Below are 144179 nucleotides of genomic sequence, written 5' to 3'. Positions count from 1 at the left end.
TTCTAAACTATCAGAGCTGCAAGAGCTCTCCTCATTATTAGACCCAACATGGTCTCTCTGTTCAATCTTCTTAGGGGTAGGAGGCAACTGAACAACATCTTTTTCATTTTCTTTTTCATCTGGTTATAGCACAATAGGAGAAGATGTTAGCTCTCTAAAAATAACATTTCTACTATACAAAACCTTGCTAGTTATAGGATCCCAAAGCTTGTATCCTTTCACACCAACACTGTACTCGATGAAAATACATTTAATAGCTTTGTTTTCCAACTTAGATCTTTTCTCCTTTGGAACATGTGCATAAGCTTCACAACCAAAAACATGAAGATGTCTAATTGAAGGCTTCTTACTAGACCACACCTCCATGGGTGTCTTACCAACAAGAGCTGATGTAGCAGATCTGTTAACCAGATAGCAAGCAGTGGCCATAGCCTCAGCCCAAAACCTTTGTTCTAAACCAGCTCCACTAAACATACTCCTAGCCTTCTCCATCAGTGTCCTGTTCATTCTCTCTGCAACTCCATTTTGCTGTGGGGTATACGGAGTTGTCTTATGCCTCTTGATAACTTGTTCTTTACAGAATTGTTCAAACTCTGCTGAGCAAAACTCACCACCATTGTTAGTTCTCACAAACTTAATCTTCTTACTAGTCTGATTCTCTACAAGGGCTTACTAGTCTGATTCTCTACAAGGGCTTTAAATTCCTTGAATCGACTAAAGAATTATGTCTTACTTTTAAGGAAATAAATCCATGTCCTTCTACTATAATCATCTATGAAAGATACAAAAAATATAGACTTGGAGATTGAAGGAACTTTTATAGGACCAAATACATCAGAATGAATAAGATCCAAAACATCAGAAGATTTGTGAGAACTAGAGTAAAACTGAACATGATTTTGTTTACCATATACACAGTGTTCATAGAAGTCAAACTCAAGATTGCAATCATTTAACCCCTCAACGAGATTTTTGTTTATTAGGGTTCTGAGACCCTTATCACCAATGTGGCCAAATCTCATATGCCACAACATTGTCTTTTCTGCAGGAAGCTTTCCTTCCAAAGTGTTTGCACCCTTAGGTACACTTGTTGCACTACCATCAGAACCACTAACCACAGTCTTCTTTACTACTTGTTTAGATGGTGGGGATGAAGTGATAGCTACTCTCTTCTTTGAAACAGAAGAACTATTACACTAAGAAATGTATGCATCAAGCTGAAAAAAAGTACCTCTCCTAGTACCCTTAGCAAGCACCATAGCTCCTCTCATCATCTTACATCCATCTTTAGAAAAAACAACTTGCACACCTACATCATTTAGCATACTTACAAATAATAGGTTTTGTTCCAAACCTAGAATGTGCATAACTCCATTGATTCCCTTTACTCGTCCATCAGGAAATTTGATAGTGACCCTTCCACATCCAACTATCTTTAGGTGAGAATCATCACCCAAGTACACCTTTCCACCATCGAACTCTTCATATCTTGAGAACTAGTTTCAATGAGAGGTCATGTGAGAAGATGCACCTGAGTCAACCAACCACACATCATCGGATGCATGGGCTTCCAAAGCTATGATGAATACATCGCCATCTTCTTGAGATTTTTCAGAACCAGAATCTAAGGCTTTCTTCTTCTTCTTAGGCTCTTTACAGTCTTTAAAGAAGTGCCCAATCTTATCATAGTTCCAACATTTTTCCTTGGACTTATTGGAAGTCTTTGACTTCCCACGGGATTTGGATCTACCCTTATTGTCAGACTTATTGTCATTTTTCTTCACTCTTTTCGTGGATCTCCCATGAACAGCAAGGGCTTCTTTTTCTGAAATAGAAGCCTTTCTCCGCATCTCCTCTAATAGCAGTGAAGACACCACATCATCCATTTTGAAGGTGACTAATGTGCTTTTGAGAGCCATCACAAGATGGTCCCATGAATCTGGTAAATAACACAAAAGTGTGTAGAAATGATCCTCCTCCTCTAACTTGACACCAACTAATGTCAACTGTGTAGCCAACAGATTAAATGCATTTAAATGATACGTTAAGGATCCACCTTCCTCCATTCGCTAAGAATACAACTTCTTCCTCAGGAACAACTTGTTCACCAAAGATTTGGCCTGATACACGGCCCCAAGTCTCTCCCACAAACTATATGTAGTTTTCTGATCTAGAGCATTCAGAAGGACTGCATCGATTAAACAGAGTCTTATGAGACCCTTAGCTTTACGGTCTTTGATATCCCAATCTACTTGAGCTATATTTGCTAGTCTTGTAGCACTTGTAGTCAGTTCCCATAGGTCACAATCTTCGAACATGTCTTCCATCTTGAGTTTCCACAACTCGAAATTAGTGCCATTAAATTTCTCCACCTCCATTCTTCCATATGATGAACTCACCATCTCAATCTGCAAATAAGATGCAGGATACTCTGCACAAGTCTCCCACTCAACTTGAGATTAGCTCAAAAAACCCTATCCAACAACTAGGATCAAAATTTGATCAAGCTCTGATACCACTTGTAAGGAAACTCAGGTGCAGAAACAGCTTCCTACACTAATCTCATAAGGAAAGTATGATGCAAATCCTATTGAAATATTCTACACTTACAGATTCAATATCATGTAAACAACAATATTGCAGCAAACCATGCATACAAAAAATAGACAGAGAAAGAAAAAAACAACACAAAGATTTGCTGGTGGGGAAAAACCTTTCGGTAAAACAACCCCACCGCTTCAGAAGCTGCACAATGTATTATCTTCAACACAAGGTTATAATACACTTGCAATGCAAGTTCAAAATCGACAATAGAAGACTCCAGTAGCTACTTGCAGTACCAACAATAGACCTTTTTTGCATCGCATCTCTTCGCAACCCTAAAAATACTTATAACATGCGCTTCACTTTAGGGCTACTCTCAAAGGTAAACCGTATTATGGTTTTACCATTCTCCGAGAAAATAGGAATCCCAAAAAAAATTCGTAGAGTGTACAGTACTCAAATATCTTAGTTGCCACATGTCTTCACCTGTCATTGAATCTTTCTAACATAGCTCTTACGTGTCATAGGAATTAGTCATAAACATTTTAGTCATGATCTCCTTACACACAATTCAAGATGTCGACACATCAACATTATTTGTAAGAAATACATTTTACAAAACAAATAATAAGAATAGGAATTATACAAGGTTGAGACACCTTATTCCTAACATTCTCCCACTTGTTAAACACCTTGTAAGAGCAACAAGAACATAATAGGAACTAACCACTATGGGCCAAAAGGTCCATAGACTCCGAACACCATCTGAACTTCTTAGTGCCCACTGGTTTCATTAATGCAATTGCAAAATTCTTCATATTATCTACCTTTTACAAATTTACATTTCCATCTTCCACCATATCTCTCACAAAGTGATACTACACATCAATGTGCTTCATTCTGGCATGGAAAGTTGGATTCTTTGCAAGGAAAATAGCACTCTGACTGTCACACCAAATAGTAATCTATTCTGCATCAACACCAACATTAGAACACAATCTCTTAAGCCAAATGGCTTCCTTAAAAGCATGATTAGCAGCCATGTACTCAGCTTCTATAGTGGACAAAGCAACCACAAGTTGTCGCTTGCTCATCCAACTAATGGCACCACCAAACATAGTGAACACATAAGCACTGGTGGATCTCCTGCAGTCAATATCACCTACCCAATCTGAATCCACAAACCCATGAATACAAATTGAATGCTGAGATCCAGAAGAGTTTCCATGATAGCATATGGAGTAATCTGATGTACCCCTCAAATATCTAAATACTTGCTTAACTGCATCCCAATGTATCCATCTAGGATTAGCCATAAATTGACTCAGGACTCCCATTGCTTGGGCAATGTTTGGTCTAGTACATACCATAGCATACATTAGACTGTCAACTGCAATAGCATAAGGTACTCTACTCATGTCCTCCACCTCACTAGGAGATTTTGTACAATCATCTACAAATAACTTTGTTCCCACAGGAATAGGAACACATAGTGATCTACAATCTGCCATGTTGAACCTGTCCAACACAGACTTCAAATATTTACTTTGACTCAACCAAAGTTTTCTGTTAGACCTGTCTCTACTAATTTCCATACCCAAGATGTACCTAGTTGCCCCAAGATCTTTCATCTCAAACTTTGCTGACAACTAGGATTTAAAATAAAAAACCATACCCTTACCCTTCCCAAACAGCAACATATCATCAACATATAATGCAGCAATAAGAAGGCAATAATTTTCAACTCTGAAATAAACACAATGATCTGGTTTTGATCTTACAAATCCAATTGACAACACAAAGGCGTCAAACTTAAGGAACCACATCCTAGGAGATTTCTTCAAACCATATAGAGATTTCTTTAATCTGCAAACTAGTGATTCTTTACCTTTAACAATGTAGTGCTCAAGCTGTGACATGTAAATCTCTTCGTCCAAATCACCATGAAGGAAAGTTGTCTTCACATCCATCTGTTCTATCTCTAAATCATATGATGTAGCAAGAGATAACAGAAATCTGATGGATGTCAACTTTGTAACAGGAGAGAATATTTCACCATAATCTATTCCCTCTACCTGTGAATACCCCTTTGCAACCAATCTAGCTTTGTACCTTTCAACACTATCATCTGCACAGAATTTCTTCTTGAACACCCATTTACAACCAACAGATTTTCTCCCTTTAGGAAAAGGTACAAGGTACCATGTTTTTTTTTTTCCTCTAATGAAGCCATCTCATCATCCATAGCCTCAATCCAGGAACCTGCATCTTCCATGTCCAAAGCCTCTTTCACAGATCTAGGCTCATTAGTTTTAGTAATCAAAGCAAAAGAACAACTGGAATCTAACATAGAATAACCAAACCTTTCTGGTTGCTCTCTTTCTCTCATGGATCTCCTCAAGGGATGAGGTTGAGGTTGTTCTTCCTCTTCTTCTGAACTATCAGAGCTGCAAGAGCTCTCCTCATTATTAGACCCAACATGGTCTCTCTGTTCATTCTTCTCAGGGGTAGGAGGCAACTGAACAACATCTTTTTCCTTTTCTTTTTCATCTAGTTGTAGCACAATAGGAGAAGATGTTAGCTCTCTAAAAATAACATTTCTACTATACAACACCTTGCTAGTTATAGGATACCAAAGCTTGTATCCTTTCACACCAGCACTATACCTGATGAAAATACATTTAACAACTTTGTTTTCCAACTTAGATCTTTTCTCCTTTGGAACATGTGCATAAGCTTCACAACCAAAAACACAAAGATGTCTAATCCAAGGCTTCTTACGAGACCACGCCTCCATGGGTGTCTTACCAACAAGAGCTGATGTAGGAGATCTGTTAACCAGATAGCAAGCAGTGGCCACAGCTTCAGCCCAAAACCTTTGTTCTAAACCAGCTCCACTAAGAATACTCCTAGCCTTCTTCATCAGTGTCTTGTTCATTCTCTCTGCAGCTCCATTTTGCTGTGGGGTATACAGATTTATCTTATGCCTCTCGATACCTTGTTCTTTATAGAACTATTCAAACTCTACTGAGCAAAACTCACCACCATTGTTAGTTCTCACACACTTAATCTTCTTACTAGTCTAATTCTCTACAAGGGCTTTAAATTCCTTGAATCGACTAAAGACTTGTGTCTTACTTTTAAGGAAATAAATCCATGTCCTTCTACTGTAATCATCTATGAAAGATACAAAAAATATAGACTTGGAGATTGAAGGAACTTCTATAGGACCAAATACATCAGAATGAATAAGATCCAAAACATCAGAAGATTTGTGAGAACTAGAGCAACATTGAACACGATTTTGTTTACCATATACACAGTGTTCACAGAAGTCAAACTTGAGATTGCAATCATTTAACCCCTCAAGGAGATTTTTGTTTTTTAGGGTTCTGAGACCCTTCTCACCAATGTGGCCAAATCTCATATGCCACAACATTGTCTTTTCTGCAAGAAGCTTTCCTTCCAAAGTGTTTGCACCCTTAGGTACACTTGTTGCACTACCATCAGAACCACTAACCACAGTCTTCTTTACTACTCATTTAGATGGTGGGGATGAAGTGATAGTTGCTCTCTTCTTTGAAATAGAAGAACTATTACATTGAGAAATGTATTCATCAAGCTGAAACAAAGTACCTCTCCTAGTACCCTTAGCAAGCACCATAGCTCCTCTCATCATCTTACATCCATCTTTAGAAAAAACAACTTGCACACCTACATCATTCAACATACTTACAAATAATAGGTTTCGTGCCAAACCTGGAATGTGCATAACTCCATTGATTCCCTTTACTCATCCATCAGAAAATTTGATAGTGACCCTTCTGCGTCCAACTATCTTTAGGTGAGAATCATCACCCAAGTACACATTTCCACCATCGAACTCTTCATATCTTGAGAACTAGTTTTGATGAGAGGTCATGTGAAAAGATGCACCTGAGTCAACCAATGACACATCATCTGATGCATGGGCTGCCAAAGCTACGATGAATACATCGCCATCTTCTTGAGATTTTTCAGAACTAGAATCTGAGGCTTTCTTCTTCTTCTTAGGCTCTTTACAGTGTTTACGAAAGTGCCCAGTCTTATCACAGTTCCAACATTTTGCCTTGGACTTATTGGAAGTCTTTGACTTCCCATGAGATTTGGATCTACCCTTATTGTCAGACTTATTGTCATTTTTCTTCCCTCTTTCCGTGGATCTCCCACGAACATCAAGGGCTTCTTTTTTCGAAATAGAAGCCTTTCTCCGCATCTCCTTTGATAGCAGTGAAGAAAACACATAATCCATTTTGAAGGTGACTAATGTGCTTCCAAGAGCCATCACAAGATGGTCCCATGAATCCGATAAAGAACACAAAAGTGTGTAGCAACGATCCTCCTCCTCTAACTTGACACCAACTGATGTCAACTGTGCAACTAGTAGATTAAATGCATTTAAATGATCCATTAGGGATCCACCTTCCTCCATTCATAGAGAATACAACTTCTTCCTTAGGAGCAACTTGTTCACCAAAGATTTGGCCTGATACACGGCCCCAAGTCTCTCCCACAAACTATATGTGATTTTCTCATCTAGAACATTTAGAAGGACTGCATCAATTAAACAGAGTCGTATGAGACCCTTAGCTTTACAGTCTTTGATATCCCAATCTACTTGAGCTATAGTTGCTGGTCTCATAGCGCTTGTAGTTGCTTCCCATAGGTCACAATCTTCCAACATGTCTTCCATATTGAGTTTCCACAACTCGAAATTAGTGCCATTAAATTTCTCCACCTCCATTCTTCCTTATGATGAACTCACCATCTTAATCTGTAAATAAGATTTAGGATGCTCTGCACAAGACTCCCACTCAACTTGAGATTAGCTCAAAAATCCCTACCCAACAACTAGGATCAAAATTTGATCAAGCTCTTATACCACTTGTAAGGAAACTCAGGTGTGGAAACAACTTCCTACACTAATCTCATAAGGAAAGTATGATGCAAATCCTATTGAAATCTTCTAGACTTACAAATTCAATATCATGTAAACAACAATATTACAGCCAACCATGCATACAGAAAATAGACAGAGAAAGAAACACACAACCCAAAGATTTGCTCGTAGGGAAAAACCTTTCGGTAAAACAACCCCACCCCTTTAGAACTTGCACAATGTATTATCTTCAACACAAGGTTACATTACACTTGCAATGCAAGTTCAACATCGACAACAGAAGACTCCAATAGCTACTTGTAGTACCAACAATACACCTTTTTCGCATTGCATCTCTTCACAACCCTAAAAATGCTTAAAACATGCACTTCAATTTAAGGATACTCCCAAAGGTAAACCGTATTAGGGTTTTACCATTCTCCGAGAAAATTGGAACCCCAAAAAAAAAATCGTAGAGTGTATAGTACTCAAATATCTTAGTTGCCACATGTCTTCACCTATCATTGAATCTTCCTAACATAGCTCTTACGTGTCATAGGAATCCGTCATAACCGTTTTAGTCATGATCTCCTTACACAAAATTCAAGATGTCGACACATCAACATTATTTGCAAGAAATACATTTTACAAAAAAAATAATAAGAATAGGAATTATACAAGGTTGAGACACCTTATTTCTAACAACTAGCAAAACAAGGAAACTTCCACTTGTTGCATATTGAAGGATATTCTTCTATCATTATAGAAGCCTATATACATAGGATTATCTTTTCATGGAAATTAAAGTATATTCTTAATCAAATTCGAAAGCTCCTAGACGAATATAAAGATGTTTGTATTTCACATACTTATAGGGAAGGGAATCAAGTTGCAGATTTTTGGGTTGTTAGTCTCATCAATTCATCCTTTACCTATATTAGAGAAACATGATGCCCTCAAAAAATTAATTGAGGATGACAAGACTGTTGGATTGTGTTCGCATAAATCTATTTGATCACATTGCATATTGTGGAATAATTAGTAATTAAGGTTGAAAAGATTGATGGCTTGCAAATTGATCATTTTGTGGCATACTTAGTACTTGCAGCATTCATTCTACATGTTGGGAATCGCTCTTGCTTCATGTGGCAATTTGTAAGTCATTATGGAGCTATTTGGATGGTACAAAAACTAGTTTATTGAAGGGAATATTGTATGCGACTTCACATGGTTTATGCCACTTCACATTCTAGACCTTACAGATAAAGGATTAAGGTTTTGTATTTATTTCGTCTGCAACCCTCATACAATTACAGTTTTCTATATCCTATTCTATAGTCTTTCTAGTGCTTCAAAATGTAGCGAGGATGGGATATTTCTATTGCTTGTGACCTTTTTCATAAACAACACCATGTTATCATGCCAAATAATTTTTGTATTTGGATCGCACCAAGCCCTAAAGAAGGTGTTTTGCCTAGCGATGTTACTAATGCAATGCTTGATCTCATGTTTATTGTCCACTTTGCAACTGTAAGGGAAGCCATTTGACATGTTATTGGTGAAGAACTATTGTCTTCTATAGTGCCCCTATTCTTTTACCCATCGCATCTTGTCTCCATCTTCCTCTCAAATGCAATGGACCTCATTCAATTCTCCCATGCTGCTTCAATCCCTAGCCCAAAAGGTAATTCAGGGCATTTTACTTGCTAATAATAAACTGTCATTGGCTATGCAACAATATGATCTCTGGAATGGTATGGCTTTAGTGGGAGGTTTTTTTTCACATTCTCAACTACTATTCAAGCATGAGTATTTTGTTTTTTTTGAAGCCATCAAGAAATCGACAGATAATCGTAGCTCCATCCACATGAAGAATGCATTGCAAGCTGCCTCTCGTTCACTTGGCTTTCAATTTGAAGAAAGAATTGAGAAGGTGGTTTATGCCCTCATTGATCTACAAAGGGTTTCTAATCTATCTAATCTTTAGGAGCCGAGTGGGGGAAATGTTAATCTATAGCTTCATGATATGTATGCTTGGAGATCATTGTTTGAACCAAATGTTGGTTCGGGTTGGTCTCCTAATCTTTCTAAGGCATGCTCTAGTTGGGGGCCTCACAGTGATTATAGTGGAGGTTAGCATGGTGGGCAAGGTACATTAGAAGGTGGCAGTCAAGCTATTTGGGAGGGTTTGCCTGACTTTGACAGTAAGTTCCTTCGTGGCTACGATGACATGGAAGAATGATTTTAGGGGTACGTTTTTGATTTTTGGTCTTCTTGCTAGACTAATTGTTTTTGAGATTTTGGATCATGTTGAAAATCTAGATTGACAAAGAATTTTGGATGGGTTGATATTTAGCTTTTGATAACTAATGGTATATTTGTAATTATGTTTTCCTCAATATTTTTAAAATACATTAAAATATGTATATACTAGGGATGATGTTGGGTTTTCTTCACTGATTCTTTCCCAATTGACCTTGTTGAATCAGATTAATAAAATATTACAGTGGCTTGCCACTTTTGTCTAAAAAATAAAACTTTATTTTAAAAACAAATGGTATATAAGGAAAACTTTTCAATAATAAAAGAATATCTCACCTATTAACATTTAACACTCAAACACTTGTAAACAAGTACTTTATAATTCTTAAATTGGTAGTTTTTTAAATTTATTACTGCATATAATACGAGCCACTATTGGGCTTATTAGTATCTATTATTGGTCAACACTTTTTTTTGGGTCATTTTTTGACCTATACGCACATAACACCCTCTACATAATGAATAGTTATTGGAGGGAAGCTATTAACTTAAGTTTAAGTAGCTTAGAAAACAATGGAATATATATTTACATATATTTACATATCTTGAACCTTAAGGTTGAGAGCCAAATAATTAAAATCATCACTCATGTTTGGAAGATTGGTTTTGATCACATTTATACCCTCAAGGAGGAGATGGATCAATAGGACTTTAGTGATAGTGTATAGAAAATTATTGTAGTGATCTATCATCTACTATAGATGGGCATTGCAAGCTTGAACTTGAACATGCACAAGAACAGTATAAAATATCATATCTTAAGTACACAAAAGAATGTTGGTATGTAAATGACCTATAAAAGTAGATGCATTTATATATTTCCAAATACTATATTTCTACCTTGAAAGAATCTCTTTTATAGGTATATTTGAAAGGAATATGAGGCTAGTCATGCTAGTATTCTTAAGCGTTGAAACAAAATCATAAGAGGTGCATTAGATTCTTGAATCTCCCATAAAATGGAAAATGGGGATTAATAAGCTCAAATGGGGCCTAGAAAGAACTAATAGGAATATCATGATAAAGAATACACTAAGAAAAATGATCCAACTTAGGTATAGGAATAGGTAACCAAACATATCAAAATGGTTTTGTCATACATCAATTGATAAAAGAATAAAGTTTCCAATAATGCTTTATATGATTAACCATAGGAAGATGAGATAAAAACCTCAAATATCCTTTACAAGGATTGTAATTGTAAAAGGTTGTACATCAAGATATTATAATATGATGAAAATAGGAATTCACATGTTTGGATATATCTAAACAAGGATTAACTTACTTATGCTTCCAACTACATTAAAAGGAGATGAATCAATATATTTAACCTTAATACAATTAAATTATAATTAGATTTCTCCTATTTGATTTAGTTGAAAATGAGCTATAGAAATATGTGAATTGAATGCAAAGTATAGGTTTAATGGTTTAGGATTCATAGTATTTAACCTGCATAAGGAGTTTTGGTTCTAGTATGCAAACTTAATGTATAGACTTGGAAATGAGAAATTGGGAGTTATATTTGTTTAAAATTTGGAGCCAAAAATGGAAGACGCTTACTATTGTGGATACCTTTTTCCAATATTATTGGATGCATGAATGATATATACTAATTGGATTAAGATGTTCTTAATACATAATGAAAGTTTCATTGGAAGAATGTCAAAAGATAACACAAAATCTATCATTGTTGTCATCTTAGTTGGTGTTTTGACCGCCAATTTTAAGCTTGAAAATCCAACATATTTAATGACCCCCCTTGGAATCTCAATTTTTTCCTATGATTTATATTGAAGATCTTGTGTAAAGATATGTTGTGTAAGGTAGGTTTCAAGTGAAGTTTCATAACAATGAACCAAAATGGTCAAGCACACAAGTTCAAAGCTTTCCTTTGTAAATTTGGAACCAATCGAACAAGGTTCAAAGGTACAAATGGTTCAAATGGTTCATTGGTTCGATATGGCACATCAGGTGTGTTCAAATGATTGTCTAAAATGTGCAAGACCATTGTCAAATCCTCATGTGCAGCAATTCAAAAGTTCATAACTACAGAAATGCAGTTCAGTGCTTCAAGGATTCAGGTTTATATTGACTCCATTAGTGATAAGATCTCGAAGTTCATACATTTAGTAGTATGCACTAGTTCATGGTTCAGAGTCTGAAGACTCAACCTCTACCAGTTCAGGATGTCATTTCGAACATTTAGGATTGTAGATTGACAAAGGCAATAGGGATGGACATTTGAAGTTCATAACAAGAACTTGATAGGTGTGGCAAAATGGTTTTCATTAAATGACTTATTTCAATTGATGATGGTTATGCCATGATTGATATATAACTGACATCAAAACTGCACTATGGTCTCACCTTTATGTCATCAGTCACATTGAAAACCTGATGATGAATGGAAATGATGCTTGATATGGACCGACCTTAGTGTCAAGCATTAAAAATTGTAAGTATTTTGAGCCTCTCTTATGGATAGTGGTATATCAAGAGTTGAAACTCTCAAAGAGCATGAGACAAATAACATGATTAAGTCACCCATATGTGATAGTTGCCTGGGTGGAATGAAATGCCAAGTAGGTTAAAGAAGGCACTAGGTGCCGACATTTAATGAATTGTTTGACAAATGCCAATATGTCATGGAATATATCATGCATATAGTCGAATCAAGCCCATAGTACTAGACATAAGTATTAAAGGCACCCAAATGCCATGAAGAAGGTATCTTCCTTATCATGATCATTGTACTAAATAAATGAACCTGTGTGCAAAATATGAATCAAAATACATCTTGGTGTGGCTTTTGTTTCAACACCTAGCATGTGTTTGTCATTGGGTTTGCACAAGGTTCGTGAAATTAAGAAGTCTAAGTCGAAGTCTGAGATGATGGGCATTTGTATAAAGTTCTCACAGTCCGTGAAAGAGATGAAATGATGAGATTTTTCAACCTAAGTGTGTGCACATATAAAAGCCTGAGGTGATTTGGGGTTCGAATGTGAATATCACTCATCATTCCTATAAGGACACAATTGTGTTTGTAATACCTCGGGTGAAAATTGGTAATCCCAATTCTAGTTGGTATCCATCCATAAGGGCCCGTTTGGTTGCTGGAATATAAATTAAGCATTGACATTTAGAATGCTAGCTTTGGGATTCTAGAAATTGGAATCCAGATTATGATTAGGAAATTCAATTTGGGACTGTTTGGTTGACCAAGAATTCATTGTGAGAATACTGATTTCTTTCGCTTGGTTGCACATTGTGAAATTGGAATATTAACCAAAATAACATGCAAAATATTATCATCCAACTGTAGCTTATAGATGCTATTCAAATTTACAACGATCACTTACCAATATCTATCTGTAATGTGAATCAATCATTGAGACACGGGAGAACAAAAACAATAAATAAAAAATTGAATAGCTATACTTTGTCATTGCTTGTAACAAAAGATTTATTTGAACTACTGATGGCTTCCGGTACCATTTAATTTTACGTGAATCCCACGAATAAATTAATGCGTTTCGCGGTAATAACTCTTAAACAGATCGAACGAATGCTAAGACGGGCTTAGATGCGAGCAAACTGGTCAACAAATATAGATCTCAGTTTTGTAGTTGCCTAGCTCTTTACAAACTCCTGTAGCAGCTGGTAAAATGTGAAAGGTGACTGCGTAGAGATGGGATTTTTAAATTGTTTAAGTACCTTGTGGTCTAAGTTTGTAATGCAGTCGGCAGAGAATGTGGGGATCACAGATAGTGCTCACAAATCGTTTGATAGAATAGCTTTGTGGATTGCGCACTGCTACGTGAACTGGTCATTCGATCCAGCCACGCTCAGTTTGTGCTTCGTGCTAATTCTTTGTTAAATGAAGTTGTTCGACGGAGGAATCTCAGCGAGAAAGATTAGAAGCACCTCATCCTTTAAATCCATACACAGCGAAAGCTGAGAAAAACAAAATGTGCGGGATCACACGTTGTGTTGACAATAATAATGATGGGGAGAGCGGTGTTGGGTCGGTCTGTTGTTGAAAAGAATGGCATACCGATCATATCTCTAGATTTTACCAAAGAACCGATCATATTCTCCACTTATGATGTGGCGTCACATCTTCTTTATATCGTCAAGGAGGCAGCGTAGCAAAAGGGGTTCTTCTTTTTTGACGGTAGAGAGAGGGAGTTTTTCTCGCTGTAGACTGGGTGTTACAGCGGTGAATGAAGTTCCACTGTTTAGGTAGATTGTGTGCTGCATGAGAGGGGAAATGCAGATCGTAGGAAGGGTGTAAGGACTGCCCTGCAACACCAATGTCACATCAGCAATCTTTATAGAAAGAAGAAAATTCAACCTGAGTCAAAGTCTTTTGAATATTGACTAGTCAAAATTAGTTGATTAACTATCATTAATTTTAACAAAATGATACATATACATATATGTTCAAATATAAAGAAACCATAATTTTGTTACCAGAATACTGAAATGTACCAATTATGTCGACCATGTTGACAGAAGCTCAAGAACTTGTCTAAGAACACATAGGCGGGAATATTGTAGGAGTGCTTTACCACCCTACCACGAAGCTATTAAGCTTTTCCAGAATCTTTCCTGACATGAAAGATATCTAGCCTGGCATCGAAAAAGACTAAATAGGTAAAACCAAGAAAGTAATGGAATTGTGCAACACATTGTCTACAATTCAACTAAACAAGTAACACATCTATGCAAGACAAGTAACACAAATTTTGTAGCCAATTGCAAGATGATATGTTTCAATCAATTATATAGGAAAAGTAATTAAGCTCAATAATTTTTCTTCTCATATATCCATCAAGAAGCCATATCAGACATTAAGGAAAACTCTTTTCAAAAATTTGGACCCCCCCTCGTAATAGTAAGGTAATACAATAACTCTCTTAATGACTCATAGTTCGTTTCAACTAAATCATGTCACAGTCAATTTAAATATTGACCACTATCAATACTTAGTTATCTCTTTGTGCAATATTTCTAGATATCTAATCTAATGAAGATGAACTCTGCTATGAGAGTGAATATTAGCATCTATCATTCAGAACTATGTAAATCACATTCTTATAAATTGGACCTTTATTTAAAAAAAGAAAAAGTAAAAACAAAGAATACTTCTTCTTTAGATTCCATATTCTACACAAAATTTCTCACATAAGAAAATTTAATGAGTAATGAAGACACATCTATTAATCCTTCATTTGAGGAATACGTACTTCTAAGGACTATCCATATTTCCTCAAGCAGTTCACCATGTACATAAGAAATTCGTATATCTATGAAAGAAAATCAACATCTCCTTTTAAGACTTCTTATCTAGTTGTTTCCAATAACTGCCATTATGAATCATTGCATCATATCTAAGAGTTCAATATCATTCATCTATATAGCAAAGAAAAGCCTTCAACATAGTTTAGCTTATACTACTCTTTCACTCATGATCATAAGTAATAAATACATTTAATTTTCATTGTACAACCACTTCCAATAGAGTATATTTACAAGAATTAGGCATTGTTGTTCAATTCAAAGAAGAAGAAATGATTAATATTTTAGTACATTCTAGTCATATTTAAGTTTTTAAGCAAAAATCTAAAGGGATTCCAAGTGGTACATTCAATCATACCCACTCATAATCTAATGCCTTTATTAGAAATATGTTAATCCTATGTTCCACAATGAGAGGTTCATTTCTATGTTGACGACCAATCCTTTATTGCTATCTAATTTTGCATCATTCATTCAATGGTCATGGTTCACCTAAGTTATTTCATTTCAGAGCCTAATGTCTCTATTAGAATACATTCCAAAAATACTAATTTGTCACTAATGAATCATTTTGATGTAAGCATTCTATTTTATGTAATTTTATAAAATAAAAACAAGAAAACCAATTTGACATATGAAACCTATAGTTAACTACAAACGAGGGTATACAGATCCCAGGGGCATTAATCTAGTTTGAGTAGATGAATGAATGAATATGGCTAAAGCTAGATTACATATAATTATATGTATCCAAAATGTGATATAGGGTTAAGAGTGTCAAATTCTTCCTCAGTGCAACACAAATTGAACCATGCAGAAACATATCTAGGCAAAAATTATGAGTACTAGAAGGAAACTGATGAGAAGAATGTGGACTGAGCCATTTCCTTCTAATGGAGTTTCCTCCTGAGTATGATTAGATCTGTTTTATTTAATGCAATAATAAATTTGCATATAAAATGTAAAGATAGATTCCTAGGTCACATTGAACTGAGACACCAATTACATGTAAGAAATCCCTTATACGAGAATCCTACATACAGATCATTCCCCAAGTTTCATGATAGTCGGGGATATGTAGAAAAGGTCAAAAAGATATAGGTAGAGGTACATACATCTTGAACTGTTAGCTTAGCTTCAATTCTGTGAGCACGTTGAACGACTTCCAGGCTCTCCTACCATCACTTTGCTTCCTTACATGCTTTCCTCTCCTGCTCAACTCTGATCCTCGCCTTTTCTTTTCACTCCTACTCACGCTCCAATTTCTCCTTTGCTGCCCTAAGTTCAAAATCCGTGATTCTAATTCTCTGATTTCAGAATACTGTGTACCCAATGAGATTGAATTATAGAAGATGGGTCGAAAAATGAATGAAACAATTTTGCCAGACCAATTCCAGAGAACAGAGGTGCAGCACAAGATAAGCTGGATGGTTGGGTAGAAGATGATCATGTGAGCCAACTAATCTTCAATTCCAAAGAGATACAAACCAGAGTTAGAGCCTCCATGGAAGTAATATCCTAACATAATCATCACAAGTTTCTTATGGGCTACTAACCGCTGGTTAAGAGAGTATCAATAGTAAAACATCTAGATTTACTCAACCAATTAAAAAATCTCCAAATATGTGAAGCATCTAGATCTAATCAAGCCTAACTTTCATGGAGGTAGAATATTAGGCAGTGAAACAACCATCAAAATAGGCTCACTTAATTTCTTCTCCACTTTTTAATCATCCATCACCCACATCATAATGCAAAAAGCTATCGAGATAACTGATAATGGATTCTTTGCTTCTCACAATCACATAATAATTTCTATTCAATACTTATCCATAAAAATAAATTAAAAGATGTCAACAATTATACAGGTGGAAAAAGGAGACCAATTAAATCGGAAATATAGAATTAATGGGTTTGTGACATCCTTCCTCCCTTATAAAATGCATCATCCACGATGCAGATATATAAGAAATCAGTATCACATCAAGGACATACAAGTAAAATATTAAATGAGATCAAGTCTAACTTCTATTTTCACGATAATGCATATATTCACATTCAATTCTATCAAAATGTTGACTTTCATCTACTTTAATAAGGTCAAATTTTCATTCCTTTAAATGAAACCTACATTTCATTTCAATGCATTGTGATAAATTGCACACATACTCTCATGGGAACAATCTTCTCAAGACAATAATAACAGATATTTCAAGTAAACAAATTTAGAGTAAATAACATAGATTTCATATAAGCACTATAAGTTATCATTTCAAGAACATTCTATGTGAGTGTGAATTCCATTACCATTCTATAGTTTTACAAGGTTAGACTACCTCTCTCCGACAATATTCCCCCTTTCTTACATGGTGTGTCATTCCCTCTATTGCATTATAGGAACAACACCAAATATTAGTCCATCATATATCATAAATCAAATCAATTTTCCAATGAATTATAAAATCAAATACTTCCTTATCTCAAGAAGTCTCAAAATTAAGTAACATATTAACTTAAAATCACATGATATCACACACATACCTGTGCTTACTTGCCATGCTTTGGCATCACCTGTGGATTTGACCCCGCTAATAGGTACTTCATATCCACATCCTACCATACTTATACACATGCACTTACAATACCTTTAGCTCATCCATAATGTCAATAGCTAAAGAAGATAATTTTTGAGTTATAAATATCAAAAGTCAATATTTTCCTTTAACTCGTCTTTAATCAAACCTTGATCATCAGTAACAAAAATAATTAACCATACGTACCATCTACATGCGGTGCTCACTAAGGGAGTAAGTGTCCACATCAATAAGTCAATGTCCATGAAATAAATCAAGTAATGTAATCATGATACATCTAATTCATCATCATTTAAATCATCATGAAATACAAAGATATCCACACATAAAATCATCAATGTACTCATCAACATTTGATCATCATAATGCTTACATATGCTTGTAGAAGTTGACATACAATGTAATTACATTATAATGCATCATATAGCTCCAAATTAACAACATATATCCAACCAATATGATAAGTAAAATGGATGATAAAAAAATCACATAGTCAATTGTATCAAGAGACTTTGAGAAAATCAAATCAAATCCCAATAGAATATATCGACCAAGGTCTATGTCAAATACATAATTACCAAGTCATATTGAACAACACATCAACTAGAGTCAAAACAGGCAATGCAAGATGACCAAATCATTGATTTAATGTTCATTTACTAGGCTGACTAAATAAAATGGGTCAACAACTTCATAAAGTAGAACTCACATACATGGTGGATCATCACATATACATAACACCCATGTAATATATATTCTCAAAGATAGATAAAAGAGGGATCCATACATACCCTTTTCCATTCTCATAGGAAGACATTGTTTCCCTACACTTGCCACATAAGCCAAATATTCAAGTTAGGTCAAGGTTAGAAGCAAAATACCCATATTTGAATGAACAAGTAGATAAAATATACCACAATTAATATGCAACTTCATTCTAGTTTCCAAGTACATGTTGAAATGATAGATACTTTAATAGTAACATTTCATAAACCAATTATTGACCAAATTGTCAGACACAACATATCATCACATGAATATGACATAAATGAATATACTTAAGAAGTTGACCAACATGTCAAACTTTATTGCATCGTATGTAAGAACCATGTCCTACTAAGCAATTTCTACATCATCAATTGCAAGAAACATAGAATAATCAAGCAAAGCACTAGTTTAAATAGTCAACAACTATATCCTATGTCATGTTCAAAGTTTAGAAAATAATTATCCATTTAAGAAGGTAACACATGAAATTATCTAGGGATCTTGACCTACACATCATCCATCCATCAAAATACATTTTTTTTATAAATACATGAAGTATAATTTAAAGCATCATACCTCCATGGGCATCATAGAAAATGTTGACCTACATGTCAGACATGGAACAATAAGCACATCATACAAGTGCAATGCCATCTACCATATGATTTGCACCACTAAGTAAATCATCTAGGTATGCTCACCAATCACCTACAAGGATCAATAAATCCAATTTTATCAATTCGGTGACCTCGAGACCTCAAGCCCATCTCATCACCATAGTGTGCTTAACCAAAATATAAGCACAAGTCATGATGTATGTCCTTTATGCCATTCAATCATAACATCAAATATGGTTGAGGTGCTTTCCTAGCCAACCATGAAGCCTTACACTTCCTTAACTTATAGAATACCCAACCCTGTAATGCCCAAATATTACCAATAAGCATTTCCTTGGGATCCTACCTAACTCATAGAATTTTCCAACCTGAAAATGCCCTAGTAATACAAAAGGTACTCTCTTGGAATCCTACCTAACATGTAGAATTCCCAACTATGGAATGCCCATACAATACCAAAGATAGGAGGTATCTATTGCAGCCATGAAACATACTACCTCACACATATGTCTAACTCCACATATGTCCATATAGCCATATTCATAGATGTGGCAGGGAGATGAAACAAGGGCAACATAGCTTTGGCCAAAGAATTTTGTAGTGCCAGTATTACACTGGCAAGTAGAGTGGAAAATGAAAGCATCACCTCTACCCCTCCCTATTTGTCCACATTCAACACCCACACTAGAAGGTAAGCTTTCCAAAATAAAACTAAAATAAAATAAAATAAATGCAAAAGAAAGAATGACATGTTATTCACAATCTACTCCTTTCAAAATCCTATCAAAATATTCCACACTGAACATGATAAATGATATCACTTCAAAACACAAGAATAGCATCATAGAAGTACACACCCTAGCCACCTAAAGATCAAGAAATATTGAAATCAGGGTTCACAATTCTCAAATCAAAGTCCAAGAAGGAGGAACAAAACTTATAAAATAAAAGTGAACAAGAGTCATAGAAGATAGGTCACATAAGAAATCAGTGGCTAGGTGGTCACAAGAAAATTTTTCAAGCTAGCCCCTCATCACATTAAAGTTCATGAACACTAAACATAATAAAATGAAAACCCAATTCACATAAAGCACAATCACTCTCACTAGTCACCAAGAAGGAGTAGATGTTTAACGACACCTTGCATCCAAGGGCCACTAAGAACATAACCAAACTTCACATACAACACATGCAATTTATCTTGATAATCACACATTTCTAAATGCAAAATGGAACATACAATACTTTTGCAAATGAAATCCATGTTCTTCCTACTATCATACTAGGTTACTCAATGAACCTCATGAATCTAGCATAAAAGAAAAATAAATTCTTGCACCACATGTGCATCACATGTCATTTACATAATAAAAGGACATTTTCATTGCTATCAAAAGCCAAACCTTGAATTCATGGGCAATCATAAATCTAGTGCAAAAGTCAACCATCATTTGACTATCTCAATAGTTAATAGAAATCCATGCCCTTCTTACATCGCATATGCAAAGAAATAAATACTTAAGTATACTACAACAATAGGCATATCATACCATCACATAATTTAATCAAAATAAAATTATAACCATATGAGGTATGCAAATTACCAATCCTTCCATAAATTGTCCATTTTGACAATATTTAAATGAATGCAATTTCAACTCAAAATCATGACATGCATAAGGAGCATCGTATCCTTCTATGTTAAAGTTAACCATAACTGAGAGACACAATCATACAACCCATGTCATCAACTCATAAATATAGAGTAACTAGTTGACTTATAGTTGTATGTCTAGCATAGCGAACTCAAGGCCCGAGTGTGGAACCAAGAGCTCTGATACCATATGTAAGGACTACCCCTATAACACCAATGCCACATCAGCAATCTCCATAGAAAGAAAAAAATTCAATGTGAGTCAAAGTCTTTTGAATATTGACTAGTCAACATTAGTTGATTAACTATCATTAATTTTAACAAAATGGTACATATACATATATGCTCAAATCTAAAGAAACCATAATTTTGTTACTAGAGTACCGAGATGTACCAATTATGTCGACCATGTTGACAAAAGCTCAAGAACCTATCTAAGAACACATATGCGAGAATATTTTAGGAGTGCTTTACCACCCTACCATGAAGCTGTTAAGCTTCCTAGAATGTTTCTTGACATGAAAGATACCCACTCAGCATCGAGAAAGACTAAATAGGTAAAACCAAGAAAGTAATGGAATTGTGCAACACATTTCTACAATTCAACTAGACAAGTAATACAAATTTTGTAGCCAATTGCAAGATGATATGTTTCAATAAATTACATAGGAAAATTAATTAAGCTCAATAATTTTACTTCTCATATATCCATCAACAAGCCATATCACATGTTAAGGAAAACTCTTTTTGAAAATTCAGACCCCAACTCATAATAGCAAGGTAATACAATCACTCTCTTAATGACTCATAGTTCATTTCAACTAAATCATGTCACAGTAAATTTAAATATTGACCACTATCAATACTTAGTTATCTCTTTGTGCAATATTTCTAGATATCTAATCTAATGAAGACGAACTCTACTATGAGAGTGAATATTAGCACCTATCATTCAGAACTATGTAAATCACATTTTTATAAATTGGACCTTTATTTAACAAAAGAAAAAGTAAAACAAAGAATACTTTTTCTCTTTAGATTCCATTTTCTACACAAAATTTCTCACACAAGAAAATTTAATGAGTAATGAAGACAGATCTATTAATCCTCCATTTGAGGAATACATACTTCTAAGAACTGTCCATATTTCCTCAAGCAATTCACCATGTACATAAGAAATTCTTATATCTATGAAAGAAAATCAACATCTCCTTTTAAGACTTCTTATCTAGTTGTTTCCAATAACTGCCATTATGAATCATTGCATCATATCCAAGATTTCAATATCATTCATCTATATAGCAAAGAAAAGCCTTCAATATAACTTAGCTTATTCTACTCTTTCACTCATGATCATAAGTAATAAATACATTCAATTTTCATTGTACAACCACTTTCAACAGAGTTTATTTACAAGAATTAGGCATTGTCATTCAATTCAAAGAAGATGAAAGGATTAATATTTTAGTGCATTCTAGTCATATTCAAGTTTTTAAGCAAAAATTTGAAGGGATTCCAAGTAGTATATTCAATCATACCCACTCATAATCTAATGCCTTTATTAGAAATACATCAATCCTATGTTCCACAATAAGAGATTCATTTCTATGTTGACGACCAGTCCTTTATTGCTATGTAATTTTGCATCATTCATTCAATGGTCATGGTTCAACTAAGTTATTTCATTTTAGAGCCTAATGTCTCTATGAGAATACATTCCAAAAATACCAATTCGTCACTAGTGAATCATTTTGATGTAAGCATTCTATTTTATGTAATCTTATAAAATAAAAACAAGAAAACCAATTTGACATATGAAACCTATAGTTAACTAGAGACAAGGGTTTACAGATCCTAGCGGCATTAATCTGGTTTAAATAGATGAATGAATGAATATGGCTAAAGCTAGATTACGTATAATTATACATATCTAAAATGTGATACAGGGTCAAGAGTGTCAAATTCTTCCTCAGTGCGACACAAATCAAATTGTACAGAAAGCTATCCAGGCAAAAATTGTGAGTACTAGAAGGAAACTGATGACCGGAACGTGGGTTGAGCCATTTCCTTCTAATGGAGTATCCTCATGAGTATGATTAGATCTATTTTATTTAATGCAATAATAAATTTGCATAGAAAATGTAAAGATAGATTCCAAGGTCACACTGAACTAAGACACCAATTACATGTAAGAAACCCCTTATATGAGAATCCTACATACAGATCATTCCCCAATTTTCATGATAGTTGGGGATATGTAGAAAAGGTCAAAAAGATATAGGTAGAGGTACATACATCTCAAACTGTTAGCTTAGCTTCAATTCTGTGAGCACATTGAATGACTTCCAGGCTCTCCTGCCATCGCTTTGCTTCCTCATGTGCTTTCCTCTCCCGTTTAGCTCTGATCCTCACCTTTTCTTTTCACTCCTTCTGCTTGCACTCCAATTTCTCCTTCATTGCCGTAAGTTCAAAATCCATGATTCTAATTCTCTAATTTCATAATACTATTTACCCAATGTGATTAAATTATAGAAGATGGGTTGAAAAATGAATGAATGAAACAAAGGTACGACATAAGATAAGCTGGATGGCTGGGTAGAAGATGATCATGTGAGCCAACTAATCTTTAATTCCAAAGAGATACAAACTAGAGTTAGAGCCTCCATGGAAGTAATAATTATAACGAGTTTCTTATGGGCTGCTAACTGCTGGTTAAGAGAGTATCAACAGTAAAACACCCAGATTTGCTCAACCAATTTAAAAATCTCCAGATATGCAAAGCATCTAGATCTAATCAAGCCTAACTTTCATGGAGGTAGACTATTAGGTGGTGAAACAATCATCAAAAGAGGCTCACTTAATTTCTTCTCCACTTTTAAATCATTCATCACCCACATCATAATGCAAAAAGCTATCGAGATAACTGATAACAGATTCTTTTCTTCTCATAGTTACATAATAATTTATATTCAATACTTATCCATAAAAATAAATTAAAAGATTTCAAAAATTATATAGATGGCAAAAGGAGACCAATTAAATTGAAAATATAGAATTAATGGGTTTGTGACAAAGGGACAATTTTTTATTGTAATCAGGGTTGTTAGCTTTAAGTTAGATTTCTTTTCTAATTTTCTGCAAGTATTTTTAATGTTAGTAGTATTCATAAATTAGATAATTTTTGGGTTGAATGAAGATTCCATTATTTCGAAGATTATGTGCTTCGAATTGATCTTATTCTTGGTTTATGTGTGAATTGGAGCTGAGTAATGGAGTTTAATTCTACTATTGAACTCATCTATTGCAGAAGTTGTTCTTTTTTGATTAATTGTTTCTTGATCTATCTAATCACATATATGAGGTGAAAGAACTTTGTGTTTTCATTGTTGTATATGAAAGTCATTTCTTTTCATTCTTAGAGGGTAGCCTTTGCTTTCAGGTTAAAAGCATTTGTCAATTGAATTCCTTGTATATCTAATTGGGGAGTTGTACCCTGTAAAATTCAGAGGGCACTTGCACAATCCAATGTCAAAGTAATCCAACTTTTGGTGATTTTTGTTTCTTCATTCTTGGGTAGATAGAGGTTGTTTTGGAAGTTTTACATGAAGAAAAATCTATTTACCAACATGTGCCTATCCTTTGGTTTTTGAAAAATCTACTTATGTATGTCTAAGTCCCCTAATCTTAAATAATTTTTTGTTATCTCTAGATCTTGTCACCTACACATCAAGACAAAATAAAATATTTTTGGGTCAATAAGGGATTGTAGAAGTCAAAATCTTGGTTATAAGTAACCATTGAATTGAAAATATAAAATTGGAAAGGATGTTGCTAAATAGAGTGTTGAATGTTATACCAACCATGTTTCAATTGATGATGGTTCAAGATACAATTCTCTTTGAATGTGATAAAAAAATTTGACACAAAATCATGACATGAAAGGACAAAAAGGATATCCATCATGAAAGTATTTATGTATAACAACATAGATTATAATCCAATAAAGGAGTGATATTTTATTCTTCAAGTTATCTTATAAATACAAAGAACTATCTAGATTTGAAATACTCTCCAAATCATATCTTCAAACTTCTGATGTCACATCTAATAATTTCTTTGGTTTGATAACTTATCTCAATCACACTCTTGGAAAATTGTATGTCAAGGAAATGGAATCCATAATTATTATAGCCTTAGAAGGTCCTCTTTTTGTGAAATGTATTTATTAAAATATTAGATATTGGTTGTACATTTTTTGCTAATTAGAATCTCCATTAAAATTAATAGTTATTAATTTTGGACAAAGAGAACAATGGTCAAGCTATATACATTTTTGTATTATAGTTAATTGTTACATTTCAACTAATAATTAATAAAGAAAAGTTTCTTATATAGTTATGGTGCAAAAAAACATAAAAATAATGTGATTCATGTAGTTACACTTGCTCTACAATTAGCTCTACTTATTCTTTCTAATTTTTAGAGAAAAGCTATTATTTAAGAAAATCATTTAAATAACTTAATGCATCATACTCAAGGAAAACTCATTCAATTTACATTCAAATAAATTTTCCATGTAATACTTGTATGATAAATTTCTTTAACCTAATATATCTGTAGACTTGAAGAGTTACATCAATTGGAGGGAAAAGATAATATATTTTGATAACATAATATGAAGATGTTGGGCTTCACATACACCCAACAAACTCCCACTTGAAGTCCAATCTTTGCAATGTGAGAGACTCCCCTAATTAGAGAATCTCGACAAAACTTGAACTTCTCTTGGAACAACCTTCATAAGTGTGTTAGTTGGATTATCTTTGGTGTTAATCTTCACAACTTTAAGTTTACCCTCCTGAAGTGTACTTTGAATGAAGTGAAATCAAACTTCAATGTGTACCTTTGAGATACCTCAAGATCCATCTAACTATGTCCCAATTTCAGTAACTCAAATCACTCATAAATCTACTCGCTACTCCCATTGCTTGGGCAATATCTTGACGAGTTCATACCATCATATACATAGCATTGCCCATTGCTGAAGAATATGCAATGTTCTTCATCTAGTTTTGTTCTTCTTATATCTTGGGGTACATGGTTGAAGATAAAAAAAAGTGATCAGCAAGAGGAGTTCTAATTGGTTTGGCATCTACCATGTTGAATCTTTCCAAAACCTTAGACAACATATTTTTCTTGAGATAGCTCGATCTCCCTCTTGTGCCTATTATGGATAATGGTCATACCAAGTATTTGTTTCACTGCCTCTAAGTCCTTCATTGCCTTTGTGAAAAATTCCCTTTAAATTCATAAATCAACTTCATAGAAGAACTGGTTACAAGCATATCATCAACATAAAGCAAAAGAAGAACAAAAGAGCCATTAGGTAACTTCTTTTAGTAGACAAATAGATCATATTCACAATGAACAAACTTATTTTCAGTCATCAAGCTATCAAATTGAGGTACCATTCCCTCGGTGGTTGCCTAAGCTCATATAAGTTCTTCCTCAATCTACAAAATGGATTTTCTTGTCCATGTTTTACAAATCTCTCAAGCTGCACCATATAAATCTCTTCATTTAAATCACCATGAAAGAAGGAGGTTTTAACATCTAGCTATTCAAGTTCAAGTTTATGAATGGTGACTACACAAAAAATTGCATACATAGTACTCATCTTGACCACAGGTGAGAAGATTTCATTGAAATCAATTCCCTTTTGTTGATTAAAGCCTTTTACAACCAATTTGACTTTGTATTGTCTGTGTCCTACATGTTCTTCCTCTAACTAAAAAATCCAACAATTTTTTGATATTTTTTGATTTGGTACTAATGGAACCAAATCCAAAGTATTGTTTTCCATGAGTGGGTCCATATGTTCTTGCATAGTTGTCTTCCACTTATGTGAATTAGACGCTTTGCAAGCATCTATGAAGCTTGCTAGTTCAACTTGATCTGAAATCAAAAGTTATGCTTTTACTTCTTTAGAATACAAGAGTTCATAATCAAAGAATCTAGTACAAAGCATTCTTAGGAAACAACCCAATAGTCGTCTAGACTAACTTTGCATGCCTACAATTCCTAATATGTATATCAAAATTTGCCTTTTTTCATGGTGAACCTCTATAGGTGAGTACAAAGCTTAAAGCTAACCTTTCAACTTTCCCACATTTACAAAGCTCTTTGTAGAAATCATAGTGTGAGGAGGTCTAAAAGTGTCATTTTAAAATGTTCTTGTGATGCCCACCACTAAGACCCCCCAATAGCTGCTCACCCAAAAAATAGTACTTTTTGCACAAATTGACCAATCAACGACTAGGAAAACTAACAAATGATCAACTATTATTACATGTGTGATCAACTATTGTTACATGTGTGATATTTTTTGGGTCTTTTTATGGTGGTAATTAAGGAGAAAGGTAATAGTAATTAGGAATTTAGATGTAGTGGCAATGTGTAAATGGACAACAATTGACTCGTTCCCCTATGCCTAGTATTTCCTTAATCCTAAACATTTCCTCTCTTTTTTATGTTCATATTTCCATAGTTATCAGCATGCATCTTGTTTGTATTATCATCTTCTTCATTATATACTTCCTTTAGAAGATGTGCTCATATGAAAATAAGACCCTGAAGGATCAACATCATGCTTACCATAATCCACAAGTGTAGTTAATACCTTGCGTATGCAAACCTTGTGTTTGAAAAATGTTGGTGGCTCCCTTATGAGTGGAGCCATACTCTATCATTTTCCCTTTCCAGCATGTATAAGCTTTGTGCCATGTTGGAAAGAGCAGGCATGGGATGACAAGTCATCCTATAGGTGAGGCTCTAGCATGGAGTCCACCTCCCCCACGTGTGTGTATTGGAAGAAATAGAGACAACGTATATACTATCATCTATGGCTTGTTTGCAGAGAGGGATGGCTCAATAGAATTCTCTGACCTTTGAACTTTGATGCCACCATTTAGTTGTTATGTGTGAATGATATGATCCATATGAGTAAGAGGATCTTTCCCCATGGTATTGGTGAAGAACCATGACTGAGGCTCATGTGTGGATTTGAATTCATAAGATGTGTACTATGAAGGGGAGCATGACCATGGCATGGTGGGTGGGAGATACTTCCCGCGGGTGAGAGACTTCACTAGTGTGGAGTTGGAGTTGTTAAGGGATCATAGTTGGGTCATCTTTAAACATCACATATTAAGGAGAAAATCAATCTTAGAAAAAATAAGTCAATTTTGATGATTTAACATTTTAAACTTAGAATAAAGCTTACTCTGTGATGTTTAAGAGGTGCACAATGATTACAAAGTGCTTCCACTATGTGTGTTGTGATGATCTGTGGTTTTGTCTATATTATGAATGACCTTTGTCCACTCTCTTTTTATTGGTATAGGTGGGTATCTCATTAGAGTTATATGGTGTCAACACAAATGGAGGGGTCCAAAGAGAGTTATCTATGTCTTTATTTATACCATGAGATTATGAAGAACTATCAAATAGTGTATCAGTGTTGTTGAAATCAAATAATTATTTTTCTCTGTGTCCATCATCACCAGTGCATTCTATATAAACATTCCACATGTTTTTGGTAGAAGAAGAGGAGGCAGGGGCTAAAAAAATGTAGGCAAATTCATAGAATGAACATATTTGTAATCTCTTCTGTTACTATTATTATTAACTAATGAGATTAAGGGAGCATACTCTATTATTGATTTCTCTTTGATATTAAATGTTGGAAAAGTATATCAATTCAAGACAACATATTTTCTTTTCCATTGGATCTTATATTCAAACTCAAGTTGATCTTCTCCATAACTCATAAATATGCTTCTTTGAGATATAGAATCAAACTGTCCTTTTTTCTTTTGGAACATGAACATATGCTTCACATCTAAATACCTAGATGTGAAAATAAGAAATTCTCTTATTTGACCATTCTTTCTCCCGTATGTCAAAATTCAATCTGGATAAAGGGCTTCAATTGATCAAGTAAATTTTTGTGTTACATGTTTCTATCCAAAACTCTTTTTGCAAACTAGCATCAGAGAGCATGTGGCAGGCTCTCTCAAGGATTGTTTGATTCATCGTCTTAGCTGACTCATCTTCTTGAAGAGTGAATAAAAGAATTTTAATTCTATAGATGTCATTATCTACATAAAATGAATCAAACTCTAAAGAGAAAAACTAACCATCATTACCAGTTTGCAAAGATTTGATCTTATGACCAATTTAATTTTCAACTAATGCTTTCCAAATTTCTTAAATTTTCTGAATACATCAAAATTTTTATGAAGCATATAAATCCATTATCTTCTTGTGCAATCATCAATAAATGTAATAAATTGATTTGCCTCTCAATGGGCATTACCTTATTGGGACCAAATATATTAGAGTAGACCAGCGCTAAGGGTGTGCTCTTCTTGTCATGCTCAAACTTCAAGAAGTTGACCCACTTCTATTTTCCATAAAGGTAATGTTGGCAAAATTGCAATTCAACAAATTTTAGACCCAATAGTTGTTCCCCCTTTTGTATAACATTAAGTCCTTTTCTTGCTCATGTGAGCAAACCTTTGATGCCAAACTTCAGATTTTTTGTCCACAACTGTCATAGTTGCTCCCACTTCACCAATATTTTCTACAATGTACAAACTACCAATTCTGTCTCCTTTTCCAACTACCATGCAACATTTTATAACTTTCCATCTGTTTGTTAGAGTAGTAAGAAAGGCTTGTGTATAGAGATGACATATCAAAACAAATTTCTTTTTAACTTTGGAACATGATGCACATCTTTCAATAATAATTTATCAACTCCTTTTAAATACAAAAAAGTATCACCTTTACTAATACTTTTACATGCTTTATTGTCTCCTAAATGTACCTCTCAAAAATTACCTTCTTGACAGTTTGTGAAGTATTTCATACATGGGGAGACATGGAAAGAAGTTTTGAAATCAAATATCAAAGAGGCTAAAGTAATCTCACTTATCAATAGTATCAAGACACCATCATATTTGTTGTAAGTTGTGTTTGTATCACTTTCTTGCAATCTTTCTTGTGCCCATTTTTAGTTTCTACAATCTTTTTTGACACTAGTTCATTCAGAGCCATATTTCAACAATAAGTCATCAAACTAGTGACAGCATGAGGCATCAGAGTTATTTCATCATAAATTGTGATGGTTAGGGTCTTTTTCAAAATCATGATGGCCATACCTTTCACAAATCATGGGCCAACTGCAAAAATGTATGACACATTTTTAATCAAAAACCTTAGAAGGTCATCAAAATTGTGATGGAAGTCTCTATAAAAGAAGAGAGCATCTCTCTTGGCAACTATTGTTGTCAGACTATAGTTTGTAATAATAGTTTCAACAGGAATGCTATATGATTGACAGTTGGATCTGACAAACATGATCATCAATTTGCCTATCATAAATGTCATCAATTATATAGTATTCCCATTGGAAATGTTAGCACAAATTATTATGAGCATCAAAATAATGATGACTATTGATATTTAAAAATTCTATATGGGATGAGTGAGAATACCTCCTCTTGATGCTACTCATCATTCGAGATCAAATGGGTGTGTTGAAAAATGTATCCTTTTTCTACTCCTGTTGGCCACTAATGTGGTTGTATGTAACCCACTTGTACTACACTATGTAGGGTGATTGCACCAAGATGGTATACAAAGAGGGCAGTATAAGTGGACACCTTTTTTCTTAAATCAGGTAAACCTAAACTTGGTTGAGACATTTGAGGGTCAACCGTGAAAAATGATAAGATCTGTAAAAAAATATAAATTATAGTACTCTAAATCTACTTACAAAACTACTAGATTTTTTTAAAAATGGATAAGATTAGGTGGGTCAAACCCTGTGCACACAAAAAATAGTTCCTGATCTTTTTAGAAAGCATAACATAGTTGTTCTCATGTGCAACACAAAAGACATAGTTATATTTAGTATTTTGCATATCCCTTCAATAGGATGATAGTTAAGAGTCATATCTAGAAGTTGTGTATATTTTTGTAATTTTATGATGATTTTTTTCTTTGTTATGAATTATTGAATAGGCTACATCCTAAAAATTTTGTACCTGTTCGTGTGTTGAGCATAACTTGCATCAAAATAATTGAAAATTGAAACTTTTTTTAAATGTGTATATAATCAAGTGTAGAATAGTAATATGTAATTTATTTTGAATTTGGTTAAGTATATCAAAAGTTATTAAAAAAATGGTGGAGATATGTCTATGAGGAATGTCAAGGCATTGGTAAAAGTAATTATAATTTACAATGTTAATGTTGTCCAAAAAAAGAAAAACTTATATGGCTAGAAAGCTAAGAAGATGTGTAAGATTATGGTGGTGATTGTAGAGATACCCACTTAACCCTTAGCATACTTGATGAAGACAAAGATGATAATTCATCTTAGAAGATGAAAAAATATCTAAAGGAAAAAAATGGAGGGAACTAGTCTTCCAAGCCTTTGGGTCATTTTCCTAGGCTATCACCAAGCCATAAACTGATTGGGTTATGAGAATAAAAAAAGTATTTAGAACCCAATCAGGTTCTACAAAACCCAATCGAGTTTTGTATTACTACCTCACAAGGTTAGAGAGAGAGAGAGAGAGAGAGAGAGAGAGAGAGAGAGAGAGAGAGATCAGGTTATGTATTATACTAAACAAGTGTCTATCATGTCCCCCAATCCTTGTCTCCATCCCATCCTCTCTCTTATTTTTTCTCTTGATCCTATCCCTGTCACTCTTTATCCTATCACTATATCTCTTTCTCCTATCCCCTTCTCTCTCACACTCTTTATATCATATCCACTAATATCTCTCTTCACCCCCCCCCCCTCTCTCTCTCTCTCTCTCTCTCTCTCTCTCTCTCTCTCTCTCTACTATCCCTCCTCCCTCTATCTCCTATCCCCTTCTCTTTCTCACTCTTTCTATCCTTTCCCCAAATCTCTCTCTCTCCCTCCCTCTTTGTATCTCCCTCTCTCTCTCTCTCTCTCTCTCTCTCTCTCTCTCTCTCTCTCTCACTCACACACACACACACACACACACACACACACACACACACACACACACACACACACACATCCCCTCTTTCTTTCTCCTATCCCCTTCTATATCTCTCCTATGCCCCTCTCTCTTTCTCCCATCCTCTTCTCTCTCTCACTTTTTCTATCATATCCTCTAATTCTTCTCTCCATCCCATCCTCTCTCTCATTCTCTCTTTGTCCTATCCCCTCCCTCTCTTTCTCTTATCCTCTCTCTCTCTCTCTCACACACACACACACACACACACACACACACACAAAATTTCTATCATATCCCCTAATCTCTCTCTCTCTCTCTCTCATATCCCCTCTCTTTCTCCTATCTTGTTCTCTCTCACTCATTCTCTCTACCTCTCTCTCACTCTTTCTATCCTATCCCCCCCCCTCTCTCTCATTCTCTCTTTCTCCTATCCCCTTCTCTCCACCTCTCTCTCACTCTTCCTATCATATCCCCTAATCTCTCTCTCTCTCTCTCTCTCTCACACACACACACACACACACACACACACACACACACACACACACACACACGCACGCACACACGCACGCACGCACGCACACACACACACACACACATCACCTCTCTCTCTTTCTCATATCCCCTTCGCTCTCACTCATTCTCTCCACCTCTCTTTGACTCTTTCTATCATATCCCCTAATCTATATTTCTCTCTCATTATATCTTTGTCCTATCCCTTCTCTCTCTCATTATCTCTTTGTCCTATCCTCTCTCTCTTTGTCCTATCCCCTATTCCTTTCTCCATCCCATGTCTCTCTATTTATCATATCCCCTAATCCTTTCTCTTTATCTTATCCCCTAATATCTCTCTCATATCCCCTCTCTCTCTCATCATTTTCTCTCTCTATCTCTCTCATATCCTCTCTCTCCTTCTTTCTCCTATCCTTTTCTCTCTATCTCTCACCCCCATTCACTCTCCCTCTCTCTTATTCCCTCTCCCTCTTCCTATCTCCTTCTATCTCTTTATCCTAGCCTCAACCTCTCTTTGTCATTCTCTCCATCACTCCCTTCCTCCTTCAATATACCTTTGTGTAGTAGTAATATAGAACCTAATCAGGTTATACAAAACCCAACCGAGTTGTACAAAACTTGATCGAGTTATGCAAAACCCATTCGAGTTATTTGTCCATATGGACAATGTAGTTAGAACTCAATAACCTAATCGAGTTATTGAAAATTGTTCATAAAACATGTCAATGATTATTATGTTTTTTCAATGTGGTCCACTAGATTCTACTATTGTTTCACATGTATTTTTATACCAGGTATGCAAGTGTAAGATTTTTTGTGCTTCGAAATGCTAAATTTTATAGTTTTCATGTGCCAACATCTTATTTTATGTTAGTATCTTATGATTGAGCATAAAATAATCATGCAAATTTATTTAGTTTTATATTTTATTGTTTATTTTATTCATTTTATTGTTTTTAGGGTAATTTACGTCTATAATCATGGGAAAGAACAAGAGTGGAATGACTGAAAAATGAGAGGCAACAAAGGCAAAGGAAGGGAGCATATGAGGAGATTATTTTAAGGTACATCATCAAATGCCTGCAATGTAAATGATAAAAATCTACCTATTGATATTAATGTCATAAAAACACCTAATTTGATAAACGAAAATGTTCAACATACCCCAATTGAAATGTTAATGACAAATACACTTACATCACCTAATGCTCCTAAAGCAACATCTCAAGTTGAAATGATGCATGCACATGATGTAAGTAATGAAAATATAGAGCATGTGTATACATCAACATCTCCTAGAATAATTCATACAAAACCAAAGTTTTTCATTAACATTGATGAAAATATTTTGAAGCCAATGCATGATATAATGTGAGAAAGAAATTGTAGGAGAATTGTTCAAAAGATTTGGAATAACTATTTTGAAAATTTAAATCAAAGTGGAAGATGCCAACTTGTTGTTGAAATGGTTAAAAATCTAAAATTTAGAGAGACAATGAGAGTTTTGGGGTTAAGAACATCTAAAAATAGTAGTGAAAGAAGCATTGTTAGAAATCTCTTTGATGCATACCAATCCATTGGTTCAAAATCATGTACTAAAGATGTTAATACAAGTTGACGGGCCCTCACATCAACCATAATGGGAAAGAAAATGGCAAAAACTCATATGGTAAACAAAACAAGTAAATCATTAAGGATAAGTAGAACAATGTTAGTCAAAGCTTTAGTGAGGCAAGAGAAAATTGAGAATTCTAATGAGACTACTTTTTGGTCATTCCAAGGTAGACTCCAAAGTAATGATAAAGTTATGGTTGATGCACCAAGAACATTAATAGAAAACTTTTAGCATGGCAACACAAGGGCTTCACCAAACAAAAAAGATACTGTATAAAGATGAATTGGAAAAATAAACCATGGGCCACATACAAAACATTTTTTGGTTTTTTGAGATGACAAAACTATTCTATGTTAAGAGAAATCATATATGCACTACATGTTGTTGTAGGGTTCATGTTGAGTTTTCTATGCATTATGATGTTTATCATTATATATGTCATACTTTGCATACTAACAAAACATTGCAAGAATGTGGTCTACAATTACCTCCTAAGTCATAGAGAGAATTTATTGCAAGTGTACTCTGTAAATGAGATTATGTGTGCATTTATTATAAGACCATGTGTTTGAAAAGTTTTTGCCCTCAATGTGGTGGTTTACAAAAGTTGCATAGATGCCCACTTCTAGATAGCACACATGAAATTGGTAAGACATTAGTTTCTCTTGGAAAGTAAAAGTTAGTTATATATGGTGTTAAAGATGGAAAATAATTAAAGAGGTGTGAATTAGTGAAAAGTGATGTATGTGTAGCTGATTTTATAAAATTGTTTCAAGAGAAAATAGTTTATGACTACATAGGTCATACACATAGAGCTAGACGGTTAGATGAGAAATTCAAGTTGTGTAAGGAAACTTTTTCCTTGGGTACAATTGTGTTGGTTGTTGACTTCACTAAAAACTATACACTAAAACCTCAAAATGAAGTGCAACCAATGTGTTATAACTCTATACAAGTGTTAATTTTTGTACACAACATTTATTCATGCACATGATAGCATATAGGATGATAGAAAAGTATTAAGAAAGTATCACTTCTATATTAGCAATGATCGAACTCATTCATCAAAATTTATGCAAGGATATTTTAGAGTTTTCTATGAAAATTTGAGGGAAAGAGATGAAAGATACAATTAACACAATATATGGTCAAACAATTGGACTACACAATTCAAGAATGCAAAGATGTTCTATTGGTTCAGTAGGATGCACGTGACAAGTGGAGTGCAATATTTTTGGAATTTTATTAGGTGGGACATGGAAAGGGAGACCATGATGGTGCTGAAGCATGTGTGAAAAGAGCCCTTAGTAGAGTGGTAAAAGAACAAACCCGTGTCACCCTTTTGTAAAGGAAAAGACTAAAAAAAGTATAATTGTTCACCTTCAATGACATAAAATTGATATTATTATTTTGAATTTAGAAATGAAGTAAACTAATGCAATGTGTAGAAATGGATGAAGTTTAGGATTATAATTTTTAATAATTATTTGGAATAAGAATTGATATATTTTCCTACTTTTTATAGATGAAGTTTTAGGTCCTGAAAAACACTGAAATTTAGGGGTCTAGTTTCCACCACAAAACTATATGGAAATAAAATTATTTCCCTTTGATCACACACACACACACACACACACACACACACACACAACAATAAAAAATAAAACTCAACTTTAGACCTATATTTTCTCTTTTATAAGTTTTGAAATCTCAACTCACCTGAAATTGATAGTTTTCATCTCCCACAACATTTTTCAAAACAAATCTATTCTAACTAGGAGAAAATTTATACATTCTCAAAGAGGAATCTCTCCTTTAGAATGTCAAATAATTGTTAGATTTATTTTGATATTATCTAATATTTTTTTCTTTCTCAAATTTGGCATCTTTTTGAGTGTTAAAATACATGGTTGTAGAATTTTTTAATTACAATACACTATATCAAATTAAAACACTATAAAATCTATATGAGAATATTCTTGACTCTGAGCTCTATAAAATGGTGTTCACATATTATTTTAAAAATATCATATAAAATAGTAAGAGTTATTGAAATGCTACTTTTCTGAAATAATTTTATTTCTTTAGTAATTGGAAACAAACTAGTATAAAACATGCATTTAATAGACATTTCCAATTGGAAAAGTGTGAGACCATATATAACTTAGCTAGAATAAATTTATCTAGATCATATATCTAAAAAAATACATTTTTAGATAGAAATACTCAAATTTAGTCATTCTGATAAGTCAACTTGAAAGGTGACACAACTTTGTACTTTTACCTAGAGAGGAATTAAAGTACGAAGGTGGCACAATATTACAAAATGCTTAAATAATTATCCAATGGTGTAATTATAGTTTCTAGATATTTTTGGATGATACATGAAGCTAACATTGAAAATTTGTAAGATTTTTGTACACTCACATGATTAAGTGAGATGCATTCATTTCAAGGTTCAAATGTAGCATCACTAGTTATTCATACTAGAAAGCTTGCATGTTTTTTCTCTTCGTGTATGCATCATTTATGGGATGAATGTGAACCAAAATATTGGATTGACTAATGGTCTTGTAGACCTTTGCATCTAATTGATTTATATCAACTTCCTACAACACTACAACTCAACTAGGTTGCAGCATCAAAAGATTTTGAGCATTTACTTGACCTAGTTGAACCAAGTACTAAATTATCAATTTAATACTTGGTTAAAATAGATTACTTTTAATTTTTCCATTCACTTATCCTTCTATATAATGCAGGTCATGTATATGAAGTTATTGCATATGAGAATAATGATGAAGGAACATATTACTTTCTATGTCGGTGTATTGAGCCCAAAAAGAAATTGATAGCTACAGTCATTGATGGTGAGGATATTAAGTACTCAATAGGATCCTTCCTTGTGCTAGACACATGGCTTAGAAGGTAGTATATTTTTATCCCCTACCATTATGATCTCTTTAAGTCAATTTTTCATGTATAATGTATCAATTTTTACTTTAAATTGGCTTTACAATTAAATGCAGGTACCTTATCAAGAATTCTACCATGTGGTTATTTGAGGATTTTGAGACATAGACATATTCTTCACTACTCTAACCTTATTTTTGCAAAAAATATTCAATTGATACTGTATAATGGCAAGCCTCTTAACAAAAATTTGTGGAAAGTACATGAATTTGATCATGAGGTAATACTTGATACATTAAGGATTAGAGCTGATCTAGAAGGTTTCCTTGATTGATTGTGTGCTATATAACTGAATCATTCTACATATCTTACAATAATTTTGGAAATTTTGTATGTATGTTATGCAAAATGTTGCAACTTCACAATGATGTGCATATGTAGATGCCAAATTTTGTATATAAGTTTGATAAGAGATGTAACATATGCATATTTAGATGCCATATTTTCTATAAAAATTTGAGAAGAGATGTCACATGTGCATATTTAGCACCAAAATTTTTATATGAAAAAGAGAAGACATGTAACATGTGCATATTTAGATGCCATATTTTGTATATAAGTCCAATATGAGATGTCGAACATGGGCATATTTAGATGCCAAATTTGGTATATAAAACCGATAAGAGATGTAAATATTTTGCATTATTGTTGTAAAATTTTTATAAATTTCTCTCGAACTCTTTTTTGTGGGTTTGATGATATCCTTAAAAAAATAGTCAATTATCTTCAACTTATATGGATTTAGATGGTTGTCCTCTTGCATTTTTCTCTCAAATTTTCCAAACAATCGGGAAAATAAATTATATAATTGGATACCCATTTAGCTTCTCTACAACATATTGAAAGCTTGCACTAGTACATTAGGCCCCCATTTTTGACCAAAGGCCTATTTGGGTTGTTAAATTCATTTTTTAAAAAAAATGGGCCCGATATGGTCGAAATTTTGACCAAATTTTGACTATGGTAAAATTGTTTAAATTTTGACCTTCAGAACATAAGAAAAAAGGTCACAGCAGTGTTAATTTTATTTTGGGGCGCACCATGACTGCAATGGGCAGGAGTTTGGTGCAGGGTCAATAGGAGAGGAGAGAGGAGGTAAGAATCTGGTCATTAGATATCATTCCAAGTTTGTTATCTATCAGAAAGTTGCAGAGGCGGATTCCAAAGCTATTCAATGCTTTTACATTTTATCTTTCTCTTCTACTCATCACAATTTAAAAAATAGAGCCACCGTTAATTCTTTCAGGTCACAAAGTTGTTTTATAGATGATGTTTAGGTTTAGGGTTAGCATATATTTAAGTGCAAGGATAAAGCTATGGAAAATTTATATTTCTAATATAATGCACTATTCATTTTTTGTATTTCTTTTGCATTCAGTGAATCTCGAGATGTCTTGGTGTTGGAAAACTCTGGATCAAAAGAAAAGAATGTAATATGCCATAGCTGCTCCCATTTTCTTTTTCACTCAAATTAGTAGCATTACCTCTTACAAAATTTGATCTAGATCCATTCACACAGGTTTGTGGCCATTTTACTATAGATTTCTTTGCAAGACATTAAAGAAGAACTCAATCTTTGGGAGGATTGATATATTGTAGAACATCTGTATCTGCATTCCTTTCCTCTCCATTCCAGTAGTTTATTTTCACCTTTATGTATGGCTTGCATCCACAACATGACCTTGTTGAGTCAGGATTCTTTTTCACTACTTTATTTAAAGAAGAAAGGAAGCTTAGCTTGCAAGTTTTCAAAAAAACTTCATTGTAGAGTTTGGAGCCCCAACAATGTAAATACTATGAGGAAACTATATGAGATGCATTGTTATAAGTTATACAAGCTTTCATGGTGCAATCTAGAAGTACCATTTTAAGGAACTATTTCTCCAAAATAGAAAATGTAATGTAGTGATTCTAGCAGATGACGTGTAGATGGGTATGCTTGTGTAAGAGAAAAAAGAAGAAGAAAAGAATCAATTTTCTTTATCATCTCTGGCTAAAGATGCAGCTCATAATCTTGAAGCTATGTTATATTCTCTCATAGATAGCCCTGCTATAAATAATTATTCATTTTTACCCTCATGCTTGTACTTTGAATGATTAGGAGTAGCGTGTATCTTGTTGGTGTTTCAAACTGTTGAAACTATCAAGCAACAAAATTCTTAATATCACAGTGAAATGACTCACACAATCTAGGGATTAGCCAATTCCCAATATCAACTATATGAATGAATCATTATAACCCAACTTCAACAAAACCAAATGATGGTTTCCTACTCTTCTAGCTCTGCTAAACCAAGGCAGGTATACCTAGGGATAATTCTAATTCAACTGTGTATGAAATTATCTTAGTTTCATTTTGATTCTCATCTGTTACCTTCACATACATACATAGCTCACTTCAATTCTTCAATGCTCTCAAACTTATACACATCCCTTATCAGCAGATTTGGTCATAATTCTCCTAAAATTTACAAATATTCCTGGAAATAATAGCTACCTAAGACTCAGGAATTAGATATAAATGAGTTGAGACCAGCATTTATAATTCTTGAATAGGATTGAAATAATTTTGATTTTATAAGATAACTTGATATGCAACAGCAGAATTCATCCTTGTTTACTTCTGATTTATAGGACCAGTGCCTTATCCATTGGGCAAGAAAATGACTATTGGTGGGAGATCTAATTCAAATAACTTGTATAAGAATTAATCAACTACAATCACCCATCTCCATTCTTATGCAATATCCCTTTTATGAACTCATAAACCCTACTGATTTACTGAATCATTTATATAATTGCTTGAATTAAAAGCAACAATAAAACCAGCATACAACCCATCTAGACTGCATTCAGCCAAATAAACCTTATTTAAATGACTTCAAAGTAAACAAACACATAAACTAGAGACAGAAATTGATGAATTAGGCAAGCTTCAAGATTTAAGTTTCTAGGTATTTATTTGACACCATTTCCCCATAGCCTACTTCCACTCTCCCAACTGCACCTAAAAACTACCAACTGCACCCTTTAGGACCCCAACTACACCATGGATGTAATATTCATTGTCTAAGCACAATTGGGGGCATCTTGAGTCATTTTGGTCTTTTGGGGTGTAATCTGCTCTATCAGAGCTCATTTGGTTCACAGAAAGCACCTATTTTGATCAAAATTCACATCTAGGGTTTCAATTTCATGTTAGGACCTAGAGTAGATGAATTTTTGTTACTGATGGTCTATTTAGAATATGTGGCAATCATTGGGAGAACACATTCATTAAGAAACTACTAATGCTTTTTTGCAGGATGTTGTTGAAGACTTGTGTGCTTGTTCAAACTCTACGCATGTTTTTTGTAGATTAGATAACACTTTATTTGGTTCACCAAAATTAACTTTCTATACTACTTGGTGTTTATGCATTGTTTAGAACCCTAGGAGTTGGATGGACATATCATCTCCCATCATTATTCATAGATCTTGGGTGCAAGAGAAATTTGTGCAATTTCTATAGAAAGGCCTATCTTGGACACAAGACTCATCACTTGGTGAGCCCCTGGGAGCGACCTTGAAGTGGTGATGGGCCAAAACTAGGTTTCAACATTCCAACCACTATAATAGACTTGATACAATTAATGTCATGTCAATGGTATTGTTGTGTGATAGCTCTCCTCCAGTATCTGTGTGGTGTATCAAACCCTAGTTCTTAGGGCTCGGAGTCTGATGCAGGAGCATCTTACATGGGAAAATTAAATTATTAGAAAAAAAAAAAAAAAAAAGAGACGAAAAAAAAAGGAAAAAAAAAAAAATTCTGGAGGAGAGAGAAAGTGACGAAAATTAGAGGAGAAATAATAAAAAAATAAAAAGGAGAAAAGAAAGGAAAAGGAGATTTCTATTTTCGAGGCACATAGGTGGCGTAAAAAGAAAAATAATAAAAATAGTAGTCATTCCATTAATCAAGGTGTATAGGTGGCAATTTAGAAGTTTGTAGAAAGATCCTTAAATCATGTATTTAATATTTGTTGGGTGCTTAGTTGTATTTGGGTGGGAATTTACTATTTATTTAAAGGTAGTTGTATTTACCTTTTATCCCACATTGGTTGTGTTTGTAATGTCTTGGGTTAGAAGTGCCTATTTAAGAAAGGCCTATTATCATTTGTAATCAAGTTCAAGGAATGGAAGCTCTTCTAAAGGAAGTTGGAGAAATAGAAGCTCTTCAAGTGTAAGCTCTTGTAGTAAAGCTCTTTGTATGTAATCTCTTGTAATAGATTTCAAGTATTAATGGATGTTTTATGAAGCATTTTGTCATTTCTCTTGTCTCCATATTATTTCATTTTTGGTTGTGAGTTGGTACGGGTGGTGTGGCCCATCATTAGTGGTATCAGAGCAAGAGTTCCTGAGTGTGCGGACAGATCGCCGAACGTGAGGCAGTTTACACCAGAACCTTGAGTTGGGTGAAGTTTGTGAAGAAGTTCTTGATTGTGTAGACAGAGCGCCGACTGTGAGGCAGTTTGCAAGAGGTTCTTGTGTTGCACTAGATTTGTCTTCTAAAGACTTGATTGTGGAGAAGAGACAGACGAAGATGACTTTTGTGATTGGATGGATTCTGAGGATTCCTCGACTTGAGAAATTTAGAGCAAGAAATCAACAATTATTGCTAGTTGATTTGCAGAAGCAAGTGAATGAATTAGAAGCTGAGTTGCAGAAGAGAAGAGTATGTCACCAGAAAAGAGATGTTGATAATTCCTTGGATGTGGAAAAGAAAGATGATCTAGTGGAAGAGCAAGTGGATGAAGAGGAAATCATTTGCGAACCTAAAGTTGAAGAAGATGAACGAGAAGAGGAAGAGCATAAAGATGACAAGATTTATGAACCTGAAGCAGATCAAGATGATTTGAAGATTGCAGCAATAGAGGAAGAATATAGTGCCTTAGTTGGAGATCAAGCAAGTGGAGTAGTTACGTGCATTGTTGATGATATAAAAGAGGCAAGCAAAGATGAAGATGTCAAACAGGTAAATTCTTATGAATCATGGGATGTTGTCTTTGATATGAGTTTAAAAGATATTGATGATTTTTTGCATGAGGATCTTGTTAGTCATGTGTGGTATGCAAAGGAAGATTGGTATGGTGTTGCTGGATTTATTACGGGTGTGATTAATTCAACAAGATTGAATGAGGATGAGATTTATGCTTGGATAGAGTTCATTGCAAAGGAGAAATTTCAGCATCGGATACTTGTTCCAGCTATGTGTTGGAGGAAGAGGAAAAAAAAAATGTCAACAGTGCCTACTTCATTTTGTGAATCCATATTCACAATTTTTTTCCTACCATGGGAGTCGGATGCAGGAGCATCATGCATCAGCAAAAAAAAAAAAATGTGGAAGATTTGCATGTTGGTTTTTCTTGTCCCTATTGAGGTCGTAGCTTGTGGTGAAGATGAAGATGGTGGTATATCATTCTTTTGGCATCAAAGTGTGGGACACACTTTTCTATCTACCAAGGGAGTCTGATGCAGGAGCATCTTACATGGGAAAATTAAATTATTAGAAAAAAAAAAAAAAAAAAAAAAGAGACGAAAAAAAAAAGGAAAAAAAAAAAATTTCTGGAGGAGAGAGAAAGTGACGAAAATTAGAGGAGAAATAATAAAAAAATAAAAAGGATAAAAGAAAGGAAAAGGAGATTTCTATTTTCGAGGCACATAGGTGGCGTAAAAAGAAAAATAATAAAAATAGTAGTCATTCCATTAATCAAGGTGTATAGGTGGCAATTTAGAAGTTTGTGGAAAGATCCTTAAATCATGTATTTAATATTTGTTGGGTGCTTAGTTGTATTTGGGTGGGAATTTACTATTTATTTAAAGGTAGTTGTATTTACCTTTTATCCCACATTGGTTGTGTTTGTAATGTCTTGGGTTAGAAGTGCCTATTTAAGAAAGGCCTATTATCATTTGTAATCAAGTTCAAGGAATGGAAGCTCTTCTAAAGGAAGTTGGAGAAATAGAAGCTCTTCAAGTGTAAGCTCTTGTAGTAAAGCTCTTTGTATGTAATCTCTTGTAATAGATTTCAAGTATTAATGGATGTTTTATGAAGCATTTTGTCATTTCTCTTGTCTCCATATTATTTCATTTTTGGTTGTGAGTTGGTACGGGTGGTGTGGCCCGTCATCAGATCTATTTCAGGTTCATATACTTGGATAGATGCAAAAAAAAAAAAAATGTGGAAGATTTGCATGTTGGTTTTTCTTGTCCCTATTGAGGTCATAGCTTGTGGTGAAGATGAAGATGGTGGTATATCATTCTTTTGGCATCAAAGTGTGGGACACACTTTTCTATCTACCAAGGGAGTCTGATGCAGGAGCATCTTACATGGGAAAATTAAATTATTAGAAAAAAAAAAAAAAAAGAGACGAAAAAAAAAAGGAAAAAAAAAAAATTCTGGAGGAGAGAGAAAGTGACGAAAATTAGAGGAGAAATAATAAAAAAATAAAAAGGAGAAAAGAAAGGAAAAGGAGATTTCTATTTTCGAGGCACATAGGTGGCGTAAAAAGAAAAATAATAAAAATAGTAGTCATTCCATTAATCAAGGTGTATAGGTGGCAATTTAGAAGTTTGTGGAAAGATCCTTAAATCATGTATTTAATATTTGTTGGGTGCTTAGTTGTATTTGGGTGGGAATTTACTATTTATTTAAAGGTAGTTGTATTTACCTTTTATCCCACATTGGTTGTGTTTGTAATGTCTTGGGTTAGAAGTGCCTATTTAAGAAAGGCCTATTATCATTTGTAATCAAGTTCAAGGAATGGAAGCTCTTCTAAAGGAAGTTGGAGAAATAGAATCTCTTCAAGTGTAAGCTCTTGTAGTAAAGCTCTTTGTATGTAATCTCTTGTAATAGATTTCAAGTATTAATGGATGTTTTATGAAGCATTTTGTCATTTCTCTTGTCTCCATATTATTTCATTTTTGGTTGTGAGTTGGTACGGGTGGTGTGGCCCGTCATCAGAGACCTTCTAAGGAAGTTTATCATTCACTTTGCAAATGAAATGACCACACTAAATACCTTGTTTAAGAGACCAAAATCCTTTCTACCCACTAGCTCAAGGGGTCACTAATGCCCATGTAGACATCTCATATTCTCACATCCTTAGTAGAGACAATAGTCCCTAGGGAAGTAATGCTCCTTGGGAACCAAAGCTTGGTAGCCCCAAGAAGTGAGTTCACTATAAGGGAGAGCCTATGGTGCCAAGATTCTAAGTTGTCCACTCTAGATAAGCATGGATGAACTTCGGTTCAAGTGGGAATTCAATGGAATATACAATCTTAAATCCTAGGTTGTGATGTAAAACTTTCTTGTCTTATTGTGCCTTGTGTGTGTGTAAAAAATTAATCAAGATAAAGAAAAACTTGCAAATTTACACCTTGGATACTATTCAAACACTTGTCAAAAAATTTCAACATTGTCAAGACATTGTAAACTTTGGTCCAAAACACTTGAAACCTTGAAAATATGGAGACTTGTAACCTTAGGAGTGCTTCACATGACTTAGATTACACCTTTTCATAGCATCCACTTACATTTATCATTCTTTGAGCTTCATTCTTGCATCGTGTTAGTAAATAGATTTTTCCTTTGGATAGAAAAATAAAAGAGAACTCAACATACCCAACTATGAAAGACAAAATACACTAATAGTTGGATCAGTTATCATTGATTGATAACTATCCTCTAAATTAAGAGGTATAGCTCCATCATTTATATATTTTCAATGAATTTAATGAGAGGATATACCTTTAATCCAAAGGTACTAAGGTTTTCTAACATTTATCCATAGACATAGGATGAATACGATTGCTAGATTTATAAACTGAATAGGAAGAGAAAGCCAAATAAGTAGCCACAGGACTATCTAACCAATTTTTTTTATTATAGGAGAGAGAGAGAGAGAGAGAGAGAGAGAGAGAGAGAGAGAGAGAGAGAGAGAGAGAGAGAGAGAGAGCTAAAATTGTTATGTTCTAAAGGCAACTTTTGTATAGTTACTTTTATTTGTTTTTGTTATGTATGATATCATTTTGGGACTTGGAATTTTTTTTCCTAATGTTTCCATCGATGCCAAAGGAGGATATTATTGGAAATATGGTCAGCTACATGTCTTGATGGTTTTCATTTATGGAAACATACATTCAACATTTCATTTATGCATTTAAAGATAGAAATTGTTTAAGTATTAAATAGTTTGCAGCAATTCAGAGAATAGATCTTAAGAGTATGGATGATTTGTTGAGATTTATCTTATGTGTAGTTGAGGAAAGCTTCATGAAACTATCATGATGATGTGTTCCATTTCATAGATGTGTATGAACAGTACGACACAAGTTATAGTAAGATTAAAAGTGTGGGTATTTAATAGTGCAAAACATAGCATAGTAGTAAACAAAGTTGTATGACTTAAGGAATTATTTTGGTTACAAAATAATTACTAAGTTATGTTGAGCTGACTATGTGGATATTATTCCATAAGTTATTTTATATTATGTCAAGCATGTGAAGACATGAAGGTTGCCAGTGCAGAGTTTTGTTAATGTGAAAGGTATAAGTAAAGATCTTATATTGCACAAAGAAGGAGGAACTTGTGTGATTAGATGTGACATGAAAACTATTATGAGAAATATCTGCAAGTTTTATGTGATGTGAAATCTGATGTAAGATTAGAGCAATTTTGAGTTATAGTAGCCAAGAAAGTATTGTATGTATACCTATTTTGTGAAGGAATTGAATTGTATAATTGCATGTTAGAGTAGTGAGATATTCTTGCGTGTAATAGTTATACCAACTCCTAACAAGGTTGTAGCAACTCCTAATAGGGTTGAGGCTTCTAACAAGCCATATTCCTCTATCAAGGACTTGAAATAATATATGTACTTCATAGACTCCTAATAGGGTCAATACCCTTAATAGGATCCTATTGTTTAGTGAATCATCTAGTGGGTACTGTCCCCACCAGGGTTTTCCCTTGGCCATGGTTTCCCTAGTTAAAAATAATGGTGTTATGAGTTCTCTATGTGCATGTTTATATTTACTATTCAACAATTATGGTTTACTTCCATATGCAAGTTAGAAAGTAATTAACAATATCCCGTTGTGCACAAAAGTTTGTAGAATATTGATTCACCACCCCCCTCTCAGTATAATCTATCTCTAGCATAATAAAGATCTTTCCAAAACACAAATAAGAATATATACTTTGAATATATATGCATATATTCCATTTTCATTAATATATAGAATATATTAAACACAAGATATATATGTTAATATATATACTCCCACACATGACATTAGCAAAAATTTAAATAGAAATAAGGAATGGGAATGATCATTAGCAATACATTATGCATTTATACCTACCTACCTTTAATGTGTCTAACTTATTTCCTTCTCATGTATGGCCACACTACCTGGTTAAACACCTAGTGTACTTTTCTACTAACATATATACACTTAGGTCACTTTTAGAATGGTCTACCTTTTTTTAATTTATATGCCCGAATGCTTATATTCTAGGTGATAAGGATCAATCAAACATGAAAAATTGAATGATGTACATGATGTGAATATAACACCAAACCCTTAAATGGGTCCAATCCAAGTGCCTTACTGTGCTTTGATTTTCACCATCAATATCAATTATTATAGTTAGAAGGCCTCCCCTTGTCTTTACTAAAAAGATTAATGATGACACATCACTTATTTTATAACTAGCCAGAGAGTAAAGTGATTCATCCTTATGTATCTCTCATAATATAGGAGGAACTAATACATCATCTAAATGAGTGATAGGAGTGCATGAAATAAAGATTTTCTACACCGTATTCAATCAGAGAGCATGATAATCTTTATGTAGAGGCATCATCTTGGTTTATATAGAATAGAGAAAATTTGTAGATTTTTTTAAGTGATTCTTATTTCTTTCCACTCTACATATTGTTAATCTACATCTGCTACCAGTGTGTGTGATTAGCAGAGAACCATTATATATATATATATATATATATATATATATATATATATATATATATATATATGTTAATCCCTTATTCATTTCACACCCCATCATGATCATTAGGTGAGAGTCTTTCACTACAATCCATTTGGTGTCAATCTTCCACTAGGATTCATTTGGTATGAGTATTCATTTGTTTCTAACCCACATTATGATGCATAATGTCAAGTTGCAACACACCAACGCTACCACAATACTCTTTGTAAATCTTGGAGATAGACCTTTGTGGACCTCAATTGTAGAGATCCAATATCATTTTTTAAAAAATGGGTTTGTTCTTCATATAGAATATTGCACTAAGCATCCTTTAAGGTAGTTTGTAGTGAAGCACTCCTAAGAATCCTTGAGTTCACACACTTGTGAGTTAGATGGGAAGTCTAGAAAGGATGCTTAGAATATTCAAGGTATTATTTTATTTTCTTGCATTTATAGTTAGGCTTTGGTACCATGTTGAGTAACATGGATCATTTTCTATAAATGTAATAACATTGCCAATGTTATTAATGAGTTCAAAATGCAGATTTGGATCTCATATAAATATGAGAGGAGGAGAGATGTCTCTATAGTTAATCATAATTATAAATAACTATATGTATAACTCATCTTTAAGCATATATGTAATATGTTATTATATTATTATATAATAATATATAATGTATATTATATAAAAAATATATTACATTACATATAAAATATATAGGATATTTGTCTTAAAGATGTTTTACCATCAAATCAATCTGACAGAAGCTAAAAGCTTAACAAAATGAATCATCACCTCATCACCAACTTCAAAAACATGATGTCTCTTAGACTTATCAACATTCACTATATACTTTTGATTACTTTTTTCCAAGTTCAACTTCACTTCTTCATGAAAAGACTTCATAAAATCAAAAAATTCTTCCCCTTTTCTCTTCTCTTCACTAGTAACATCCCTCAAATCTGATATACCTCTAGGTTACATTCTAATAACAATCTCAAAACATGTTTTTTTTGTACTCCTATTCACAAAATTATTATATGCAAACTCATCTTGTGCCAATACAATGTCCAAATCGCTTGGCTTATCTCCAAATAAAAATCTCAAAAAATTGCCCAAGCTTCTATTTACAACCTTTGTCTTTCCATCTATCTGTAGATGGAATGTAGAACTAAATCTCAACTCAGTAACCATTTTCTTCCACAAAGTCCTCCAAAAGTAACCAACAAACTTATAGTCTCTGTTAGAAATAACACTTTTTGGGAATCCATGCAATCTAACAATATCTTTAAAAGAAAATCTTAGCAATATGCACAACATCTCATGTCTTCTTACATGGTATGAAATTTTCCATCTTAGAAAATCTATCCAAAACAACAAATATGGAATCATACCCTCTTTCCATCTTTGGTAATTTAAGAAAAAAATTCACACTAATGTCACTCCAAGCTTTCTCAAGAAGAAAAATAGGTATATAAAAACTAGTATTCTAACTTACTTCTTTTGCAATTTGAAAAATTCCACAAATCCTTACAAAATTCTAAACATCATTATACATATTTTGTTGATATAACTTATCCTTAAGCAAAAGAAAACTCAATGTCTTATCAGTTCCAAAATGTCCATCCAAACCATCACAATGTTTTTTGTTAATCAAATTAACTCTCATAGGACTTCTTGGTATACACAACTAATTATCTTTGAATAATATACTTTCTTGAATGAAATACTCATCATACTTACTTATTTGATCTAATAGATTTGGTGCTCCGGACTCTCTCCACACCTTAGAAAAATAGGGGTAGTATCGAAAAATTCCTTCATTTGATCAAAACCAATAACTTCAACCTTCATCTCGATCATCAAAGAACATCTTATGCTCAATGCATTAGCAAATTTATTAGTAACTCCACTTATGCTTAATCACAAATGTAAAAAACTGCAAGTATTCAACCCACTTCATATGTCTTTGATTCAACTTATATTGACTTCCCAAATACTATAAAGCTTTATGATCAATATATCGCATAAACTCCTTAGGAATCAAATAATGTCTCCACTTCTTCAATGCTTTAACAATAGCATACAACTCTTGATCATACACATAATACTTTCTTTTAGCACATAGATATAGTGTAAATACCCTATTGTATTATCCTTTTCATATGACTAATACAAAAACCAATAGAAAACCAATTGAATGCTGAGAATAGATTGCCATTTCTATCATTTCAATTTGCTTATCAAAAAGTATGATGGAAGTGTTGGTGTTTGAAAACGCTGGAAGGTTTTCAACTATCCCAATGAGAAATTGATGCATCTAGGGGCAACTAACTCCCATCATCAACATATCACTTCAAACACTGGGCCAACTATAAGGCTAGACCCTTCTTCTTCTTCAAGCTCTGCAAAACCTAGGCGGGTAGACCTGAGATTCAATTGATACTATACCAGTGCAAAACATATCCCTGAATCTAATAAGTAGATTGAAACCCCTTACATCTCCTAAAGACTTAATGCAATAACAGAGATCTACAATAGCTAAATGAAAATCTATGAAATGCACAAGTTGAGTGAGGGTTTGACTATTTTAGCTCTTCAACATAAAATTTAAAGACGTTGATTATTGATGTTGATGTTCAACAAATCCTCAACCATGCAGAAAAACCTAATGATCCTGTAACTTATCAGTGCCTAATCCATTGGGCAATTTCATGAATCCAAAACATACATCTGTGACATCAGGACATATTCTGTATACCCAAACATCAGATCTATCTAATCACCTTGTGATTCAGACATCAATGTTCATTCAGATCTCATTCTTACAAAATATCCTTCTCAAGTAACCAACAACTTTATTAAACATATCAAGCATTTACTTGGCCCTTAGGTCTAATAGCAAAATATATCCAACATACAACCTGACAGGGATACAAATGGGTCTCAGATCTTTGTTCCAAAACCACCTAAGACTTGCAAATTGTTGAGATAGGAGACAAGACACAAAATGAAGCTAGTAAAACTATTGCTCATATGTATTCATTTTCTTTGAAAATATACATTCAGATGCATGAAATTTAAACATGAAACAACCTAACATCTCAAAACTATCTGTATTATCTTTACACTTGCTGTTCACATGAGAGTTTTGCTAAAGAAAATGGTGTCACAGTCATGGAAACATGTCAAAATACTGGAACCAATGGTCTCACAGTGCAAAAACTGGAATCCCTAATGGTATCACAGCAATGAACTTTTTCTTCCCAGAAACTGGAACCCTTCAAATGGAAGTAAGAAAGAAAGATATAGAAGAGGAAGAATTCCTAGATCTATTCTGAAGATGAAAAGCGTCCACTTGAAATTCAATCCTATCCAACTGAGTAACCTCTTTCTTCTTTCATCCCATTTGATCTAATTTTGTTTCATCATTATCTATAACTGATTTGCAAAATATCTTTGGTTAATGATGAAAGCTTTTTGAATCACCAAAATATTTGATTGCCCCATCAAAATGCTAGTGAAGATGAGATTTTACTGAGTAAACCTAAAAAAATTCAACCCTAACTACATTTCCACTACTTTCTACTGATATTCAGGTCATTATCTTGACAAAAAATCAAAACTGAACTTCTTGGTCTGAAATAGTTGCAATTCAGGTACCTGATGGAAAACCTCCCATAGCTCAAATTGACTGATACCTGTGCAAAAATTGACTCCAGAATCAGATAGTTCATCTTCTTCTGATTTCGACAATATATAACATTGCCTATCTAGCCTCTTGGAAACCTCCTGGAATTCTGTTTGAAAAATAGTCCTCTGCTATGTGGTTTGAACCATATTTTGCAAAAAATTTAAACTTTTATAAAGTTTAAACTATATGAAGTTTTCAGACTAAAAAAAAGTGCGTTCAGACCTATATGAGGGAAAAATTTTAAAATTTAAAATTTTTCCAAATTTCCACCAATTCTATCCGGGTCAAACCTGCTGACCAGCTTGTGACACGTGTCAACATGAGATTCATCCCTCTGGTCATTGTGTCAGTGACACATGTCACCTTCTCGCTAACTTGCCATGTTAACTCGTGAGAAAATTCTCCTTGGTGAGATAGCGAGAACCCTCAGATCTACCACATGGCATGATTCGATGCATCATCAAGATCTGCTTGCCACATCATCCCTAGTCGGGCCCACCACGTCAGCATCGCTATCTCGCCATGGGAACCTCCTTGCATCTTCTCCATGGTGACATAGCGACGATCGTCGGATTGTCCTCAGCACATGTATAATCTGGTTGAAAATTGTGCGTTAGGCGACCTCGCTGATGTCACACCTCCAAGTAGCATCCACTGACGCATGGGCCCATGGACATGAGCACTGCCCTTCCAAAGAGTGTTTTCTTTAAGACAACTACTCATCTGTGCAAATTTGGATTTTAAAAAATCAAAAGAGCCTCCCATGGTGAATGTGTGATAATGGCACTTTATGGCTTTTTCCTATGCCTTCCTTCTCTTCTTTGTGTCTGCAGATCTGTTCTTAAGTCTGCAGCTCCCCTACTACCTTAATATTGGCTCAATGTGGTTTTTTGTTTCCTTGTTCTCACTGGTCTACTACCCAACATGAGCTGCTTCCAGCATCTGGTGTGCTTTTCATCTCTGTAGCATCACTTCTTTTAACGTGGATACCCTGTATTTGGGCGTGGGTTTTCTTTAAAACTGTGGGTTCCTCTATATTGGCATTAAATGCTCCTTTTCCTTATCATGCCGACTACTCTTGGGTCTTCTCATTGGCTTAGCATAGCTGTTGCTGGCATGAGGAACTTAGCTACTTGGCATCCTTTTAATTATGCCTACAGTTTCCTTATGTTTTAATGTGTAGTGTCTCTTTTATGCGCAAGCTCCCTTTTTAAAATGTTGATGGTTGCCTGCATGGAGTCCGACCCCTCCAAAGCCATGACTTTCTCTTAATTTTTTTAGCCATGATGTGAAGACACCATCTTTAAAAACCTGAACCTTCCTTGCTGAATGTGGGTGTGAGAATTTCTGCAAGCCAGGGCACTTACAAAAACATGAATTATTTAAGTATCATATGTGGCACTCCCTCATAGCGGCGGCTTTCCTTTCAACGTGGACTTCTATTTTAAAACTATGGATCCTTATGCTCATGCCATGGACCTATGCTTGGATAACGCTATGAACAACTTCTTTGCATTTTCTTTGCTCACTTTTGATCAACGTGAGGTGTTTTCTAGTTTGCTTGGCTTCTTTTGGATGCGTGGGTCTTTCTTGCCATTGAAAACTACTTGGCATTTCGACCAAGTTTGAAAAAACCAGTCCTTAGCTTTGGTCCTACTAGATCCATAAGAACCCTGCATGGTTTTATTAACACGTCCCTCTGAAGATAAGTCTAGGACTGTATCATTTGCTGCTTTCTCTTCCAAAGTAACATGTGTGTCAGAGAATTCCAAATCTAACACATTTGTTTCATTATCAACATTGGATGGCATGGAGATGGATTCATATGATTTTAGAAAAGGATAGTGTTTTCCCTTCTTTTTCTTCAATTTTGCATTATTTGCCTCTAAAAGTCATCATTTGCATCTCCGAAGATAAGACTATCAGAATCTGGTTTCTTGTTTGAATCTTGCAGAGCTTTAATTATGCACCTTTTTGGAATCTAACTTGAAGGAACAACCCTATGATTTTGGCTCACAAAAATGTCACTTTTTACCCTGAAAGCCAACTCTGGAAATATTCCTCTCTTGATTCCATTTGATGAATTTTCACTATTACTAATGAATGAGCATAGTGGTAAAGGCTTGGGTGTGGGAAAAATTCACATTGTCATCATCAAACCAAGAATAGAGATTCCACCTTATCAAAAAAAATAGACTTTTCATTAATTTGCAGCTTGTCAATTTTGCGCTAGGAGGTCTGCTGACCGGGCTTAAAAACTGACCAAAACATCTAACCGGGCTCTGATATCTGATGTACTGATTCTCTATTCCACCCACTTTTATCTTGTCAGATCTCATCTCATGATGAATTCCCAGTCAAAAGATATTGACTGTCAAAGTTGCCTTCTCAGAAATACCTGCAAGCAAACATGTCAGAAAACAACAAATTGGCTCTGGAATTGGCTTGGAAAAACTAGACAAATGAAAACTTGGGAAGATGAAAACTGGGGCGTTGGTTCTCTGGCATGAGGACATTATAAATTTGTGATTTGGGCTCATGATGAATCACAGGGCGCGAATGGTGGATGTTCAAAGTATGCTACTTGGATTTTGCAGATTAAAAGCACTGACAGAAAACATTTTTTGCGAATGGAAATGACCCGAAAAAGTGTGCAAATGGATTTTTTAAAGCTCAAAAACTGGCACACTTATAGTATTTTTAGTGGACAATATAGGGGAACAAACCATTCGATCTCACCTATCATGGATCATGAGTTATAACGTCCCAAATAGGGGCTCCAATCAATCTGCACTTTAAGATACCAGTAAAAGGTTACAAATTGCATTTGGAATCGTGATTCAAAACCTAGTCAAACAGATTCAAAACAACTTGAAATCTGAAACATAGGTTCTTTGATATGGATATTAGGTATTTTCAAAGTGGCAAGCTATGAAACAATTCTGGGCAAAAGATATTCGAGTTCAAACACAGCCTCCTATCGTTGTTTGACAGTTTAGATGAAAATGCAGATTTGACTTCTCAAAACAGGACTTCAGCAAACGAATTGAAATGATTATTGAACTTCATGAAACACTTAGACACACTCAATGAAAGGTGCTAGAAGCATTGAATACCTTTTGGGACTCAGAATACCAGCCGAGTACATAAGCTTCATAAGGCATTTATAGGCCTAAAATTTCTCAATGGTGCTCAAAATTAGGAAGGCAATTTTGAGCGCCAATAGGAAGCAAACTCAAAACCCCTGCATACTATTGGATCGATTGTATATGTACTCTTCTTGAAAGAAAAAAAAAAATTACACAAGTCTTAAACCATCACAATGCCTTGAAAACTCATTTATATAGATATGAGTTGCAAAAAGCAAAAGGCAAATGTGATTGGGAGGTGTCCAAGGAACAAAACATTACACAAAAGACAAAAAGGTCACAACAGAATGGCAGGTGTATCAAATATTCTTTTAGGTAGGCCCGTTCTTGTTACTGCTATACTTATCAACTTCTAATTTGTCTCTCATTGTTCTCAATCCTCAAAATATGTGGCTGCTAGGCTAGCTAATTAGGGGTGATCTTGTGATGCCTTCAGATCAGTTTGTTCCTGTGGGTTTTCACTGCTTTCACCTTGAGCAGGCACTATTTCCTTTTCACTTTCTTCTTCCTTCAATTCTAGTGTTGATGTGTCAATGACTTGCACATCATCTTCCTGTTCCCTATCATTATCTGAACTGCCTTCCTCCAACTACTGATCTGAAGAAATATTTGCCATCCATGTGTTAAATTGTATGTCATCTAGCCAGCTGAACCACAGGATATCATCCTGTTTCTTTAATATATAATCAGCCTCCTTTTCAAAACCAACAAATTCTTGCCTCAAAGAATCAAAAAATAACTGGACTTTAACCAATTCCTCTGTCGTGGTGGCCCACCAGGCATGCCCCTTTTCATTAACAACTTTATTTATCCTTATGCAGAAAAGGTCATCTAGTTCTTTACTCCATTCATCCTTATTTTTCAATTGGTTCTTTCTATCCAAAGCACAAGGAAATAGAAATTTTTTTTGATTCTTGTATTTATTCAAATAAGAAACAATTTTCGGTTGAAAAGCAACTCTCCTGTGATCAAAATATATCAAGTCATTAGCAATATCATATAATTTTTCAATATGGTCATTTGAAGACCTTATAACTGAATAACATAAAAGGGTTATTTCTTTTTCCCTTTTTCCCCACTTGTTAACAATAGGCTTGAGGATTTCATCATGGGTTTTCACTTGCTCCCATATACTTATTACTCTTGCCAATTGATCAAAAAACAAGGGCCATTCAATCTTATCTACCAAATACATTAGGGCTTTTCTAAGCTTATCCTCATATTGCGTATTTAACTCTACATCTAAAGCCCATAGCTTATTTTTTTCTTCTTCAAAATCCTCAGTTGTATAATATTCTAGCCTTTGAGGTGTGTCTAGTAGTTCTACAAGGGGGGTGGATTTAAAAGGTTCCACTGGAGGACGGGGGTATGTTATTCTTGGCCTTGTGGACTTCCCCATTACCTTGTTTTCAAGTTCAAATCTCATTTTTACCTCCCTATTATAGGCCTCAAGAAGTGTTTCATATTTACCCTATAACTCAGACATGGCCTATTCCTCCTTCTTTGAAGTATCCAAAAGAAACTTGGAAGATTCCACATTCTAAGATGCTTCCTGCACGTGTGAGGTATCAACAACTCTTCTCACAATTAAGCTTCCCATCAAGCCAGAGCCATCTGACTGCGATGATGTGGCTTTGGATCCTCTTCTCAATGACCAACTGACCAATGCAGCTTGATCTTCAACGAATGCAGTGCCTTGAAAGTTCTCTTTATTCTGGTCTTGCAAAGTTAATTTATTTGAAACAGAACTAAAAACTAAAGCATCAGTAATATCCCAATTTGGCAACAATAAAATGTTAGATGCCTTGACTAGTTTCCTCCCTTCCTCAAGGCTTATATTCTGCAATTGTTTTATCATTTCTTCTTTAGTTTTGTTTTGAACGGAAGTTTCTTCCATTTCTAAATGCTCTATTTTCATCTTTTTACATTTCTCCTCAAAAATGTTCATGTTTGCCCTCCATGCAAATTGCTGAAAAGCCCTAGACTTAACAAAATTGTCATCAGTCAAAAATTTATGACTTGCCTGCTCTAATACAGGGTCAAATTCCCTACCACTATAATCTGCTATAGTTAGATCCAAACTTGGGAGGGTTACCCTCATCTGTTCGATCTATTCACTAGTGAGATGTTCTTGTCCAATCCTTAGAGGAGACTGAGTGGGTGAATATTCCTCAACTTGAGGCCTTTCTTCTATTATTACCTTTTGCCTCTTAGGACTAGGCTCATCAGCTCTCTCCTCTTGGGCTATACTAGCGGATCCTTTTATTTGTTTGCCCTTATCTATAGAAACCCTTTTATTCTGAATTATAGTATACCCAGGCCTCTTTTGTACAATTATTTTACCAGCTCCCACATTTGGGGTGAAAGCCAATCTCCTTATGACCTCTTTGGCCTTATCAGGATAGGAATCAATAAAAGTTTGTTTCTTTTCATTCATAACTTCCATTATTTCAAGGAAAGTATTCATGAGTTTACTTATTTTGTCATCCTCTATAACAACATTATCTAAAGGATCATATTTATTATCAAAACAATGAATGAATTCTAAGACCTAGGAATAAACTCTCCACTTTTCCTTTTTAGTTTCTTACTCCTGCAATGAGAATTCATTCCTTATAATGTCCTCTGGATAATAAGAATCGTGCTTGACTGGTCCCAACTTGATTCTATGCCTCAACATCTGATTGAAAAATCCCTCAAAATCACAAAAATATGGATGAGAGATAGCCATCATATACTGCTCCAAAATTTTATGCAAAAAGAGCCATCCCCCCTTTGTAATCACAAACTAATGGGCCATTGTGCAGGTAGTCAAAACTGACCCTAATTGCCTTTTCAACAAAAACATTTCTTCAACTCCCCCTAACTACCACAAAACCTCAGCCACTCCAACCTTCAAAGGTACTTGGTAAGGCAAAACATGAGGACTCCCTTTAAAACCATATATTCTAAAAATAGTAGAAACAGAGTAAGGGATGATATCTCCCCAATTAAGTGAAACTTTCAAGTCATGGGGTTTATCCATAGGCCTAATGAGACTCATTAGTGCTTTAGGGATTCTGGGATTGTCACTCAATATAAGGCACCTCAGCTTAGAAGCAAAATATCTATCAAATCTGACAAACTAGTATTACTTGCATCTCAGGTCATATCTGCACTCCACAACTAGACTGGCAGTATTTCCCTATTCTCCTCTCTATTTAGTTCCATATCATTACCAAAATATGTCACTCCTTTGAACAAAAACATATGCATTAATAGAGAGTTGTGACCAAAAGTTTTTTCCACCTTGCCCTTCACAATCCCAACTAAACCAATGTGAATTTCTTCAGCCAAAAAGGAAGCAAAATCAAAAATAACATCTACACTGAAGGAAGCAATCTAAACCATCATGTGCATGAAACCAATGGGCATAAGTTCTTGCTCATCTTCACCAAAAAATCAGCATAAGGTCTTGTATATCTCTACAGCTCGGTAAGTAAAAAGACTCTTCTTAAAAGGCTCTCTAGAGGCTACAGTAAGTATTGGAAAAGTTCCTATTGTACCAATATGTGCCCTCAGTGCACCTCCCCTGATTACATCCTTCTTTGCTTTAGATTCATTCTCTAATTCTAGCAGATTGATTTGTACATGGTAATCTGATAATGGTTCCAGGTGAAAATCCTCTCTAATTTCTTCAGGAGTAATCGAGACCAGAGGCACACCATCCTTTCTTCTTAATACCCTAATGGCTTGGTCATAATTCTTAGCAATGGCTTCAAGTAAATCGTAATCCATGAAAACACTTGGGACTACTAACTTTCCCAAATCAAAATTCTAGACATTACCATGCGGGGCAAACAACTTCCTTTTTGAAAACCACTTTTTAAGCAAGATAAGACTAGTTTGAGTAGTTGTTGCATCCCTTACCCAATTCCCCTTGTCATACAAGCCATCCACAATTTTAAGCCTAGGGTTTAAGGAAATCAAATTTTTAACTTGTGCAAGCTCTACAGTAGACTCTAGGAGTAATTCTAATAAAGCATCATGGACATTCCTATCCATATAGTTAATTTTCTCAGAAAATGCCTTCTTAGGAGGCATTTTGACAGTATTGAGAGTGTAGACACCTAAAATCCCTTAGAAAATAAAGTATTTTTAATTTCTTAAAAGTCCCTGATGACATCATCATTTATTAATTAATTAATTATTTAATTAATTAATTAAATTATTTATGTCATTAAATCCCCTTGTCTTAATTAAAAATATTTAATTAAGGAATCCCTCCCAAAAATGTTTAAATCTTATTTAAACATTATTTCTTTATTTATTAATTATTTAATTAATAAATTGACCAAAAATTTAAAAATAAATATTTAATTTATTTTTTGCCCAAAACTTGGCCAATTTTCTTAAGATCACTAACCTCTTCCAAAATCTTCTAATCCTTTTTAAATTTCGATTAAAAGCTAATCCCATCATTTTCTACCCCTAATCCAAACTCAAAATATTTAATTAAGGTTAAATATTAATCCTCATATTTATTAATTATGTTCTAATAAATATCTCCTCAACCCAAACCTATGAGATAAATAAACTTTATTTATCCTCAACCCTAAGCCTATCCCTAAACCTCCATTTTAGCCTAATCCACCCCATCCACCCATACTAACCAAGCTTAGCTACTAACTCACCCACCCTCATTAAATGCTATCCACTTGCACATCTCTAACATCCCTAATCTAATCCTAAACCCAACCTAATCCCCCCCCCACTAATTCCCTAAAAAAGCTTAAGACTTTCCTAAGCCAAGCAAAGTCAACAATCTCAATTCTCTCCAAAATATCTCAACCACTCAACTATGAATGCTCTTACAAGGCCATCAAGACTCTTACAAACCCATTCATTGTTCTTACAAGCCCATTCATTGCTCTTACAAGCTGTTTATGAGGGTCTTTAAGGCCTTGAGCCTCCTTCGTTGACTCATCCTTGCCCCTTCCTCCATCCACTCACCTTGTGACATGAGTCACTCCCTGATTAGCTGTAAGGAAGCACAATCCATGTGCTCTCCTCTCATGCAATCTGAGCCCTCCATAAGATTTTTTTCATCCTTGCATCTTAACCCTCAAACCCTCAAGCCCTTAGCCTGTAAATTGAATCCCCTCCCAAACCATTTCAAAATCACAATCTTTAAGCTAAAGTTATAATGCCATTTTGAGAGCAAGTTTTACATCAAATCCATTCATCCAAGCCAAAATCCATCAATAACACCATTGAAGCTAGTTTTGAGAACCTTGAGCATACATCCCACATCCACATAATAGACTTATCCCCAAATCAAGAGAGCAATCTCATTCAGAGAGCCCCTTAATGGCTCATATTCTCATTTGAGTTTGTTTTCTCTTTAGTCTCTCTTATATGTTATAATAGTTTTGTTAGTTAATGCTTTGTTCTCTTAGTAGATTAGTATTTCTTGCTAACATATTAATATACATATTTTGGCATGTCTAGTGGGACCCCACTATGGGTCATTCATTCATCTATTTCACTCTATGTTTTGTTCTTATAAGCTAACCATCTAACGTTTGTTATTGTTTGAGTGGGTTGTAAGGTGTTTTGCTTATTTTTGCAAGTTGAAAGATGCACTTAGGAGAAAGACATACCCTCTAAAATCTAAAATAATCAAAAAAATAATAAAATTTTAGAAAAAATCTATGCATTTCAGTTTTGTTCGTGCAATGTTGTCTCTGCAGATTGGCGTTTGCGCCTGCAATCTGTCGTCTCTGCCAGATACTCTGTCATCTCCGCAACCAAACTGACATCTCCACAGTTTGGCATCTCCGCGTAGTCTCCTATTGTCGGAACCACCACCAAAACTGTCATCTTCGCAATCTTATCTGTCATCTCCATAGTTTAGTGCCTCCGCCTAGTTTTGCTGTCGTCTCCGCTGTCGCCTCTGGTTTTCTGTCATCTCTGCCATCACCTCCGACTAACTGTCATCTCCACTGCCACCTCCAAATAACTATCATCTCTATAGTTTAGCATCTCCATCTTCTTTTCAACTGTCTGTGTTGCCAAACTACACTGTCGTCTGTGCAGATTGGCATCTCTGCAGTTCAGCGTCTTCGTAGTTTAGCATCTCTGCCTAGTGAACTATCGTCTTCGCCTGTTGTTGTTGCCCACCTATACCATCATCATTTCTATCTTGGCATCTTTTTTGATTGTTCTTAGAATGAATTTGCATGGTTAAACACATTTTAATTTGAATGTATGTTGCTCAAACACACTCTTGAATGCCATGGATTAAAATCATTTTTTCTTGGAATGCATGCTTAAAATAAACAAACTCAATCTTGAATGCAAAGGATCAATTAACCATTGCAATATCTCACACTTCAATTTTTAGTGCATTAAAAAGAACAAACAAAATCTCTCTTTTGCATGCAACTTAGGAAAAGTTAATTTTTGAACACTTAAAAAATTTGTTAAGTTAAAAACAAATCAACAAAAATCAAATTTAGTAGTTTCTTCATTGGACTCACCCTCTTTAATCACCCATCATTCTAACCATTGGTTGCAATCTCAGTGCCATCTATGGGGATGGGTTTACCTAAGAGGGTGTTAAGTGTTCCACAAAAATCAAACTCCATTTACTTGGATTTTTATTAGTTTTTTTAAGTTAGAGAATTTTTTGAATGCACATTAGTCCTGCTAACACTTCATTTGGGCATTAAAATTGAACAAATCTTGACGTGGAGGGCCTCTGGGCATGCACTTGAAAATAAATTTCACACATCTTTGTTTTGGGCTTAAAAAAAAATCACACTAACTCTTGAATGCCTTAAAGGAAATTAATCAATACTTGACATGGAGGGCCTCCAGGTGTGTGGGTTTACTTTCTTGTTGACCCTAACTCTTCTTCTTGTTCGCATTCTTTGATCAATTTTATTTTTGTTGAACACTTCAAAGTTGGAATAAACATTTTATCTTAAACATGAGTGCTTGCAAAGTCTAGATCAGAAAACATAAAAGTCAGTTCGTAAAAGAACAAACGTGCTTTTTAGCCCAAGGTCATCCAAGTCTTCTCTCCCCTTCTTGTCTTTCGAGGCCATCTTGGGTGCATAAGATTAGGATCCAAAACCTTGTTTCTCTTTTTAAGAGGCCTACTTGGAGATTGCATCACCCCTTGGATGACCTCAACTCCAGCATTCCGACGGAGTATAAAGATCGGGAGGTGAATCCAAAGACACCTCTCTTGGAATCAAAATCTTGTCACTCAGGCTAAGCCTTAAGGAAACTTTATACCCTTGAGAAGTGAAAGAGGAGAAGTGGGTTACCGCTCCTCTCAGTTGTGTGACATCTTTTTGTTTTCATCTACGGATTTGGACCTCATGTACCTTGGGTATATGGAGGACTCCCTAGCTAAACCAACTGTTAGCCTTGTAGACAACCATCTAGGATGTTAATGTGTTTGAAGTGACTGATCGAAACATTTGTAGAACATACACACTCCCTGGTGCAAGTATCACATTCTGAGAATCAAAAAACTTCTATCTGGTTGTTCCTATCTATCGCTTGATTTTTTATTTGTTGAATGAATGTTTGCCAAACTTGGTCAATCTTAACTTAGGGCATACTTAGCGTAGTCACTGACTATTTCAAAAGTTGAACAAGTTGAAGCAAAACAATTGAGATCTCTCAAAACCAAGTAGATTCGGGAATTCATGTCAGAACAACCCAAACCCAAATAGAAGTTTCACAAAGCCAAACTCAAGCCATCTCAGGCATACCAAGAACTTTTAGCCAAGAGAAAGGAAATAACACCAAGCCCTCGAATTGCCAAACTCCACAAAGCAGAGGACAAAGTTGCCAATGAAGCCCTTCAAGATGCTTGGTTAGATCACACTATCCAAATTAACCAACATCCAGGAGTTAACCCTACTTATGCATTACCAACTAGGCATGATTTCTAAGATTAGACTCCCTTGTTTCTCCACATCTTCTTGCATAAGATCCACTTTAGATTCATCCTTATAGGAAAGCCAGCCATCTTTAGTCCTCCCCTTAAGCATTTTAGCTCATCCATCTCATTTAGTTCCAAGCCATCTAGCCAGCAATCCAAAAAATTCACATCCAAGCCTTCAAAATTGTGTCACCTTGCCAAAAGTTTTCCATTCCTAACATCTTCCAAATCCACCAGCCTCACCAAGGTTATCCCTTTGACAGAGCTTTGTCTAGGGTAATCTAGCTTTGTCACTTTTTCTCCCTCATCACCTTGAGCTAAAGGTTGGGATCCACAAGTGGTCAATCTTGTGTTCTTCCTAAAGGATCATCAGTCTATCCTTAAGTTGACACAATCACCACCAAGCTTGTACATAGGAAAGCAGACCTTTCATGCTTTATCAACATATATTTGAAGTTAGAATCCCCAACCCAATTCTCCTTAGGTTTTTTCATATAGCTTTCCCTCAACCTAGGAAATCATTTGATAGAAAACCTTCCCCTTTTGCATCCATCAACATTTTTTGCATCTCATCCATTGCCACTCATCACTCTCTTAGCCAAGAAGAAGAGAGACATAATGGAGCCCTATCATTTGGATCAAACAACATTAGTCCCCTTGAGTAGTCAACCATCCTTTAGCCTAAAGAACACTATAACATCACCTACTGACATTGAAGCTTTCATGAACCAACCAGGAAATGCAGTATTGGTGAACACCATTATAGACAAGAACAAAGAAACAATCATGGCTAACTTTCGAAGGGACAACATAGGAGCCTTCGACTTTGAAAGACCTCCTCCCTTATCAGATCCATCTCACCCATTGTTTGAGGAACTCCCACCACCCATAGGCTCTTATGATTTGAATTATCCTCAATATGTGCCAAAAGAAGAACCTCAAGCCTGTCCATATGATCCAACAGACCCAAACATACTAGCCTCCACTCAAGTTGAAATCTCCCTTCCGCAAGCCAATCCAGCCACCACCACTCCACCATTCGTCCATACCACTTCATCCCAAACCCCTTTTGCCCAAAATACCTCATCATTCACTCCCTTCACTATTGCTGCTACTACTCTCCAACCCAGCCTCCCAAATCCACCCATCTCCCAAATTAGTGCTAGCATATTTGGCCAACCTTAGCAATATACAACTTGGATGCCACCCATGGGGCCAAGTAATCAACCCTTCATCACCCCCAGCCTATTTACCTTAGCTCAGAGCACAATTCCATCCTTTCCACTAGGTCCTTGGAGCTTAGTGCCATCAGCCAAAAATCCACAAGCTACTACCCTCACTCCACAAAGCTATCAAACTCCACGAGCTACTACCAATGTTCTGCCAAGCTCTCAAGTGACCCAAGCTCTTTCCACCACTCTACCAAGATTTCAAATCCAGCCACCAAGCTATCAAACCCCATTAGTTCCATTTCCAAACTTTCAATTCCCACCACCAGCTAATCCATTACCTCCTATTACTAACTATTTCTCTATGCCACTTCTAGGAGGAAATCCACCACCACCAACCACCAATTACTTGGTCTCTTTTTCCATGCAGACACCTTCCCAGATGGGGGCACAACCCACATATATTGGTCAAACTCCCCAAATCCAAAGTCAAGTTCCACAAGATCCCCGATCCTTTCCCCAAGCTTCACAACCACCTTGTACCTTACCTCCACAAAGCAATCCATTTATCCCATAGCTAACTTATGTTCCTCAATCCCAACCTCAAATCCAATATCAGCAGCAAGCCTCACAACACATGTAGCAATATGTGCCACCTCCATCTCAGCAACCCATCATCCACCATTCAGTTGCCCAAGCCATGTACAATCCTTACCAGCCCATACCTCAAAGCCATCCATATTCTATTGCCCCATCTAGCACATACCTACCTCAGGGAACTCCTACATTGGGGGCACCCCTTAATTCAAAATGGGAAGCCATGAAGATAGCTTTGAAGAGCATCCAAGTGAGAAATGATCCAAAAACCTTCAAATTTGAGAATGTGTGTCCTTACCCATTTGACAGAGCCATTACCATGACACCATTTCCCAAGCATTTTGAGACACCCAAGTTTGACAAGTTCAGAGGAAAAGGAGACCCTGTCACACATATCAAAGAATTGTACATGCACTGCCAAGAAGTGGTATATGATGATGTCTTCCTCTTGCATCTCTTTCCCAAAAGCTTGGTCGGACCAGCTCGTGAATGGTTTTATAGAATACCATATGGCACAATTAAAAACTTTACTTAATTGTCTGAGGCATTTGTAGCCCAATATGCCCATCTTGTTGAAATAGAGCTATCAGTAGTTGATCTTGTCCACACTAAGCAAAAAGGTGGAGAAAGCCTTCCCAAATATTTGCAAATATGGCAAACCCTTACCACCTACATATCTTGAACCTTGCTAGAGCACCATTTGGTGAAAATGTTTATTGATAATGCCCATCCTAGCTTGGCTCACCACATGACCATGAACTATTTGTAGACCTACAAAGATATCAAAGAAAAAGGAATGATCCTTGAGGAAGGACTCATTAAAGATGGTTTGGTCAAGATTTACAAAGAGGCCAACCAAAATCAATCACATTCCAATAACAAGTCTAGGTATTAGAACAAAAAAAAACACGTTGCAACAGATGGGGTTAACGATACGAGGCATGTAAATATTGTTGGTCCTTCCCAAAGTCAGCCCAACCCACCGTATCAACCAAACAATCAAAAAGCTATCAACTATCAATAGAAGAATCACTAGAGCTATCAAAGCCACAATCCATCACCCAACTTTCAAAGATCTAGCAATCAAGCTAATGTCATCAATGTAGTTGTAGGACCAAAGCCTAGATTCCAACCTGCACCTAGAAATTATACACCCCTTGGTGATCCATTAGATGTCATTTTTGAGAAATTAATCAAGGAAAACCTTATCAAATTTCCTCCTACCCAGAAAATTGACCCAGACCAAACCAAAGCTGCATGGTACAAAGATAATGAGTATTGCAAATTTCATAGGGTAAAAGGTCACACACCCTCAGATGCATGAAATTGAAAGATTATGTGCAGGACCTCATTGATTGAAAAGAAATTGCCATTAGTGCCCAAACCTCTCCCAATGTAGGCTTACAGATCTATCAAAATGCTTTTCCTCCTCATAGCAACCAAAATATTGAAAAAGCACTAATCCAAACCAACAACAACAACACCAACAACCACCAACCAAACCAACAGCATGAGAAAAACAATGACCACACTTCATCCTATATAGACTATGGTATCCTCATAGGTTGTATATCTAAGAAAGAGCCTTCTGTTAATGTTATCAATATCCAAGTACCAAACAATGAGTGTGCAGTCACCACTCAAAGAGCATGATTAAAAATCACAGCCCCATCAGTCCCATCAGCACTATCAACCCCAGTAGCACCATCAGCTCCATCAAAAAGCCAATACAATATCTTGGAACACCTTGAGAACATGCCAACCCAAATCTCCATTTTAGACCTACTCTGCACTAGTCCTGTGTGCAAGAACATCCTTGACAGTGCTCTCATAAAATCTTGTGTCCCTTCAGATATCAACACTACTAATTTTTGTAATCTCATTGGACACCTATCCTCCTCACGTGCCTTATCATTCAAACCCACCGACATACCCGTGGTCGAGCCAAATCACAACCTTCCACTTCGCATAGCCATCATGGTATCTAACTTCACTGTAAGAAAAAGTAATGATAGATAATGGATTAGCCTTGAATATTTGCACCCTAAAATTCATAAAACAAGCTGGGTATACTGAGGCAGATATCATCAGCGAGGTTATCACCATTAAAGCTTATGACAACTTGAAAAGAACCACAGAAGGAATTATTTTGCTGCCAATCAAGGTTGGGCCAGTGATCCAAGAAACACTCTGCCATGTTATTGATCTAAACCTACCATTTAAAATCCTCCTTGGTCACCCATGGATTCATGCCATGAAAGCCGTTCCATCCACTTACTATCAATGCATCAAATTTGCGCATTAGGGTACTGAGGTAACCATCCATGCCGATCCAGAACCCTTTACTTACTACAATGCAGTTGAAGCTTCATATGCAAACGATTCCCTAGAATTGATATCACCACAGCCATTGCTAGCTCATCCCATACTTGTAATGACCTAGAGACCATCCTTGCCTCCACCCTATCTACTATGAAAATCAATAACAAAGGCTGTGGAGAGTTTAGTCTATCAGATGCATTTACTGTCAGGGCACTCCCACTTGATCCACACACCCATGGATGACTAACATATCACAAGGCTAAGGAGATTCCACCTCCTCGATATAAAGAGTTTTTCCCAACAACCTTTGTATCCTCAAAAATCCCTCTTCATGAGTAGCTCACTCTAGATATCAACAATTGGTTACATAAGGATGCACCTCTAAGAAATCAAACACACCTTGATCACTTTAGCTAGTACTATCCGCAAGAACATAAGCTCATCACTGACAAATGGAACTATCAAGGTGGTGTTCTAGGACCAGAAGAAAGAGGCATACAGTGTCCCATCGAAGCACACAAGTGGGAAATGAAGTTAGGTCTTGGCTTTGGCATACCCACAACTAGGGGCACCAATGAGAACGGTCACACTTTTTCAAACATTCATCATGACCTTGTCAAAATCAAAGACATTCCTAAGGAAGTTGAAAAGAGAGCCTATGACGATATCCCAGACCAAATCTTCCTCGAAGACTCTGTCTCCAAGAACTATCTATCCATTTCATTGACCTACCACTTGCCCATCCACAACTCATAGATTGGGACCAACCAAGTGTCATACAAATTGATGAGTTCACATCAAAGGAAGTGCTATTGAGATTCATAGGAGCTGAAACACCTCACAAGAAAACAAAGCAAGATTTTGCCTATATCTATAAGCTAGATCCCAAGGGGTGTTTTGGAGAAAATACCCAACCTAGTTCTGATACACCCAAAATTGGAACTAAGGTGAATCTGAGACTAGCTAAGGTAGCGAAGACAACCCCTCGGCAAGAAAATCTAGAGTCACAAGAAGAACATGAAGATTTAGCATTGCCCCCTCAAGATAATTGACTAGAGGTGTCTTCTATTTTAATTGAGGATACTAGAGAAGTCAACATCAGTTCTTCAGAGATCCCCAAACTTGTTCACATTGCTCCACCCCTATCACAAGATCAAGCTGACCTCCTCTTTGAGGTCTTAAGAGAGAACATTGGCCAATTTGCATGGTCATATCAAGACATGCCAAGACTTGATCCAAAGCTTGTAGTTCATCATCTTGCAGTTGATCCAAAGATCAAGCCCATTAGACAAAAGCTTAGAAAAATGACCCCAAGGTGGCATTACTGGTCAAAGTTGAATTAGAAAGAATATTAGCTACTAAGGTTATCCAACCTATCGACTACTTAGAGTGGATCTCCAACATGGTCCCCATCACTAAACCTTCTGGTGACATCAGAATCTGCACTAATTTCAGAGATTTTAACAAAGCTTGTCCAAAAGATGATTTTCCCTTGCCCAACATAGATATGATTGTAGATCTTATATCTAGACATGAAATTTTGTCCCTCATGGATGGATTTTCTGGGTACAATCAAATCAAGATTGCAGAAGAGGATCAACATAAGACAACATTCACTACCCCTTGGGGAAGCTTTTGCTACAACATGATGCCTTTTGGCCTAAAGAATGCTGGGGCTACCTATCAAAGAGCTATGACAACCATTTTTCATGATCTCATCCATAGCATTTTGGAGGATTATGAGAATGATATCTTGGTCAAATCTCATACCTTCATGGATCATCTTGTTGACCTAGAGAAAGTCTTTGATAGGTTAGCCAAATATCACCTCATGCTGAATCCCAAGAAATGTGTGTTTGGGGTCACATCTAGCAAGCTTCTAGGCTTTATAGTTTCTAAACAAGGTATAGAGATCGACCCCAAGAAGGTCAAGGCTATCTTAGACATGCCTCCTCCCCAAACACTATGACAACTTCACTCTCTTCAGGGAAAGCTTCAATCCATTTGATGCTTCATCTCCCAGCTTGTAGATAAGTGTACACCATTTGCACATTTACTAAAGAAGGATGAAAAATTCAAATGGGATCCTTTATGTCAATGCAGCCTCGATCATCTCAAGTAGTATCTCACCAATCCCCCTATCTTGGTTCCACCAGTTCTTGGTTGTCTCTTGATATTGTACATATCAGCAATGCCTACTACTCTAGGGGCACTTCTAGCATAGCTCGATGAATACAGTAGAGAAAGAGCCATCTACTATATCAATAGAACCCTAGTTGGTTATGAACTCAATTATACTCCTATGAAAAAATCTTGTTTGGCAATTGTTTTCTCAACTCAAAAGCTTCGCCACTACATGCTAAGTCATACCATCCAACTAGTCTCCAAGATCGACCCTCTCAAGTATATGCTCTCCAAAACAACACTTACAGGCCATTTGGCCAAATTGGTTATGCTTCTTAGCAAATTTGACATCCAGTATGTGGACAAAAAGGCAATCAAAGGGCAAGCTATAGCAGATCACCTAGCTGATGCACCTCTAATAGATGCATATCCTTTGATCATAGAATTTCCAGATGAGCATATATGTCTAATCGAAGAACAACCCCCATGGAAACTTTACTTTGATGGCTCATATACATCTCATGGATCAGGGGTAGGAATATTTTTGGTCACACCTCAAGGAGATTACATTCCAAAAGCCTTCAAGCTATAATTCCCTAGCACCAACAATATAGCTAAATATGAGGCTCTCATAGCAGGATTAAAGATAGCCGCAGAATGGAACATCACCGAGTTAAAAATCTTTGACGATTCTGAGCTCATCATCAAACAAGCCCTAAATTAATATCAAACCAAAGATGAAAAGCTACTACCCTACAAAGAGCTAGTTGATCAGCTAACCCAGCATTTTACAAAGCTTTAGTTTACACAAGTGCCTCGAATGCAGAACAAATTAGCGGATGCTATGGCTACTATCGACTCACTCTTGGAAATTCCCTAAGCAAATACGTAGTATGAGTTTTTAGTTAGGTAGCTCCTCACACTCACCTATGCAAATGAGGATTCAAACTATGTTTGTATCTTGGTTGGTCCCCAATCCCCTTGGTACCATGAGATTTACACTTACCTTAACAATGGTATCATATCCCCTCACCTCACATGTACCCAATGCTAGAACCTTATCCAAAAATCATCCTACTATGTTATCATAGCCAATACCCTATATCATCAGGGTTATCATGATACTCTCTCTCGATGTTTAGATGAAAATGAGACCACGATGGCGTTAAAAGAAGTACACTCTGGACTTTGTAGTGCCCACATGAGTGGTATTGTCCTAGCACAAAAAATCCTTAGAGCAGGCTACTATTGGCCTACCATCGAAGAAGACTCTTGTGACTTTGTCAGAAAGTGTCTCCCATGTCAGTAGCATGCAAATCTTGTGTATGCTCTAGCACAAGATCTACAACCTATTGCACCACCTTGGCCTTTCGCTTGTTGGGGCCTTGATCTAGTTGGAACTATCACACCCCTCTCATCTGATGGACATAAATGGATAATAACAACTATAAAGTATTTCACTAAGTGGGTGGAAGCAGTCCCCTTAGTCTCAACTATAGGAGTTCAGGTCTCCAAGTTCATCTTGTACAACATTGTTTGTTGCTTTGGCATCCCATCCACCATCTTCACTAACCACGGAGGTAACTTTGAAAATCTCAACGTGGAAGAATTATGTACTTCTCTCCACATCCATCACCACTTTTCTAGCCCATGTTTCCCACAAGGTAACAGCCAAGCAGAGGCAACTAACAAAACCTTCCTTAAAATCCTAAAGAAATTTGTCAATGATTTCGGCCGCGATTGGCAACTACAAATAAATCCAGCCCTATGGGCCTATCAAACCTCCTTCTGTACATCCACAAGAACGAATCCATACTAGCTAGACTCACCCAACTAGCAAATATCAGATGAAGAATACAAAGTAGCCAGACTCACCCAACTAGATCTCTTAGACAAGAAGCAACAACAAGCCTATGATAATCTCATAGTCTATCAAACTCATCTCAAAATAATTTTCAATAAGAAGGTGCTTCCATGACACTTTCAGCCGAGTGACATGGTCCTCAAAGAAAATATGAAAGTCCAAGCCGATCAAGAAAAGAAAGGCAAGTTTGAACCTACATGGCTTGGTCTTTATGTTGTCACTACTTCCTTTGGCTCTAGAGCCTATCAGCTATCTACACCAGAAGGAGAACTCTTGAATATCTTACTAACATCATTCATCTCAAGAAGTTCTATGCTTGAAGATCCTTAGTATACCCGGCTTTTGAAAAATGTAAAAAAAATAGCAAAGAAAAATAAGCATCCAATGGTGAAAAATTGACAATTCAAGTGCCTTGGATAGGTACCTTGGTGAAAACCTAGTAATTTAGGCACCTTGTCTACTAAGACTAATCCATTATCTATCACTATCCTATCCCTCGTCCATCTGCTCACCATCCCATCAAACACCTTCTTGTTCCCTTGGTGTTCCAACCAAATATCCAAAATCTAATGAAGCTTGTAAATCTTGTATCATAGCTTGTATATCTACATCTTGTACCTCAGCTTGTAAATCTTGTACCTTAGCTTGTAAATCTTGTATCATCTCTTGTATCATAGCTTTTATATCCAAATCTTGTACCTCAATTTGTAAATCTTGTGCCCTAGCTTGTAAATCTTCTATCCTCCCTTGTATCATAGCTTGTAGATCCAAATCTTGTCCAACACTTGTACCATATTCCAGCTTGTAAATAAGCTTGTATCCTAGTTTGTATCCTATCACATGCACACAACGAACCCCATTTTCACTTCAGCTTTTCACAAACCATCTACCTATCTACCTATCAACTATTATATACATCCCAACCTTCACAAACATTTCCATCTCATAAAATCAAAACATGAACAACCTTGTACATTTGTAACATAACTTGGTCTGTCAGCTTCTACATCCTCTTTAGCTTAGTACCATTGTATCTATCCAGCTTTCATATTAGTTCATTCTTGATCAATATCTTGCACACATTGCACAACCCTTGGTTAGCTATTCCAATGCATCCTTTAGCTAGATCTCCTGTCACCAAAGTTTTATCCTTCTTAGTTTAGCTTGCCAAATGCACCACTCATCCAGATCCATTAGCTTAGGTGCTCTCCAATAGATCCTTGTAGGATATAGCTTTCCTCATGTCTGATCTTGGTCTGTTAGTACCTCATCCTACCCATCTCGTTGGCAAATGGTTCTCTTTTATATTTTCACTTTCTTTTGATTTAGAATCTTTCCTTTTGGGTCTTGAAATATCTTTTCCAAGCAATCTTTTTGTGCCCTCTTCAAGGTTGCGACAATCTTCCATATCATGGTATACTGCGAATGGGGCAATCTGAGCGTAAGGTCTTGATCAAGTCTTTTGTTTGTTTTTCTTTTCTGCTTGTGGGTTACCTAGTGGCAGTTCCACACTGCTTTATTTGGGACTCATGTGTGATGCTAGGGCAATCCTTGCATGTTTTTTTTGAGTTGGTTTGTCAGTCCTCTGGATAGTTGGTGAAAAGGTCTTGATGTTCTTGGTAACCTTGGAAATTAACCAATAGTCCTATAGCAAATCTAGTGCTCAACTACATGGTGGTACTTCTCTTTAAAGTATCCCCCCTACTCAAAATGCTTCAATGGAATCCCTTCATCTCCATTATCCCCCATCCATTTCTAGCATCCGTCTCTCCTACCCTAGCTTATGCATCAGTATCTCTTTGAATCAATCTTCACTCTTAGCTTTAGGGATCTATAATCCTAGTCTTAGGGATCCACCAATCCAATCAATTTTCCAAGCCTCATCTTTTGAGATCCACAATCCTAGTCCTAGGGATCTCTGAAAACCATCTTTTGCTAATCTGACTCTTTGAAATCCTATTGCATCAGCTTTATAATCCCCTCATCCTTCTCCCTATCCTAGATTCCTTTTTATAGCGCTCTGCTCCTTCATCCTCCACCTTCCCTAAGGTCTTAAGCTTGCTTCCTCTTGTGCATCTGATTCTCCCTTTATCATTCCCCCATAGTGAGAGTTTGAGCTAATTCATCCCCTTCTTTTTGCCACTCTGAATTTCCTTACTCATCCTGAATTCTTGTATTTTTCAAGAAGCCGTCAAGCCTCGTTTTCTCTCCCCACTGCCTTCTTGAAGGGGCATCTCATAGTCCATTCTCTTCTCTTCTGCTCTAGCCTTGGGCATCTTATTTTCTTATCTTTGATGCCATGCCACTTGCGGCATCACATCAAAGAGGGGCAAAATGTAGACACCTAAAATCCCTTAGAAAATAAAGAATTTTTATTTTCTAAAAAGTCCCTAATGACATCATTATTTATTAATTAATTAATTAATTTATTTTTTATGTCATTAAATCCCCTTGTCTTGATTAAAAATATTTAATTAAGGAATCCCTCCCAAAAAAGTTTAAATCTTATTTAATTAATAAATTGACCAAAAATCCCAAAATAAATATTTAATTTATTTTTTGCCCAAAACTTGGCCAATATCTTTAAGATCACTAACCTCTTCCAAAATCTTCTAATCCTTCTTTAATTTCAATTAAAGGCTAATCCCATCATTTTCTACCCCTAATTTCAACTCAAAATATTTAATTAAGGTTAAATATTAATCCTCATATTTATTAATTATGTTCTAATAAATATCTCCTCAACCCAAACCTATGAGATAAATAAACTTTATTTATCCTCAGCCCTAAGCCTATCCCTAAACCTCCATTTTAGCCTAATCTACCCCATCCACCGATACTAACCAAGCTTAGCTACTAACTCACCCACCCTCATTGAATGCCATCCACTTGCACATCTCTAACATCCCTAATCTAATCCTAAACCCAAACCTAATCCTCCCCTAACCTTGTCACATTCCCTAAGCAAGCTTAAGACTTTTCTAAGCCAAGCAAAGTCAACAATCTCAACTCCCTCCAAAATATCCCAACCACCCAACCATGAATGCTCTTACAAGGCTATCAAGACTCTTAAAAACCCATTCATTGCTCTTATAGGCCCATTCATTGCTCTTACAAGCCATTTATGAGGGTCTTTAAGGCCTTGAGCCTCCTTTGTTGACTCATCCTTACCCTTTTCTCCATCCACTCACACTGTGACATGTGTCACTCCTTGATTGCCTATAAGGAAGCACAATCCATGTGCTCTCCTCTCATGCAATCTAAGCCTTCAATAAGCTTTTTTCCATCCTTGCATCTTAACCCTCAAGCCCTCAAGCCCTTAGCCTATAAATTGAATCCCTTCCCAAGCCATTTCAAAATCACAACCTTTAAGCTAAAGTTATAATGCCATTTTGAGAGAAAGTTTTACATCAAATCCATTCAACCAAGCCAAAATCCATCAAGAACACCATTGAAGCTAGTTTTGAGAACCTTGAGCATACATCCCACATCCACATAATAGACTCATCCCCAAATCAAGAGAGCAATCTCATTGAGAGAGCCCCTTAATGGCTCATATTCTCATTTGAGTTTGTTTCCTCTTTAGTCTCTCTTATATGTTATAATAGTTTTGTTAGTTAATGCTTTGTTCTCTTAGTAGATTAGTATTTCTTGCTAACATATTAATATACACAGAGAGAACTAGAATGCCACAGAGGTTATAGTATGAGTACTTACTTGATTTGCTGAACTTGTTCTTCTCTGAACCTCTATAATTGATCTCAAACAACTGAGGAATAGTTTTGATGTTCTTACCAAGCTTAACACGACAAAATCAATAGGCTCTTGTGCTCAAAAAATCTACAATCTTTGTTCGTGTGAGACTGGAATTAATGAAAATCTCCTATATTATACTCTATTTTTTCCACAGGCGAAGCTTTCATTTATCATAAATGCATAGGATAGAAAAATAGTGGCATCGCATTTCCTTTTTTAAACTTGTGTCGTTGATCCATGAAAAATCCTATGACCTGGGAATGACAACTAGGCTGACTCAGCTTTCTTCTTAACACATTGGTAGTCAAACCAATGAAATGCCTCCATCTGTACCTTTCCTTCAAGGCTGGCACTTCAAAATGGGCCCACGGATGACCACAGACACGTGTCATCAACTTGCTAAGTCATTCTACATAACTCTTGAGCACCTTTCCACAGTGAACTAACCACTGATCTTACTTTAATCATGTGGCAGGTAATTGAAACAACCTTTAAGAACACAATGGTGGGTCCCTTGCTCATTAACTCGCTATACTTATTTATTGCACATCTCCTCATAGCAAGTTAACAAGCGTTGTCGATCTAGATTTGATCTTGCGGTCAGCAATTTACTGCAATAGTGGTGGGCCACCACTCACAAACTCGCTATACATAACTTCCAAGAACTTCTTCATAGTGAGCTAACGATGGCCTTTGATCCTGGCTTGATCTCATGATCAAAAATCTTTATACTTTATACAAATGGGTCCATGATACCGATGTTGCTGAGGTAGCTCAACACGCTGGCACATATATTTTTTTTTAAATCTCTTGATGACATCACATTTCTTGGGCCTCATTGTGTTTATGACTTTCAGGTGAGTCGCTATGTTGCTATCGGCAAAAAAACAACAACCCGGCTAGCAACATGGCGAGCTCCGATGAATCAAAGTTTTTTGGCTGAAAGATATTTCACTAGGACACCACCATGTAATTTGATCTATATATCTCAACCTTATCGAGGCCCACCTTTGAGGATTTTTCAGTTACATTGCCATTTTTTGAGCAATCACTACATCACTACTAGCATAAAAACCACAAATCTGGCTAGCAATATGGTGAGTCCTGGTAAGCACTTTAAAAACAACGACCAGAAAAAGAAACTACAAAAGACAATAACCTATAGAGGGACAAAAGTGAAATGTGTAGCATATCTTCCTCGAGATCCTCAAAATTACTTCTGATCTCAGAAAGATGTTGTCTTTGGAAAATTTGAGCATTCGCTATATCGCCACCAGCAAGTCACAAGTGTTTTCAGTTAGCGACTTGGTGAATTGTCGAATAAAATTAAACTCTGATGACAACACTTGCAAATATTTCCATGTGCCTTTCTTCTTGAAACTAACTAGTCTAGGGCATAGTACATGGTCAATAGATCTTTCGGCCAACACATTTCATAGCACCGAACTCCACTTTTCAGTATCACATAACTCTCTGATGGTCGCTACCTTGCTATGCGTAACATATGAGCATCTTGCCATAGCGAACATGCGGCAATCATAAATTCAAATCAGATCAGATGGAAAGATTAAAACCCCTTTTTCAAAATACTTAACGATGGCAATCAAGCAGGCGAGACAAGAATATTTGCTCCTTGTTTTTTTTTTCTTTTTTTTTTTTTTTTAAATTTGCACCAGGAAAAACTTAAAAGGACAAACCTAAGGCTTTTCACAAATTTTTCAAAGGTATCGAAATATACTATGCCAAAACCTAAAGCCCTATGACTTATCAAAAACTTCTCATCTGATTTTTTTTATGATCTGAAGAAAGTTTGATTTGCAAAAAAATAGACCAACATATCTAATGTACTCATTAAAAGATACTTTGTCCTCAATTGAGGGATCATTTTTGTACAATTTAATGTGAATAGCACACAAATTGTATTGCACATTTATCTGTTAGATGTTGGGTACGTTGATTTGACATAATAAATTTCTTAGAGGATATAGAAACTTACTGACTATAAAAAATAGGTGTGTTCTTAGAAGAAAACCCCATACTCATTGTAAACAACAGGTATGGACTTAATGCATATTTCATGAGTTGTGGTTCATAAAAACCCATACTCATCAACTTTAATTGTTTGTTTAATACCCAATGCATTGAGGTGACACTTACAATTTGAATTCATAACAACTATTTCTCATCAACTTAAATTGTTTGTTTAGTACCCATTGCATTGACGTGACACTTACAAGGTTGAAGTATTGCAACTTCCTAGAAGGTCTGCCTACTCAATTCCATGATGATCCAACTCTCCTTGATCCTTGGGAGAATGATGTAGGAGCATCAAGGTCAAGGTTGAAGGCATGAGAAGACATTAAGGTCTCAAGATAACCAACATGACCATGTTAGAACAGCTGATGTAATAAGACCCTATGAAAGTCATTTTTGATATGTTTGTAATCATTTTAGTTACATTTGAAAACATTAATTAAAAAAAACCATATGTGCAGATATAAACATTAATCACAACATGTCCAATTTATTTGTAGGTATATTTTCTTGTGAAGAAAGACCATGCCTGACAATATGAACCCAGAACAAAATAATGAGACAATGGCTACATTGTGGGCTCAGTTTCAAAGAAAACCTGATAAATGTTATTGTCCTTGCAAAAAGTGTAAGGGCTTAAAGAATCGAAGAATTCTAATCACAATAGCCCAGAGTCATTGTAGGCAATATGGTCATGTTGAAGGGGGCCACAATTTTTGTCCATTGCTGAATGCGGATTTCCTACTAGAGGAACATGGAGGTGTGAATATCCAAGCTGAAGATAACACTCCCATGGAAGAAGATGATAATGTGCCAGAGGACATGATTGAAGAAGATGGTATTGAGGCAAGTGATGAAGAGGCTCACAATGATGGTACTAGTGAATCTGATAATAATGATGAAGATAGTTTTGATATACCTTTACTTGAGAAGGTACACGAGCCCTTATATGAAGTCTCCCAAACAACTCTACTATCAGCTATAGTGTTTTTGGTGAACTTAAAGGTTATGAATAGTGTATCCAATGTAGCAATGTCACATATTCTAAGGTATGCCATTTTTTTCATCTTCAATGTTAGCATACAATTACTATTCATTATATTGACAATGCATATTTGTTGTTGTAGGTTGATTAGTGAGTTTTTGTTACCACCATCAAACATTTTGCCTCATTCGTACCAAGAATTATCTAACATTATGGATAAGATTGGAATGAAGTATCAGATAATACATGCATGTCACAATTATCACATTCTATATGATAAACAACATGAATTTGCAACAGAATGCCCTGATTTTCATGTTAGTAGATATCGGTCAGATCAAATAACAAAAAAAGTGCCTCACAAGGTTCTTCAGTACATTTCCATTATTCCACGTCTTGAATGGTTATTCAGGTGCACTAGCTTGGCACAATTTATGGATTACCATGCATGCAATAGAAGTTAGGATGACATTATGCGAATTCCTGCTAATGGTTATGCATTTAAAGAGATAGAAGAAATATGGTCACACTTTAAAGAAGAACCTCGTAATCTGAAACTTTCATTAGCGGCAGACGATGTCAATCCATATGGAGATATGAGATCTTTTTACTTAGTATGGCCTATTTTTGTTATTAACAATAACATTCCTCCTTAGATTTCCATAAAGAGGGAGCACATAATGTTGTCAATGATTGTGCTAGGTATTTTTTTAATTTATAGTTATCTAAATTAATTTCTAAATAGTGCATGAAAATGGTTGTAATAATTACGTAATATTTATGTTCATTCAATTGCTAGGTAAATACCAAGTTAAAGATATGAACGTGTATATTGAGCCCCTAATTGATGAGTTGTTGAAGTTATGGAATGACATCACTATGTATGACATCTCTAGATTGATAGGACATCGACAATTTCAATTCCATGCAATGCTTGTATGGACAATAAATGATGCCCTTGGGCTAACTCATTTTTGCGATATGTAATATTGTTAAGATTACATATTTTTGGTATGTTATAGTGGTTACACATTAATATCAAATGCTTAAGTTGTGCGTGATCATTGTACATGATCCAATTATACATAATCTTTTAGGTCTTCAGACAAAAGGAAAATTTGCATGTCCAATTTGTGGTCCGAAGATGAAATTTCGTCATTCAAGTTTAGGAAAGTAGGTGTTTAATAAGTTTAGACACTTTCTCCACCATAATCAGAAGTATCGAATTGCTGAAAAACATCTTTTCAATGGGAAAGAAGAGACATCATCAAGGCCATGAAGAATGATACCTCATTTATGGAAGTTGGAATACGATCGACTAAATCATCAAGGTAATGTCCAATTGGTCATCTGAAGTTTACAATTTGTATTTCAATATTTTCTTATATTTACTAATGTTGTAATTGATGCTCGTGAAGGTCATCAAGCCATCAATGACCAACTTCCTAGAGGAATGAAAAGTTATCCTACTCAATTTAGTAGGTTACCATACTACAAGGATCTCCCAATCGCGCATTTTCTTGATGCTATGCATATTGGAAAGAATGTAACAGAGACACTATGGAAAATGTTGGATGGAAGGCATGATAGAGAACAAATTGCTAAAATTTGTACTAACATTCATGAATCTAATCATGCACTAAAAGTTTTCATTGAATCAAATAGGAATGGAGACCGCATAAATACAAGTGCCCTTTCTTGGTTATTAACAGAGCAACAAAGTGATGCATTAAAAGAAGTCATAAAAAAAACAAAATTTTCAACAGGATTTGCTGCAATTATAAGCACTCTTCTATCAAAGAAAGGTGATTTTGGGCTAGGGTTGAAGACACATGATTGACATACCTTCCTCAAGGTAAGTCATGTTTTCTATTTACAATATATTTGTAAGATTGAATGTAGTACCAGTTGCATTATTTATTAATATATTGAAATAATCATTTTTTAATGATTGCAGTTCATCTTACCTCTATCCCTTCCACAAAAATTTGACAATAGTATTAAACAAGTTATATATGATCTTGGAAAATACATGGGGTTAGAAGAGTGTTTTTTCTTAGATTTATAGCTTTTTATTTGAAATCTATTGTATGATTTTATTTGAAATCTCCTCTATGTGTTTTTTCATGTTGAATCTCTTTTAGGTGGTTATCATCTAAAGAAATTGATAAAAAAGATATAAAATATTGGTAGACAAAAATTCCACAGCTTATGTGTGAAATGAAAAAGTGTTTACCTCCAACATTTTTCAATGCTCAAGAATAGTACCTCATACATCAAGTTGAGGAGATTGAATTGTGTGGACTTGTACAAGTTAGATCAATGTGGATGGTTGAGAGGCACTTGAAATTTATGAAGGGCTTGGTTCGACAAAGAGCACGTCCTGAGGGTTCTATGATAAAGGGATATATGATATACTAGACCATGGTGTATATCAGTGAATATCTTCCAAAGTTTGCAGTAGGTATCCATGTAGATCACATTTGGGATCCAAAATGTAATGAAAAATTCAAAGGGGAGTACCTGACAGGGAAATATAGATTAAGGAGGGTGACAGGTAATTATAATTTTTTTTTTTGTAATTTAACAATTCTTATCCATCATCAGTATATATATAAGTTGTTTCTAACTAGTGTAATTGTCTTCTTTATAGTTGGTCATGAGTGGGATGCACTACACTTGTACATTGCAAACAATCTTGATTGGATGATAGTGTGGATTGAAAAGTCTCAAGAAAATGGTCCCTCATTAAGATGGGATGGTGTTGCATTGTTGGTTAAAGAAGCTCATTGTAATGGAGATCCCAATGTTACGCCAATGGTACTTGATCTAATATATGGCTTAAGAGATACAAAGATATGCATAAGATTAGTAATCATGAGACATAAGTTTAATATCAACTCACAGATCAATGAGAAGATTCTTGACATGTTTGAATAATTTTAGTTCAAATACCACAAAGCTATGTACTACCATGGCTATAAATTTCATACAAAAAAGTTAGATGAAACAAAGAAAATGTGTGATTTTGAGATAAGTGTTGTTTTCACGATCACCATTATTTCATCTAGAACTAACATACATCCTCAAAAATTTGAAAATCAATACTATGGCATTTTGGATGATATACTTGAGTGTGACTTTTATTCATTCAAAATAGTTCTATTTGTCATCAAATGGTTTAGGTTACAACTAAATCGAAATGATCCCGATAGGACTGTTATTGAACATGACAGTGGATTTACTATGATTAATACAAGGTCATTTGAGCTAGTCAGAGATGAGCCCTATGTTCTTCCAAGTCAATGCGAGCAAGTGTTTTACTTTGGTGTTCCAGAAAAACTAGGTTGGTCATTTGTTGTTACGCATGACCCAAGAGGAAGACTAGTAAAGTATAATGTGATTGAAGAAGAAGATATTGAAGAAGCACAAGAGGAAGCAAATGATTATCAGGAACGACAGTTACCTAGTGATGAAGAAGAAGAAGATGGTGATGATTTTGGTCATGCTAATGATAATGGCGATAATGATGATGATGATGCTGATGACGATCATGATCATGGTGATGAAGATGGTGATGATCATGGCGATGATGGTCATGATGATGATAGTGATCAAGAGGATGATGATGGTGATGAAGATGGTGGTGGTGACGACAATGATCAAAGTGACAAGTTCGATGATGATGATGATGATGATGACATGGATGAAGATCATGATGATCAATGAAATCTTTAGATACAATCAATGTCAACTAGGATAGGGTCTTGTATGACCAAATATTTCTTTCCAAACCATATGTGCACATATAAACATTAAGTAGAACATGTCAAATATTTTTTTAGATATAAACATTAGTTACGCTATATTTTTAACTTAAGACAAATGATTTACATATACAATCTACTTTATTATTAATATTTTTTTTGGTAAGTCTATTACTTTAATTTCGCTGCTGGTTTCTAGGACTTAATAATTTCTTTTACAGGGTGATATGGATGCACCATCTCAGACACCTTCAATAGAGGTAAAAATTAATTATTGCAAATTTTAATGTTAATATAGAAACAAATTTTCTATTATTATTTTCTTTTCTTTATGGCTTTGGAGTTATTTTGATGAAAGTATATGAATATTTGATGTCACAAATGATAGGAAAAAGCTACAATGATCACTAATCAAATGCAATCTAAAATACGGGCATCATATCTACATGACATTGGCCTTAGTATTGACCTTGTATTCATCACCCAAAAAATTATGCAAAGATACATTGATGAGCTTGTTAGAATTATCATCAAGGGTGACAGAAGTGAGGAGAAAGAGGCACTGAGAATAGAATTGGACCGCAGAATCCGATCTTTGAAAGTAAGCAGTAATAAAAGTTCAATAGATATTAATCTTTTATAGTATCTTATGGATCATGATCTCTAATTTTATGTGTTCTTATATAGACATATGTGCCAGTTGCGAGGTCACATGGTGAACATAGTTAGGATTGTTGCATAGTAACTTTGTGTAAGTAACACTTTGTTTGTTTTGATCAACATTATAACACTTACCTTTTTTTTGTGGATGTTTCTCGCTAGTATCCCATTTGATATTTATCCATTGCAAATTTTTTTGCTAACAATATTCTATTCTTTAGCTCATGATGAAGTGCAGACTCCTCCTTCAGTTGGAGGTCCACTATTTATCTGCTGCATTATCGGCAATAAGGACCATGCAAACATCATCGTCTATGCCCAGTAGAACTGGTAAAACCATGTTTTGCTATATTTTGTAATGTGTTATATTTTTTAATGTCTTTTTACAAGTTGATGAAAAATGAAGTAGCATATTAGTGCTTAAATGATGTCTACAGAAGCTTGCATACACACAAACACATGAATACACACACAACACATACATACATACATACATATATATAGCCACACATAGAGAGACATGGACATAGGTAGGGAGGTAGACCAACAAAGAGCAGTACTAAAATTGTCATTTAATTGTATGATGTTTCAGTTGATAGAGCAACAAAAAGCAGTACTACTGAAGCTGATCCATTTCTTGGAGTAGTTCGTGTGATTAGTACTAGTTTGTATGGAGGGACATTGTTGCTGAATAAGAAAACTATGTTTCTATTAAGAGAACGAAAGCTTCCAGGTGCTTTAAAATTGATATTATTTAAAGTGTAAATTTAGATTACTTTTACATTACTCATTTTGGACTGATAAATCCTTTATGTTTTTGTAGGTAATAATACTTTCTTTGAACATCTTTTCCATATGACATTGAAACTATTTAGACCCACCATATGTAAAAAGTATGTAGTCTCATATCATTGATACATAATTTTGTTTTTCTTCTATTTGGAAGAAATTTAGGAAAAACATTTTTGACACTGGCCTACTTCTAAAAAGAGCAGCAAAGCATATAAAGACTGTGAGGGATCAATATAGGAGGGCTCTTAAGGATAACCCAAAGTACGACCATCCTCCTATGATTCCACCGATGGAGTGGAATGAAATAATAGAAGATGCAAAGGAGAAAATGCTATGTGAAGATAAAGATAATGAAGTAGCATAGGGCAAAAAGAGGTATGCCATTATAGTATTAAGTACATTTTAATCATGCACTAATTATTGATATTTGTAAATATATAATCTAAGAAATTTGAAATTGTTCATAGATTGCAGGACACATTCATGGCTACAAAAGTGAGAATAGAAAAGGTTGGCCAACACAAACTTGGCTCTAGTGGCTATATGAATCTGCAGTCTCGAGTTGTAAGTAGAGCAATGAATTTTGTATTTATTTTTTAATATAATGTTGTAAAAAGTTTTGTTTAATGAAACCATACATGGAAAACTAACATTATCAAGCAAAAACATAGGGCACAGATTTCAAAGTGGAGGTCACAAATGAAGATAGAAAAATTGCCTTGAAGGAAGGCTATAAAGTTGTGGTTGCACGCCTATGTGAAGAATCTGTAAGCCTTGCTCGACAATCCAGTGCACCAAATGATATCTCACAGGTAAATTGGTCAGATGAAAAGTAAATAAAATTGAATAGTTGAGAAGATTCTTTTTTGGTATTATTTTTAAATGTAAATTGACTACATAACAATGTGCATAACATTTTACTACATCCTTCATATCCTACCATAGAACCTGCTCCTGACGAAGGCCAAGATGTGCATTATAGTGGTGGAGGTACTAATTTTCTATTAGAAATTAATTATGCAATTATGAATACAATTTAACATCTTCAATTGGAATCTGACGTGTATCCTATTTTTGAATATTTTAGAGCATGTTGAACATCATGTTGAAGTAGTGGACCATGTTCCAAGTGTTCAAAATATTGACGCGGTGGTAGATCAAAATGTTAATATAGATGATGTGGCATTGTCAGGTAACAAAAATGCATTTTATGTTGTACTCGTACTTAATTACAAACTTATAACAATTAGAAAAAGAAAAAGAGTATGCCAATTTATTGCATTCACTTGTTCTTGCAATAGAGCCCCCTTTAGTGTAGCAACATCCTGCTCCTCCAAAAAGAAGGAGCCATCATAATTTAACATTACATGTGCTAGAAGAAGAGGAGAATGAAGCAGATATGGATGCTCCAATGAGCACTTTTCTTAAGAGAGCTCAGAAAAACAAAAAAAAGAAACGATGTTTTAAAAATCTTCTTTGATAAACCTTGTTGGATAATGAAAGAACTTTGTTTTAAGTAATTTTGTATGAACTATGCGTATTAATAGCAATTTTTAGTTTATGTTAATGAATATTGTTATGTGTTAATGAAGTTTTGATTAGTATTGTGTATTAATGAATTTTATATCATATTAATGAATGTTATGTGATTTTATTGATTGAATGTTATAGTTCATAAATGGATGAATGAATGAATGAACTATGTAATTAAATGATAATGGGTACTTTAGATTGGTGTTATGGGGAGGGGGGTGAGGCCAGATGAGCTTCCACCTTCACATGGTTGGCCTTGTTAAGTAGAGAATATTATAATATTCTTGAAACCAAGTGAAGCTCAAATTTGTTAAGTCTTCAAACACACATCCCAATTCTCTTTAACGAGATTGAAGTTTTTTCACTTGTAATAGTCTCATTGCAATCATCTTTTGGTTCCTTGACCATGTAGTTCTTGCTTAGTTTAAATCCCAATTATTAGATATTTGTCCACATTAGAGTTTGTTCGGCATAGAAACTTGCATATTTTATTATATATAATTAGTCAACTGAAAGAAATGTAGAAAGCATTCACATAGTTGATGTCTAACAAAAGAAGACAAGATGCATATACTATTTAGCATGGAAATCCTTGTAGGTGAATTGTTTGTGTATGTACACACACACACATATATGTATGTATGTATATAACTTCAAACAAATGTGTAGACTCAATTAGCAAGAGACACCAACCTCAAATCCTCCAATGTAGAAGGAACTGACCTTTAAAATGCAAGTAAGGAAAATTGGATTTCATCTCCATTCATGATGGAACTTACAATGATGCATATCCACAAAAATCTTTAACTTCCAACAAACAAGTTAAACCTGAAGATAAGCTGTTTGAAGACCTGGTTGACTTTGCCAAGGCAAAAAGTAAAACTTTAGCTAGTAAAAGAAAAAGTTTTTAAAAATTAGAGGTTGTTCTCTAGGATGGTTTGTACTACATATCTTCAAGTAGCTTGCTACAAGTGATGGTTTAGGTGTAGCATCAGTTTTATTGAAGCCACTGTATAGTCTTTTGTTCAATTGAGGTTTAGTATTCATTATGTGTTATATTACTCCTAGTGCACTGCAATTTAATTTATTTCTTGTTACTTTTTTTTTCTGATATGAAATTCCTTTTGAAGATTTGTATATTGAAACAAACTTATGTTCTTACCTAGAAGGTAAATGAGTTTAGTAACAGTGCCAAAAGATCCATATATATATATATATATATATATATATATATATATATATATATATATATATATATATATATATATATATATTTATATATATATATATATTGCAATGTATTGTTGAAGCTTGTTCTATTTCAGATCTCAAGTAGTGTGTAAGCTGTTGGTGTTTCAAATTGCTGAAACTATCAAGCAACAAAATGCTTAATATCACAGTGAAATGACTCACACAATCTAGGGATTAGCCAATTCCCAATACCAACTATATGAATGAATCACTATAACCCAACTTCAACAAAACCAAAGGATGGTTTCCTACTCTTCTAGATCTACTAAACTAAGGTGGTTATACCTAGGGATAATTCTAATTCAACTATGTATGAAATTATCTTAGTTTCATTCTGATTCTCATCTGTTACCCTCACATACATAAACAGCTCACTTCAATTCTTCAATGCTCTCAAACTTATACACATCCCTTATTAGAAGATCTGGTCATAATTTGAAATGTCCCTTTTCTAATTTTATATGATATTTCAAGCCTCTAATCAGATCTTTAAGATCAAACAACCAATATTTCAAAGATCCACCAATTTCTCAATAAACCCCAAATTGGGTATGCCGAAAATAGTGCCAAAAACATCACACCTTCACATATTATTAATAAATATAAAAGTGGACATTTTTATAGAAATTTCAGCAGCATAAAAGTCTGTAGAATTACATTTCTAGATATGTATAAAATTTACACAACAGCTCCTAAATGGAGGACAAAAACAATGCTTATCGAGCTCCCAAAAACAACACAAAATAGCCAGAAACACCACAAAAACACTAATAATCTGTCACAAAAGTATAATCATAGTCAAATAAATATATTCAGCTCCATTTTAACATCTTAATGTCTAATATATAGAAGCAACCCAAACTGATATGAAATACTTAACCAGAAACACCAAACTCTTACAAAAAAACACACCTAAAAACCCAAAAATCTGCACTGTTCAGCACAAAGGAAAACTCTGCATGAGCATGCACATGGAATGGCTTCAAAAATCCATCCTTAGCCTTCCTAGAAACCTAAAAACTCTCATTCTTGGGTGTCCTTCTCTACAGGTTTGGCAGCCTCTGAAGAACAACAAAGAAATGAGTAAAAATCAAGTTTTGGAATGAGCCCAAAATGCCTCCAAACCCCTTAAAAGAGGGCATAACCCTAACTCATGTCCAAGAGGGGTTAATAAAACATATTTTAATAATAATTTTCATTTATTAGTCCATTAGCTTCCAAAGATTATCCCCTTTTTCTGAAACTTCACCTTTTTGGGCCTGCCTGCCTTAGCAAAGATTATTATTTTTAATTATTTGAAAAGGGGACATGACAAATCCTCCCCTTCCAAATATTGCTTGTCCTCAAGCAATGGCTAAACAATAAACCAATCAATCCACCTAGATCCAAAATGTAGTCATGAACTATACTATTGTCAATTAACACAGGCTCTTGCAATATCCTCTGCAATATAACCAAGAGGAATCCATAATCAAACTGACAATTACTGCTCAACTAAACTCCAAAGTCACAACTTCCACAGTCAGAAACCCACGAGACACAAACTCTTAGAACATAAAAACCCAAGTAAAGTGGAAAAATCAAACTATGAACATAGTAAATACCATCAATGCATCCCACTGGCCTATATGGAATGTACAATTCAACTTTGCAACAATGGTGAATGCTCTCGAATGAAACTGTACCAAGTATGGAGAATCCACACACTGTACAACTCCTGCAGTCAACACAACTCTATAGATCACCAACCACTATCTCATAACCATAACTCCCATGCACCCATGATGGTGAAAATCCATTACAAGATAAATAGCAAGAAATGGAACCCAAACCAAATTTTCTTGCCATCAACTCCTCAACACAAGGATCAAATGCCAACTGATGTACATACCTTGCAATATAATGTTGATGAAAAAAACCAACCTCAGTCAACAGCTCACCATGAACAAGTGATACAACCCACTGTGACTGATCACCAGCTAAGTTAGGAGATGTCATAGCCAAAGGAGTAGAATCAATAACAACACCCGCTGAAGCATCACTCCAAAAATCCCGCTCTAAGTCATGTATTATCAAGCTATCAACTGTAGAACCTATCACCATGTCGTGCCCATCATAACTCTCATCCCAAGGCGTCAAACTATCCCATAACTGATGATAAGAACTAGGAACCAAAATACATCTCTGTATCATCATCTCATCAACATGGTCATCAAAGGTGAATTGATGAGCATACCTCACAATGTAATGTTATTAGAATGTGCCAATCACAGTCAGTGGCTTAGACTGCAATCCAGATGTAACTAACTGCAATCGATCACTAACCAAGTTGGAACTGACTACTACCTCTGAAGACATCGCCAAGGGAGTAGTATTACTAGCAGGAACCATGCCAACTATTAGCTCACCAACATCACACATGGTCTTTGATACAACATCTCTAATTTTTGTGCCATTAATACTAAAGGTCACCAACATGTCAGGCATACCACAACAATCTACTGCAGCACCCAACTACACTGAACCTAACTTTAGTGGGGATGAACCTGATATGCCAATGTTAGAATCAAGGATGGATGCATCCCCATCTCCACTATCTTTGACAATCTCAACCATGGACATCCTCAGATCACCAAACACCACAGCTTGTGACTATATAGAATCTGGTAAAGACTATAGTTTCTCTAACTCCATGGTCACCTTAGCCAAATGAAACTATGACTCCTTGAAAGCCAACTATGTACTCTCAAGAATCTCAGAAGTCACCTCAAGCTACTGAGTAAGCTCACTCACCTCCTCTTCCTTGGCCAACAATGCATCGTATGCTGTACTGCCCCACTCCATAAGATAATCCCTATCGGCTACCAACTACATATAATCCTATCTCAAAATTTGGAAAGCCTCCCATAAAGAGTGGAACTTTGTCAAGGAAAGATAACTGCCTCCCTTCTCATCACTAGTAGGAGAACCCCATCCATAAACTGCTAACAATTAATGAACAACATTGAAATTTTGGCAAGCAATACCAATGTCTCACTCACTAACTCTCAACAGACTAGACACATGATGGCACTGGCTAGACTATATCCTACAAACCTCCTCTAACGTACTATCTAAAGGAGTATCCTCAAGGTTACTGGTCTCTAGAGTATTACCATCCATATCATGTGAATCAACTCCAAAGCTCATATCAACATATGGAGTATCAAAAATTGTAGCACTACTATCCAACTCCTCTATACCAAGAGAAACCACCAAGAAAACTAAGTCTTCAAAACTACCCACTACATCCTCCTAGATGTCATCAATGCCAATATGATCCTGAGACTCATCTGTACACACTATCACATATGAAAGATCATCAACACATTCCATCAAAAATGGTGGACTGGATATATGAACAAAGCCCAACACCGGTGTATAAAAACTAATACCAACATCGAATAAGCTCCTAGTACAAGAAAAAACAACACCGTGCAATCTGCTAATCAAATCCATGATAGCACCCAAACAATTACTGCTACTAGAAAGTGTTAAAGATTTCCAGTCAACTAAATCCCAAATGCCAATATAAAAATCTCAAGTCCATATCTGTAAACTATAATCAGCTGGTAACTCAAGAAAACTCCTCACTTGAGTAATATGACCATTACCAACTAATTCCACATACCTGTCTGACATTGTCCCTATATCTTGGATGTGAATGCAAGATGAACTCGCAACATTATCAATGACCACATATGATCTACTGTTCATAGAAAGCTGAGTATTAGGAGTGCAAGATGAAACTAAACTCAATTCCATGTCATGCTTATCCCCATGTCTCTCCCAATCTTGTAATGCCAATGGAGTATTCACCAAAGAAGCTCGAGTGTCCTCAAGCTCGTGAGAAAGCCTGTCAAATTCCTCCTCCTTCCTCCTCAAGGCATCTGAATAGTCTTCAAGAAGGCTAAGAAGATGGTCATGATCTGATAGAAGATCTAAATAACTCAACTTCATCATTCACATTCCTTCCCTAATCACTTGTAAGTCATCACAAGAAGACTTTGTCTGAACTCCCTTATGTCTACCCTGTAACTGAATCATTCAAATGTGATCCTCTATCATATCTTGCATCCTATCATGATGAGATAATAAAGTCACAATACTATCTTTTTTCACCTTTAGCTAGCTAGACAAATCATCTGAAGTACTACCTGCCTCAACCTCATGTTATGAAGCATCTAACTCTGCCTGGTACTCTTTCTCAGCAAAGTCATGAATGCTCAATGTCTGCTCATCTCTACCAAGTATCTCACCATCATGCACAACAAAATCCTCATAGTAATCATCTAAACCCACTACCTCCTATGGTAGAGTAGAATTTGAGACCTCTGCCTAGCTATAAGCTAGTTTCTCAAACTCCTCATGCAAGTTCTTGGTAATTGTGTCATCTGCCCTATGAGAAAATATGCCAAATAGAAATCCAATCAACTTATCCACCTTAGCTGGGTCAGATAGTATTTCATTCATCATACGGTGGTGCTCAACCAACTCTTTAGACATGTCATGGCTTATTTTCCTAAGTTTATCTCGAATGTCTAAATAACCATCCTTTCTACAGTTCTGACTCTGGATATCAATTGTCCAAGATCGTGTCCTCTGAGACTCTGTACTATACCTGTCCATTCTAGATAAAGAAGAGTGTAACCCCAATATGTTATAACTTCTTCAAACACTAAGAACTAACATGCAAATGATTAGAAGTAGCATGCAACCATAGATTTTGACATGCAGCTAATTAGAAGCAACATGCAACCACCAAATTCACCAAGAACTAACATGCAAATGATTAGAAGTAGCATGCAACCATATATTTTGACATGCAACTAATTAGAAGCAATATGAAACCACCAAATTCACCAAGAACTAACATGAAAATGATTATAAGTAGCATGCAACCATAAATTTTAACATGCAGCTGATTAGAAGCAACATGCAACCATAAATTATGACATGCAAGATTTGGGTAGTTGTCAAAACTGACATGCAAACTTCTACAAACCCTCAGGCTGGCAAGATCATAGCTTTGATACCACTGAAATGTCCCTTTTTTTATTTTAAATGATATTTCAAGCCTCTAATCAGATCTTTAAGACCAAACAACCAATATTTCAAAGATCTACCAATTTCTCAATAAAACCCCAAATCGGGTATGCCGAAAATAGTGCCAAAAACTTCACAGCTTCACATATTATTAATAAATCTGAAAGTGGACATTTTTATAGAAATTTCAGCAGCATAACAGCATAAAAAATGACATTTTTGGATCTATATAACATTTACACAACAGCTCCCAAATGGAGGACAAAAACAATGCTCATCGAGCTCTCGAAAACAACACAAAATAGCAGGAAACACCACAAAAACACTAATAATCTATCATAGAAGTATAATCATTGAAAAATAAATATATTCAGATCTATTTTAATATCTTAATGTCTGATATAAAATAGCAACCCAAACTGATATGAAATACTTAACTGGAAACACCAAACTCTTACAAAAAAACACACCCAAAAACTTACAAATCTGCACTGTTCAGCACAAAGGACAACTCTGCATGAGCATGCACATGGAATGGCTTCAAAATCCCATCCTTAGCCTTTCTAGAAACCTTCAAACTCCCATTCTTGGATCTCCTTCTCCACAGGTTTGGCAGCCTTTGAAGAACAACAAAGAAATGAGCAAAAATCAAGTTCTGGAATGAGCCCAAAATGCTTCCAAACCCCTTAAAAGAGGGCATAACCCTAACTCACGTCCAAGAGGGGTTAATAAAACATATTTTAATAATAATTTTCATTTATTAGTCCATTAGCTTCCAAATATTATCCCCTTTTTCTAAAACTTCACCTTTTTGGGCCTGCCTGCCTTAGCAAAGATTATTATTTTTAATTATTTGAAAAGGGGACATGACACAATTCTCCTAAAATGTACAAATATTCTTATAAATAGTAGCTACCTAAGACTCAAAAATTAGATATAAATGAGTTGAGACCAGCATTTATAAGTCTTGAACAGGATTGAAAATAATTTTGATTTTGTAAGATGATTTGATATGTAGTAGCAGAATTCATCCTTGTTTACTTTTGATTTATAGGACCAGTGCCTTATCCACTGAGCAAGAAATTGATTATTGGCAAGAGATCTGATTCAAATAACTTGTATAAGAATTAATCAATTGTAATCACCCATCTCCATTCTTATGCAATATCCCTTTTATGAACTCATAAACCCTACTAATTTACTGAAGCATTTATATGATTGCTTGAATTAAAAGCAACAATAAAACCAACATACAATCCATCCAGACTACATTTAGCCAAATAAACCTTATTTAAATGACTTCAAAGTAAAAAAACCCATAAACTAGACTCAAAAATTGATGATACAGATATAGTGTAAATACCCCTTTGTATTATCATTTTCAAATGACTAATACAATAACTGATAGAAAAACAATTGAATGCTTAGAATAGATTGCCATTTCTGTCATTTCAATTTTCTTATCAGAAAGTACAATGGAAGCAAACTCAAAACCTCTGTAGACTATTGGACTGACTGAATATGTACTCTTCTTGAAAGAAACAAAAAATTGCACAAGTCTCAGACCATCACAGTGCCTTGAAAACTCATTTATATAGCATGAGTTGCAACAAGAAAAGGGGAATTGTGACCTGACAAGTGTCCAAGGAACAAAGCATCATACAAAAGACAAAAATAATCACAACAGAATGCTAGGAATATCAAATATTCCTTTAGGTAGGCCCATACTAGTTTCTATTATGAATCATCAACTTCTGATTTGTCTCTCATTATTTCGACTCCTCAGAATACGTGGCTACCAAGCTGGCCAAAGAAGGATGATCTTGTGATACCTCTAAATTAGTTTTCTCCTGTGGGTTCTCACTACTTTCACCCTGAGTAGGAATTATTACCTTTTCCCCTTCTTCTTTTTTCAGTTCTAGTGTAGAGGTGTCAATAACCCGCACCTCGCCTTCTTGTTTCTCATCATCATCTAAACTATCCTCCTCTAACTATTGGTCCAATAGAAGATCTGCCATCCAAGTGTCAAATTGTATATCATCCAGCCAGCTGAACTGTAGGATATCATTTTACTTTTTTAAAATATAACTAGCCTCCTTTTCAAAATCAACAAATTCTTGCTTCAAATAATCAAAAAAAATTGGACTTTAACCAATTCCTCTGTCATGGTGGCCCACCAGGCATGCCCCTTTTTATTAATAACTTTATTTATCCTTGTGTAGAAAAGGTCATCCAATTCTTTACTCCACTCTTCCTTATTTGTCAATTTCTTCTTTCTATCCAAGGCACAAGGAAATAGATCAAATTTTTTATTCTTGTACTTATTCAAATAAGAAACAATTTTTAGTTGCAGAGCAACTCTCTTGTTATCAAAATCTGATAGGTCATTAACAATATCATACAATTTTTCAACATGGTCATTGGAAGACTTTATAACTGAATAACATAGAAGGGTGATTTCCTTTTCCCTTCTTCCCCGTTTATTAACAATAGGCTTTAGGGTATCATCATGAGTTTTCAATTCCTCCCATATATCTATTACTTTTACCAACTGATCAAAGAATAAGGGCCACTCAATTTTGTCCACTAAATAAATTAGAGCCTTTCTAAGCTTATCCTCATACTGCATATTTAACTCTACATGTAAGGCCCATAGTTTTCTCTTCTCTTCTTCAAATTCCTCAGTTGTATAATATTTAGGCCTTTGAGGTGTGTCTGGTATCTCTACAAGGGGGGTGGATTTAAAAGGTTCCACTGGAGGACGGGGGTATGTTATTCTTGGCCTTGTGGATTTCCCCATTGCCTTGTTTTCAAGTTCAATTCTCCTTTTTACCTCCCTATTATAGGCCTCAAGAAGTGTTTCATATTTATTCTGTAACTTAGACATAGCATCTTCCTCCTTCTTAGCAGTGGCCAACACAAACTTAAAAGAATCCACATTCCAATATGCTGCCTGTACATGTGAACTGTCAGCAACCCTTCTTACAAGTATATTTCCCATCAACCCAGACTCATCTAATTGTGATGGTGTGGCTCTAGATCCCTTTCTCAATGACCAATTGACCAATGTAGCTTGATCTTCAATGAATGAAGTGCCTTGGAAGTCTCTTCTATTTGGGTCTTGCAACTCCAATCTACTTGAAACAAAATTGAAAATTAATGCATCTGCAATATCCCAATTGGGCAATAATAAAATGTTAGATGCCTTTATCATTTTCCTCCCCTCCTTAGGGCTTATATTCTACAATTCCTTCATCATTTCTTCTTTAATTTGGTTTTGCATGGAATTTTCATCCATTTTTGGATGCTTTGTTTTCATCTTTTTACATTTCTCCTCAAAAATGTTCATGCTTGTCCTCCATGCAAACTGTTGAAAAGCCCTTGATTTCACAAAAATGTCATCAGTCAAAAATTGATGACTTGCCTACTCTAATACAAGGTCCAACTCCCTGCCTCTATACTCATCTATTGTTAGATCCAAACTTGGGGGAGGAAGTTCTGGAGGGTTACCCTCATCTAATTATGCTTGAGTAATAAAAATATCTCCCTGTGATCCCATTTGTTCAACCTGTTCACCAATGAGCTGCTCTTCTCCAATCCTCAAATGGGACTGGGTGGGTGAATATTCCTCATCTTGAGGCCTTTCTTCTATCATTACCTTTTGCCTCTTAGGACTAGGCTCTTCAGGTCTCTCCTCTTGGGTTATACTGGTAGATCCTATTATTTGTTTGCCCTTTTCTATAGGAACCCTTTTATTTTGAATTATAGTATATCCAGGCCTCTTTTGTACAATTATTTTATTAGTTCTCACATTTGGAGTGAAAGCCAACCTCCTCATGACCTCTCTAGCCTTATCAGGATATGAATCAATAAAAAATTGTTTCTTTTCATTCATGACCTCCATTATTTTAGGGAAGGTATTCATGAGCTTACTTATTTTGTCAGCATCTGTAATAGCATTATCCAAAGTATCATATTTATTATCAAAACAATGAATGAATTCTAAGACCCGAGAATAAACTCTCCATTTTTCCTTTTTAGTTTCCTGCTCCTGCAATGAGAATTCATTCCTTATAATATCCTCTGGATAATAAGAATCGTGCTTGACCGGTCCCAACTTGATTCTATGCCTCAACATCTGATTCAAAAATCCCTTAGAATCACAAAAATAGGGATGAGAGACAACCATCATATACTGCTCCAAAATTTTATGCAAAAAGATCGATCCCCCTTTTGTAATCACAAATTGATGAGCCACTGTGCAGGTAGGAAAAATTGACCCTAATTGCCTTTTCAACAAAAAAATTTCTTCCACTCCCCCTAACTGCCATAAAACTTTAGCCATTCCCACCTTCAAAGGAACTTGGTAAGGCAAAACATGAGGGTTCCCCTTGAAACCATAGATTCTAAAAATAGTAGAAACAGGGTAGCGGATGATATCTCCCCAATTATGTGAAACTTTCAAGTCATGGGGGTTATCCATAGGCCTGATGAGACTCATTAGTACCCTAGGGATTCTGGGATTGTCACTCAATATGAGGCATCTCAATTTAGCAGCAAAATATCTACCAAATCTGGCAAAACTAGCATTACTTGCATCCCAGGTGATATCTGCACTCCACAACTGGACTGGCAGTATTTCCCCATTCTCCTCTCTATTTAGTTCCATCTCATTACCAAAATATGTCACTCCTTTGAACAAAAACATATGCATTAATAAAGAGTAGTGACCAAAATTTTTGTCCACCTTGCCATTCGCAATCCCAACTAAACCAATGTGAATTTCTTCAGCCAAAAAGGAAGCAAAATCAAAAATAACATCTACACCAAAGGAATCAATTTGAACCATCATGTACATGAAACCAATGGGCATAAATTCTTGCTCATCTTCACCAAAAACTCCGCATAAGGTACTGTATATCTCTACAGCCTAGGAAGTGAAAAGACTCTTCTTAAAAGGCTCTCTAGAGGCTGCAGTAATTACTGGAAAAGTTCCTATTGTACCAATATGTGCCCTTAGTGCACCTCCCCTAATTACATCCTTCTTTGCTTTATATTCATTCTCTAATTCTAGCAGATTGATTTGCACATGGTAGTCTGATAATGGTTCCAAGTGAAAAACCTCTCTAATTTCTTCAGGAGTAATCAAGACCAGAGGCACACCATCCTTTCTTCTTACAACCCTAATGGCTTGGTCATAATTCTTAGCAATGGCTTCAAGAAAATCATAATCCATGAAAACACTTGGGACTACTAACTTTCCCAAATCAAAATTCCAGACATTAGCATGCAGGGCAAACAACTTTCTTTCCAAAAATCACTTTTTAAACAAGATAAGGCCAGTTTGAGTAGTTGTTGCATCCCTAATCCAGTTCCCCTTATCATATAGGCCATCACCAATTTTAAGACTAGGGTTTAAGGAAATTAAACTTTTAACATGTGCAAGCTATATAGTAGATTCTGGGAGTAATTCTAATAAATCATCATGGACATTCCTATCCATATAATTAATTTTCCTAAAGAATGGTTTCTTAGGAGGCATTTTGATAGTATTGAGAGAATTGGAATGCCAAATTTTTTTTTCTAAAATTACTTGAGAGAATTGGTTATAATATGAGTACTGAGAGAATTGAGAGAATTGTTTATAATATGAGTACTTACTTGACTTTCTAAACTTGTTCTTCTCTGAACTTCTAAAATTTCTCTCGAATGAATTGGTTATAATATGAGTACTTACTTGAATTTCTAAACTTGTTCTTCTCTGAACTTCTAAAATTTCTCTCAAACGAAAAAAGAATAGTTTCACGTCTTTACCAGGCTAAACACAACACAATCAATCAGGCTCTTGTGCTCAAAAAATTTGCAATCTTTGTTCACGTGGGACTAGAATTAATAAAAATCTCTATGTTATACTCTGTTTCTCCCACACGCAAAGCTTTTACTTATCATAAATGCGCCGAATAGAAAAACATAGTTGTTTCGCACTTTCTTTTTTAAACTTGTGCCGTTGATCCTTGAAAAATCCTATAATTTGGGAATGACAACTAAGTTGACTCAACTTTCTTCTTAACACATTGGTAGTCAAGCCAATAAAAAACCTCCACCTATACCATTCCTTCAAGGCTAATGCTTCAAACTGGGCCCACAAATGACTACGGACATGTGTCATCAACTCGCTAACTCGTTATACATAATTCTTGAGCACCTTTCCACAGCGAGCTAGCGATAATCACTGATCTTACTTTAATCATGTGGTAGACAATTGAAACAACCTTTTAAGAACATGATGGTGGCTCCATTGCTCGTTAACTTGCTATACCTAATTTTCACACATCTCTTTATAGCGAGTCAACAACCGTCGTCGATCCAGACTTGATCTTGTGGACAAAATTTTTACTTCAATAGTGGTGGGCCACACTCGCTAACTTGCTATACTTAACTTTTGAGCACTTATTCATAGTGATTCAATGCCACCCTTTGATTCTGACTCGATCTCACGATCAAAAATCTTTGTACCTAGTACACAAGAAGTGGGTCCATGATATTGTTGTCGCTGAGCTGGCTCAACACACTGGCACATATATATATTTTCTAATCTCTACATGACATCACATGTCTTGGGCCTCGTCGTCTGTGACTTTTAGGTGGGTCACTATATTGCTACCGACATAAAAACTAACAATCCAGCTAGTGATATGGCAAGTTTCGATGAATCAAAATAAGTGTGCAGATTTGTGTATTAATTTAGTCCATTCTCTTTGTAATGTTGCATGTTTTAGTTTCAAATTTTTTATAAATTATAATAAATATTTAGCATCTAAGATAAAATTAATTCAATTAAATAATGAGAATATGCAATAATTAGTATTGTAATGATAAAAATGATTTTTAATTTATCTTTATATTAATTTGAGCTACTCATTTTTTTATTATGTTAATAGTTATAAATGCTATAATTTGTGTTTTGTTTTTTTGTAAATTGATTAATTATATATATTTATTATATATAAAAACATGTATATTATCTTAGTTTAATTTATTTTCTTATAGTATTTGAATATTAAAGCAATTAAAATAATCTCTATTAGTAATCTGATATACAGTTCCTTACTCCTAACATTTTCTACTAACCATTCCTAAACTATACTATAACTATCCCTTACATTTTGCTTTACTTCCTACCACCCCTTATCTAATTTTACCACTAATTCCCTATCCACTAGCCATTAACCCTTATATCCTTTAAAAAATAATAATATTTAAGCCAAATCTTTTATTTACTACATTTTACTTTACTTATAAATCTCCCCATACAAATAACATTAATCCACTTAATGTCCCTATAATCCCAACCTGACGCCAACCTTCCCAAAATTCATGTGACATGGGGTCAGGTGAATCATTACTTTTTTTGTTTTGTGTTTGATGAAATTGACTTACTGCAGGGAGTTTTGTCAATAAATATATGATAATACTAAGTCCCATAAAATACTTTAAAACTTCATCCTTAAAATCATTCACTACACATCTATCTCACAATCTATGCATGTAAACTAAAATACCAAATTAAGCATAACTATTCATAGCTTGAAAGTAAATAAACATTCACACATATGACACAAGATATGATTACCAAAAACCCTCTAATGAGAAGGTAAAACTGGGGTGGGGATGACACCCATACATCTTCACAACTACATTTATAAAGTATATCCAATGAATGTTACAATGTTTGATCGTGAAATATGATCTACCCTATTAAAGGTATGCCCTGTTAAAGGCTTACAAAGCCTATTACTTCTTACCCTATTAAAGGATTTCATGACCCTATTAGAAGTGTTCCTAGTAAGAGGACTTCAACTTATAATGAAGTAAGCACCCTATTCAAGGATTTATCTCAGCATGTTAGGACTACTCTGTTAAGAGATTTAAATGATTCACCTATTAAAATGTCTCAACAATGATCCTTTGTTATCACTCTACTACTTGATGTTAGATCACCTCTTTGCATGTATTCTTGATCCTTCTTTGATTAGATGTATCTCTTCTATCCTCTAACTCCTTTACTATGTTCTCCTCTAACATATTCTATAATTCATGTCTCTAGAGCACAATTCCTTAGTCACACCTTGATTCTCTTTTTGCATGCACAAAATTCTCTCTCTACTCATCTCCTTACTTGCATTCTATATTAGGGTTTACCCTCCTTATGAAGATCTTGGTGACTTAGGGTTAGGTATGAATCAACGATTGTGATTCACCTATTGCTTAATCCTTCTCTTTTTTCTGATTGGTTGCATGTGTTGCATTGGGATAATCAATCAAGATTCATTGTTATCATCTAGGATTTCAAAATATATCCTTAAGTTGGTTCCAAAATAATTTGCATAGGATTTTGTGCCATTACAAACAACTATGTCAAAACTATATAACTCGACACTAGAAGTCCCTAATGCTCAACATCAACTACAACTTCAATGCCAAAACTCAACATCTAAATAACTCAACATCCTTTGATTACTCAGCTCTTTAATCACTTGACATCATCTACCTACTCGATGCTTGAGTGGATTGGCACCAATTGTTTACTCAACATACACAAAGAATCTCACTTGATATGCACTATCTGACATGTTATGCTCCAAATGTATTACTTGTTTGACATGAACTAATCTTGTAAATGACTTAAGTGTATAAACACTCATATGTCAAAACCAATTTTAGATTAACAATATCCCCCTTGACATGAGTGGAAAAAACACTTGGTCATGCATGAATATCTTTAACTTACAAGCATAACTTAGATAATCACCATCTTTACTCAGTATAATACAAAATTTCAAAATTTCAAAATTTTGCAAATGACTTTACTATCATACCTCAAAATCTTATAAATCCCCTTGAGTTGATTATTATATCTTGAATCTTGAATCAATACTATTGCTAAATAAATATGCATATTCTATACTTTGTTTATGTCTTTGACTCCCCCTTTATTTTGTCCCCTCGAAAATTGTATCTATTCATCACTTGGAGTCAATATCACTAAAAAACTTATTATGCTCCCCCTTTCTTATTTCTCCTCCTATCTTATTACTCCCCCTTTTTGACACTTATGTCAAAGGGTTATACCTGAATAGTGTGTTTATCCAAAAAAGATTTATGGATCTCAAGTATTAGCTTCAAAGCTTCATCCCAATTATCACAACCTACCTCCAATGATTTGATTTGGATGGCCAAATTGGCAACAAGATAAACTAAGCCTTCTAGTTTAGAAAGATGGGGATCTTTTGGCATTAGTGTCTCTACAAAGGCTAGCTCCTTGTGAAGTATTTCCATGTGTGGGGTCAACATGGATTGGATGCTAATCAGTGTGGCCCAAATATTTTCTTCTTGAGCATGTACTAGGTCAACCAACCGACCTTGGGAATACATCAAATTCTTGAAGTGCTTCTAACTCTGGGCTAGAGAATTGGGTAGAGTAATACCTGTTAGCTTCATTTTTGCCTCCAAATTGTCAATATGGCACTATACTTCTTGTGTGAATTAAATTTGTATCAGACAAATTGGTGTGAAGTAAGAAAATATTCTCTAAGATTTTATTTACACTTTAGGTCTTGGTTGCTAACTCAACCAAGACTAAAAGTGTAATAGAACTTGATACCTTGTCATTTACCTTTCCGTGAAATTTTCTCTTAGACCATTCAAGTAGTTTGACATTTGAATCTAGGTCTACATCATTGATATGTTCTATAATGAATACCAACTATTCCATGATAGGCTTGTCTTCTTTAGGTGTTGGCAGGCTGAATGCATCAATAAATATATTCTTGATGTCTTGCAATGCTTGCTTCTTTAAAAAAACTTAACCATTCAACCAAAGTAAATAACAACAATAGAAATATTCACATAAAAAAATACACTAGATATGTTGGCTAGGGAAACCCTTGATCAGAGGGAAAACCTGAGTGGAAATGATGCCCGCAATATGATGTACTAATATAAATATTCCTTGTTAGAGTATAGACCCTATTAGGAGTCTGTTACAGCATTTAGTAAAATTAGTCCCTATTAAGAGACTTTGAATCCTTTTTAGGAGATTCCAACCTTGTTAGGAGTTGTGCTAACCTTTTTAGGAGTTGTGGTACAATGTATGCAAGAAGATCCCATTGCCAAAACATGCAATTTCAACTACGAGAAGAGCTCATTGGTCAAACAAGTAATTTACTATTATTTATCTTCCCTACTTGTTCTTTCCTCTATCCTATCAACAAGACCAATTACTATTAGACCTTGTAAACTAGGTCATAAACCTCAAATCCAAATACCAAACCTTGGATCACTCAGAAAAACCTTGGCAATGAAGTTTCCTTTACTTCAGCACTGCTTTGCTCAACTTCACATTCCATACGCTCTGCTACTTTCCAAACATTCATAATTCACATATATCCATGCCATGATAAAGGAAAATATCCTTCCTTTATACCAAGTCCATTAAAAAATTCCTTGATTTGGTTGTTAATCCTTCTCAATTAATTATTATAGGACCACATTAAGAGCATGTTACACTTAGTGATAACACAAATCTTCCACCTTGCAACTTGAATAACTTTTTCTACACATAATATTATTACAAGTGACCTTAGCCATTCCATCCTTAACATGTATTCTCCAAGTCCTCAACCTTGATCCTCAATATATGAAATATACTAAGAGATATAACAAGTTTACCCAAACATGCCTCTATAAACTCTATCTTAGAACAAACATTACCAAAACTTACATAACTTCTTCTAGACTTAGCCTTTCTACTTCCGATGTTAACTGAATATGCTAGATACTCAAATTTATCTCTCATAACCATGAGTGGTTGTTATCTTCAACTAGTCAAGCATATCAAATTGTTCTTTCCATTGTTCTTCTATCAGATACCACATAAGACATCAAACATGCTATATTGACATCAATGACAAACTTAGTCATGAGTGTTACATATTATCTTCAAACCAATATTCCAAAAATCTCTCCAATCTTCCAACAAGCTATGTAGTCAAGTTTTAATCTTCCATCTTTCCTCTTCTTTCTTTTCAATTTCAATTGCATCTTGAACTTGTGTTGTAGGTAGATGAGTATCTACCCATCTTGTTTGAACTTGTGTTCCATCCCGTGCTTGAGTAGAAACTTTTGGTACTAACAAATTTTGCACCAATTTATTGATGTTAGTCATGGTGGTTGTTTCTTTCCTTTGATACACTACAATGGGTAATGTAGGTTGCATCATAGTAAATTAAGGGGTTTTTGATGTCTCGAGTTTCCACCTCTATAAATGTCTTCTCTGCCTCCTTAAGTTCATCTACACTCACCAATATAGGGTGACTACATAAGTTTTCCTTAGTGGTGGTGTCTAGTAGTATCTTCTTCATGTCCTCCTCTATTAGTGAATTAATGTATTGAGTCATAGTGTCAGAAACATCCTTGATCTATATGATTTTAGTGTCTACTTTTGTCACATGTAGTGGATTGGCACTCAACATTTGTATATTTGGTATACTCTATTCTAGTTGCTACTCATCTTCAGTTATTGCCTATTTTTTTTCCCATTCTTTAGTGCCTTCCATATGTTCATCCTTCTCAGTATCAACTTTAGTAACCTCAATTAATTCTTGCTCATCTTTATCTTCACCTACCTGAATAGGTTTCTCCTCAATTACCTTAGATGTTGTCAGCCCATAAATTACCTTCTAGATTTGGGTACTTTTTTGAACAACATCTTCAATTTTAGTTTGGAGAATATTAAATGCATGATACCTAGGAGAAAATCTCCCTGCATACTTCTTTATGGCTTTAGTCATCTTAGCTTTACCTAAATCTGGCATCACTCTTACAAGTGTAGTTTCTCTAATATTCCTTTCTATTATAAGACTATATTTCCATCTTTCCTCAACTCTATCATATAATGTATTTGGTAGAGAGTTTGAAATCTCAATTAGAGTCATCTTAAATGTTACCATCATGGCATATACTGACTCTTCTACTTTATCCATTTCTAGCTTTCCAAGTCTATCAAATCCAATATGTGAAAATCCACTCAAATCTACATTATTCTTTATATTTTCACATAGATAATATCATCAAATTGACTATTATCACTTTAAATTGACTATTATCATCAAATTCTATCCTCTCTTCATATGATTTAGTTGGAGCAATGTACTTTCTCCTTTATCTCTTCTTAGATACATCAACTTGTATAGCTTTCCTAGCTTTGTTTTGTTTATTCTTGGCTACTTCTTGAGCTTTCTTAGTAGTAGGTCTTGTGCTAGTTTGTGTAGCTAGAACTACAGGCTTAGGTTTTACAACCTTCTTTAGTTCTTGACTACTAAGGCTTTATCTTTTCTTTTCTTCTCTATGGCTATAGGTTCTTCACTAACTTCTTCTCCTTTGACACCTTCTTCAAGCTCAACTTCCTCTTCTCCTTGATCTTCTCCCTGACCTTGTGCTAGGGCCAATGGTGCTTGGGCTAGTACTTCTTCTTCATCATCTTCCTTTGTGCCTTCACCATATTTTTCTTTCAATTTCTTGACAATCTTGTTCTTCTTCCTTATCACTAATGTTTTCTTTAGATCCATAGTTATCTTTGATTTGGCAACATCACAATTTACAAAGTCAGTAGCCTTATTATCTACTTCTTCTTCTACAAGAAAGGATGCAATTACTATAGATGCCTCATCCACATTGACTTCATATCCTAGTGATCTCAACCATTAACCCTTGGAGCTACAACTTGTACATTTGTGAAATCAGTATCAACTAGAAAGAAAACCTCATTGAAATTTTTCTCAACTAGTGACACCAGTATCTTGTGCCTTCATTGACTACTTAAAGTCCTCAAAATTAATAGTCATAATAGACTCAAAGCTCTCTCCCATTTTCTCAATGAATTCTCCTATTTGTACTACAATGGATTTGTTTGTCTTCCATGAAACTTTTCCAAAGGAAGGAAATGTGTTCTACACATAGAAAAATATACATACAAGTGTTGATCAAAACTTGCATTGTGCACTCTTGGTTTTCATCATAGCTCAGTATCAACTAGATTTCACTCGACAACTTATGTGAAAATTTTCATGCTTGACAGTAACACAAAAATTGAAGAACTAAAAGATTTCTACAAGATTCTAAACAAAACTTTGCATCTTTCTTCATGAAAATATAATCTTTTCAAAACTAAGTCCTTGGAAATAATTATGATATATTATTTAAATATAAGTCCCACACATACCTCTTGATTTCTTAGTTGGAGGTGGTGTCATCAACTGACCCATTGGGTGAAGAGATCCCATTAGAACTTGATGTGCTGCAATCTTCCTTTCTCTTCCATGTATTTTTCATTTCATCTTTGACATTCTCAACATTTTCCTTTTCTTTGCCTTTGTTGAATCACTGCTTGGCACTTTTGACCTTGTTGGGAAATTCTTACTTATGTGACCAATCTTCAACCAACTAAAACATGTAGTTAACTCAACCATTTTTTGTAGTCACTTCTAAAGTGTCTTCTTATGCAATTCTTAGGAACATGTCCATACTCTTGATAGTAGTGACAACTATACCTAGTATTGTAATCCTAATTATAAGATTTTCCATTGTGATTTACCTTTGTGTATTTGTTTGATGACCACTTAGGCTTGGATTTGCACTCATATGCTCTATCTCCATACTTCTAATAGTTATAGGAGTATCCTTCAAATCTTTGTGTGCTCAAGGTCTTGGTTTTGCATTCATGTGCCTGATGTCCTTGTTTGTTGCATTTGTGGCAGTGACCCATGAACTTCTTCTTAGGATTCTAATTTACAGTCTTGCTCTTGCAAACATTAGTAGTAAACTTGTAATAAATTAAATTTTAAATAGGAAATTAGGATATTTGGTAATAATTTTAGTATTATGAGTTGTTAATGAGTAGTATCAGATTTTAGATAGAGAAGTTTATTATATAAATTTATTTTTAAAATAATTAAAAATAATTAAATTTAATAATTAGAGTATAAAATAAGTTTATTAAAGTTTCAGCTAAATATTATATCATTTTTTATTAAAAAAAACTATTCACATAGATTTAGCATAGTAGTTCTTCAAGAGTTTATATCAATTAAATTTTAGAAAATTTATTTCAAAAATTTCCTATTTAAAATTTAATTTATTACAAGTTTACAACTTCACTATATTAATTATTAGTTTTTTTTGATAAAATTTAATTGAAAATAAGAATTAATAATATTTATATAATTGTCAAAATATATTATAAAGGTAAATAGATAAGTAAATTTATTATTGTGTAAGAAGAGATAATTATATGTTGAATTTGGTCTATAAGATACAATCCTAAAAAATAAATTAACAATGATATTATTTAATAATACTAACACAACTATGCTTTTAAAGCAATTATATTTGATTCCACTAAAAAAATTCTAATTAACATCATTTAACCTAACACTTTATTTAATACAAAACAAACAACTCTATTGCCAAATATCCTAATTTAAAAACATACTAAAAACCTAAATTTTTTAAAAACTATCTAAAATCTGATACTACTCATTAACAACTCATAATACTAAAATTAATAAAAAGTAAAAATAAAAATTAAGACATTAACACTACTAACTTAACTTTCAAACAATAAATTTTCAATGTTTTAAAATATTTAAATTAAACTACCTAACAATTAAAATCTAAATTTTAAACTTATTTTAAATAACTAATCTATCTTTAAACTAAAACTAAATTAATTATCACTAACAATAAATTTACTTAAGAACTAAAAACTAAATTAAATTTATACTAACTTAAAATTAAACTAATCTAATACTAATTTAAATTTAAAACTAATCTTAATTTAATATTAATTTAAATAATTAAAAAAAAAAAAACTAACTTAATTCTAAACTAATTTTTAAAAGACACATATTAATTAAATTATATATATATAAATAAAAACATAATCAAAACTAACAAATATATATATATATATATATAAACTAACTTATACTAAAACTAGAACTTACATTATAACCCCAAACCCCTAACACTAACCGCCCACGACCACAAACTTCCAACTTCCAACCATGTGGGTTCAGGGCCCCATAAATATTTTCCCCCACCCTCACACTGCCCCAGGCCTATTTAAAAGGACAAAGCCCAAAATCGTGTAGGGTAGTACATTTTTTAGGAGTTGACGGAAGTAAGGGAGGTAACGGCATAGGCTGTTTAGCTGGTGCATTTTCGTGGCTATTGAGCCAGTATTTGGGCATTCGCTATATCGCCACCAGCAAATCGCAAGTATTTCCCATTAGCAACTTGGCGAATCGTCAAATATTTTTGAATTTTAGTGACACCACTTGCAAGGCTTTTCCCACATGCATTCCTTCTTGAAACTGACAGGTCTAGGATGTATCATGTAGTCATAAGATCATCCCATGAACACATTTCGTGGCATCAGATTCAACTTTTCAATATCACAGGTAATTTTCCGTTGATCGCCATCTCGCTATACGTAACATATGAGCATCTTGCCATAGCAAGTATGCAAAAACCGTGGATTAAAATCGGATCCGATGGTAGGACTAAAACACCTTTTTCATGAGACTCAACCATGATGTCCAAATAGGTGGGAGAAGAATATCCGTTCTTCACCCCTTTTTTCAAAAAGAACTCACACCAGGGTAAATTGTAAAAGCCAAACCTAGGGTTTTTCACAGACTTCCAACTTGGCAATCATACTTATATACACCCCACATGAAGTACATCTGTGTTTCATAGCAGACCAGTAGTGTAGGGAAAATGTGGGGTACTTGTCAAGGTGCAAATCTTCAGTTATTTAGCCAATTAAAGTCATTTATCTCAACATATGGCTACTGAAGCTATTCATCTAGACAACATGATGAAGATGAGTGGTTAGTATGTTCTTCAAGTTCCTTTCTAAATTTTTTACTATGAATTTGTTCCAATTGCAATACAATAGTTTTACAAACATATTTCCATGGATACTACATGGATCCTCAAACTTGAGTTTATAGAAGTCTTAGAAAGTGCATCTTTTAAGCTAAATTTCTCTCATGGATCATATGTTACATCTATCAAATTATATATCAGATTTGTGTGATCTCCATTAGGCACAACTGCACGCATTTGTTGGAACTATTGGAAAAAAGATAATAGGAAAGGACTGACACCATGCTGCAGAAAAACTACATATGTTGGGTTATTTATTATTTGTTTCTTTTTGTTCATAAGTAAAAATGGATCTATCATGTAACTGTGCACCTCTAGCACAATTATTTTATTATTTATTTTTATTGCATAGTATTTCGTGGAGTTTGATATAGTTATAAATATTGTATGTTGTCAACATATTTATTCAATGGCTGTAAATAGTAACACTACCTATGATTATGAGATTCATGCTTGACTTATAGGTTTTATGAGATTGGTGTTGTAGCTTCTCTATATGCAAATGTTGGATATTCTCAGTCTAATATATTTATTGCTTTGGCTCACCCAGGATGCAGTTCAACAAGCCTTTTTAATCATTGTATATTTCGGTGGAAATGATTCTTTGGATCCTCACCCCTTAGGATTAGGTCCTCATGTACCACTTCTTGAATACATTGAGAACATTAAGAGAATGACAACCTATCTCCAGGTACAATTTCATCAGTATTCTATGTTTAGATTTCTTCAATTTTGTTTGAAAGATACAGATATTTCAATTTTTATGATGACAATTATCTAATTTGAGTTTGGGGTAAACAAATCAGGACCTCTCAGAGTCGAGATGCTTGATATTTTTAAGTTGCCCACCTGTTAATGAAGATTTGATTAGTAGTGCTTCAAGATACTATTCTTCTTGTGTGTGTGTAATGGTTCATAATTTCATGATTCTGTAATCTACCTATTTGGCCTAAATTTTTTGGATTCTACAGTAGTATTTTTGCTCCAATAGTATGGACAAATGAATTATGTCATTAGTATTCTAAAACCTGTGTGCAAGTTTGCAAAGAGATGGGTGTTAAGGTTATAGATTCATTACTATACTCAGGAATGGGCTCATCTTCAATCTTCAAAAGATTGAAGATGAGCCCATTCCAGACTATAGTAATGAACCTCAAAGCTCCTTCAGCATGAGAATATCATGTCCTTTAGATTATCTTTCTAAAGCTGCTCTAACATTGTATCCTTCAAACTTTAGTTTATATCTACCAACAACAAGACTACTTTGCGTCATTAGAATCATAAGCAAGGAATGCAAAGGTATGCTTTTCTGGGTTTTTGCTGAGAAAATGTTGATATTAAAGCTGTGGGGTTGCTTGGTATTTTATGAAAATTTGTTATGCACAAATAGGAATAAATTGAGTTTTAAATGATATATATCAGTTGTTATCTCATTTCAAAATGTGGTTAGCTTTAGGAATTCTTTTATAAGATGTTATATGAAATGATTGCTAGCTAACACTTGCCAAGGAAACATAACTTGCTTCTTCCTACAGTGAATTCTACTCAAGGTTTTGGCATTGTGAAGTGTAGCCCAGTTCTTTATGTGCTAATGGAAATACTAAGAATGCTAAGAGATGACATGGTCACTCTCGTTGATGTTATTTCTTTGTTGCATTATATGAGATTCATTACCACACTTGGGAATGGGCTCATCTTCAGTCTTCAAAAGATTGAAGATGAGCCCATTCGGAGTGTAGTAATGAATCTCAAAGCTCCTTCAGCTTGAGCATATGATGTCTTTTGGACGATCTTTTTGAAGCTACATCAACATTGTATCCTTCAGGTGTTTGATTCTTCATCTTTCTTCTTTATTATTCTATAGAACAATTCTTATGGTTTAAGTTTTTTAGCATCAATTTGTAATTTCAGTCAAAAATCTCTATATATCTTTTCTTGCCAAACAGGGTTGCTTAGTTTTTATGTAAATGTCTTTGCTTTTGCAGCTTGGACTTGAATTCACCACCAATGTTCTTTATACTCAACCAACAATATATTTGTACCAACTATAGTGCATTGTAATGGTATTGTTCATACAATGTTGATGCTTACTCAAGAATACTATTTTTATTTAGTTTTATTTGCCAAGTTTCCTTTTCAGTTTGATTTTGAGCTGGTGATGCTTGAGACTCAAATGCCTACAAATACTTCATGCAGTGTCTAGTCTCAAGCCTTGATCACTAGGCAAGCTCCTCGCTCTTATTATAGTTTGCTTACTGCAATGTGACATCCAGTTTGCATGTGATTCTACTAACCTAAAGGATCCTTAACCACAAACAACAGTAGTCTTCTCTGCCCAAGATAATACAACTTTGTTTGGATTTAAATAAGAAAATTGCAGCAGCATTATTAGTGAGGATTTGTGTCTGCTAAGAAAATTTTAATCTACGAAAGCCTTCTTGAGGGTTGTGAGCTTGTGTACTTCTCATTTACATCAAAGGTTCAATGCGAGCATGTTGCTAAGACCCTGCCCAAGGTTACAAATGCAAAGTGAACTAGTTTTTAATGCTTCTCACTATCAATAAAGCATGTTTTATTAGCCCATTATCTAGTTGGTTCACCTTTATTTTAAATTTAATGTTGGGACAAGGAGCTTCTTGGTCAAGGTCTTGCATTGAATGATGAATTAGATTGTGTGCTAGGGAAACACAACTCCATTACTATAGGGTCTCCTATTACATGAAAAAGAACAAAAGAGTATAAACTAGAATAAATTTGGTAACTTTCCACATTTCAAATATGGATTATACGTTTGAACTATTGCATAGAGAGAGAGAGGGGGGGTAGGGTGTTGCAAAACTATTGTATAGCCAAGGAGACAACAAAGGAGCCTCCTTGTCTCCCCTACCCCCACATGTGAGAGAGAACACTATTGCATATAAAGGGACATAGGCAACAGAGCAAGAACATGCACTAGAGTTTTCCCTAAACTGGGTGTTCCCAAAGGTAAATAATTGAGGCTGTTCCACTTGTTTATTTTCATATTTTCCATTTGAATGTATGCATTAGAATCTATTATCAATAACTTGGCATAATATCTGTGTTGGTGACTTTGTCCATTGGAATTGGAATGTGGAAGATAGGTATGTGCCAACATTTTATTCTATTTGAGAGCACATGCTTTTCCCTCTTGTTTTATGGTCTATGGCAATCCAAATGACTGTTAGAAAAACCAATCTCAAAGTTCAGAATGGTAGAATGATAATATCTTCATGAGTTGATTTATAATCTTATTTCATTTACATTGAAATATAAGTATAATAGGTTAAATTGTAGGTTCAATTCAGGGAGGGGTTAGGGTACATCTTGTTTGTGAATTCTTGTAATTTTTAAACGTAAAGAATTAGTTTTTGGGTAGATTGTTGTTCATGATCTTTACCTTTCCACTGATCTATTGGTAGTTGCTTTGCTAACGTGGTGCTTCAGTGCCTGATATACATAAAACCTCTTGTAGCCTATCTACTCCATGGATCACATTCTCAAAAATGTATATTATCATTTCTCAGTAGATTTATCCTTAGAGATAGGCATTGCAATATTAGTTGTGGCTTGCAAAAACAATAACCTATACTATTTGTTGGGTCTGCTCAGGTCAGAAGAAAGACTGATGCTTCATGTGTGAGCTTGAGTTTCTTGTCTCAAGGGTGAGAGAAAGAGATGGTGCCTTATCAACAATTAGAATACTTTCTAGAATTAAAAACATTGGCAATCACCTTAGATATGGAAAACATGAAGATGCTCATGAGTTTTTGAGGTAACATAAATTGCAAAGTGCTTAGAGTCTTTCAATTTTTAAATCATACCGACATATATCAAGATAGAAATGCTGATAAAAAGGAGTATTTAAGGATATGCTACAAATTATGTGCACACAAAAATTAATCTCCATTGATGTTCTTAAACATACTTACATGGCACACGCATGCATGCTCGCATGTGTGCGTGCACACATAGATTGATATCTTGTTTTTCCTTTTCCTTTTAGATTTGCAGTTGATACTATGCAGTCGATATGCCTTGATGAAGCTGGTGGAGAGGAAGCCATTCATTCAATAACACATGTGACTATGTTCATTCAACAAACATTTGGTGGTTATCTTCAATCAAAGGTGGTGCTAGTATTAACTTTAAAATGCAAAAATGTCAATGAAAAAATGCACGTGATTTGTAGATTTTCATTATAAAATTTATTTTTGTATAAGGAGTTTAGATTAGGGGAGTCAGCCTGGCGAGCTAACATGGTGAGTCGACTTAAATTGGTGAGTTGGTGGGGCAAGTGGGGTGACTTGGTGAGCTGACCTGAAGAGTTGGCTTAGGGGGCAGACTTGGTGAGTGAACTTAGAGGGTCGACTTGGTGAGCGTACTTCAATTGTTAGCTTGGTGAGCTGACTTGGGGAGCCAGCCTGGCTATCTAACATGGTGAGTGGGCTTAAAGTGGCAACTTGGTGGGGCAAGTTGGTGAGCCGACTTAGCGAGGCCACTTAGAGACGCAACATGGCGAGCTAACTTGGTGAGCAAGCTCGATGAGTAGACCTAACAACTGCCCTTGATGATGCACTTTGGTGGAGTGACTTCATGACTGAACTCAAAGAGTCAACTTGGCAAGCATACTTGCACTAGTAAATTTGGGTTCATTTTTTGTACTTTATTGGTAAAATTTTTGACCCAATTTTTGACCAAATTCAACCAACCCATTGGTCAAAATTTTTTTGGTTGAAATTTCGACCAACTCACTATTACATGATTTGTCTCAATCATATAACTAATTATATATTCTTCATATTAGTTACTGTCGGTGTTTTTTAGGCATTGTATAAAAAAGTTCACATGTCTTACGTATGATATGACATTTTGCATGCATCCTACACTCTCTTTCATCCAGCTAATGATGGATTACACAGAGTCCTCTGAAACCATGATGCTAAAAAACACACAATCAAATCCAAAATGAACTTGCACTACAAATGGATTGTGGAAATCTGATATTGGTATAATTGCATGCATGTCTACTAGAACAATCACAACTTAAACATACATTTGTCCTAGTAGACATGCATGCAAAATTAACAATATCAGATTTCCAAAATCCATTTGTAGTGCAAATTCATTTTGGATTTGATTGTGTGTTTTTTAGAATCATGATTTCAGATCACTTTGCATAATCCATCATCAGCTGGATGAGAGAGTGTAGGATGCATGTAAAATTCCATATCATAAGAAAGACATGTGAACTATTTTATAGAATGCCTGAAAAAAAATTACACCTAGCTGTTGGTGGAAATTTCCACCTTCATTGGTCGAAAGTTCCACCAACTCCTTGGTTTTTTCCACCAACGTCCAAATTTTATTTCCACCTTTGTTGGTCAAAATTTCCACTTTCATTGGTCAAAATTTCCACCAACATCTAAATTTTTTTTGCCTTTCTCGGTCAAAATTTCCACCTTCATTGGTCGAAATTTTCATCAACATCTAAATTTTTTTCCACCTTTGTTGGTCGAAATTTACACCTTCATTGGTTGAAATTCCACCAACGCCTTAATTTTTTTTCCACTTTTGTTGGTCAAAATTTCCACCAATGTGCAAACTTTTTTTCTACCTTTGTTGGTCGAACTTTTGACCTTCATTGGTCAAAATTTTGACCAATTCCTATTTGAACCTAAACAATGGCTTGGGAAGATTTTTGACCAATAGGTTGGTCAAAATTTTGACCAACTAGAGACTTGGTCAAAATTTTGACCAAAAAAATATCGACCAATGAGTTGGTTGAAGTTGGTTGAAAGTTAGTTAAAAATTGGGTCAAAAATTTGACCAATAAAGGTCGAAAAATGAACCCAAATGTACTAGTGTTGGATAGATTTGTTTTGGACTACATCCTTGTTGTCACACTATGTCACCCCTTTTTTACTTAAAATAGCCCACTAATTGTCACAAGGCATGGTGATGACATCATCATGAGTTCAATAGGGTCTAAAAAAATTTAGGGATAGGTCTTTACCATATGTAAGGTTTGTGGTTAAGTTTGAGATGATAGGAAGGTCATTTGACCAAATTAGTGAAAAGTTGCAAAAAAATGTAAAAGTTGCATTGTGCAACTTTGTAACTCTCAAAAGTTGCTTGGGAAACTTTTGGCAAGAAAGTTGCAAAGTGTTGAAGAGGAGTCCTAAAGGGTGAATAACCACCTAACCACCCTATATAAAGTATGAGAAGAGAAAAATTAGGTAATAGTGCAAAAAGTAGTTAAAAAGTTGCAAAGTGCAAATGTTACAAAAGTGCAATTTTTGTAATTTGTTGCAAAAGTTGTCAAGAATGCACAACCAAGTGAAAAATTTGGTTGGGAAATGACCAAATGACCCTGACTAGACTCTACAACCTAAATCTTCTTCCTCATCTCCATATCCATGCATTCAACAATGCCCCATGCTCTATGGTTTCCTTCAAACCAACCAACCCAACACCCCTCAATCTCTCTAGTAGGTGTGGAATCTGATTAGAAACCTTATAACCTTCCATACTATTTTCCCCATGCTCATAAACCCATGAATAGGTATTTAAAACTTCCCAAACCTCCATTTGCAACTTCTTGCAAAAAATACAAATGTTGCTCAAGCAACGTTTTGAGCAATTTTTGCTCTTGACATCTTTTGGTCAAATGGGTCCATCTATAACTATTCTAGGACCCTAGTTAAGATTCCTAGGACCTATTAAGTAACCTAATAGCTTATTTTCCCACCCCTAAATATGTTTAACCTATTGAGCAACTTTGGCTAATTGAGCAACTTAGGACCTAATGAGTAATTTTGGCTCTTCCTAGCAATCCACAATTGCTCTGTTAGCTCTAGTTTTTTGGTTTTAGGCTAGGACCACCCTCATTTCAGCCACAATTTCCATCCTATGGTATTGACCACATTGAACAGAAGCATCCCTTAGGGTCTCTAAGCACCACTGGGTTGCAATATTTGATCATGCATTTCTCTGAGCTTGTGTGAGGTATTGAAAAAATGTTAGGTGCTATAGGATCACATTATATAGGCCTAAAAAAACCTATCTCAATTTTTAGAGATTTAATTTTTTTTAGATTTGGCATCTGTATCTTGCTTATTGCTAAAAGTTGTAATGTTGCTTAGTTAAAATGAGCAAGGTTGTGTATATTTCAAACCATTGGTCCTAGGACTGGATTTTATACTCCATTAGCTCTATTTGGTTGGGTTTACCCTAGGACCAACCTCATTTTAGCCACAACATCCCTCTAATGGCATTGACCACACTGAACAGAAGCATCCCTAACGGTCTCTATGCACAATCAGACTACGATTTTTAATTGGGCATTTCTCTAACCTCGTAAGAGGTATTGAAAAACTTTCATGTTCTATAGGATCATGCTATCTAGGCCTATAAAAACCTATCTCTATTTTTAGAGATTTGACTTTGTTTGGATTTGGAATTTGTATCTTGCCTATTACCAAAAGTTGCAATGTTGCTTAGTTAAAATGAGCAAGGTTGTCTATATTTCAAACCATTGGTTGTAGGATCAAATCATCTACTCCATTAGCTCTAGTTGGTCAATTTTAGCCTAGGACCAACCTTGTTTCAACCACAACATCCCTCTACTAGTATCAACCATATTGAATGGGTCTTTAAGCACCATCAGGCTATGATCTTTGATTTTCCATTTCTTTGAGCTTGTGTGAGGTATTAAGAAACTTTTAGGTGCTACAAGATCATGTTATATAGGCCTAAAACAACCTATCTTAGTTTTTAGAGATTTGACTTTGTTTGGATTTGGCATCTATATCTCACATATTGCCAAAAGTTGTAATATTACTGAGTTAAAATGAGCAAGGTTGTGTATATTTCAAAATATTGGTCCTAGGATCAAATCATCTACTCTGTTAGCTCTGATTGGTTAGGTTTAGCCTAGGATTCAGCCACAATGTCCCTATGACGATGTTGACCACACTAAATGGAAGTGTTCCTAAGGGTCTCTAAGCACTATCGGGCTACAATCTTCGACAAAAATACAAAAATCATGAAATATTTTTAATTTTCATGTCTTATTACATCAAAATAAGTGATGTATGATTACAAGTTATACTAAATTTGTTAAACATGTTATATTTTTTTTGTATAAAATAATGAACATTCATGTGTTTGATTAATTGCAAGAAAGTAAGTTGAAATACAAGTTTGTATGCACACATTGAACAAGTTGGATGGGAATCCAAATTTAATGTATATCAAAATGAGCTATATATTATGTCATATCAATCATAAAGTTACAAAAATATATTATGTGTCATTGGTACAATACAAAAGTTGAATACTTGACAAATGTCTAATGTGTACAATAGAAATGTTGAATGTGCACAATACAAATATGGAATATATATAATACAAAATTTGAATACTTGAAAAATGTCAAATGTGTACAATAGAAATGTTGAATGTGCACAATACAAATCTTGAATATATACAATAAAATAGCTGAATATGTGTCAATGTCATGTGATGACCACAACTACATATATGTATCACTATCAATATCTATGACTGTGGAGGATCATCAAAATTGAGCCTCTTTGATATAATTTGTGGCTCACTAGGTGCCAGTAGAAGAAAAATCAAAATACACTATCAAATATCTTATCTATAAGTAATATGAAAGTAACTAGAAATTGGTTTCTAAATCGTGGATAGTTGAGTTGTTCATTACCTCATCCCTTTGTCCCATAGTTGGATTGAAAGATAATAGTAATGGGCTCCTTTGTTGATGGTTGGGAGTCCTAACAAAATGATAAGGTAGATTGACAATGGAAGACACAAGTATTGATGAATCAATGCTAATGGAAGGCACAACCACCAATGAATCAGTGCTAGTATGAGGCACAACTTGTATGGTAAGCAATAAAATGTTAGCATTATAGAGTGGCATTAAGGATTCCAAATAGAGTAAAAAAAAAATGTATTGTAGCCTGGAGTTAAATCTCTTATGTTAGAAGGAGGTATAACCACTAATGAAGTAGTGTTGGTATGAGGCACAACCTATATGGTAAGTGATAAAATGTTAGCATTATAGACCAGTTTTTTTTTCACAAAACTTTGTACCCTCACCTAAAGCTCTTACCTAAAGGAAACCTTGTGAAACATGGAAACAACCTCTAAGTTGTGGGATTTGAACTATGAGGTTGAGTCTCCAGAGAAAGCTGGCTTCCATTGCTATCAGGATGCACCTAAACTACACTTGAGAGGAAAAGGGAGAAGAAATGCATGAAATAAAACTACCTAATCTAACTTAAGGAGGTGATGCACTATTCAATCCTATGTCTAGCCATACATGTGCAATTAAACCATTATGACATTAAAAGATATATAGATTTAGACTTGTTTAATCTATCAATCACATGTAGATCACACAACTAGACAAATGGCATGAGGAAGCAAAGGTTCACTTTATATCATTCATAGGCCGAAAAGAGATACAATTATGCAAATGATAGAAAACCAAAATACATTGAAGAGAGGAAAATAGATCTTGCACAGTACATCAATGGATGAAAGAGATAAGGCAAAATATCATGAATAGTTTAAAGAAAAAGGGGATTTACAATAAGCATGCTAGAGAAATGTTAAAGAAATAGAGAAGATTCGATCATTCAAAAGATTACAAAATGTGCTTTTATAGCTCAAGCATAACTCAGATAGCTTCTACCTTAAGCAAAAACTCAACAACTATATTTAAGATGGCAAAGAGTAGTCACTACAAATCTAGGAAGGATCTAATCATGACACGCATCCAGACACAGGAAAATCACTTATTCACCAAATGGAGCCATTGAGAAGATAGAAACATCGGCCATTATCATTCTGAATGATTAGACTGACCAACAAGCAATGATGGAGTGCCTCTCTTCATTTATTTGACATGGGGAATGATGAAAGTGGTTCTAGGATATCAAGAAGATTGGATTTTCCATCAAAGGGTTGCTTCCTTTATTATCAACTCAACAAGTTGACCATATCATCGATCAACTAGAGTCAATCTCTAGGGCCTACCACGTGGACCAATCATACTTCAACATTTTGCCACCCTACTAGCATTCAACTTATATTTCACTTTTTACTACCTGTGATCATAGCTTCATGACCATCCTTCCTCATTAGTTGTTATTTCTTGTGAGGAAGTGAACAAAACATATTGTTTCTTCACGACCTACCCTCAACATTTCTTGCTAACTACCGTGACCTTGCAAAGCCTAAGACCTTAACTACCATTGCACTATCATTTCCTTAACTTGAGGTTAGGGTTAATTCACTATGATCCTAAAAGACAAGGAAGTTCACCTAACTACAACACTTACCATGGTTCTATATTAACTCCATGAGATAGCGCACTAGCCATAGATCTAAAAGATCTAGTGGTGTGACATGAATCATTGAAACACTTGGGGCCACCTTTATCACACCATTGCATCTTAAAACTAACCATCACATGATCATAGTGCCAAACACATGGTTATCTTCACTCAAAGTGACCATATGATGTAAAGGAATCACAATATCATAGCCTTAACTCCAATTAGTGCTTGGCCCTCAATGATAATGTGAACATAAGACATTCACGGCTTCACCACTTGAATCCCACTTAGGTCTTACTCCACTGCAACTATGCAAACTAAAGGGTGATTCACATGATCACAACTTAAAATATTTCAAGGCATCACATAAAAGAGGCTGCATAGACTTAGGATTAAAAGGATATAACCAATGTTAAATTATTTCATGAAAACCTTTTAAATATCTAGAATTTGAAACCCTAGGTGATTGTTGGGTGGCTTAGCATTTGAAATCATTTTTTTGGTAGGAGGGCATTTTTGGCCAACAAGAGGCATTAGGGATTCCAAAAAGAGTAAGAAAACAAAAAATGTACTAAAGCCTAAGCTTCATGTCCCATCCAAGCAAGAGGTACAACCACTAATGAAGCAGTGCTAGTATGAGGCACAACTTATATGGTAAGCAATAAAATGTTAGCATTATAGAGTGGCATTAGGGATTCTAAATAGAGAAAAAGAAAATATATTGCAGCTTGAGCTAGATCTCCCATGCTAGTAGGAGGTACAACCATTGATGAATCAATGCTAGTATGAGGCACAACCTATATATTAAGTGATAAAATGTTAGAATTGTTGAGTAGGCATTAGGAATTTCTATCACACACATACTCAATCCAAATTTTGATCACAAGAGGGTTCAACTAAGACTCTAAATACATACCTATAGCCTTTTTTTAGTTTGACCATGTCTTTGATGCTCAGGAATCCTAACAAAATGAAATGGGAAATGATTTTCACTAAGTCTCAAAGAGTGTTGTAATAGGTAAAAGATAAATAACACATGTTAATAAGATAGATTATTGATAATTACTATCAAACTAAAAAAAAACATGTACTCATTTGTAAATACAACTATTTAATATGTATATAGACAAAATGCATACTATAACCTAAAATTTGTGAGAAGGAAAATATAAAATTTTACCTCTTCCATTGACTCAACATTAGTAATCTTAGGTGCATTTATCAACTCTACAAAACTAAATTGTTTTTGCATATGTACAACAAAGAAATCAACGCGTATTCATCAATACTGAGTGCAGTTATATACATTCATGCATAATAAATTTCAAAATATAAACTTGACTTGTATTTAATATCTTTTTTTTTTTCAGTGGTCTTGTTGATTTCCTTCCCTTTCCTCCAAACCTCAAGCTATGTGGAGTATCCTAAAGAAGAAACAAATATAACATAAGAGGAATCAATAAGATGCATCATGAGTTCAACTGAAATTGTAAACTTTATAGGTGTAAAAGCTATGATACTACATAGCTCTTAAGGCCAAAATTAATGGCAGAAAGTGTGGCATTATCAATTTGTGAAATTTTAGCCCCCAACAAGCCCTATATAATAGTCAAGAGTATTGTTATAAATATGAGATAATGTTGTAAATGGAAAGAATTAACAATAATAACAAGAAGATCATGGGAGGGAAAGCATACACAAGAAGGACTTGAAGGATGATATTGGAAGGATACATGAAAGATAGGAAAAATTTGGGCTCAAAAAGACTACAATGCCTAAATTGAAAACAAAGAGACTGAGACGGAAAAGAGAGATGTGAATGAACTTTTGCAACCTTGTCAAGAAATCAAAGTGGAGATTCATGATCTCCACACTCCTAAAAGACACCCTATGTGATATGGAGGTTCTTCGATGTAGATGGGTATATGGAGGATGAACTCATGAGGTTCATTAGATGGAGTTTGGGTATGCTAGGAACAAGATATGTGGATGGGAATTGGATGGATTTGATGAATTTGGGAGGGGTTCAATGATGGTAGGAGATGGAAAGTTATTATTGTACTTTTAAGAATATTTTAAAAACTTTATTGCTCCTAGCCTCACACCTCTAGTAGAACAAGTATTATATGGTATTCTTGTACCACTTGCTACACTCTACATTGCATATTGTTTGAACATATCAATCTGAAGTTCTCTATTATTATTTTTCTAAAATTACTTTTACAATATTTACGTGATTAAATAATATCATGTCAAAACTCATGAGGTTCATTAGATGGGGTTTGGGTAATGATAGGAGCAAAAGATGTGGATGAGAGTTGGATGGATTTGATGAATGGGAGGGTTTCAAAATTGGTAGGAGATGGAAAAGGACCTATAAGTGGGTTTTTAGTGTCATACTAATTAAGAAAAAATATTTTAAAGCTAATGTATTATTGTACTTATAAAAATATTTTAAAAACTTTACCTTGGGTGTTCTTGCTCCTAGCCTCGCACCTCTAGCAAAATGAGTGTTTTGTGGTGTTCTTGAACTACTGTTGCACCCTACATTGTATATTGTTCACATGTCAATCTAGAGTGATCTATAAAAAAAAAAAATACTTTTACAATATTTAGGTGATTAAATAATATCATATCAAAACTCAAGCAAACAAACCTGTGTATCCTATCCATCGAGGACCATCTCCATCAAATCATCTGTGAGTATGAAATCCCTAACTTTGTATGAATAACAAGTATGCTCACAATGTACACATGGATGAGATGACACTAAATCCTAAGACACCTCTATATCTATCCATCACTCATGTGTTGATAGCTAAAACAAAAATGTTGATTGGGCCTTGAAGGCTGTAATGATGTAGGTGGCACAACTAAGGATGACACTAGTGGTGTAGGTAAGACAAGTGTAGATGATACTAGTGGTGTAGGTGACACAAGCAGAGATGATACTGGTGGTGTCGATGATACTGATGGAGTTGTCATAGGTTGTGATGACCAAGATGCCATAGTTGATAATGATGGAGTTGTCACATGATGTGATGACCTTGGTGCCATAGGTGATAATGATGGAGTTGTCACATGTTGTGATGACCCTAAAGGTGCATCTGATGATGGTTAGGGTGCCAGAGGTGAAGGCAAACCACTATCTATGAGTCATGCTTAATGATAACATCTGTCAATGATGTAGCTATATGAAGAGTTTGTAAATCAATACACTCCTTTACAATTGATGGGAGTACAACATAAGGCATGGTTTTTGGTGTTGTACATCTCCTCTTGGGTAAAAGCACAAACTTGTGTTACCTTTTATAACAAAAGTGATATCAGAATTTAAACTCTTTAATTTTAATGACATAAAAGTGGCATTTGTGTTTAGAATTTGAAGATGATGTAAACTAATGAAATGTGTAAAATTGGATGAAGTTTAGGTCTATAATTTTTTTTGAAAAAATTGAGTAAAAAAATTATTTATTTTTGAATTTTTAAAATCTATTTTTGAGTTTTTTAAAAATGTTAAAATATGGATTTTTTCTTATTATGGAATGTGTTAGAGTTGACATGTATGCCTAGTGCACCAAAAAAGGAAAATTGAAATTCAGCTAATATATTTCAAGTTATAATTGGTCAAATTCAAAGTTATCAGAAATTGATAGTTTTTTTCTCCCATCAAACTTTTTCCATCAAATCTACATATTTAAAAAAAAAAATTATATGTTCTTGAAGAAGACTCTCTCTTCTAGTGCAACATTAAAAAATAATAACTTTTGAACATGATTTACTATTTTTTTCCTATTTTTGAATAGACATATTCATGAATCTTAAAATACCTACTTGTAATATTTTCAAATTATAACATATTATCCATAATCAAAATAATAAAAAAATTATATGATCATAATCTTGACTCCAAGACCTACAAAAGTATTTTTTTAAATTTTTTTTAAGTTCATTTTAGTAGGTCAAATTGGCCTTCAAAATGAGATGTTTACAAAAGTTCTTATTTTTGCTTCTGTGGATACCACTTAGGATGGCACATAGACAGTTATGACCGAAACCCTTTTGGCTGAAAGGGTTTTAGCCATAACCCCATTAGCCTATCAAACCATTAGCAATGAAAATGATAGGTAAAAAGTGATTTTTTCATTTATATAAAGCATTAGGGTTATAGCTAAAAGTGAAAGGGTTTCAGTCGTAACCCCATCAGGCTATCAAACCACTAGCAATGAAAATGATAGCTAAAAAGTGATTTTTGCATTTATATAAAGCATCAGGGTTATAGTTGAAACCCTTTTAGCCCTAGGGTTTTGGCCACAATAGTACAAGTGATGTCAACAAGGAAATTACCTAACACATATGTACACCCAAAACATGTTTGGTTGTAACCCATATATCTATAAGATTTTTGGTTGTAACACCTCTAGATATCACAAAGGGTGACATAGGTTTGTGCTTTTACCCTCTCATTTTTTGGTACCACCCTACAAGCCCTAGGTCTATCCTACATAAAGCCTCTCCCTCTACCCTAGAACTGACAGATGTGAAAGTAATTTGGCTTCTTGCCAAGGATAAACTTACAATATAGCTTTCTCAAAAAATATAAAGGCACCTCATAATAATTACATGGTGGTAGGTCATATACCATATACCACCTATCCCAAAAACATGAGCTCATCCTAGCACGAGTGCACTAATGAATTGGAAAAGTTTTGGTTGTGTGTAATAGGGAGTTGTCAAATATAGGATAGGTGAAAAGAGAACATATAGTACCTTTCTTCATGTCTTTATCTTTCACTTGCTAATATGATAACCCATTAGAATAAAATGCGCAACACCTATCCCTCCATGTACCCCATTGCATAACCTACCTAGACACCTCATTTTCATTTTAGGCCATTTTTCAAGTGTATTCACTAGGGTTGAGTGGTGAGAAAGTGAAGATGACTGCAACCTATTGACCTTTTGGGTAATGTTAGCACTATTTTGTGAGAGGCAAATTATGAGGTCCTCTTGTGTAGTAGTTAAATGATGTAATTATATGTATGGAGGGTTTATAGGAGGTGGTGGTTGTTGACCAAGAACATTGAGTAGAGGGTTTTATGGTTGTATGGTTGGATGGTTTCTTGGTTGTGTCACAATAGGTGGAGTGTTTTTTGGTTGTATCATGATGAGTGGAGGGTTTAATTGTGTAGGCAGTGGTCTTTTGTCTCTCCCTTGTTTTCTTGGATTCTTGATGCATCTATATTAAAAAAATTACAAAACTTATAAATTACAAAACCACATTACAATATTTGATAAAAAAAATACATAAACAATGAATAAAATGAAGACTTACCTCATTTACAGGGCATCATGGATGGAGATTCAATCAAAATTCATTTTTTATGCTAAACCTGATTAGGTTTTGGTGCTCTCCTCTGCAATCCACATTGTGGTTTCCATTTGAGGGTATAAAAATGCCCTCAAATGTGAGCAACAGTCAAATTATATACTTTACAAAACCTAATCGGGTTATTAACTTAGATATTTCAAAAAACCTGATTGAGTTTTTTGAATTATATTATTCAATAACCCAATCAGGTTTTACAAAGTATAATGGCTAGCTTGGATACCAAGCCTAGCCAACATTTCACTTTTAAATAACCCAATCAAGTTATTGAAAATTTTTCTTCTTTTTTTTTTTTTTTTTGGGGGGGGGGGGGGGTGGGTGGTTTGTTGTCTACTGTTTTGTACACCAAGTTGGTGCACACACCCTATATAAAAGCCCCTTCCTTTTCCTTTTCCCTTTCTTCATTCTCAACTAAAAAAGATCACTATAGATACAGAGATCACAAGGACACAACAAGAGACAAAATGAGTGAATGAATTGGAAACCTAAGTGGGGGCATAAGTTATGGTAAAATTTGTTAACACAATTGTGAGCTTAGATTGACATATTTTTTCCATAAAGCCAACAATCACCTTTTCTGTCTCTTGACTTTGATCACCTTGCTAATTTGGATATTCTATAATGATTTTTTATCCTCTATTATGGATTCTCTATCTTTCCCCCAAGTGCAAGTACAATCTCTTGCTTAACTAGTAATGAACACATTTTCACTTTCCACAAACCAGAATTTTGTTGAGAAAATTTCAAAACCTTCAATTCTTCCATGATTTAGGAATTTTAACCTCTGAAATCATACCCAAAGACTCTACCTTTTTGATACCAAGTGTGAAGACAATTTAGTAGTGCTAAACTAAAAAATAATAACAATAACAATAAAAGACACATAAACACTAGTGTTTATCATGGCTTGACAAAAATTGTCTACGCCCACACTCTAGGAGGGTAATCTCTTATTGAGTTTTGAACTTCTATTTTTACATCATAGTTGTAACTTCAAATTTTTATTACAATATAAATTTCACCTCCAAATCTACATATTTATAAAGACTCTCAAGACTTGAAGAGCCACACCAGCTAGAGGGAAAAGATAATGTATTGCAATAATATAATATGAAGTTGTGCTTCACATACACCCAACACAATTACTAAAGTTCCTCCTATTTACTATTTAAGAGCATTTCCTATTTCAAGAATGTTAATTTTTTTAATATATCTTTAACCTACATCACATTTTTTCTTTTTCTAGGTTAATAAACTTTCTCTTATTCATAGTCACAAATTTGTGTTTCTTTCTTTCTTTCTTTGGTTGGCATCTTCTTTAATATGTAGATGGATTCATTGAGTGGTCTTCAATCTCCACACCTTAAATCAATCTATAGTCACCTTCATTTATTGCTTCTTTTACCCGAGATTATCAAAAACCATAAAATTATATTTAAATAATCATTCTACTCACTATACTTTGTAAAGGTGAATAATGGTTCCATGTTTTTGAAGGTTGCATATTCACATATCATATCCAACTCAAAGTACTTTTCTAGTCAATTTGGCAATCTATGACATATATTATCCATGAGCTCACTTCATATTTTTGATGCTTTAGTCAAACTCAAATGATAAAAAATTATTTTAAAAAAATAGTTTCCCTCTTTAAACTCATGGCCTTGAACTATTCAAATGCATATTTTTAATATTGTCTATATGGGAAGAGACCTAGTAACTATTTAGGTGGTCCAATAACTATGATATTGTTTTGTCATAGATGCCCCGAAATAGTCGATCACACATGTACTAATATTAGATCATTTTATTATTTTTTTTGTTGGTGATTGATCAATATGTGCACCACTCTTGGGATATTTCATAATGGCTAATGGGACATGTAACCACAAGTGCTATTGTTTTTTGGTGAGTGACTATTGCGGGGTGAACATAGTGGGTATTGGGCAAGTGTTTGACACTTTTTTACCACTTTGAAATCCACAACCTCTACAAAGAAATCCATAAATTCCCAAATGTCAAAACCATAGCTTTTATCTCTTGAGTCACCTATGAAGGTAGACCAAAAAAATTAGCACCATTTGACTTACTAGGAGATCTAGGTATGCAAAGTTAGTATGTGGCAACTGTTGCGACTTTCCCCCTAACCATTACTATACAGATGGAAAAAATGATGCATGAAACATTTCCTAATACTTCACTTCTAATTACTAGCATAATGAAATTCATGTAGAATAATTTTCCTTCTCCTTTTGCAAGTGAAAATTTTCCTATAACTAACTACTCTTATCCTATAATAGTGTAGACAAAGTTAAAAGATTCACATTCTAGCCACTTGCTTTCAACTTCTAATTTGTTTTCTCTACACCATAGCTTCAAGAAAACAATTTAATGAAAAATAATCTCTTACTTGTCCATTTGATTACATATGTAGATAATATAAAGTATCTCTACCTCAAAAACTTGCATGCATCATGAAAACATACAATATAAGCAATGCCAATATAAGCATTGTAATAGTTTGCTAAACATATGGTGAATATTATAGCTATTATGTTTTGTATTTAAATCCTAATTTAACCTAGTTGACATGAGTGATAATGCAATGCGAACATCAATCTCTTGGATGGAAATTGCCTTATATAATCACCCACTACTCTCATATTAGCACCTCATTCCAATGCATTATAATTACATTTTTCTACAATTTTTCTCATGTAGTCTCCTAATGCTATTTTCTTTCTTCAAAGTTTGTAGTTCCCTCATGGATGCTAACTCCATGTTTTATTTTTGTTCTTGTATCATTTACATTCACAATTTTATTATATTTTCTTGCACTAGTTTTTCTAGGTTTTCATCTCTCTAGATTATAACAATGGCTAGGTTCAAGAAAATAATATTTTTAATTCAAGTTAGATAGTATATTCCCTAAGAATAAAGTTAAGTTTTTCCAAGAATACTGTGACCACCTTTTCATGTATTTACATATATTGAACCATAAGGTTGAGAGCCATATAATTAGGATAATCAATCATGTTTGGATGATTCATTGTGATTACACATATAACACCAAGGAGGAGATGGATCAATATGAATTTAGTGGTAGTGTATAGAGAATTAGTGTAGTGATCTATTATCTAATATATATGTACATTACAAGCTTGAACTTGAACATGCACAAGAACACTATAGAATATCATATCTTAAGTACACATAAAAGAATGTTGGTATGTAAATGACCTAAAAAAGTAGATGTATTTATATATTTCCAAATAGTATATTTCTACCTTAAAAGAATCTCTTTTGTAGGTAAATTTTAAAGGAAGATGAGGCTAGTCATACTAGTATTCTTGAGTTCTGAAACAAAATCATAAGAGGTGCATTAGATTCTCGAATCTCCCATAAAATGGAAATTGGGGATTAGTAAGCTCAAATGGGGCTAGGAAAGAACTTATAGTAATATATTGATAAAGAATGCACTAAGAAAAATGATCCAAATTAGGTATAGGAATAGGGTAAGTGCACCAAGTTGTGGTATCAAAACGGGGGTTATAAGTGGACACCTTTTTTTTTGAAATCAGCAATTTTTGAACTTCAACAAGAATTTGAAGATAGTTATGTTCAAAATTTTAAGATATGACAAAAACAAAAGTAGTAGTCCTTTGAATCTAGTTTCTAAACTACTAATTTTTTTTTCAAAATAGTTTAGTTTTAGGTCCTCAAAAAAGGGGGCCACAAAAAGTGGTACTATTTATTCCAAAAAAAACATAACATAGTACAAAGTGTGGCCCCCTAAAATTTTAACTTTTATTTTGAAATTCTTTAATCACTCTGGTCAAAAGTTACTTAGCACTATGTAGTTTATCCCAGATTTTTTGGGTAATTTTATAATGTGTATTTTTTTTTAATGATTTTTTTAACTAGACACATCCCAAAAATGTGAAATATTTGTTTGCTCCCCCTATAAATTATTTAAAACTAATCTAAAATCAAAACTTATTTTTTTCAAAGTGTGTAGAATGGAGTCTAGTTTCTAAAAAACTAAGTTGTTGTAAAATTTGATGAATGAGCTAAAATCTATAGCCCAATTAGTACATGTTGGTTTTTGACAAAAAATGGACATACATTCAAAAGAAATTATCAATGAAAGGTTTAAAATAGTTTAAATAAAAAATAAATTATATGGCTATATAGCTAACACAAAGACATAAAATGTCATGTAACCTAATATTATTGATTATCAACCATGAGGAATCTTGAATGAGAGCACACAAGAAAAATCAATCATTTTTTGTATGTTTGCAGCAAAACATGTCTCATGCCAGTTTATAGACTCCAAACCCTTGGATTGGATCCCCAAGGCAAAACCAAGCCTTAGGCTTGGTAGAATGCAAAGGTTTGAATAGCACGTACACCCTATAGCATGTGCATGCTATAGTGTACATGTGCTATTTAAAGCTTTTTAAACTTGGATCTCAATAGCATGTGCACACTATGGTGCACACAAATTATTGAGATCTAAATAGTGAATAGAGAGGGAAGAAGAGAGGCAAATAAAGAGTGAGAGAGAGAGGGGTGTGTGTGTGTGTGTGTGTGAGAGAGAGAGAGAGAGAGAGAGAGAGAGAGAGAGAGAGAGAGAGAGAGAGAGAGAGAGAGAGAGAGAGAGAGAGAGAGAGAGAGAGCGAGAGAGAGAGAGAGAGAGATGGGAGAGAGAGTAGGGGTGGCAAAGAGAGTATAGGATGGGAGAGAGAGGAAGTATGAGAGAGAGATTGAGAGTAGGGGATGATAGAGAGAGAGTAGGAAATGAGAGAGGGAGTGCGAGAGGAAGAGAGAGAGAGAGGAGGAGGATGGGAGTGTGTGTAAGAGAGAGTAGGGCATGGGAGAGAGTGCGAGAGAGAGTAGGGGTGGAAGAGGGAGAAAGTACGGGATGGGAGGGGGGAGAGAGAGAGTAGGGGATGGGGGAGAGAGAGCAAAGAGGGAGAGAGTGAGAGAGAGAGATAGTAGGAAATGGGAGAGGGAGTGGAAGAGGGAGAGAGGGGAATGGGAGTGTGTGTGAGAGATCTAGAGACTAGGGGATGGGAGAGGAGAGAGAGGGGGGATGGGATTGTGTGGGTGTGTGAAAGAGAGAGAGTAGGGGATGGGTGAGAGAGAGTGGGTGGTGGGAGAGGGAGTGGGAGAGGGAGAGAGAGAGAGAGGGTGAATGGGAATGTGTGTAAGAGAGAGAGAACATGGGATGGGAGAGGGAGGAAGTGTGAGAGAGAGTAGGGGTGGAAAAGAGAGTACAGGAAGGGAGAGAGAGATTGAGAGTAGGGTTTTGGTGTTTTGAAAAACTACTAAGCAACAAAATAATCAATACCAAAATGAAATCACTCACACAATCTAAGGACTAGCCAATTCTTATTAACAATTATATGTGCAAACCATTTGGACCCAACTTCAACAAAACCAAGGGTGGTTTTATACTCTTTAGGTTCTACAAAACTAGGGTGGGTATACCAAGGGATGATTCAAGACTAGGAAACACTATATGAGGATTATTTTAGTTTCATTCTAATTCTCATCTCAAATCCTCAAATACATGCATGATTCATGAAAATTTAATAAACACATCCCATATAATAGATCTGGCCAAAATTCTTCTATAGGTCTGCATGTGTTCTCAGCAATAGTGGCTAACTAAAGCTAAAACATTCCATGCAAACAAGTACTGGCCAACTTTGAAGACCTTCAAGAAATAAAAGTAAAATTGATTATACTTATACATTTGAAAACCATTTATGAAATATTTCTCTTCTAGCTAAATCAATTAGACTAGTGCCTAATCCATTAGGGTTCAGAGTCCACTACAAATCCTTAGATCTAATTTTTTGCCTTACAACAAATATTATCAGCAATTATTATTAGAATTCATCATTCAAAAATCCTTTCTACTACTGTAAAAATCTTATCAAATTCATCAAAGCTTTTACTTAATTCATTAAACTAATAGCAGTGATGAATAGATATACAACCTAACTAGATTGCATTCAATTGCACAAGCCTTTACTCACACAATATCAAGATAACCAAGTAATCGAAAGGAGACAAAATTTAGAAAGAACTAATATGGGGACAACTCATTTTTTGTATTCATTTTCTTTGAAAATTGTATACATTTGCAGTAAACTCAGAATGACTTTAAGAAGAAACAGAGAGATCATTTTGTATTAATGTATTCTCAGGAACTAACAGAGAAAATACATCATAAACTTACTCAAAATATTGGATCAAAAAACTAAGTATATCACCTAGAAACAATAGAAATTGGACCCTCTCTCTAGCCCTAGAATCTCACTTATATAGTGTGAGATGCAATAAGCTTCAAGCCAAGAGAAAATGACAGGAGTCCTTTACAAGAAATATTTACATATACCTATCACAAAATGACAAAATGTGAGTAATAGAAAGACTTATACATCAAACATTCCTTCAGTGGGCCCCTTTCTGTTACATCCTCTATTGTTGTTGATTTGGCTATTATTCTGATCGCTCTTTGTATGCAACTACCAAATTAGCCAACGATAAAGTTTGTCCTGATGATTGCAAATTAGTCTCCACCTGTGGGTATTCAACATCTTTATCTTGCATGGTGGGAGTAACTTCTACTTTTCCTTCTTCTTTGGCTATATTAGTGTCTTATGGGCCCAGGCCTACAATTAAAAGTGACTAATTATTCTTGTCTTCTTCTTCCCATTGGGCTTGTGTAGTGATAGTGTTAATGATTTGGATCTCCTCACCCTACACCTCATCACTATCAATTTCATCATGATCAAACTATTCACCAGGAGCTATTTCTACCATCCACTTGTCAAATAGTGGATCATCTGGCCAATTGAATTGCAAAATATCACTCTGCCTCTTGATTACATACTTAGCCTCATTATAAATAGCAACAAATTCTTGTTTTAAAGAATCAAACAATATTTGGGCCTTCACCATTTCTTCTGTTGTGGTAGCCCACTATGCATGCCCTGTTTCATTTATAATTCTATTCATCCTTAAAAAAAAAATATCATCAAGTTCCTTCACCCATTAATCTTTGTTTTTCAAATTATTTCTTTTATCTAGGGCATGAGGAAACAAACTAAATTTTTGGCTCTTGTACTTTTTCAAGTAGCCTACTATTATTCTCTATCAATGAATCATTTTATTGTCAAAATCAGCAAGATCATAAACAATGTCAAAGGTTTTTTCAATTTGATCATAAGAATTCCTTATGATAGAGAAACAAAACAATGTCATTTATTTCTCCCTTCTTACCCATTTATTCATGATAGGCTTTAGAGCCTCATCATTAGCTTTCAACTCCTCCCAGATACTGATCACCCTGGCCAACTAATCATGAATTAGTGGCCATTTAACTTTGTCCCACAAATATGTGAGAGCTTTTCTTAATTTATCTTCATATTTTGACTCCAACTCTACATGTAAGGCCCATAGTTTACCCTTTTCTTCTTCAAAATCCTCAGCAGTGTAGTACTGTGGCCTTTAGGGTGTATTTAGTATTTCTATGAGGGGGGTGGATTTGAAGGGTTCAATTGGGGGGTGAGGGTATGTTATTCTTGGTGCTTCTAACCTACCCATTAGCCTGTTCTCAAGCTCGATTCTCCTCTTTACCTCTTTATTGTAGGTATCCACAATTGCCTCATACTTGCTCTATAGCTCAGTCATTTCCTTTTCTTTCCTCTCTATAGTAGCCAAGGAAAATTGAGAGTAATCTACATTCATGTGAGCTTCTTGTACAAGTGATGTATCAAAAACTCTCCTCACAATGATACTTCCTGTTAGTCCTAAATTATTAGGCTGTGATGGAGCAGCCATGGATCCTCTTCTCAATGACCATATGACAAGAGCAGCTTGGCCATTAGTAAATGTAGTTCCCAAGAACTCTTTTTTATTTGGATCTTGCAATCCCAAATTATTTGACACAGAATTAAAAATCAAGGCATCAACAATGTCCCAATTGGGCAATAATAAAATATTTGTAGCCTTTACCATCTATCTCCATTATTTAGGGGTTATATTCTGGAACTCTTGAATTATTTTTTCCTTTATTTGACTTTGAATGGAGGCTTCATCCATTTCTAGATGCTCTACTTTCATATTCTTACATCTTTCCTCAAAAATGTGCAAGTTTTCCCTCCAAGAAAATTGATGGAAATCCCTAGACCTTACAAAACTATCATCAAACAAAAATTGATGACTGGCTTGTTCCAAAATAGGGTCTAATTCCCTTCCCCTAAAATTTGCTACAGTTAACTCAAAACTTGGCATAGGAGGCTCCTAGGGGTTCCCTTCATCAATCTCTACTTGGGTAACAAAAACTCCCCCTTGTGATCCCATTTGTTCAATTTTCTCATCAGTGAGTTGCTCCTTCTCAATTCTCATGGGGGTTTGGGAATGTGGGTAACTCTCATCATGTGGTTCCTCTTCCCTTATTATCTTTCTCCTCTTGGGAGAAGGTTCAGGAGGCCTTTCTTCAAAAACAACACTAGTAGATTCAACTATCTATTTTCCTTTATCCAAAATGGGCCTTTGATCCTGAATGATAGTATATCCTGACCTCCTTTGCACAAATAGTGGGCCTGGCCCTATATTGGGAGTCAAACCCAATCTTCTCATTATTTCCCTGGCTTTATCTAGAAAAGAATCAATACAATTTTGCTTCTTCTCATTCATTAGCTCCATTATTTTGGGGAATGTACACATAAGCTTATTTATTTTATTTGCAGTAGTTACAACATTACTAAGAGGGTTGTAATCTTTGTCAAAACAATTAATAAAATTCAAAACTTTTGAATAGAATCTCCATTTTTATTTCTTTGTTTCTTGCTCCTACAGAGAGTACTCATTCCTTATTACATCTTCATGGAAATAAAATTCATGCTCAACTAGATGAAGCTTGATCCTATGCCTAAGGGTTGAATTAAATAAACCTTTTGCATCACAAAAATGAGGGTGAGATACTGCCATTTTATGCTAAATCAAAAATTATTAGAGGAAGACCCACCCTTCCTTGGTTATTACAAATTGGTGGGCTATTGTGCAAGTAGGAAAAATTGATCCTCTTCCCCTTTTGTGCAAAAAGGATTCTTCCACTCCTCCCAACAACCACAATAATTCAACTACTCCTACTTTTAAGGGCACCTGGTAAGGTAGTACATGGGGTGTTCCCTTGAATCCAAAAATTTTAATAACAGTTGAAACTGAATATGGGATGATATCTCCCCAATTATGTGAAAGTTTTAGATTATGAGGTTTTTTCATAGGCCTAACAAGGTACATTAGTGTCTTAGGAATCCTGGGATTGTCCCTTAATATGAAGCACCTCAGTTTGGAGACAAAGTGCCTATCAAATCTAACAAAACTAGCATTTCCTGCTTCCCCAGTCATATCTGCACTCCATAATTGAAATGGTAGTGCTTCCGCCTCTTGTTCTCTATTCAAAACCATTTCTTTACCAAAGTATGTAGCCCCCTTAAATAGAATCATGTGCATCAATATGGAGTATTGGCCCAAACCTTCTCCACCTTGCCCTTTGCAATCTCAACCAATCCACTGTGAATCTCATTAGCTAGGTAACAAGGAAAATCAAAAATTATATCCACATGGAAAGAGGAGATTTGAGTAATCATATACATGAAACTCACGGGCATAAAATATTCTTCACCCTCTCCAAAAACTCTGCACAGGGTCCTATATATCTCTACTACCCTGGCATTGAAGCATGCTTTCTTGAAAGGTTATTTAGAGGATGATGTTATTGCTAGTAGGGTTCCAATTCTATCAATGTGGGCCTTCAGTGCACCTTGTCTAACTATATCCTTCTTTGACATATACACTTTTTCTAAATCTATCAAATTAATGGGTACATGATACCTAGTGAGAGGTCCCAAACGAAAAACTTCCCTAATGTCTTTTGGACTGATGGTGATTAGAATTTCACCATCTACTCCTCTCACTACCCTAGTATCTTGATCATAACTCTTCACCATGGCCTCAAAGAGGTCATAATCCATAAACACACTAGGAACAACTAGCTTCCCTAGGTCAAAATTCCATATATTGGCATGTAGGGCAAATAGTTTCCTTTCTACAAACCATTTCTTGAACAAATTTAAACCAGTTTGCAAGGTTTGAGCATCTTGGACCCAATTACCCTTATCATACAATCCATCAGGTATCCTCAACCTAGGGTTTAATGAGGTCAACTTTTTAACTTGCATTGTCTCTATAGTAGACTCAAGCAGCAACTCAAGGAAATCATCATGTACATTTGTATCCAAATAATTTACTTGACATAAACATCCCTTCTTTGGAGGCATCTTTGATTATGCTTTAAAGAGCTGAAATACTTATAGAGATTACAATAGGATTACTTACTTGAATTATGTCCTCATTTTCCTCTGTTTTTTTGCAATTTTTTTGCGAACAAATTGCTTCACAATCTTGCCAAACTTCAACACAATCTTCTTTAGTAATTTCTTTTGCTCAGGAAAAGCTTGAAATCTTTGTTTGTGTAAGGTGAAACTAATAAAATTTTCTGTATTATACTCTATTTTTCCTCACATGCAAAGCTTTCATGTCTAATTAATACACAAAGTGGCACCACCTTCTACATTTGCATCTGCTTTGTCGATCTTTAAAAATCCTATGACCATGGGATATAGAGAAAGACAACTTGGTGTTGCACTTGACAAGTTGGCCAGTTGATCCAAGGAAACTACCCACGTACATAGCTCCTTCATTGATGGCACTTTTCTTTGGACCTAGTGGCGATTGAGGAAACATGTCAACAGGTCACTACTTTGCTATACATAAAGAATGAGCACCTTGCCATAGAAAAGCAACGACAACCATTGATTTGATCTTGATCTTGTGGATGATATATTACTGCACTAGTTAGAAGAATAGTGGTGGGACCTCATTCACTACCTCACTATAAATATCATCTAAGAAACTCTTCATGGTGAGATAGCAACGACCATTGATCTGAGACTAAATCAAAAGTGGAGAAACTACATAGAGTACCCTAAAGAGTGGTGGGTCCTATACTCGCTATGTTGCATAGAGTAAACAACTTGCAACTTTCCATAGCGAGATAGTGAGGCTTATTGATTCTAGTTTGATTTGACAAACAGGATCCCTTATACACTTTATGAATGAGGCATGGGTCTGGGGCATTAATGACATAGGAAATTCTACAATGCTGGCACCCAACAAGACCTTACTTTTAATCCTAGTCACCCATCCACATTACTTGAGGTCCCATCGGCTATTGATTTCACGGTGCCTCACTACTTCACTAATAGTGAGATGTCAAATTTTTTTGATAGTGAGGTAGTGAGGCATCAAAAAGACCCTCATTTTGGCACCGACTTCTGACTGCTTCTACTAGGTCCCTTTTCCTATTCTAATAGTACTTGCAAGGTGTACATGACTGAAAAGTCGACCAGGAAAAAAATCTTCAACCATCGTATCTTCATTTTATAGTATTGTTTTATAAACTTTTTTGGCACTTGCTACCTTGCTATGTATAAAAAGTGCTCATGTTTTTATAGTGAGGTAATGACAATGGTAGATCTATTCAAATTGGACAGTGAGGAACCTAAGAGGAAAGGTAACTTAGGGGCACAAAAAAATAAAAAGAAAATAGAATATTCACCCAAGTTCCTTTTTCAAATATTTTGCACTTGAAAATTTTTAAATGGAATGAGACATAGGGTTTTGACAAAAAAATTTCAAAGGCTAACAAATGGAAGATTTAGCTAGAAACCCTATTCACCATTAATGGATTCCAATCTAAATTTTTATACCTGGACAAAGGAATTTTATCATGCAAAAATTTAGACCAACATAGGGGATGAGGGAGAGAGAGATTGAGAGTAGGGGATGGGGGAAAGAGAGAGAGTAGGTGGTGGGAGATAGAGTGGGAGAGGGAGAGCAAGAGAGTGAGAGGAGGATGGGAGTGCATGTGTATGAAGAAGAGAGTAGGGAATGGGAGAGGGAGGAAGAGAGAGAGTAGGGGACAGGAGAGGGAGTAGGTAGTGGGAGAGAGAGCAGGATGGAAATGTGTGTAAGAAACAGAGTAGGGGATGGGAGAGAGTGTGAAAATGTGTGAGAGAGTAGGGAGTGGTAGAGAGAGAGTAGAGAGGGAGAGAGTGAGAGTGAAAGTGAGAGAGAGATTAGGTAGTGGGAGAGGGAGTGGGAGAGGGAGAGTGAGTGAGAGATAGAGTAGGGGATGGGAGAGGAGAGAGAGAGAGGGGGGATGGGTGTGTGTGTGTGAAAGAGAGAGAGTAGGTGGTGGTAGAGGGAGTGGGAGTGTAGAGAGGGGATGAGAGTGTGTAAGAGTGAGGGTAGGGGATGGGAGAGAGTGTCAAAGTGTGAGAGAGAGTAGGGGTGGTAGAGAGAGTATAGGGGATGGGAGAGAGAGAGTGAGAGTAAGGGATGGGAAAGAGAGAGTAGAGAGGAGAGAGAGAGAGAGAGAGAGAGAGAGAGAGAGAGAGAGAGAGAGAGAGAGAGATAGTAGGTGGTGGGAGAGGGAGTGAGAGAGGAAGAGAGGGGGGATGGGAGAGGGAGAGAGAGGGGGGATAGAGATCTAGAGAGTAGGGGATGGAAGAGGAGAGAGAGGGGGGATGGGAGTGTGTGGGTGTGAAAAAGAGAGAGAGTAGGGTATGGAAGAGGGGAGAGAGAGAGAGTAGGGGATGGGAGAGAGAGAGTATGCATTGGGAGAGGGAGTGGGAGAGGGAGAGAGAGGGGGAATGGGAATATATGTAAGAGAGAGAGAGAGAGTAGGGGATGGGAGAGAGTGTGAGAGTGTGAGAGAGTAGGGGGTGGCAAAGATAGAGTATAGTATGGGAGAGAGAGAGTGAGAGTAGGGGATGGGGGAGACAGAGTGAGAGTAGGGGATGGGAGAGAGACTAGAGTAGAGAGGGAGAAAGAGAGTGAGAGAGAGAGATAGTAGGCAGTGGGAGAGGGAGTGGGAGAGGGAGAGAGAGAGTGGGATGGGTGTGTGTGAGAGAGATCTAAAGAGTAGGGGATGGGAGAGGAGAGAGAGGGGGAGATGGGAGTGTGTGTTTGTGAAAGAGAGAGTATTTGATGGGAGAGGGGAGAGAGAGAGTAGGGGATGGGGGAGAGAGAGTAGGCAGTGGGAGAGGGAGTGAGAGAGGGAGAGAGAGGGGGGGAATGGGAATGTGTGTAAGAGAGAGAGAGAGAGTAGGGGATGGGAGAGGGTGTGAGAGTGTGAAAGAGAGTAGGGGATGGCAGAGAGAGTATGAGATGGGAGAGGGGATGGCAGAGAGAGTATGAGATGGGAGAAGAGAGAGAGAGAGAAGAGAGAGAGAGAGAGAGAGAGAGAGAGAGATTAGGGGATGGGAGAGAGTGTGAGAGAGAGTAGGGGATGGGAGAGAGAGAAAGAGAGTAGGGGATGGGAGAGAGAGTACAGAGGGAGAGAGAGTGAGAGAGATATAGTAGATAGTGGGAGAGGGAGTGGGAGAGGGAGAGAGAGAGGGGCATGGGAGTGTGTGGGAGAGATCTAGAGAGTAGGATATGGGAGAGGAGAGAGAGGGGGGATGGGAGTGTTTTTTTGTGAAAGAGAGAGTAGCAGATGGGAGAGGGGAGAGAGAGTAGCTCAAGAGAGAGAGAGAGTAGCAAATGGGAGAGAGAGAGTAGGTGGTGGGAGAGGGAGTGGTAGAGAGATAGAGTAGGAGGTGGGAGAGGGAGTGGGAGAGAGAGAGAGAGGGAGGGATGGGAGTGTGTGTAAGAGAGAGAGTAGGGGATGGGAGAGAGTGTTAGAAAGTGAGAGAGTAGGGGTGGCAGAGAGAGAGAATAGGATGAGAGAGAGAGAGTAGGGGATGGGAGAGAGAGAGTAGAGAGGGAGAGAGAGACTTTGAGAAAGAGAGAGATAGTAGGCAGTGGGAGAGGGAGTGGGAGAGAGAGGGGGGATGGGAGTGTGTGTGAGAGACCTAGAGAATAGGGGATGGGAGAGGATAGAGCAAGTGAGAGAGAGTAGGGGATGTGAGAGAGAGAAAGAGTGAGAGAGAGAGTAGGTAGTGGGAGAGGGAGTAGGAGAGGGAGAGTGAGAGAGAGTAGGGAATGGGAGTAGGAGATAGAGAGTAAGGGATGGGAGAGAGAGCAAGGGATGGGGGAGAGAGATTAGGTAGTGGGAGAGGGAGAGAGAGAGAGGGGGGATGCGAGTGTGAGAGAGAGAGTAGGGGATGGGAGAGGAGAGAGAGTGAGAGAGAGAGTAGGGAATGGGAGAGAGTAGGTGGTGGGAGAGGGAGAGTGAGAGAGAGAGAGAGTAGGGGATGGGAGAGGGGGGAGAGAGAGTAGCCTGAGAGAGAGAGGGGGGATGGGAGTATGTAGGATAGAGAGAGCAAGGGATGGGAGAGGAGAGAGGGTGAGAGATAGTAGGCAGTGGGAGAGGGAGAGTGAGAGAGAGTAGGGGATGGAAAAGGAGAGAGAGAGCAAGAGAGAGAGAGAGTAGGGGATGGGAAAGGGGAGAGAGAGAGAGAGAGAGAGAGAGAGAGAGAGAGAGAGAGAGAGAGTAGGGGATGAGAGAGGATAGAAAGTGAGAGAGTAGGGGATGGGAGAGAGAGAGGGTGAGAGAGAGTAGGTGATGGGAGAGGGAGAGTGAGACAGAGTAGGGAATGGGAGAGGAGAGAGAGAGTATGGAGAGAGAGTAGGGGATGGGGGATGGTGGGATAGGGAGAGATGTGTTTAGACATAGTGCATATGTTCTTTATAGTGTGTACTCGCTATAGTGCATATGCACTATGTGAAATGACCAAAGAATGGTCACAAAGCAAGTTTGGGTCCCTTTTGATTCATATTCTACTCTTTGTCTATCATGCATTCTATTGTTCCAATAGAAAACACAAGTTTCAAGCTATTGAAAGTTAGCAAACACTATTTGAAGACTTTTTGAAGCTAGCAAACACCAATTTTAGTCATTGGAACCGCTTTTTGAATATTCTTTCTATAGAAAAGGTTAGTGCAATCCTTTTTAAATTTATTTGTTGATATATAGAGATAAATTGATTTTTTTTGACATGTTATTTAATATATAGTGAATTCATTGAAATTTGTATGTTTGAATGAATTGTTATTTGGAAATGGTTATAAATTTGGCAAGTTGTTTGATATATATTGTGTATTCATTGAAATAATTGTAATTTTTATATGTATTTGAATGATTTTTAATTTTCAAATTGTAAGTAATTCAGATGTTTGAATAATTTGACATGTAGAAATCATCATCATGCCAAGGAAGAAACCAAAAACTCAAACAATTGAAGATAGGGAGAGAGATTTGGAAATTAAAAGAGATAAAATGAAACTACTACCTGAACAAAGAAAATTACAAAGCAATAATGATAATTGACTTTTGAAGAGGATCAAGAACTACTGATACAAAGAAACAAAGAGGAAGAAGTGGAAAGACAAAGAGAATGAATGAGATTGTTACACTAAAGAAGACAATTGAATTGTGAAGCTACACCATCTTCCAATGTTGGAGTCATATCATCCTCTCATGTTGAAGAGACACTAATTTGTAGATCCAATGATGTACACACTCCATCATGTCATGTTGAAGGCACACCATCAACATATCAAGTAGGTGATTTTTCATCTTTTGCATCTTATTGCCAAGGCACATCGTCTTTAGTTCAAGGTATGCAAAACACTCAACCTTATGTTGATGTCCAAAATGTTGAGAGAATGGAAGAGATTATAACACCTTCTAGAATTTGTTTTAGAAGACCAAAATATTTGATTGATATTGATACTAACATTTTGAAATCAATGACTGACAAGATTAGCAAGCGTACTTGTCAAATAGAAGTTAATCATATGTGGAGATTATTCTTTGAAGAATTAAATACAAGTCAATGCCAATTATTTGTTGAAATGATGACAAATTTGAAATTTAGGCCTATCATGAAGATTCTTGGGCTAAGAATGATAAAGGATTCAAATGAAAAAAGCATTGTAAAGAATCTAATGAGTGCTTATGACAAAGTAGGTTCTAAATCATACACCAAAGATAGTAATATCACAAGACAAGTACTTACATCGACAATAGTAAGTACCCAAATGAAGAAAACTTGACTCATGAGAAAGACAAGAAAAACATTGAAAATTGGTAGAGGTACTCTAAGGAGAGCCATGCTAAGGCATGAGAGATTGAAAGATCCAACAAAAAATGAGTTATGGACATTTAGTGGTAGACAAACGTGGAAGGATAAAGAAATTAGTGAAGCTTTGAAATCATTGATCAATTTTTTTTGAAAAAATAACACACATGTTTCCCCTAATCAAAGAGATGTTGTAAGAAGGAGGATTGGTAGCCAAAATCACGACCCACATGCGAAATATTTTTTGGACTCAACTCAAACACAACTTTTTACAAAATTTATTAGTATGTATCCTCAAATTTGAATAAGTCAAATATTTTTTGAGATGGGTAAACCTTTTTATGTGAAGATAAATCACACATGCACAACTTGTTGTTGTAAGATACATATTGAATTTTCTTACCATTTTGATATTTGTAGGCATATATGTGTGTTTTTTACATTCTAAGTTTGTTTTGCAAGATTTTGATATGAATGAGCTACCAAGATCTTCAAGGGAATTCATATCCAACATTTTATATGAAATAGGGGACAACCAAAATTTTTACAAGACATCATGCTTGGATGGTACATGCTTATTTTGTGGTTCTTTGCAACTTTAATCAACTTGTGAACATATGGATAGTACACATGCAATTGGAAATGAAATAGTAGATTACAAAAAATTTAAGATAGTGACATATGCTCTAAAAGATGAGAAATAGGCTAAAAATGTGTTTTAGTCATTGAAAATATTTTAGTGTATGAGTTCATGAAGATTTTTCATGAAAAGATTATTTATGAGTATGCAAGACATACACATAGAGCTCGATGGCTAGATTTGCAATTCAAGTTGTGCAAGGATACATTTTCACTAGATACCATTTTTTTGATTGTAGACTTCATAGAGAACTACACACTACAACCACAAAATTAGGTGCAAGAAAAGTATTATACTTCTCAACAGGTTTTCATATTTGTTCACTTAACATTCATGCATTCACCTACAAGTATAGAGGATGACAGGAATATTTTGAGGGAGTACCATTTTTACATTAGTGATGATCAATCACATTCTATAAATTTTGAACATGGTTGTTTTCAACTAATTTATGGATATTTGGCTATTAGGGGCATAACATATCATTAGCACATTATTCAGTTACACAATTGTGCATCTCAATTCAAGAATGCATGGATGTTATTGGTTGAGCAAGATGCACAAGTTGTGTAGAATTCAATATATTTGGAATTTCATAGAGGGTGGTCATGGAAAGGAAAACCTTGGTTGGACTAGGAAGTGCTATGGTACCCTAGTAGACCTATAAAACCTTTAGAGGTATACTATTCCTAGAAGAGTAAGGGAGTGATGCTGCAAGTTTGTATCAGCTAACCTAGTGATGAGGTTGAGCAAGGTCAGGGGATGTTCTAAATAGCAAGAGATCCTATAGACCACATAAGTGTATAGAAAACACCAAGATCCACATATAATATACAAGGTTGCAAGGGAATGGGGGTACTTGGGGTACTTAGGGTACGGGTATGGGTATAGTTATGGGTACAACTATTTTTTATAATAGGAGACGGGGGTACTTGGGTATGTCAAACTTTATTTTTTATACTTTTATATTTATAGAAAACCTAAATTTATGAGTCATGACAATGATTTTTTGAATCAAGAATAGTGATAAAGTTTGCAAATGTAATGTATTGTTTTCAGTTTCAAATTTTATATATGTTTGTAATAATAATTTATGATAAATGTTTAGATGCATAACATAGAAAGCAAGTTTAAACATGAACAAGAAGATCATAAATCATATGACAATAACATATTGCAAATGATAAATTTATAGCTTTAACACTAATAAAGTTTATTGTTGATCAATATTGTATCAAGGTTTCAAACTAATTATGTATTGAATTAAGCTTGATAGACAAATAATAGAGAAGTAAAACTTTAAACATGAACAAGATCATAAATCATATGATGAAGACATACTGGAAATGATAAACTTATGCTTAAACAATGATAAATTTTATTGTTAATCAATATTCTATCAAAGCTTCAAACTGATTAGGTATTGAATTAAGCTTGATAAACAATGAGCTGATACACAAACAAAAAAATTGAAAAAATTAATTCAAAATCTCAATCAAGGTCCTTAGCCATGATGCTCTCCACTGAGTACCCAGTACTTGGGATATGTGTACCTAGTACTTGGGTGTGTGGGTATGAGTACCAGGGGTGTGGGTACAAGTCCTCATGCAACCTCATAATATATCATGATAACCAATAATGTCATAAGTCTAATAATGTCATTCATCAAATAGATGTCATACATCAAATATAAAATGTCATATATATTTATATTGAATATGTTCACTGACATAAAATCCAACATATATGTCTACTGATGCCTATACATGTATGTCTATCAACTATATCTTCTCCTTCCCATGAGGGGAAGGAAACAAATCTCTAGAGGTCTTCAATCATCGTGTGGAGGGAGATGATGGCAATGATGGGGTCTTCCTCACATGCTCACTCATCCTCTTGTTGAGGCTCTTCTCTAACTCAAGCTGATACAAACAAAGTAGATATGAATAAATAATTATTATACATTGAAATTAAACATATATATACACAAAATTATTTATTTTCTTACTCCCATCATATAGTCACTCTTCAAGTCCACCTTGAAGGCTCATGGATGATCATATATAACAAAACCCTACAACAATTCAATCAATATAATAAACAACAATGAAAATCAAGAAAATTCTTTCATACCTCAATCAATGGCTATGAACTACCCATAGTTGCAACCACTCCACGATCAATAGACTACTGAAGATGAGAAGTCTTAGATTTCAAGAGCTGCATGTCATACAATACATGTTATATGTAACGTGAAACATGAAACAAATATAATCAAATGAATTAAATTAACATAAAACAAATGTACCTCTACAAAGCTCATATCACGTCTAGGCTTGGAGTCCGTAGTGAATGTCAATGGTCCTATAGAAAACTAATGCACATGCATAAATTTTTTTTTCAATCCTTCATATGATTACTTAATAAATATATAAATTAATTTAAATGATTAAATCAATACATACCTTTAGACTTGTCAATGAGACAAAAAATGGGGCTAGGGGATCGCTACTAGGGCCACCAATACTCTGACCCTGAATTTTGAACAATGTCAATAAATGTTATTTAATTAGTCATTCACTATACATATGAAATGTGATCAAATTAGTTTATTATAATTGTAATTTACTTGTGTCTCAATGCCAAATTTCTCATTCAGGAACTGATCAGTGACTAGCCCATCATCTGCACCATCTCTAGCATGACTGCCAAATGTGCATAAGGATCTGCATGATGTGCACATGTGACTGTGACATGTAGAAGGCTCTTCCTCAATTAATGGAATCATGCAATGAATGAGGATCTACATCAAATAATTAATAGTCCCTAGAGTGCTGGCCTCTACAGGTTCCTTCACAACTGAAGGAATAGTCACATGCTCACCTTATGGCTTGACCACAAGTGCTCTAACTACATTAGGGTCATGAAATACCCCTGACCTCTCAAATGATGACCCCCTACCTCTACCCCAAGATTCTAATATATCAAAATAATTGGGTATCTCCCCAAGGACAAACTCACAATACAATTTCTTTAAGAAATACGTTGGGACCTCGTGATTATTGCAGGGAGGGGCATCCAAACCCATCCACCATCTATCCCAAAAATTATTTCTAATACCATCGTGTATGCACCAATGGATGGGGAACCATTTAGTTTTCTCTCTAATAGTGTTTTGTTCACCAACTTTTCTAAATAAAGCACAAATTCTACCTTTTGGTATATCTTTTTTTTTAACATCTTGATATGATAATTTGTTTGCATAATATCTTTTTTGTTCATCCCTCTTAACCCACCAAATACCTAACTAACTACTAATAGAAGCTATGTGGGTCATAATGGACTCAAGGGAGGATGCCAATTGAGCTCTCATTGGATTGGTTTGTCCATAAGCTTTCAACCTACCAATCAGTGCTTCTAATTCATTTTTGCCTCTTTCTATTTCATCTATTATGTTTTCTTGTGTGCCAGGAGGAGATCTTCCAATCGGTGCACGTTACAAAATTTCTTGTTCTTGTTGTGGAGGGTTTTGATTCTCATCTTGTTGAGGGTTTTGGTTTGGATCTTGTTAAGGATTTTAGTTTTGATCTTGTTGGGGGTTTTCTTGGTTCATTGTTCACATTTCTTGATAAGAAATCAACTACAATCTAAATAAATAAAAAAATTTAAATAAAAATCGAAAAAAACCTACAAAACAATATAAAACAATGCAAAAAGAAGGTTAGACAACATATGACGTGATCATGATCTCAAACTTTGACGAAGAGGAGGCATATTGATGAGGCAGGTGTTGAAATATTCAAATATGGAAAGAGTACTTATGAGAGGGGGGGGGTGAATCAGAAGTATCACACTTTAACCAATAAAACTTTTAGGTGGAAGTAAATTGCATGCATGTAAATACATCAAGTAAACATGAAACTAAGACATGCATCAACAACACATAACACTGGAATTTGGTAACCTAGAAACCCTCCAGGAATAAGAAGGTAAAACTGGGGTGGGGATGATACCCACAAAAATTACTACAGCAATATTGTTCAACCACTTCTGATGGTCTGCCCTGTTAAAGGCTTTAGTTAGAGGCTTTACAAACACTTTACATGAAGTGTCACCCTATTAAAGGATTTAATCACCTATTTAAAAGATCTACGAAATAGCTATTAAGCTAAGCTATCATCATAGGATTTTCATTCTAATACAATTGCTAGAAGGTATTAGGTACAATGAACCTGATAGATTACAATCCTTGATTGTCGAATGTAGGCACCTATTCTACTTTCTCTAATCTTGATCCTTTGTGATCTGATAACCCTCACTTCTAAAAATAGATTTACTCATGCACCCTTGTATATCCACTCATATATATTACAATGAAATTTCATCTTCCTTATAAAGACATTTGAGGATTTAGGGTTAGGTATGGATCTATGATCCATATTCAATCTCCATTTTCTGCTTATTAGTTTCTCTTCTTCCATTGGTTGCATGCCTTCATCATTTTTCTCATTGGCTGCATGTAGATTGCATAGGAAAAATAAAAGATTTGATCTTATCATTAAATCCTTTGAGATTTACCTTATGTCGGCTACAAAAACTATTTGCATCATAGTTTGTGCAATTACAAACTCTTATGCTGATATTCTGAGTTACTCAACACTTGCTATTTCCTAGATAGCTCAGCACTTTATGCGACTCGGCACTTGTTAGCACTCGACACCTTATGCTACTCGACACTTGTTAACACTTGACACCTTATGCTACTCGACACTTGTTAACACTCGGCACCTTATGTTACTTGGCACTTGTTATCACTTGGCACCTTATGTTGCTCAAAACTTACTCTTCACTCAGCATCTAAAAACTACTCGGCACCTGAAGATCACTCGGCATTTGTTGTGGCTCGACATCCATGGTGTACTTAGCTCCAATATAGAAAGTAGGTAAGTGTATTGGCACTCAAGTGTCAAAAACCATTATGAAGTTAACAATCTACCCCTTTGACATGACTGACAAAAACACTTAACTAACCTTATGAGTACATTTACTAATCTAATTGGTATATACAGAGTTTTAAAGAAAACTTGATCAAAATTTATAACTTACAATATATATCTCAAAAATTTTGTAACTCCCCCTAAGTTGATTGTGCCTTATCTGTGTATCATTCTCCTCCTTTTATCTTTTCTCCTCCATTAATAATATCTGTATCTCCCCCTATTATGTCTCTTTTCTCCCCCTTTTTGACACTTATGTCAAAGAATGTTTAAGTGTTAAGACCATATTTAGCCAAAAATGTGTTGTTTACCTCCATAATCATTCTGAGAGCTGCATCCTAATTGTTCAAAGCAATTTCCAGTGACTTATTCTAGATGACACTCTCAGTAGAAAAATGAATAAGTCCTTCTGAAGTAGAAAGATTTGTATCTTTCTTGAGAACAGTTTCAGCATATACTTTCTCTTTATGGAGTATTTCTAAATGTGGGGTAATGGAGGACTGGAGTTGTATTAATTTGGCCTTGATATTAGCCTCATCTACTGTTAATATGGCTATTTCTTTGTGAGTGTGAAGCGATTGAGAAAAATGTTGCTTCTCACTTTGAGCTGGATCATTTGGTAGTTGCATGCTTGAAATGTTTAAATTTCTTTCCAAGCTCAGTATCTTTTGGCTTGTCTCTTGTGTGAAGTATGAAAAATCACACAAATTTTTGTACAATGAAAATATATTCTCAAGTATCTTTTTCACTTTGTCAATTAGCTTTGCCAATTCAACCTGTGAAAGTGCAATTTGACTTGATATTTGTTCATTTACTTTTCCTTGGAATTTTCTTTTTGACCATTCCATAAGTTTTTCATTTGTTTCTAGGTCTTCACTTGTCACCTGGTCAACAATATCTATCGATTGCTCTGTGATATGCTTTGACTCATCTGGTGA

This window comes from Cupressus sempervirens, chromosome 6 (assembly GCF_028749045.1).
Source record: "Cupressus sempervirens isolate cs-2001-9-10 chromosome 6, ASM2874904v1, whole genome shotgun sequence".
Lineage (NCBI taxonomy): Eukaryota > Viridiplantae > Streptophyta > Pinopsida > Cupressales > Cupressaceae > Cupressus > Cupressus sempervirens.
This window is presented reverse-complemented; position numbering follows the sequence as displayed.